Source organism: Rhinoraja longicauda, chromosome 41 (genome assembly GCF_053455715.1).
Source record: "Rhinoraja longicauda isolate Sanriku21f chromosome 41, sRhiLon1.1, whole genome shotgun sequence".
NCBI lineage: Eukaryota > Metazoa > Chordata > Chondrichthyes > Rajiformes > Arhynchobatidae > Rhinoraja > Rhinoraja longicauda.
This window is the reverse complement of record NC_135993.1, coordinates 3,005,872-3,150,050: the sequence shown is the minus strand read 5'-3', so window position 1 is coordinate 3,150,050 and position 144,179 is coordinate 3,005,872. Positions and strand designations below refer to the sequence as shown.

General features: G+C 46.8%; 2 protein-coding genes and 1 long non-coding RNA gene across 6 annotated transcripts; 1 reads left to right on the top strand and 2 right to left on the bottom strand.

Annotated features, from left to right (window-relative positions):
• Positions 1 to 43,622: 43,622 nt before the first annotated feature.
• Positions 43,623 to 54,832, bottom strand: h3f3c (H3 histone, family 3C). The gene is made up of 4 exons (XM_078431142.1): positions 54,726 to 54,832; positions 49,680 to 49,832; positions 46,733 to 46,886; positions 43,623 to 44,314 (listed from the first exon to the last, which is right to left on the bottom strand). The coding sequence occupies exons 2-4, from the start codon at positions 49,805 to 49,807 to the stop codon at positions 44,186 to 44,188; spliced, it is 411 nt and encodes a 136-aa protein (XP_078287268.1). The 5' UTR covers positions 49,808 to 49,832; positions 54,726 to 54,832; the 3' UTR covers positions 43,623 to 44,185.
• Positions 54,309 to 132,423, top strand: sirt2 (sirtuin 2 (silent mating type information regulation 2, homolog) 2 (S. cerevisiae)). 4 transcript variants are annotated; one of them, XM_078431138.1, is made up of 20 exons: positions 54,309 to 54,668; positions 92,175 to 92,258; positions 95,704 to 95,781; positions 97,114 to 97,237; positions 100,576 to 100,632; positions 106,441 to 106,478; positions 108,314 to 108,362; positions 109,258 to 109,374; positions 110,965 to 111,006; positions 112,044 to 112,150; positions 113,602 to 113,658; positions 114,861 to 114,929; positions 116,368 to 116,497; positions 118,782 to 118,841; positions 119,654 to 119,709; positions 123,288 to 123,364; positions 127,264 to 127,315; positions 128,719 to 128,786; positions 129,146 to 129,212; positions 131,516 to 132,423. In XM_078431138.1, the coding sequence occupies exons 4-20, from the start codon at positions 97,192 to 97,194 to the stop codon at positions 131,687 to 131,689; spliced, it is 1,266 nt and encodes a 421-aa protein (XP_078287264.1). In that variant the 5' UTR covers positions 54,309 to 54,668; positions 92,175 to 92,258; positions 95,704 to 95,781; positions 97,114 to 97,191; the 3' UTR covers positions 131,690 to 132,423. The 4 variants fall into 4 exon arrangements, with proteins under 4 accessions (XP_078287264.1, XP_078287265.1, XP_078287266.1 ...); XM_078431139.1 differs by lacking the exon at positions 110,965 to 111,006; XM_078431141.1 differs by lacking the exons at positions 54,309 to 54,668; positions 92,175 to 92,258; positions 95,704 to 95,781; positions 97,114 to 97,237; positions 100,576 to 100,632 and adding exons at positions 102,573 to 102,616; positions 106,572 to 106,603.
• LOC144611841 (uncharacterized) lies at positions 63,840 to 73,442 on the bottom strand. The gene is made up of 6 exons (XR_013549588.1): positions 73,300 to 73,442; positions 71,007 to 71,031; positions 69,728 to 69,781; positions 68,051 to 68,131; positions 66,891 to 66,981; positions 63,840 to 65,392 (listed from the first exon to the last, which is right to left on the bottom strand). It is a non-coding gene; the product is annotated as an uncharacterized LOC144611841 (long non-coding RNA).
• Positions 132,424 to 144,179: the final 11,756 nt, after the last annotated feature.

Genomic DNA, 144,179 nt, shown 5'->3' with positions numbered 1-144,179 from the left:
AGGGTTATGGGCCAAGCGCGGCAGGTGGGACTAGTGTAGCTGGGACATGTTGGACAGTGTGGGCGAGTTGATTTTTGATTTTGAGATACAGCGCGGAAACAGGCCCTTCGGCCCACTGAGTCCGCACCGCCCAGCGATCCCCGCACATTAACACTATCCTACTTACACTAGGGACAATTTTTACATTTACCCATTCAATTAACCTACGTACCTGTACGTCTTTGGAGTGTGGGAGGAAAACGAAGATCTCGGAGAAAACCCACGCAGGTCACGGGGAGAACGTACAAACTCCGTACAGACGGCGCCCGTAGTCAGGATCGAACCTGAGTCTCCGGCGCTGCATTCGTTGTAAGGCAGCAACTCTACCGCTGCGCCACCGTGCCGCTGAATAGGGCTGAAGGGCCTGTTTCCACACTGTATCACTCTATGACTCTTTGACTTGTGTGTAGCATAGTGTTGGTGTACGTGGTGATTGCTGGTCAGCGTGGACTTGGTGGGCCGAAGGGCCTGTTTCCGTGCTGTATCTCTTATCAGCATCATATTGAGGGCCTAGTGACTAGTCTGTAGACCGAGGCTGGTACTCCCCTAGTGGTCAGAGGGAGATCAGGCTGTTCTCCCGGATTGTAAGCCAACATTCTCCCATTAACCAACAAAAGCGAGAAACTAGACTAACCGGATGCCTGTCCCATTGATCTATGTGGAATGTTGCTGGTACAGAATGATAGCATTGCTGTGTCCAGTGGGAGTTATGAAACCATTGTTTGTTGCTCCCTCCCTCCCTCCCTCCCTCACTCCCTCCCTCCCTCCCTCCCTCCCTCCCTCACTACATATTTAACCAGTTTTCTGCATCAGCATTCCTACCAATCCACCTCCACTGCTGCTTTGAGGCATAGGATTGAAGAGTAACTTCTACCCACAAATATTTTCGTCTTCACTTCGAGTCATGGAGTCGTGCAGCATGGAAACAGGTCCTTCCGCCCAACTTGCCCATGCCCACCAAGATGCCCGACTTGAACGAGGATGGTAATCCAGTATTTTTTTTGAAACAGCGATAAAACTACTGCCTTACAGTGCCAGAGACCAATATTAGATCCTGACAGTGTGTGTGGTCTGGATTACCATCCTCATTCAAGTCGGGCACGAGTGTATCAATGCAGACTTATTTTTCATCCAGGCTGGGCACAAAATGCTGGAGTAACTCAGCGGGTCAGGCAGCATCTCGGGAGAGAAGGAATGGGTGGCGTTTCGGGTCGAGACCCTTCTGAAGACCCGAAGGAATGGGTGATGTTTCGGGTCAATAGACAATAGACAATAGACAATAGGTGCAGGAGTAGGCCATTCAGCCCTTCGAGCCAGCACCGCCATTCAATGCGATCATGGCTGATCACTATCAATCAGTACCCCGTTCCTGCCTTCTCCCCATACCCCCTCACTCCGCTATCCTTAAGAGCTCTATCCAGCTCTCTCTTGAAAGCATCCAACGAACTGGCCTCCACTGCCTTCTGAGACCTTTCTGAAGACCCGAAGGAATGGGTGACGTTTCGGGTCGAGACCCTTCGGGTCTGAAGAAGGGTCTCGACCCGAAACGTCACCCATTCCTTCTCTCCCGAGATGCTGCCTGACCCGCTGAGTTACTCCAGCATTTTGCGTCTACCTGAAAATGAAGAGTTCCAGCAATACTTCCAGAATACAGGCCGGAGTTTCGTAGCCTTGCTGCTGTGCTGAGATGGAGATTAACAGAATTATTTTTCTTTGAGAGCTCATCAGATCATGTGAGGGGGCCCACCAGCCCTGGCGAGAGGGAGGAGATCTCTGTTGCTCGACAAGCCCTGGTCCCCTCCTGTGTCCTGTTCCACGCCGCTGATAAAGTGAGGCCTTTGTTCTTTGTTCGCCGGCGTTGGGCCTGGTACCACCCAGCCCTGCGATCCCGGGCACATGAGCCAACGTCACATGGCTGTTGGATCCAATGGAGGGGGGAGCCTGCAGACCAGAGGATTTAGGGGATTAAGGTGGCCACGTGTCCGCATCAGGTGCTGAGTAATCAGTCCCTTATCCTTGAATGAGCTTCCTGTCACTTCAGCCAGGCTTATGTTATAGTAATTGATGAGAAATATTTCCCAGTGTTACAGTCTCCCCAGCCACATTCCATCAGAATATTCTCTCCCTCTCTCTCTCTCTCCACATCCCGCTTTCTCTCTCTCTCCCTTTCTCTTCCCCTCTGTCTCTCTTTCCCTTCTTCCTCCCTCATCTCCCTCACACAAACTCCCGCTATGGTTTTATGGTTCTACTAACAGCGCGAAAACAGGCCCTTCGGCCCACTGAGTCCGCACCGTCCAGCGATCCCCGCACCCTCGTACTATCCTACACACACTAGAGACAATTTACAATTATGCCAAGCCAATCAACCTACTCGTGCTCGACTTGAGCGAGGATGGTAATCCAGACAGCACCCGCTGTCAGGATCTAACGTTGGTCTCTGTAAGTCAGTAGTGTTATCGCTGTTTCAAACATACTGGGTTACCAAAGGGTGGGAGTGTGGTTGATAAAGTCCGCGTTCTACACGGGGCTCACGCTGACAAGTTCACAGGTTATAGTAGAATTAGGCCATTCGGCCCATCGAGTCTACTCCACCATTCAATCATGGCTGATCTCTGCCTCCTAATCCCATTTTCCTGCCTTCTCCCCATAACCCTTGACACCCGTTCTAGTCAGCAATTTGTTGTTCCTGAAAAGCAGCGCGTAAGTTTAAATATAACTAGACCAAGTGGACCAATTGGGCCCATAAATCATTGGGTTGCCATTGTGATGTTGGGAAAAATCACACTTTTTTCTTTAAAATAAATGCCATTTAAAAAAAAAATCTCAATGAAAATCGCGATTTTTCTTTAAAATGTTTTTTTTTTCTGCATCCCCTCAACCCCTCTTCGTCCCCACACACTCCCCCCCTTCCCCTCCCACACCCCAGTCACCCACTCCATCCCCCCTTATCTCCCTCCCTCCATTCTTTGGGGCTCTCTGGCGGCGCCGCCATTCCCGCCTGTCGGGTTTCCATGGTGACGTGGAACATGGAGGTATTACTGCGCATGGGCGGCTGACAGGCACAGCAAGTAGAAAAGGGATTTATTAAAGTTTAAAATGTGAATAACAAAATATAGCAATTTGAACGTCAATAGGATTTCTTGATGCAGGAATTTTCAACATCAGCATCATTTCCCCTTTTCACAACAGGAAGGAGTTGGCGAAAATCGCCACAACAAAAGGTCAGAATGCCGCCAAAAAGCTCATCGTTCTTTTTGCATAGATGTGGAAGAGTTCTGTCCACCACTCCAAAGCTCTCCCTCCTAATCATCGGGCACTCATCCCGAACAATCAGTCTCACACTCCTGATCAAATGAACCATGTTGGAGTTCTTCTCAATGTTGCACATTGTATTAGCGGTCACTTCGATGGGTATCTTGAATCGAGAATGTGCAGTTCTTCCACCAGGCATCAATGTAGCTGCTATACCAGAAGATGCTACAGCAAAAGCAACATCAACTTGACCTCGAACTTTGGAGAGGATCAAATTGGTGAGAATTGTTTTGGCCATTCATGCTGGTGTATCAATGAAAAACATTGAAGGAACATTCCTTTCCAAGCAGCTGCACACATGGTCATACACTGCTCTTTGCTCAGCATTCAGCAGAGGCTCCTTCTCTTCAACAAATCACTGTTGTTCAGGTCTATTGTACTGCAGTTCCCTGGATTGTCACCATCAAGGTTCTTCCTTCCATGTCTTGGTAGTGGCACATGAAAGTATCCCAGTGTCTTGTTGTAATTCACAAGCTTGTCTTGTATATACAACAGAGCCTGATCATGATGCCTCTCATCAATCATGATATTTGGATCATCGATTGTTCTCCGTTCTCTTTGAAGGTAATCTTCAGACATTGAATTCTTGAAGCGATCCCATAATTGTCGAGAAGTGTTGATCTCAGCAATCGTCAGCAAAACAAACAAATCTCTCATTGCTTCGGGGAGTCTTGTCCGTTCAGCATCTTTCATCGTCTGTTGCCAATGGTCGTCAGTTTGCAACAAACCTCTTTCTATGCAGACGTCTTTGAAGGAAGGAAGAATATGTCCGCCGTGTGTTCTCGATGAATCGAAGGATATTGGCCCTTTTACGTGATGGAGAAGCAGTCTCAAGTAGTAGAGGTCACATCTCAAGTAGTAGAGGTGAATCGGACAGTGCCCTAGCTTATGGAAGGACTATTCAGAATCCTGATAACAGATGGGGATCTGCCCAAAAAGAGCAGGGAGAAGAAGGAATGACCAGGGTGAGAGAAGTCTCTGATTACGTTGGCTGCTTTTCCGTGAAGTGCTCATGGAGTCAGAGGCGGAAAGCCTGGTTTGCGTGACGGACTGGGCTATATCCCCACCTCACAGCAATTTCTTGCAGACTTGGATACTTCCCAAACCAGTAAAACTTTTTAATGACATTGCTAACAGTAAATAGTGTAATAACAAGTAACTGCAGATGCTGATTTACCAAAGAAAGATTTCTAAAAAATGCTGAAGTAACCCAGTGAGCCAAGCATCTCAAGAGAATATGGATAGGTGACTTTTCAGATCAACACCCTCATGCAGTAAATAGTGTAGATAGAAACAGAAAATTGAGAAACGGCATTAACAAATTGGGAGTGATGAAAACGATGACAATGGAGTTCAGCATTGAATGTGGAGTCATCCATTTTGGAATCTAATTAAACACCACAGATTTTTTTTCCCAAGAAGACAAGAACTGGACGAGCAAGAATCTAACTGAAGAACCCTTTGTGGAAAGGCAAAATATATAAAAAGGTCAAATGGATTTTAGCCATAACATCAAGGATACAACTCTAAAGTTAATGCGTGCACTCTCTTCTAGATTATTCTGTTCAGTGCCGGTAAATAAACCAGGAAGGAAATATAATAATAATAATAATAATGCATTTTATTTATATAGCGCTTTTCATATACTCAAAGACGCTTTACAGAGATTTTGAGAACATAGGGAAATGAATAAATAGATAAATAAGTAAATAAATAAATGAACAGAGAAAGGAGACAGAAGGTGAGGTGACCTTCAGTGGTTGAAGGCAGTACTGAACAGGTGAGACTTCAGCGATGTTTTGAATGTGGTGAGTGTGGAGGAGTCTCTAACGGTTTGGGGTAGTGAGTTCCATAGGGTGGGAGCAGCGATGGAGAAAGCCCTGTCCCCCCAGGATCTGAGTTTGGTCCGGATGTGGGGGGATAGGAGATTGGCAGCGGCAGAGCGGAGGGTGCAGGTGGGAGTGTGCCTGTGGAGGAGGTCGGTCAGGTAGGATGGGGCCAGGTTATGGAGGGCTTTGTAGGTTATGAGGAGGATTTTGTACTGGATTCTCTGGGGGATGGGGAGCCAGTGGAGTTTATAAAGGACGGGGGTGATATGGTCATGGATCGAGGTGTGTGTGAGTAGACGGGCAGCGGAGTTTTGAATGTATTGAAGTTTATTGATGATTTTTGAGGGTGCGCCATAGAGGAGGCTGTTGCAGTAGTCCAGACGGGAGGTGATGAAGGTGTGGATGAGGGTTTCTGCAGCTGTGGAGGAGAGGGATGGACGGAGACGGGCAATGTTTTTGAGGTGGAAGAAGGCTGTCTTTGTGATGTGTTTGATGTGTTTGTCGAAGGAGAGGGTTTGATCAAGGATGATTCCAAGATTCCGGATGTGAGGTGAGGTGGATACTGGGAGACCATCAATGTTGAGGATGAAGTTTTGGGTGGATTTGGTGAGCGTTTTTGGACCAATGATGATGATTTCAGATTTGTTGCAATTTAGTTTGAGGAAGTTTGATTGAAGCCAAGATGACCTTGGAGTGGCATAAAATGATAATTAGCAACGATGATTTGGGACTATAGTGGGTAGTTGTGTCGGCTAGGCCTGTATTCCTGAAACTTTAGATATTATCTTTATTCAGCATTAAAACTGATTGAAGAACGAACAAAGAGAAGCTATCTGCTCTGTCATGGAAGAGCAAAGAATATTGGACCTATCTTTTGATAGCGTTTTATCTGTCTGTGGATGATGTCAGTAAGCACATTTCTCTTTATGACAGTGGAAATGTGCAGTTGTCTGCCTTGAGAACAGAGGTTTTGTCAGTTGTTTAGTCAGTGAATTTAAGAAATATAGGAAAGAGTTAAAGCACAAGGATAGGTGCTAACAAGGGAAGGGGTGGAATGAAAAAAAGGAAATACATAAAACCAGAAACATTTGGCCAGGCATTTACACTAAAAGTTAAAATTTGGTTTACGTTTATTTTTGATTTTTTAAAATATTTTTAAATTATATTTTTTGCTAACTATTGAACTTTGAATAACTGAAAAGTTTTTTTTAAAGAATACAACTCTTATAAGATTACACTTATTATTGTTTATACTTTTAGTATTGTTATAAAGGTTTAATCTAATACCACGAAACCGTCCCAAAGTGTGGCAATTATCAGGTGGTGTCTAAAGGGAGCATTTTCATCAGTTTGCATCAGTACTTTTTTAAACAAACCAAATCTCAGAACATTGCTAATTCCAACAGAAATAATTTTGAAAAACTGCCCAATGTTACAAATGTATAGATGAACAGGTGCCCAAGAATGCAAATACAAACTTTCTGCAAAGAACACATGTAGCACAAAAAACCCTAGCCAATCAATTCTGATGAGGTGCAACAGATGCTGAATTCCTACAATAGTCTGTTTTTCTCTCTCTAAATTACATCACCCACAGTCTCTTGTGACTCTAACTGGCCACTACATTTTAAGTTCGTGAACAGAATTCAGCACTTGCAAAATTTAACTTGGAGCAAATGAACGATATAGAGTTAGTGAGGGCGAGTTGCAAAGAGATAATATCATGGCTGATCCATCATTGACAATAGACAATAGACAATAGGTGCAGGAGGAGGTCATTCGGCCCTACGAGCCAGCACTGCCATTCAATGTGATCATGGCTTATCATTCTCAATCAGTACCCAGTTCCTGCCCTCTCCCCGTACCCCCTGACTCCACTATCCTTAAGAGCTCTATCCAGCTCTCTCTTGAATGCATTCAGAGAATTGGCCTCCACTGCCTTCTGAGGCAGAGAATTCCACAGATTCACAACTCTCTGACTGAAAAAGTTTTTCCTCATCTCAGTTCTGAATTGTAGAGTAGGCGCCGCCAAGCCTAAATCTATCTCCCAGGGAGGGAGGTTGGGAGGGGGACAAGGGAGGGGGAGTGGGGAGGGGAGGGGAAAGAGGGGAAGGGGAGGGGTGGAGGAGAGGGTGCTGCACCAATGCAGGAGAGGTTTGAGCCCAATGGGTCCACTTTGTCTAGTATCCCTCTAAACCTTTCCCATCCATGTGCCTGTCCAAATGTCCTTTAAATGGTGGTAGAGTTCGCACATTCACCCTGTGACCTGCGTGGGTTTTCTCTGGGTGCTCGGGTTTCCTCCAAAGACGTACAGGTTTGTTTGTTAAATGGCTTCGGTAAAATTGTGAATTGTCCCCTGTGTGTGTGTGTGTGTGTGTGTGTTAGTGTTTGGTGATCACGGGTCGGGTCGGCTTGGACTCGGTGGGACGAAGTGCCTGTATCTCCGAAACTAAAACTAAATGGTATTAAGATTGTTCCTGAAATAATAATGGAATAATTACTGTGAAATAATGGAATAATGGAAAGAAGTCGGACAGGGAAATTCTAAGCATGAAATTCAGCCCTTACAAGGGACAAGACCAGAGTGAAGATACTGCCTCAGGCTACAAACCATTTGATTTCCATTCTTTTTGTAAGAGGCTTACAGATAATGAGACTCCACTTGAAGTGAACTTGGGCTTGTGTGACTGCTGTTCGCTGGAGAGGTCACATCGCCCAGACATAGTTAGGATTAGGCAGAGACACAAGAAACTGCTGTTGCTGGAATCTCGTGCAAAACACAAAGTGCTGGAGGAATGCAGCTGGTCAGGCAGCATCTGAGTAGAGAATCGATAGACAGCGTTTTTGGGTCGGGACCATTCTTCGCACTGCTTAAGTGATTGTAATTAGACAATGGAGTGATAGGTGGATACCGAAGAGGGAGGGGAGGTGGGTGTTCGCCAGATGGTTGCAGTGAGTGACAAAGGTTAGAGGTGTAAAGAGGGTGGCACAGCGGTAGACTTGCTGCCTCACAGCACCAGAGACCCGGGTTCCATCCTGACTACGGGCGCTGTCTGTACGGAGTTTGTACGTTTTCCCCGTGACAACGTGGGTTTTCTCCGAGTGCTCCTGGTTCCTCCCACACTCCAAAGACATAGAGGTTTATAGAGGTCTGTAATTTGCAAATTGTCCCTACTGTGTAAGATGGAGCCAGTGTTTCATTTCACAAATGAATGTCAGAGGGTGGTGAAGGTGTGGAATTCTTTGCCTCAGAAGGCAGTGGAGGCCAGTTCGTTGGATGCTTTCAAGAGAGAGCTGGATAGAGCTCTTAAGGATAGCGGAGTGAGGGGGTATGGGGAGAAGGCAGGAACGGGGTACTGATTGAGAGTGATCAGCCATGATTGCATTGAATGGCGGTGCTGGCTCGAAGGGCTGAATGGCCTACTCCTGCACCTATTGTCCATTGTCTATTGTCTATAATGTGACAAATAAATTGACTATTGAATAAATTGACTATTGACTATCGATAGTGTACGGGGTGATCACTGGTTGGCACGGACTTGGAGGACCGAAGGGCCTTTTTCCGCATTGTAACTCTAAACTAAAGTCTAATGTAATCATGTATGGTCTTTTTTGTTGACTGGATAGCAAACAAAAGCTATTCACTGTACACATGGCAATAATAAACGAACTACATTCAGAATCCAGTAAAGCTGGACACAAAGAAGACAGTAAAGAGAGGGGAAATGAACTATGTGGTCAAACTATAGAGGACAAAAGAAAAACAAGAGTTCTTGAAGTACATACAAAGGTGGAGGGGTCCAGGTATTGAAAGCATTCTAGCCACTGGAGAATGAGACAATCGACATATCTGCAGAGAACAAAGAAATGGCAGGTAAACATTTCCCTTCGTTACGTAAGGTAGAAGATGAAATTTAATCCGGACCAGTGTTAAGTGTTGCATTTTAGGAATTTATACTCGGGCAGGACTTACTCAGTAAATGGCAGGGCCCTGGAGAGTGTTGTAGAACGGAGAGACTTTTGGGATACAGTTAAAACCTCCAAATTCAGGGACAGTTTCTTCCCAGGAGAGAATGAATAGGCAATGTTTCGGGTCGAGAGCCTTCTTCAGACTTGAGACTGAAAAAGGTTTCTCGACCCGAAACATCACCCATTCCTTCTCTCCAGAAATGCTGCCTGTCCCGCTGAGTTACTCCAGCAGTTTGTGTCTACCTTCGATTTAAACTAGCATCTGCAGTTCTTTCCAACAGTTTCTTCCCAGCTGTTATTAGGCAACTACCAGCCAACAACTAGAGAGCAGTCCTGAAATACTATCTTTTATTCACAAAATGTTGGAGTAACTCAGCAGGTCAGGCAGCATCTCGGGAGAGAAGGAATGGGTGACGTTTCGGGTCGAGACTGAAGAAGACTTAAGTTCAGTCTGAAGAAGGGTCTCGACCCGAAACATCACCCATTCCTTCTCTCCCGAGATGCTGCCTGACCTGCTGAGTTACTCCAGCATTTTGATCATGGCTGATCATCCAAAATCAGTACCTTGTTCCTGCTTTCTCCCCATATCCCTTGATTCTGTTAGCCCTGAGAGCTACATCTAACTCTCTCTTGAAAACATCCAGTGAATTGGCCTCCACTGCCTTCTGTGGCCGAGAATTCCACAGATTCACAACTGTCTGGGTGAGCAAAAGTTTTTCCTCATCTCAGTCCTAGATGGCCTAGCCCTTATTCTGAAACTGTGTGAGCCCTGGTTCTGGACTCCCCCCAACATGGGGAACATTTACTCGATCACGTCGTGTCTTTTCTTGGTTTTAACCAGCATCTGCCGTGTCTTGTTTCGACACAAGGTGAACGATCAGATTGGAGTGAAGCACTGCTCGATGTGACGCAAGAACCAGTTTTTGTTTCCAGGAGCCATGTCCAAGGATCTTAATTAGGCTGACAGGAGGAGTGGGTGCACTGAGGAGGGGAGATTGACCACAGAAGATATTTTCCCTGGTTCTCTTTCAAGTCAAGGCACTTGAATAGAGGCAGAGTTTTCTAATCCTCGCCTCTGGGGAGCCGAGACAATTAAGTGAACCACTAAACCATCCTACCGACTAAACGCTGTAAATTTGCAGCCAATGTATCATCCCACCCCCCCCCCCCACCACCACCCCACCCCTCTTCTACCTACCTGCTACACACACTGCCCCAGCCCCTCCTCAAACAACAAGCAAATGGCAAATGAAAAGGAACTTTGCTCAAGAATGGATGAAAGTTAAAACTACTAATTAATAGGTGCGGGTTGCATTCAGAAATATAAAAGGCTTTAATTGTAAAATGCAGGCTCCTCTAGTATCAGGTTCTACCTATTCCAATTCACCGTGAAAGGGGAGAAAAAGGGCAAAGGTTTCCCTACTGACTAGCTGAATAGACTGGATTTCAAACGCTAAAGAATCTATCAAGGCATGTAATAAACTCTAATTAATTATGCTCTATTCATTGCGGGGATCTCAAAGAACCCTCACTTTGAACTAGTCTTTCGTTTAAACTTCCTTCAGTGTCAAAGGATGAGACTTTACCTTGCACTAAACGTTGTTCCCTTATCATGCATCTGCACACTGTAAATGGCTCGATTGCAATCATGCATTGTCTTTCTGCTGACTAGATCGCACGCAACAAAAGCTTTTCACTGTACCTCGGTACACGTGACAATAAACTGAACTGAGCTGATCTTGACTGAACTGAACTTGCATTTCTGCCGCATCTTTCACGACTTCAGGACATCAAAGTCAATGATTTTCTTTTAATGTTTAATGGAAGTCCAGAACAAGGGGTCACAGTTTAAGGATAAGGGGGAAGTCTTTTAGGATCGAGATGAGAACGTTGTTTTTCACACAGAGAGTGGTGAATCTGTGGAATTCTCTGCCACAGAAGGTAGTTGAGGCCAGTTCATTGGATATATTTAAGAGGGAGTTAGATGTGGCCCTTGTGGCTAAAGGGATCAGGGGGTATGGAGAGAAGGCAGGTATGGGATACTGAGTTGGATGATCAGCCATGATCATATTGAATGGCGGTGCAGGCTCGAAGGGCTGAATGGCCTACTCCTGCACCTATTTTCTATGTTTCTACGTTTAGTTTAGAGATATAGCATGGAAGCAGGCCCTTTGGCCCATCTAGTCCATGATGAGCAACGACCACCCGTTCACACTATATCTATGTTATTCCACTTTTGTATACATTCCCAACACACTCGGGGGGCAATTTACAGAGGTTGTTGTAATTAGACAATGGAGTGATAGGTGGATGCAGGTGAGGGAGGGGAGGTGGTTGTTTGCCAAACCCACACGTCTTTGCAACGTGGAAGGAGTCCGGAGGGCAAGGAGGGAACCCACAGGATGGAGTTTCTTCCCACAGGCCATCAGGACTGTCAACTTTTATAACTCCAGAGACTACATTTTTGTCTACACTATAGTAACTTATTAACTTTATTTATATGCTGTAACTGTAATTCTTTTTTGTGCACAATCCGCAGGCATTGCCACTTTCATTTCACTGCACATCGTGTATGTGTATGTGACAAATAAACTTGACTTGACTTGACAGGTGGAACGTGGAAACTCCGCACAGACAGCGCCCATAGTCAGGATCGAACCTGGGTCTCTGGCGCTGTGAGGCAACAGCTTTAACGCTGCGCCACCGTGCTGCCATTGTTGTGATTTGGCAATCATTTATGCGCTGCAATGCCTCACATGTGGCCAAAGACCCTTCCTGAGCGATCGACACAAAATGCTGGAGTAACTCAACGGGACAGGCAGCATCTCTGGAGAGAAGGAATGGGTGACGTTTCTTCGGACTGGTTAGGAATAAGGGAAACGAGAGATATGGACGATGACGTGGAGAGATAAAGAACAATAAATGATAGATATGCAAAACAGTGATGATGATAAAGGAAACAGGCCATTGTAAGCTGTTTGTAGGGTGATAACGAGAAGCTGGTGCGACTTGGGTGGGGGAGGGATAGAGGGAGAGGGGATGCCAGGGGATAAATATTGACCCGCTTAACGGGGGGGTCCGTAAGTGCTGGTGCTCTTTTTCGATGGTGCCAGACAAGGCATCTGTGTATTGTTCTGAACTTGCCTTCTACAATGCTGAACCACTTCCTTGCACATTACACTGGGAACATTACGCTGGGTTAATTAACGCGGGAAAACAACTGCAGATGCTGGTACAATTCGACGGTATCTCAAAATGCTGGAGTAACTCAGCGGGTCAGGCAGCATCTCGGGAGAGAAGGAATGGGTGACGTTTCGGGTCGAGACCCTTCTTCAGACTGAAACGCCAGTCTGGCTACGACCCGAAAGGTCACCCATTCCTTCTCTCCTGAGATGCTGCCTGACCCGCTGAGTTACTCCAGCATTTTGTGAATACCCTGGGTTCATTAACAAACCATTTGCCTTCATTGGGCGTGGCATCCTCTGCCTGAATTCCCTCCGTAACCCTCTCCAACCCTCTCCTCCTTTCAGAAACTCAGAAAACATTCCTCCTTAACCAAACTTCTGACCATTAACCTTTAGGGTGGCGTGGTGGCGCAGTGGTAGAGTTGTTACCTTACAGCGCCAGAGACCCGGGTTCAATCCTGACCTCGGGTACTGTCCGTATGGAGTTTCTACGTTCTCCCTGTTTTCCCCGGGTGCTCCAGTTTCCTCCCACACTCCAAGGATGTACAGGCTTGTAGGTAATATAGACAATATTGACAATAGGTGCAGGAGGAGGCCATTCGGCCCTTCGAGCCTGTACGCACCGCCATTCAACGTGATCATGGCTGATCATTCTCAATCAGTACCCCGTTCCTGCCTTCTCCCCGTACCCCCTGACTCCGCTATCCTTAAGAGCTCTATCTAGCTCTCACTTGAATGCATTCAGAGAATTGGCCTCCACTGCCTTCTGAGGCAGAGAATTCCACAGATTCACAACTCTCTGACTGAAAAGGTTTTTCCTCATCTCAGTTCTAAATGGCCTACCCCTTATTCTTAAACTGTGGCCCCTTGTTATCATATCATATCATATCATATCATATCATATATATACAGCCAGAAACAGGCCTTTTCGGTCCTCCAAGTCCGTGCCGCCCAGCGATCCCCGTACATTAACACTATCCTACAACCACTAGGGACAATTTTTACATTTACCCAGCCAATTAACCTACATACCTGTACGTCTTTGGAGTGTGGGAGGAAACCGAAGATCTCAGAGAAAACCCACGCAGGTCACGGGGAGAACGTACAAACTCCTTACAGTGCAGCACACGTAGTCAGGATCGAACCTGAGTCTCCGGTGCTGCATTCGCTGTAAAGCAGCAACTCTACCGAACATTGGGAACATGTTTCCTGCCTCTAACGTGTATGCTATGGTAAAAATTGTAAGTTGTCCCTAGTGTGTGTAGGATAGTGCTAGTGTACGGGGAGATTGCTGGCCGTTGCAGACTCAGTGGGCCGAAGGGCCTGTTTACTCGCTATGTCTCTAAAGTCTAAGCTCGAGGAGCACATTTTGATTCAAGCACTTTTACAAGACAACTTGGGAAACTCTCCTACTTTAAAGAGGCTCCCAGGGTCTCGACCCAAATCGTCACCTATTCCTTTTCTCCAGAGATGCTGTCTGACCCGTCGAGTTACTCCAGCTTTCTGTGTCTGTCTCTGTAAATGAAAGTTCTTCCCATTCTCTTTTGTAAGACCTTGTGCTAATTGTACTGGAGCGGCTTGGCAGTTTCAGGTTGCATTTAGCAGCGTTTTCTTTTTTGGCTCAATGCGTTTTCCGCCTCACAATTGAGTTTGTCAAGAGTTGTGCTGTCAGGTCAAACAATGGCTGGCTCTGCACCTGGATCGGTGCCTTGCCCGACCAGAGAATGCCTCATGTCATGACCACTGACAAGCAGAATTGCCCCATCTAGTAACGCTGACGTAAACGACCGTTAACACTCAGGGGAAACTTGTGGGAATTTGGACACTAGAGCCCTCTGCACCAGCCCCGGTCATGAGTTGAAGCCAGCTCCATGTCAGTCTGTCTTTCAAAGGACAGTGGTTCAGTTTCATTTGGAGATTCAGGAGCACTGTGGCGCAGCGGGTAGGACGGCTGCCTCACAGCATCAGAGATCCGGGTTCGATCCTGACCGTGCGGAGTTTGCACGTTCTCCCTCTGACCGCGTGGGCTTTCTCCGGGTGCTCCGGTTTCCTCCCACATTCCAAAGACGTGCAGCTTTGTGGGTTAATGGGCTTCTGTAAATAGACACAAGAATCTGTAAAATTACTGCTTGTGTGTATTGTATGGGTGGTCGTAGGTCGGCGTAGAAGGATGAGGGGGGATCTTATTGAAACATATAAGATAATTAGGGGATTGGACACATTAGGGGCAGGAAACATGTTCCCAATGTTGGGGGAGTCCAGAACAAGGGGCCACAGTTTAAGAATAAGGGGTAGGCCATTTAGAACGGAGATGAGGAAGAACTTTTTCAGTCAGAGAGTGGTGAAGGTGTAGAATTCTCTGCCTCAGAAGGCAGTGGAGGCCAGTTCGTTGGATGCTTTCAAGAGAGAGCTGGATAGAGCTTTAAGGATAGCGGAGTGAGGGGGTATGGGGAGAAGGCAGGAACGGGGTACTGATTGAGAATGATCAGCCATGATCGCATTGAATGGCGGTGCTGGCTCGAAGGGCTGAATGGCCTACTCCTGCACCTATTGTCTATTGTCTATTGTCTATTGGCGTGGACTAAGTGGGCCAAGGGGCCTGTTTCCATGCTGAATCCCCAAACTTAGAGACGGTGTGGAAACTGGCCCTTCAGCCCATCGACTCCGTGCCAACCAGCGATCGCTTGGACACTAGTTCTATCCTACACAGTGGGGACAATTTGCAGAAGACAATTAAACTAGAAACCCACGTGGTCACAGGAAAACCTCCGTAGAGACACTACCCTTAGTCAGGATCAACGCTGGTCGGTGTGCTGTATGGCAGCAACTCTACCGCTACGCCACTGTCCTGCCCTCAAGAAGTCTTTCCTTGCAGATGGCCCTTCTATAAGATAGGGTACTCTCCGATTCACCTCTACCCCTTTGCGGACATTGGACTTTGTCTCTGAAACTGGTACACTACAATGCTGAGAACTATATTCTGCACTCTGTGTCTTCCCCCTTTACTCTACCTATTGTACCTGTGTTTGACTTGACTGTATTTATGTATTAGTATATCTGATCTAATTGGATAGCATGCAAAGCAAAGCTTTTCAGTGACCCTCAGTACACACGTCAATGATAAGCCTAAACCTTCTCCTTCATACGTTCCATACGTTCATAAGTCATCAGGGCAGAATGAGGCCATTCGGCCCATCGGGTCCACTGCGACATTCAATCATGGCTGCTCTATCTTTCCCTCCCAACCCATTCTCCTGCCTTCTTCCTGTAACATTTGACACCCTTACTAATCAAGAATCTATCAATCTCCGCTTTAAAAATACCCAATGATTTGCCCATGTTTGGAGTAGGGAGGGTCCTGACCCAAAACGTCACCTGTCCATGTTCTCCACAGATGCTGCCTGACCCGCTGAGTTACTCCAGTTACTCCAGCAATCTGTGAAACGTCACCTATCCATGTTCTCCACAGACGCTGCCTGACCCGCTGAGTAATTCCAGCACGTTGTGCTCTATATTAAAAAAAGAACAAGATTGTGCTTCTCCGAACAATTCGATTTGAAAGGTTAAGACACAAGGAATTGCGGATACTGGTTCACGAATAAAGGCACAAAGGGCTGGAGTAACTCAATGGGTCAGGCAACATGGACATACCGAGAAGGGTCCCGACCCAAAACATCACCTATCCATGTTCTCCAGAGTTGATACCTTACCCGCTGAGTTAAACGTAGAAACATAGAAAATAGGTGCAGGAGGAGGCCATTTGGCCCTTCGAGCCAGTACCGCCATTCATTGTGATCATGGCTGATCAACCACAATCAGTAACCCGTGTCTGCCTTCTCCCCATATCCCTTGATTCCACTTGGTTTTTGTGTCAACTTGAAAGGTCAACAGTATCTCTTTCAGAGATAGACATGAAAAGTGCTGGAGTAACTCAGCGGGTCAGGCAGCACCTCTGGAGAACACGGATAGGTGACGTTTCACAGAGTGCTGGAGTAACTCAGCGGGTCAGGCAGCATCTCTGGAGAACATGGATAGGTGACGTTTCACAGAGTGCTGGAGTAACTCAGTGGGACAGGCAGCATCTCTGGAGAACATGGATAGGTGACGTTTCACAGTGTGCTGGAGTAACTCAGCGGGTCAGGCAGCATCTCTGGAGAACATGGATAGGTGACGTTTCACAGAGTGCTGGAGTAACTCAGCGGGTCAGGCAGCATCTGTGGAGAAAAGTAATAGGTGACGTTTTGGATCGAGACCCTTCTTTAGACTGAGAGTGAGGGGAAAGGGAAACTATAGGTGTATGAATAGGATCGTAACAAACCAGAGCCGGCACTGATGACCCAGGAAAGGTGGAGCCCACAATGGTCCATTGTTGGCTGTGGATGAGGTGTTAACGAAGAGATATAGGGATGCAAGCAGTGGAACTGGCAGGGCGACTAGGTTGGGCTCTCCCTTAGGTTTTAGTTCAGTTTAGTGTATTGTCACCTGTACAGTGAAAAGCTTTTGTTGCGTGCTAACCAGTCAGTGGAAAGACAATACATGATTACAATTGAGCCATTCACAGTGCACAGATACATGACAAGGTCTAAAGAAGGGACTCAACCTGAAACATCACCCATTCCATCTCTCCAGAGATGCTCCCTGTTCCGCTGTTACTCCAGCTTTTTGTGTCTATCTCCATGATAAGGGAATAACGTTTAGTGCAAGATAAAGCTGGTAAAGTCCGATCAAGGATAGTCCGAGGGTCACCAATGAGGTAGATAGTAGATCAGGACTGCTCTCTGGTTGTGGTAGGATGGTTCAGTTGCCTGATAACAGCCGGGAAGAAACAGTCCCTGAATCTGGAGGTGTGCGTTTTCACACTTCTGTACTTTTTGCCCAGTGGGAGAAAAGGGAGTGAGACTCATCCTTGATTACATACATTTATTCACAAAATGCTGGAGTAACTCAGCAGGTCAGGCAGCATCTCGGGAGAGAAGGAATGGGTGACGTTTCGGGTCAAGACCCTTCTTCAGACTGAAGAAGGGTCTCGACCCGAAACGTCACCCATTCCCTCTCTCCTAGATGCTGCCTGACCTGCTGAGTTACTCCAGCATTTTGTGAATAAATACCTTTGATTTGTACCAGCATCTGCAGTTATTTTCTTATACTACTTGATTACATACATGTTGCCTGACCTGCTGAATGTTTCCTGCGTTTTCTGATCTTATTCCATGGATGATATCTGAAGCACAAATCCCACCTGACCACCCGGGAAATGAAAAGTCTGTTCCGCTCTTTGAAAACCAGGAGAGTTTTCCGACCACTAGATCACAGTCAGATAAAAGAGATTAAATGTCTATTCATCCTGAGCTGTTTGTTAATTATCAGTGGGTGAATATTGGCTGCAACATTTGCTGATTGCCACATGTAATTCAATTTAGGAAGCGTTTTGACATGATCCAAGTATTATGATTATTATTTAATTATGCTTACAAGGCAGCGGGCAGGGCCAGTGCAGGGCATTTTATTAATTTCAGGTTAATTTGTTAACCACTTCGACAGATGGTGACACTGAATAACATGCCCACTGATAAATCAAGGACTCTAACACAGCCAATGTAGGCTTACTGAGTGATAATCAGCTGCTGATTATTGCTGGCGCTGTTAATGTGCATCTTACTGCGCATGGGGTAATCTGTCTACAGCGTAGTTGCAATGTTTACTCATTGAGACAGGGTTGTATTTAAACTGTGTCGCGTGTTTAATGCCGCCTCTGAGGTGGTCCGGATGGGAAATGCGCGATCCGCATCGGCCGACCCGATCTCCCGGCTGCTAACCATTCCCACTCCCCTTCCCATTCCCATTCCCATTCCCACACTGACCAATTCAGTGCTGCTCAATAATCAATAGTCAAGTTTATTTGTCACATACACATAAATGTGCAGTGAATTGAAAGATTACCCACAGTCCAACAATAAGAGCAATAACACACACAATCATAAACTTGCGAGCAAAGCACCAAGGCAAGTTCCTTGTATGTGTACATACTTGGCTAATTAAATGTATTCAATCGAATTCAATTATTCCTTTCAAAATTTATTCAATTCAATTCAATTCAATATTCAATTCAATTCATTATTCAATTCAATTCAATTCAATATTCAATTTAATTCAATTCAATTCAATATTCAATTCAATATTCAATTCAATACAATTCAATTCAATTCAATTCAATTCAATTTTCAATTCAATTTAATATTCAATTCAATTCAATTCATTATTCAATTCAATATTCAATTCAATTCAATTTAATATTCAATTCAATTCAATTTAATATTCAATTCAGTTCAATATTCAATTCAATTCATTATTCAATTCAATTCAATTCAATATTCAATTCATTTCAGTCCTGGGCCTGCCTCCATTGGCAGAGTTAGGCTGCATGCATATTGGAGGTACAGTAACTCATGTTTCGCTTGGTTTGTTTACAACCCAAAGGTTTGAACGTTGAATTGTCTAATTTGAAGTCTCTAACTTCTAGTGTAGATTCCACACTCCACACTCCACACTCCACACTCCACACTCCACACTCCACACTCCGCTCCCTTGCCCCCTTCCCCCACCCTAGTCGTTTAACCATGCTTACGAGGATGTAACCTGGACTCGAGGGCCTAAGCTCGGGGGAGAGGTTGAGCAGACTAGGACTCTATTCCTTGGAGTGCAGGAGGATGAGGGGTGATCTTATAGAGGGGTAGAAAATCATGAGAGGAACAGATCACTTGCCCAGATTAGGGGAATCGAGAACCAGAGGACATAAGTTTAAGGTGAGGGGGGAATGATTTAATAGGAACCTGAGGGGTAACTTTGTCACGCAAAGGGTGGTGGGTGTATGGAACAAGCTGCAAGAGGAGGTAGTTGAGGCAGGTATTATCGCAATGTTTAACAAACATTTAGGCAGGTACATGGATAATAATAATAATGCATTACATTTATATAGCGCTTTTCAAACACTCAAAGACGCTGTACAGGGATTACTAGAACATAGAGAAGAAAATAAATAGATAAATAAGTAAACGAACAGAAAAAGGAGACAGAAGGTGAGGTGACGGTCAGTGGTTGAAGGCAGTGCTGAACAGGTGAGACTTCAGTGATGTTTTGAATGTGGTGAGCGAGGAGGAGTCTCTGACGGTTTGGGGTAGTGAGTTCCAGAGGGTGGGAGCAGCGATGGAGAAAGCCCTGTCCCCCCAGGATCTGAGTTTGGTCCGGATGGGGGGGGACAGGAGGTTGGCAGCAGCAGAGCGGAGGGTGGAGGTGGGAGTGTATCTGTGGAGGAGGTCAGTCAGGTAGGATGGGGCCAGGTTATGGAGGGCTTTGTAGGTCATGAGGAGGATTTTGTACTGGATTCTCTGGGGGATGGGGAGCCAGTGGAGCTTGTAGAGGACGGGGGTGATATGGTCACGGATCGGGGTGTGGGTGAGTAGACGGGCAGCGGAGTTTTGAATGTAGGGGAATGGTTAGGGGAATCGAGAACCAGAGGACATAGGTTTAAGGTGAGAGGGGAATGATTTAATAAAAATCTGAGGGGTAACTTTGTCACGCAAAGGGTGGTGGGTGTATGGAACAAGTTGCAGGAGTAGGTAGTTGAGGTATTATCGCAATGTTTAACAAACATTTAGGCAGGTACATGGATAGGGAAGGTTTGGAGGGATATGGGCCAAACGCAGGCAGGTGGGACTGGTGTAGATGGGACATGTTGGCCGGTGTGGGCGTTGGGTCTAAGGGCCTGTTTCCGCACTGTATGACTCGTTGACTCTCTGACTCTGGAGATGTATCCCTTCCTGCGCACTCACCTACAAACCCGCACGTCTTTGGGATGTGGGGGGAGACCGAAGCACCCGGAGAAAACCCACGCGGTCGCAGGGATGACGTGCGGTCTCGGCAACCTGAGCCCACGGTCGGCTCTAAGGTCCAGAGATGGCCACGGAGCCACAACTGACACACAAAGGGACAATGTTCCCAAGTGGTTATCGATGCTCTGCCGCTTCAAGGCACAATGAGCAGCCCGACCTGGTGAATCGGCACACAGCACGGGCAGGTGTTGAGGTGGGATTAGTGACAACCCACAACACCCAGCCTTGGGTAAGATGCAAGTACCTTGGCCATTGTTCAGTATACAAGAAGACAGCTCAGTAGATTCTCTGCCCGGGTCCATTAGCAGTGACCACATTCCTACCTCCGGCTGACAGTGTCTGGGGACCAGAGCAACACCATCATCTAGATACTTTGCAATGAAGATCAAGGTTGCCTGGGCAGGCTGGATTTAATGTGAGCCATATCCAGCCTCTTGAAGCACTTTAAGATGGTGGATAGACACAAAAACCTGGAGTAACTCAGCGGGACAGGCAGCATCTCTGGAGAGAAGGAATGGGTGACGTTTCGGGTCGAGACCCTTCTTCAGATTCCTTCCAACTCATGATGGTGGATGGTCCATCTAGTATTCAACATCCAGCCACTCTGGAAACTAAATTATATATACCAGTCTGAAGAAGGTTCCCGACCTGAAATGTTTCCTATGCATGTCCACCACAGATTCTGCCCTATTCATTGAGTTCCTCCAGCACTTTGTTCAAGATTCCAGCATCTGCAGTTCCTTGTGTCTCCATTGACCTTTTTCTTGTTGGGCCTGTTGCCATGCTGTATGCCTATGACTCTATGACTCTGTTTAGGGCAAAGGGGAAGATACAGAGAGCAGAATATAGTTCTCAACATTGTAGCGCATCAGTTCCATAGACTAAGTCCAATGTCCGCAATGGGGTAGAGGTGAATCGGGCAGATTTTGTTTTTTAGAGATACAGCATGGAAACAGATCCTTTGGCCCACCGAGTCCACACCGACCATCGATCACCTGCACACTAGTTCTATCCTACACACTAGGGATAATTTACAGAAGCCAATTAACCTACAAACCTGCACGTCTTTGGGGCGTGGGAGGAAACCGGAGCACCCGGAGAAAACCCACGCGTTCACAGTGAGAACGTACAAACTTCATTCAGACAGTGCCCGTGGCCGGGATCGAACCACCTCACTACGACTGAGAACATAGAAAAGTACAGGGAAGTAGACACAAAATGCTGGAGTAACTCAGCAGGTCAGGGAGCATCTCGGGAGCATTTTGAAGGGAGACACAAAATGCTGGAGTAACTCAGCGGGTCAGGCAGCATCTCGGGAGAGAAGGAATTCCTTCTCTCCCGAGATGCTGCCTGACCTGCTGAGTTACTCCAGCATTTTGTGTCTCCCTTCGATTTAAACCAGCATCTGCAATTTTCTTTCCAACATCGAAAAGTACAGCACAGGAACAGGCCCTTCGACACACAAAATATATCCTGACCATAATTCCAAAATAAACTAATTCCATCTACCTCCACACAATCCATACCCCTCTATCCCTAGCACATCCATGTGCCTATGTAAAAGCCTCTTAAATGTCACTATTGGACCTGCCCCCTTGGCAGCACATTCCAGGCACCCACCACGCTCTTGGTAATAAAACTTGCCCAGCACATCTCCTTTAAACTTGAGGAAGGACGAGTCTGGGTTTAAAGCCTTGTCCTGCTTTGCAAATAACCTAACATGAAGAAACATCAAACCGATGGGACACATAAAATGGAGGGCAGAGGTGGAGACGGTGTTGAAAGTCTAATGTTTAGTTTGTTTTGAGAATCCCAGGATTTGTGGTAGATTTATCCTAATCCTTTCTGTTTGATAGTTGATATGGGTCAAGTTACCCCTGACTTCAAAACACACATCTCTATTCAACGAGCAAGTAATGATAACAGAGTGGAATGCCGGTCTGTCCAGTGGGACATGTAGTCAATAGTCCTCCCCAGTAACCATTCCCAACACACAGCCACCCGCGTTAGAGGCTGGGTACCGAAGTTTACATTTACGTTTATTATTGTCATGTCCACCGAGGTACAGTGAGAAGCTTTGTTCTGCATGCTATCCAGTCAAATCAGATAACACTGTGCATAAATACACAGTTGCGCAGCGCCGGAGACCCGGGTTCGATCCCGACTACGGGCGCTGTCTGTACGGAGTTTGTACGTTCTCCCCGTGACCTGCGTGGGTTTTCTCCAAGATCTTCGGTTTCCTCCCGCACTCCAAAGACGTACAGGCTTGAGGGTTAATTGGCTTCAGTAAAATTGTCCCTAGCGTGTGTACGATAGTGCTAGCATTCTGATAGGGTTCAGTGTTCTGAAGAAGAGTCCCGACCCAAAACGCCACCTATCAATGTTCCCCTGGGATGCTGCCTGGCCTTCTCAGTTACTCTAGCACTTTGTGTCTTTATGTTTTAACTATTAGATTTTGTTTGCTTACTCTCTTACAAAGTACCATTGGAAAAATGTTTCTGCTTTAGAAAGGCAAACCCCCCCGGCAGGCCATTCAGCCCCTCTCTCCCGTTCTATCCGGATCTCGGCCCAGCTTGTTGACGGAAGGCACATCATGTGTGTCATAGGACGTGGCAAAATATTTCACAATCAATTTCATCTCAAGGCTGACAACTTTAATCCTGCGGTCGGTTAAGCAAGCAAGGGATTTGGTGTTGGGGCTGTGTGGACCCAAAGCTGTTTCCTGACACATAAAGGAGCTGGCTTTTTAAAGACCAGAACAGCCCGCAAGACTAATGAAGCACGAGAGAGCTCAGCGGTGACCAGCATTCTGTAGACATGGGTCCCAACTCTTAAGAGGATTTAGCAAAGCACAAAGCATATGTTTTTTTCTTTCAGTGCTGTTTGTTATTCAGGCTTACTAAAAGTTGCCTGAGTTTTGCGGAGGACGGGCTGTCTAATGAGATGCCCTAATTAGGCTTGTGGAGGAGAATAATTTGACGAACACCTGAATGAATATATTTAGGAAGGAACTGCAGATGCTGGTTTACACCGAAGATAGACACAAAATGCTGGAGTAACTCAGCGGGTCAGGCAACATCTCTGGAGAGAAGGAATGGGTGGCGTTTCGGGTCGAGACCCTTTTCAATTAAATATATTTAATGCTCTGCCCTCTTCTGATGAGGAGGATGATTGAACTTTATTACCTCCCACCACAGATTTAGAGATACAGCGCGGAAACAGGCCCTTCGGCCCACCGAGTCCGCGCCGCCCAGCGATCCCCGCACATTAACACTATCCTACACACATTAGGGACAATTTTTACATTTACCCAGTCAATTAACCTACATACCTGCACGTCTTTGGAGTGTGGGAGGAAACCGAAGATCTCGGAGAAAACCCACGCAGGTCACGGGGAGAACGTACAAACTCCGTACAGACGGCGCCCGTAGTCAGGATCGAACCTGAGTCTCCGGCGCTGCATTCGCTGTAAGGCAGCAACTCTACCGCTGCGCCACCGTGCCGCCCTAGTTTAGTTTAGTTTAGTTTAGAGATACTGCATGGAAACAGGTCATTCGGCCCACCGAGTCCACGCCGACCATCGATCGCCCGTTCACACTAGTTCTATGTTATTCCACTTTCACATCTTAACCCTGAACACCAGAGGCAATTTACAGCACTGTGGCACAGCGGTAGAGTTGCTGTCTTGCTGTACCAGAGACCTGGGTACAATACTGACTACAGGTTCTGACTGAATAGGGTTTGTAGTTCTCCCTGTGACCGTGTGGGTTTCCTCCGGGTGCTCCGGTTTCCTCACACATTTCAAAGACGTGCAGGTTTGTAAGTTAATTGGCTTCTGTAAATTGACCCAAGTGTGTCGGATGTGAAATTGAGGAACATAGAACGAGTGAGTGGGTGATCGTTGGTCAGCACGGACTCGGCAGGCCGAAGGGCCTGTCGTGTCAACTAAACTACAGAGGGCCAATTAACCTACAAACCTGCATGTCTTTGGGGAGTGAGAAGGACTTGGGGCACCTGGAAAAAACTCATGCGGTCACAAGGAGAATGTGCAAACTCCACACAGACAGCACCCGTGGTCAGGATCGAACCCGGGTCTCTGGCTCTGTGAGGCTGCACCACTGTGACGCCCTGCGGTTTAAATGATATTCTCAACCTGTGGTCCAGCCAGCTGAATGTCGGTGGTGGAGTAATTGAAAGCAAGGAGTGGAGTTGAACAAGGTGTTAGGGTTGAAGAAGTCATTAGAAAGGATTTGGCAAAAGGGCAGAGAATTTTTAAGTACTTATCGGGAAATGAGCAGGGCAAGTGAAGGGAGATGGATCATGTGCAGGCAGAAAAGAGTTGGCCTTTGCATCATGATGATCACTGACATTGTAGGCCGAAGGGACTGTCCTTCTGCTGCACTGAGTTTAGTTTGAGTTCAGTTTATTGTCACGTACAGTGAAAAGCTTTTGTTGCGTGCTAACCGGTCAGCGGAAAGACAATACACGATTACAATCGAGCCGTCCACAGTGAACAGACACAGGATAAACGTGAGTAACATTTATCACAAGATAAAGTCAGTAAAGTCCGATCAAAGATGGTCCGAGGGTCTCCAATGAGATATTGTTCTAGGGGTAATGAATTAGACCCAAAACCAACCTGAGGTCACTGTTGTGATATGGGAAACGCAGCCACCATTTGTGCACAGCAAGCGCCCAGTACTGGCAGGCCGATGGTGGCCGGTTGTCATGGTGACCCGTTGTTTTGGTGACCATCTTTGGCGGTGGTTGTTGTAGTGACCGTTTGTCGCGGTGACCGGTTGTCACGGCGACCGGTTGTCACGGCGACTGGTTGTATGCCGACCGGTTGTCGTGGCGACCAGTTGTTCGCCAAGGTTAGGCCGCAGGCTCCAACCGGTGCCCGGCCCGGTCACCCCTGGCAACGGGGTCACCACGCGCCACCTGGTCACCACCAGGCCCGGCCCGGCCTGGTTACCACGCACCACCAACAGGAATCTGCAACCCGAGAGGTCATTCAGGGCACATCTCCGGGGCAACCTAGAGCCTGGGGCCTAGTTCCTGAAGCCCCAGCGATTTTAATAAGTTGCCGGAGATACGGGTTTAAACCAGGAGCCCCTGCGACTCAAATCATGGCCAGGTTAGTGGTCAGTACCTGAGACTGCCAACTTCCTCACTCCCAAATGCGGGACAAGGTAACGTCACCGCCCCGCGTGACCTCACCAAGCCAGCAGCCACGTGCTCCCGCTCCACCAATGGCGGCCGCCATTGGTAGAGCGGGAGCACGTGGCCGCTGGCTGGGTGAGGTCACGCTGGGCGCGGGGCGGTGACGTCACCCTTTGTCCCTTCTTTGGGAGTGAGGAAGTTGGCAACCCTACTAATACGGGACAAGAGCGGTCTCGTACGGGACAAACTAATTTAACCCAAAATCCGGGACGTCCCAAGCTAATACGGGACAGTTGGCAACCCTATCAGTACTGCCATATGGCACTTGCAAACCCTTACCCATAAATCCTCTTCTGAAGGGATTAAAAATGACCCCGAGTGAGTTGAAAATAAACCTGAACATTGTCAGCAGCAAATTGGGATTAGGCTGGGAACAAACCAGTAATTGTTTTCAAATTGGATTGCACAGCACAGCTCCCTTAAGGAGCAACATCGATTTAAGACGTTCCTTACAGCTTTGCTCCCTCCCCACACTTTTAGTCACCTGCTTTAATACCTCACTGCGATATATTTTGCCCAGTACTCCATGAGGCAGCCCGAGATGTTTTTGCAATTAAATGGGTGAACACTAAGTGATTGCTAGTGTAAATAAGTGTAAGTAGCAGAATCTGTGCAAGTTACAGGGAGAAGCCAAGAGACTCGGGTTGAGAGGGAAAGATAGATAATAATAATAATAATAATATTCATTTATTGTCATTGCAACGAGTACAACGAAATTAAAAAATAGCCAATCCTGACGGTGCGTACAAACATATATGCAATAAATGCAAAAACAAATAAATACATAAATACAATTATATTAAGTACAAGATTTTTTAACGGTGTTGCCTAGTGCAAAGGTAGTGTTCAGTTCTCGTATGGCCCTGGGGTAAAAACTGTTCTTAAGTCTGTTTGTTCGGGATTTGATCGACCTGAAACGTCGACCAGAGGGCAGATGAACAAACAGACGGTGGCCGGGGTGGGATGGATCTTTTATTATTTTGCCTGCTCTACTGAGGCAGCGTAGGCTGAACAGGTGCTCCAGGGAGGGCAGTGAGCAGCCGATGATCTTCTGGGCCGTCGTGATGACCCTCTGACGTACCATGTGGTTATACAGTATGCCAGCACACTCTCGATGGAGCAGCGATAGAAGGACAACATGAGCTTCTCCTGCAGGTTGGTTTTCCTGAGGATCCTCAGGAAGTGGAGTCTCTGCTGTGCCTTCTTTACTGTGGTGATGGTGTTGGTGGACCAGGTAAGATCCTCTGCGATGTGCGTACCCAGGAACCTGAAAGCGGGTACCCTTTCCACACAGACCCCATTGATGTAGAGTGGGTCGTATTCTACACTGGTTTTTCTAAAGACAATTATAAGTTCCTTTGTTTTGGAGGAGTTCAGGACAAGATTGTTCACTGAACACCATGCTGCCAGCCTTTGGATTTCATCCCTATAGGCTGTCTCATCTCCTCCTGAGATGAGTCCAACCTCTTTCTTTTTTTTTTAGGTCTCTTCCGCGGGGCCTTCCATCGCCCGGTGCGGCTCGGCCGCGGGACTGCACAGCGCCCGGTGCGGCTCGGCCGCGGGGCCTTCCAACGCCCAGTGCGGCTCGGCCGCGGGGCCTTCCATCGCCCGGCGCGGCTCGGCCGCGGGGCCTTCCAACGCCCAGTGCGGCTCGGCCGCGGGGCCTTCCATCGCCCGGCGCGGCTCGGCCGCGGGGCCTTCCATCGCCCGGTGCGGCTCGGCCGCGGGGCCTTCCAACGCCCGGTGCGGCTCGGCCGCGGGGCCTTCCATCGCCCGGCGCGGCTCGGCCGCGGGGCCTTCCATCGCCCGGTGCGGCTCGGCCGCGGGACACCATTCTGCTTTAGTTAAACATTTTGTTCATGATGGCCGCGCCGTTGTGTTTGGCTGCCTGCCACTGTATGTTTCTTTTTTTTTTTCCTAATCAGATGTGCAGCACTTTGGTCAACGTGGGTTGTTTTTAAATGTGCTATACAAATAAAATTGACTTGACTTGACTTGACAGTCGTGTCATCCACGAACTTGATGATGGTGTTGGTGGGATGGGTGGGGGCGCAGTCGTGAGTGTAGAGGGAGTAAAGGATGGGGCTCAACACACAGCCCTGTGGTGAGCCGGTGCTCAGTGTAATGGTGGAGGAGAGGTGAGGGCCTATTTTGACGGTCTGGGGGCGGTTGGTCAGGAAGTCCTTGATCCATTGGCAGATGGTTTGGGAAAATCCAAGGTCGGAAAGTTTGGTGACCAGTCTGCTCGGGATGACCGTGTTAAAGGCAGAGCTGAAGTCGAGGAAGAGCATCCTCACATAGCTCCCCTGGTGTTCAAGGTGGGCCAGTGCAGTGTGAAGAGCAGTGTCGATGGCATCCCCTGTAGACCTATTTGCTCTGTAGGCAAACTGGTGTGGGTCGAAGGTGGGTGGGAGGCTGGCTTTGATGTGCTGCAGGACCAGTCTCTCGAAGCACTTTGTGATGACCGGTGTGAGTGCTACCGGACGGTAGTCGTTAAGGCCGCTGATGACAGACTTTTTCGGCAGTGGGATGATTGTGGCGGACTTCAGGCAGGGAGGGATGGTGGATTTTAAAAGGGACAGGTTGAAGATTTTTGTGAAGACCTCAGATAATTGGTCTGCACATTCCTTCAGCACTCTGCCCGTCACACCATCGGGGCCTGCAGCTTTCCTGGGATTCACTGCTCTGAGCACGCGCTTAACATCATACTCCTGCACAGTGAAGGTGTTGCTGTCAGGTGCTGGAGAGGGTGTTATGTCTGCCACTGTAGCTTTCACCTCGAAACGAGCAAAGAAACAGTTAAGTTCCTCTGCCAGCGAGGCGTCGCCGTCGGCAGTCGTGCGGTTGCTGGTCTTGTAGTTGGTGATGTGCTGGATGCCTTGCCATACCCGCCGTGGGTCATTGTTGGTAAAGTGGTCCTCAATCTTCCTCTTGTAGGACGCTTTGGCATCCTTGATGCCTCTCTTCAGGTTGGTTCTAGCAGCACTGTATAGAGCTCTATCACTAGACCTGAAGGCGGTGTTACGGTCCTTGAGGAGAGACCTGACATCCTTTGTCATCCAGGGTTTCTGATTGGGATACAACCGGATGCGTTTGTCGACGGTGACATTGTCAACACAGTTTTGGATGTAGCAAAGTACAGTTGATGTGTACTCCTCCAAGTCCTGATCCTCAAAAATATCCCAGTTGGTCCTTTCGAAGCAATCCTGCAGCTGCGAGGAAGCTCCTTCAGGCCATGTCTTAACAGTCTTTATGGTGACTGGAGCTTTCCTCCTGAGTGGGGTGTATGCTGGAGTTAGGAATATGGACAGGTGATCTGACTGCCCCAGGTGTGGTAGTGGTGCTGACCTGAAACCCTTCTTAATATTTGAATAAACCTTGTCTCGTGTGTTTTTCCCCCTGGTAGCACATCTTATGTGTTGTTCAAGTTTCGGGAGAACTGACTTTAGGTCTGCATGATTGAAGTCCCCGGCTATGATGTGGGCTGCTTCTGGATATGTGCTCTGTTGTGAGTTTATTGCACCGAGCAGGTAGCCTAAAGCTGTGCTAGCGTTAGCATTCGGTGGGATGTAGACTGCTGTTACTATAACCCCTGTAAATTTGATAGGAAGGTAAAAAGGCCTGCATTTAACAGATCAGCCACGATTGAGTGGTAGAATAGACACAGTGGGCCGAATGGCCTAATTCTGCTCCTATAACGTATGAAGAGGCCGTTTAGCCCCTTGACTCCATTGTGTTATTCGATAAGAACCCACCTGACTTGTTGTCTTGCTCGACACTTTCTCATATTGGTGGCACAGTGGCTCAGCTGGTAGAGCTGCTGCCTCACAGCACAGCACCAGAGGCCTGGGTTCAATCCTGACCTCGGGTACTGTCTGCGTGGAGTTTGCACGTTCTCTCTGTAACCGCGTGGGTTTCCTCCGTGTGCTTCAATTTGCTTCCACATCCCAAAGGTGCCCAGGTTTGTAGGTTAATTGGCTCTTTGGAAATTGCCCCTAGTGCGCAGGGGAGTGGGTGAGAAAGTGGGATAACATAGAACTAGTGTGGACGGAGATTGATGGTCGGCATAGACAATAGACAATAGACAATAGGTGCAGGAGGAGGCACATTCGGCCCTTCGAGCCAGCACCGCCATTCAATGTGATCATGGCTGATCATTCTCAATCAGTACCCCGTTCCTGCCTTCTCCCCATACCCCCTGACTCTGCTATCCTTAAGAGCTCTATCCAGCTCTCTCTTGAATGCATTCAGAGAATTGGCCTCCACTGCCTTCTGAGGCAGAGAATTCCACAGATTCACAACTCTCTGACTGAAAACGTTTTTCCTCATCTCCGTTCTAAATGGCCTACCCCTTATTCTTAAACTGTGGCCCCTTGTTCTGGACTCCCCCAACATTGGGAACATGTTTCCTGCCTCTAACGTGTCCAACCCCTTAATAATCTTATACGTTTCGATAAGATCTCCTCTCATCCTTCTAAATTCCAGTGTATTCAAGCCTAGTCGCTCCAGTCTTTCAACGTATGATAGTCCCGCCATTCCGGGAATTAACCTAGTAAACCTACGCTGCACGCCCTCAATAGCAAGAATATCCTTCCTCAAATTTGGAGACCAAAACTGCACACAGTACTCCAGGTGCGGTCTCACTAGGGCCCTCTACAACTGCAGAAGGACCTCTTTGCTCCTATACTCAACTCCTCTTGTTATGAAGGCCAACATTCAGTGGGTTGAAGGGCCTGTGTCTAAACTAAACTAAACTCAGCTATCAATATCTCGGAAAGTTGGGTTCTGACTCTGCACTAATAACCTAATGCATAACGCATGGCATCCCTGTGTGGTACCTCAGCTGCACGGAGGCAGAAAGGAAAGCTCTACAGCGGGTAGTCCATAGAGCTCAGAGGGCCATCGGAACACAGCTACCAGACTTGGAGGGCATCTACAACACAAGATGCCTCAGAAAAGCCACCAGCATCCACAAAGACTCTTCACACCCCTGCAACAGTCTGTTCGAACTCCTTCCATCGGGCAGACGATACAAGGCCTTCTACGCCCGCACCTCCAGACTCAGGAACAGCTTCATCCCCAGGGCCATAGCTGCTATGAACCGGTCCTGCTGAGCCGGATGGCCACAACGCATAGATCAACTTGCACTTTACCCTGTCCAAAACTGTTACAACTGTTTCGTTTCGTTGGGTTGCTGCTGCCTAAATTACCTAAATTATTGCATCGTATGGGAGGCGCATTCCCAATCTCGTTGTACCCCTGGGTACAATGACAATAAAGATATATTGTATTGTATTGTATTGTATTGTAATGAAGGTTACTTAGGCGATATGGCGCTGCAAACATTGTTCTCATGAGTGCAGGTGTAGTTGGGTTGGAGATGCTTAAAATGGTCGAGGGTTATAGCAAATTAAATGGGCAAAGTACTTCAAGACACAGGGAACTGCAGGTGCTGGTTTACAAACCCCCCCCCCCCACAAAGTGTTGAGTAACTCAGCAGGTCAGGCAGCATTTCTGGAAAACATGGATAAGCGATGTTTTGGGTCAGGACTCTTCTTCAGACTGATTGTAGGATAGAAAGCTGGAAGATAGTCAATAGTCAGTAGTCAATTTATTTGTCACACACACAGAAATGTGCAGTGAAATGAAAGATTACCCACAGTCCAACAATAAGACCAATAAAAATAAGCAATAAAAATATGCAATAACACATACAATCCTAAACCAACACCAAACAAAAATAAACATCCATCACAGTGGGTCTCCTCCAGTCACCTTCTCACTGTGATGGAAGGCACAGAATGTGCTGAAGTCAGGGCAAAGCCTGGCAAGTGATAGGTGGATACAGGTAAGGGATTGGCAGATAGGTGGACAAAGCCATGAGATGAAAGGCCAAACAGAAAAGACGCGTGAAATCTGAAGCCATATAGAAATATAGAAACATAGACAATAGCGGCACGGTGGCGCAGCGGTAGAGTTGCTGCTTTACAGCGAATGCAGCGCCGGAGACTCAGGTTCGATCCTGACTACGGGTGCTGCACTGTAAGGAGTTTGTACGTTCTCCCCGTGACCTGCGTGGGTTTTCTCCGAGATCTTCGGTTTCCTCCCACACTCCAAAGACGTACAGGTATGTAGGTTAATTGGCTGGGTAAATGTAAAAATTGTCCCTAGTGGGTGTAGGATAGTGTTAATGTACAGGGATCGCTGGGCGGCACGGACTTGGAGGGCCGAAAAGGCCTGTTTCCGGCTGTATATATATGATATGATGATTATGATAATAGGTGCAGGAGTAGGCCATTTGGCCCTTCGAGCCAGCACCGTCATTCAATATGATCATGGCCGATCATCCAAAATCAGTGCCCCATTCCTGCTTTCTCCCCATGTCCCTTGATTCCGTTAGCCCTAAGAGCTATATCTAACTCTCTCTTGAATACAGGTGACCCTTTGGGTCAGATTTGGGTGGAGGGGGAAGGGGAAAAGGGGGAGCAGGGTTGTAGAGGGAATGAACCCCTGTGTTGTGTTGTTTGGGATGTGGGAGAAAATTTGAGCACCTGGAGAAGATGCATGTGTGAATGTGCAGATCACACGGATGCGTTTGACGCTGGGTTGCTGGAGCTCTAAGATGCACACCACGCTACTAGTTGAACCACTGCACTGCCCCATACTGTGCCGTTAGATTTCATCGTGGGTCTGGGACAGAGATCTGCATGATAACGTCTCAGAAGGGCAGCAGGGTGGCGCAGCGGTAGAGTTGCTGCCTCACAGCGAATGCAACGCCGGAGACCCAGGTTCGATCCCAACTGCGGACGCCGTCTGTACGGAGTTTGTACGTTCTCCCCAGGGGGTATGGGGAGAAGGCAGGAACGGGTAACTGATTGAGAATGATCAGCCATGATCAATCACATTGAATGGCGGTGCTGGCTCGAAGGGCCGAATGGCCTCCTCCTGCACCTATTGTCTATTGACCTGCGTGGGTTTTCTCCGAGATCTTCAGTTTCCTCCCACGCTCCAAAGACGTGCAGGTATGTGGGTTAATTGGCTTGGTAAATGTAAAAATTGTCCCTCGTGGGTATAGAATAGTATTAATGAGAGGGGATTGCTGGTCGGTGCGGACCCAGTATGTCGAAAGGGCCTGTTTCCGAGCTGTATCTCTAAGCTAAACTAAACTGAACTAAAACGGAGTTAATCAGGGTTAGTCAGGATTTAGTATCGTTTAACAAAGGAGCAATTGACTGATGGAATTTAGAGAATTATTGTATCTCTTGTGACACTGCTCATAAGCAGCCAAATTCTGAATGTGCTCGTGATAATTCCCTACAAAGACACAATGTGCTGGAGTAACTCGGCGGGTTAGACAGCATCCGTGGAGAACATGGACAGGTGATGTTTCTTCAGCCTGAAGAAGGGTCCCAAAGCGAAACGTTACCTATCCATGTTCTCCAGAGATGCTGCCTGACCAGCTGAGTTACTCCAGCACTATATGTCTTTTTTTTTGTTGTGAACCAGCACTTGCAGTTCCTTGTTTCTACGAAAGAGGAGCTGGTGTCTTTTGGGCTCTTGTATCAATATGTTTGGTCCATGACAAATTTTAAACAGGCAGCACAGGGCAACATGGTAGCATAGCGGGTAGAGCTGCTGCCTTACAGCGGTAGAGAACCGGGTTTGATCCTGAGTACGGTTGCTGTCTGTACGGAGTTTATACAGCAGATGGCGCCACCATCACCGGCTGCCTCGCCAACAGTCTGTCTGTCCTTCCTACTGTTTTTTATTATTTTAAGTTTGTGTTAAACTATGTTTTAGTGTTCCTTGGTTTGTTTTACGTGGGGGGTGGGGGGGGGGGGGGAAATTGGGGGAAACCTCTCTTCAATCTCTTACCTCGACGGAGATGGGATTTTTCTCCGTATCGTATCTCCGTCCCCACTGCGGCCGAACGTCGTGGATTGGTGCAGCCTTTCCTGGAGACCGGCCCGGCGCTTCAACGCGCGGGCGTGGCGCGGTCTTTAACATCGCGGAGCTTGCGATCCTTTGCCGAGGATCGACTGTGGAGAGCTCCAACCGCGGGGCCTGTGGACTTTAACACCGTGATGCCCCGCGGTCTCTGGTGGGAAGAGGCCGAGTCGGGAGATCCGTGCCGCGGAGAGAGTTTCAACCGTCCCGACGCGGGGAGTTTCGATCGCCCCGACGCTCGGACAGTCGGCAGCTGCGACTGCAGACGGTTCAACATCCCCTACTGCGGGTGAACAAAGAGGAAGATGATTGGACTTTATTACCTTCCATCACAGTGAGGAATGTGTAATCCGTTGTGGTGGATGTTTATGTCAAATTTTACTTTATGTGGCTGTGTGTCTTGTTGCTTTTTACATAGTATGGCTGTATGGTAACTCAAATTTCACGGTACCTTAATTGGTACGTGTGACAATAAATTGATCTTGAAATCTTGAATCTACGTTCTCCCTGTGACCACGTGGGTTTTCTTCGGGTGCTCCGGTTTCCTCCCACACTCCAAAGAGAATGTCTGTATGGAGTTTGCACGTTCTCCCTGTGACCTAATTACCTACAAACTCTCACCGTTCCCGAGCTATTGGGATACAGACAATGTCTACACTGTGGCGCGTCGAGAGAGGCCCGAAATAAAGGCAAGGAGCCGGGTATTTTGGGGCGTTTGATTTATTACTCAGTTATCAGACGGGTCGAGTCTGCTGGGATGGCTTTGCGCCCAAAACCTTGTCCTGATAAGACAATAAGAAACATATAAGATAATTAGGGGATTGGACACATTAGAGGCAGGAAACATGTTCCCAATGTTGGGGGAGTCCAGAACAAGGGGCCACAGTTTAAGAATAAGGGGTAGGCCATTTAGAACGGAGATGAGGAAGAACTTTTTCAGTCAGAGAGTGGTGAAGGTGTGGAATTCTCTGCCTCAGAAGGCAGTGGAGGCCAGTTCGTTGGATGCTTTCAAGAGAGAGCTGGATAGAGCTCTTAAGGATAGCGGAGTGAGGGGGTATGGGGAGAAGGCAGGAACGGGGTACTGATTAAGAGTGATCAGCCATGATGGCATTGAATGGCGGTGCTGGCTCGAAGGGCTGAATGGCCTCCTCCTGCACCTATTGTCTATTGTCTATTGTCTATTGTCTTATATACCTAGTACAGGACCGCCCCCCTGGACTGGTCCATTCCCGTTCCGAGGGGTCGGTAGTGGTATGGTATGGCCCAACCCTTGGGAGCCGCCACAGAACCCCCCCCCAGAACCGGAGGCACGAACCGCACTGGTGGTCGCACAACCCGACCAGTAATCGGTCGAAAGAGGGGCCGGTGGAGGCACAGTTGGAGGCACAGTTGGAGGGACAGGTGGTGGGACCCGCAAAGGGGGGCGACCTCGTGGCCGAGGCTGGGCAACCCGCACCGGTTGGTCGATGTCTAAGTGGGCCGGCTTCAGGCGGTCAATTGACACGGCCTCCGGCCGGTCTGCTATCCCAGCAGACTCGACCCGTCTGATAACTGAGTAATAAATCAAACGCCCCAAAATACCCGGCTCCTTGCCTTTATTTCGGGCCTCTCTCGACGCGCCACAACACCGTCTCGCTCATTGATGAAGTTGGCAACCCTACTAATACGGGACAAGGGCGGTCCCGTACGGGAGAGGCTAATTTAGCCCAAAATAGGGGATGTCCCGGCTAATACGGGACAGTTGAAGACCCTAGTCGTAAGCACAAAGGTCCAGGCCGCATCTCCAACGGAGTCCTGAGGGAACACCACGCAATCTTCTGGAGTGTTGTTGAACAGAGGTCCAGTCTGCTGACTGTATGGAGGGGTGTAACAGATCTCCTAGCTCCCCACGATCTCTCAGCGCCAGAGACCTAGGTTCAGGTGTGTGGAGTTTGCACGAGCTCTCTCTGTGATCGCGTGGGTTTCCTCCGGGTGCTCCGGTTTCCTCCCGGGGAGAACGTACAGTACAAACTCCGCACAGACAGCACAGGATCTCTGGCGCTGTAATGCATCAACTCTGCCGTTGCGCCACCCCAAATCATGTGAAGGCAGGTAACAGTCGATCTTGGCATTGTGTTCGGCAGAAACATTGTGGGCCGAAGGGCCTGTACTATGTGTGGGAGGGAACTACAGATGCCTGCACTTTGTCCTATGTTCTGTGTACCGCCATTCTCTCTCTGGACCTGATCACACTGCCATTTGTGGGATCTTGCTGTGGGAGTGGCTGCTACAATGTCCCTGGTAGACCAGACCCATACACTTCCTCACGGTCTCAGCGGCTCCTAAGCACACTTGGACTGTGAAATGCGCTATGGAAAGGCCACCCTTACGTTTTTTGGACCATGAGCAATGTTGGGGAAGTCCAGAACCAGGGGTCACAGCTTAAGGATAAGGGGGAAGTCTTTTAGGACTGAGATGAGAAAACATTTCTTCACACAGATAGTGGTGAGTCTGTGGAATTCTCTGCCACAGAAGGTAGTTGAGGCCAGTTCATTGGCTATATTTAAGAGGGAGTTAGATGTGGCCCTTGTGGCTAAAGGGATCAGGAGGTATGGAGAGAAGGCAGGTACAGGATACTGAGTTGGATGATCAGCCATGATCATATTGAATGGCGGTGCGTACAGGCTCGAAGGGCCGAATGGCCTACTCCTGCACCTATTTTCTATGTTTCTATGTTTCTATAACATGTTCAGGCCACCAATTTATATTTAAACAGATTTGGTTTCAGGCCAAGAATTTATTTAAATCAAAAGATTGTGCCAATTTTCATGATGATTTGCATTAACTGAATATCTGATTAATCATGATAGTAAATTAGTGGAATATTCAAATATAAAATAATCACCCTGTCACAGTCAGTGGCAGCTTGGGTTTAAGGTGTAGGAAAGAACCGCAGATGCTGGTTTAAATCGAAGGCAGACACAAAATGCTGGAGTAACTCAGCGGGTCAGGCAGCATCTCTGGAGAGAAGGAATGGGTGACGTTTCGGGTTGAGACCCTTCTTCAGACTGAAGAATAGGAATAGCTATTTTCCACGAGTGGTAGTTCTACTCAATAACCAAAGTCAATAGACAATAGACAATAGACAATAGGTGCAGGAGGAGGCCATTCGGCCCTTCGAGCCAGCATCGCCATTCAATGTGATCATGGCTGATCATTCTCAATCAGTACCCCGTTCCTGCCTTCTCCCCATACCCCTTGACTCCGCTATCCTTAAGAGCTCTATCTAGCTCTCTCTTGAATGCGTTCAGAGAATTGGCCTCCACTGCCTTCTGAGGCAGAGAGTTCCACAGATTCACAACTCTGACTGAAAAAGTTTTTCCTCATCTCAGTTCTAAATGGCCTACCCCTTATTCTTAAACTGTGGCCCCTTGTTCTGGACTCCCCCAACATTGGGAACATGTTTCCTGCCTCTAACGTGTCCAACCCCTTAATAATCTTATACGTTTCGATAAGATCCCCTCTCATCCTTCTAAATTCCAGTGTGTACAAGTCTGTAGTCTCTTGTTTGCTCTGGTTTATTTTCACCCACATGTTTAGTGTTGTATTCCTTATTGTTTTGATGTGGTTGTGCTTTATTCTTAATTGTTAACTGTATGTTTGTGTTGTCATTTGTGAGCGGAGCACCAAGGCACATTCCTTGTATGTGCACATACTTGGCCAAAAACCTTATTCATTCATTCAGCTATTCCTTCTCTCCAGCGATGCTGACTGACCCGCTGAGTTACTCCAGAATTTTGTGTCCATCTTCAGTGTAAACCAGCATCTGCAGTTCCTTCCTACGCAGTAAGGAACAGTACAGGATCTGTAAATCAGCAGCACTGCAGGTGGAACAGAAGGCAATGACAGAATTCCAGACCCCGATCACAAAATTCTACCTGGCCATACAGGTATGCAGAGTGCTGGAGTAACTCAGCGGGTCAGGCAGCTTCTCTGACCCACTGAGTTACTCCGGTACTTTGTGCCCATTTTGTGTGCTATTACATCTGCAGTTCCATGTTTTTGCACAGGGGTCATGCAACACGGAACAAGGCCATTCAGCCCAACTCGACCAAGATGGCCAACCTGGGTTTATCCCATTTGCCCGCGTTTGCCCCATATCCCTGTAAACCATTCCTATCAAAGACCCTGTCCAAGTGTGTGAAGAATAACTGATGGAGCACTGGTCCCATCGGGTGCCACAGTTTAAGAATAAGGGGTAGGCCATTTAGAACTGAGATGAGGAAAAATTCTCTGCCTCAGAAGGCAGTGGAGGCCAATTCTCTGAATGCATTCAAGAGAGAGCTGGATCGAGCTCTTAAGGATAGCAGAGTCAGGGGGTATGGGGAGAAGGCAGGAACGGGGTACTGATTGAGAATGATCAGCCATGATCACATTGAATGGTGGTGCTGGCTCGAAGGGCCGAATGGCCTCCTCCTGCACCTATTGTCTATTGTCTATTGTCTATTGACACCACGCTCCCTGTAAGTTTTTAATTAATTCCATTTTTATTTAACAGAGAGTGCCGGTGGTGAGTTTCCATTCTGTTCGAAGCAATGCCCCATCGCTTTGAAGTGTCAAAGTTGCCTTGGCAACAATTGCCCCAATTGACGTGTGGAGCCTTAATAGATTTCCATCAATCTATTAGCAAAAAAACGAAATGCACACATACACACACACACACACACACACACACACACACGCTTACCTAAAGGTTAGTGGTGTGTCCAATGTGAACAGAGAGGCTTTATGGAGTACTGAGAGAGGATTAAGCGGGTCGATAGATTATTATTGACATGGGGTATTACATGAGAGTGGAACTGCCAGAGTGCAGGCCTGTTTTTAGCTCTACTTAAGGAGGATTACAGGAGTTGGATGTCAGCAGGGATGCTGCCCTAATTCCACTCACCCCAGGCAGACTGGACAGTGAAGGACACTGGACAACTCTGGAGCTTTGACAAGAGGAGGCCATTCTACTCCCATCACTTACGATCTTATCACTTACGATAAACAGGCACAAGCTCATCGAATGGTGGCATAGCGGCTGCCATTGGTGGAGCGGGAGCACGTGGCCGCTGGCTGGGCGGGGCGGGGCGCGGGGCGGTGATGTCACTCTTTGTCCCTTATTTGGGAGTGAGGAAGTTGGCAACCCTACTAATACGGGACAAGGGTGGGACGAACTAACTTAGCCCAAAATACGGGATGTCCCGGCTAATACGGGACAGTTGGCAACCCTACTTCCCAGTAACTTAATGGTTAATTACTGATTCTGTGTAAGGGTCTCCCTCCTCATTACTGGCAGCCCATCCCATTACACTCCAGCTTTATCATGCCTGCGATTCTTCTTCAGAACTGGATGGTGTTATATGAGTCGAATCTCTTAAGTGCTGGTGCAGGGACAAGGGGACGATGAAGAGTTATGACTGAAAGAGGCAGACTTCACGATCTTCCCTGACCAGCCACTTGTCAGAAACACTCAGGGGCATCTAGTCAATACTATTAGTGTTCATGGGGATTTTGCTGCTCAATGCAAGGAACCTTACAGGTCTCTGCCAACCATAGTCGTACTGCATGGAAACAAGGCCCTTCGGCCCTACTTGCCCAAGTTGCCCCATCGACATTAGTCCCCCTTGCCCGTTTTTGACCTTTCCTATCCATAGCTGTCCAAATGCCTTTTAAATGTTAATAGAAAATAGGTGCAGGAGGAGGCCATTTGGCCCTTCGAGCCAGCACCGCCATTCATTGTGATCATGGCTGATCATCCACAATCAGTAACCCGTGCCTGCCTTCTCCCCATATCCCTTGATTCCGCTAGCCCCATGAGCTCTATCTAACTCTCTTTTAAATCCATCCAGTGAATCGGCCTCCACTGCCCTCTGTGGCAGAGAATTCCACGAATTCACAACTCTCTGGGTGAAATAGGTTTCTTCTCGCCTCAGTTGTGATAGAACCTGCCTCAACCGCCTCCTTTGGTAGCGTGGCTATCTAAACATAGATGCTAATGCTTCCTCGTGCCAAATGATGTTAAGAGCATATGCACCTTCCAAAAGCAGGCAATATTTAAACCTCTTGGAAATCGCTTTAATTTAGATGCAGACCGTCCACTTTGGCCCACCCTCCACACTGTGTATTTACAGCCATTCCTGATCATTTCATGGACTTGAAACACCTGCAGTGTTTAGCTTTCAATCCACCCTCGTCTGTTATCCTCTTGCTGCCCTCTCCTGGAGAGTCGGATGAATGAAGCGGATGTTTTCAGTATGTTAGTAGACACAAGGCTGGAACTACAGATGCTGGAATCTTGAACAAGAAACACAAAGTGTTTCATCGGGGTTAGGAGAACGTGGAGAGGCGACGCTTTGGGTCAGGATCGAAGGTATTTATTTCACAAAATGCTGGAGTAACTCAGCAGGTCAGGCAGCATCTCAGGAGAGAAGGAATGGGTCAGGATCCTTTTTCACATCGACCTGACACTCAGCTAACTCAACGTAACACTCAGCTGACTCAAAGTTACTCCAGCACTCTGTATTTTTTGTTTAAGAATGCTGTCTGACCCGCTAGGTTATTCCAGCACTTTGTGTTTTTTGCTCAAGAGCCTGATGAAAGGTCCCGACCTGAAACGTCGCCAAACCCAGGTTCTCCAGAGAAGTTGTACGACCCACTGAGATACTCCAGCACTTTGTCTTTTGTGGTCGGTATGTTTATTTATTCCAATTCTTCACCGAAAACAGACGTGGGTGTTTGTGTAGGATGTAAAGGTCTGTTGAAGTATAACGCTGAAACCCTACATGAGGATGGGCAGTTGTCTTGGTATTGATTTATTACTGTCGGGTAAAAAAAGGTTTAGACAATAGACAATAGACAATAGGTGCTGGCGGAGGCCATTCGGCCCTTCGAGCCAGCACCGCCATTCAATGTGATCATTCTCAATCAGTACCCCGTTCCTGCCTTCTCCCCATACCCCCTGACTCCGCTATCCTTAAGAGCTCTATCTAGCTCTCTCTTGAATGCATTCAGAGAATTGGCCCCCACTGCCTTCTGAGGCAGAGAATTCCAGATTCACAACTCTCTGACTGAAAAAGTTTTTCCTCATCTCAGTTCTAAATGGCCCGCCCCTTATTCTTTCACAAAATGCTGGCGTAACTCAGCAGGTCAGGCAGCATCTCAGGAGAGAAGGAATGGGTGACGTTTCGGGTCGAGACCCTTCTTCAGACCCCTTATTCTTAAACTGTGGCCCCTTGTTCTGGACTCCCCCAACATCGGGAACATGTTTCCTGCCTCTAACGTGTCCAACCCCTTAATAATCTTATACGTTTCGATAAGTTTGTTTCGCTTTCTATCCAAGCAAATCATCCCATATCTGAATACAATCAAACTGTACACACGTACAACAGGGAGTGCAAAAGAAAGAGAAGGACGATGTGTGCAGAATATGTTTCAGCTACGGAGAAACTGCAGTGCATTTCACGCCAGGTCTAATTTGAGTAGATAGCATGCAACGTTTTTCAATGTAACTCACACGTAACGATAATAAACCAAACTCAAAAGATATCAGCTCAAATATTTGGATAATTTTCAGCAGGGGAAAAGACAGTGACCTCCTTTAATCGGCACGGTGGCGCAGCGGTAGAGTTGCTGCCTTACAGCGAATGCAGCGCCGGAGACCTGGGTTCGATCCTGACTACGGGCGCCGTCTGTACGGAGTTTGTACGTTCTCCCCGTGACCTGCGTGGGTTTTCTCCGAGATCTTCGGTTTCCTCCCACACTCCAAAGACGTACAGGTATGTAGGTTAATTAGCTGGGCAAACGTAAAAAATTGTCCCTGGGGTGTGTAGGATGGCGTTAGTGTGCGGGGATCGCTGGGCGGAGCGGACCCGGTGGGCTGAAGGGCCTGTGTCTCTAAATCTAAAAATAAATCTAAAATCTAATCATGGTGTCCAACATCAAACAGCAAGACGCTGTGAGTTGAGTTACAAGAACGAGAATAAAGGGGGATGCCTGTCAGTATGGTTGTTTCTGCAGGCATATAGGAAGACTGTGGTAAGACCAGTCTGCCACAGAAAATACACCTGCTACCAGCAACACAGCTGTGACACACGCATGGCTCACTGACAGATGCCGACAACATTCAAGGACATGCTAGATTGTTCATTTTTGCATCCAGTTTTATTTTACTGGTGCAGTTGAATCATTGACTTCCATGCATTATTAAGAGGCAAGGTTATTTAATTTAAAAAAAAAATTAGTTTAGGGATGCAGCATGGAAACAAGTCATGAGTCTGTAGAAGGGTCTCGACCCGAAACGTCACCCATTCCTTCTCTCCAGAGATGCTGCCTGTCCGGCTGAGTTACTCCAGCTTTTTGTGTCTATCTTCGGTTTAAGCCAGCATCTCCAGTTCCTTCTTACACAAGATAACAAGCCCCCCTTCGCCCCATTCAATGCCAATCATTGATCACCCATACACTAGTTCCATGTTATCCCACTTTCACATCCTACACACTAGAGGCAATTTACAGAGGCCAATTAACCTACAAACCCATCGTCTGAAGAAAGGTCTCGACCCGAAACGTCACCCATTCCTCCTCTCCAGAGATACTGCCTAGACCGCTGAGTTACTCCAGCATTTTGTGTCAACCTGCAAAACCCACACGTCTTTGAGATGTGGGAGGAAACCGGAGCACCCGGAGAAAATCCACGCGGTCACAGGGAGAACGTACAAACTCCATGTAGACGGCAGCTGAGGTCAGGATCAAACCCGGGTCGCGGGCACAGTGAGGCAGCAGCTCTACCACTGAGCCACTCAAACACCACAAGACACAAGCACAAAACCAGGCACTTCAGCCCACCCTCCCCGTGCCAACCAACTTGCTCACCTAAACAAGACCCTTTTGCCTGTGTTTTGATCCTCTCCCTCTAAACCTTTCCTATCCATGTATCTGTCTAAACTTCTTTTAAACATTGCAATTGTACCTGCCTCAACCGTTTTTCTCGCAGTTCATTCCACATACCCATCACTTTGTGTGAAAAAGTTGTTCCTTAGATCTCTTTTACAATTTTTCCCTCACACCTTCACTCTATTTTTAAAGGATTCCCTACTTTGTGCAAAAGACCATCCACCATCCATCTTATCTCATGATTTTATATACATCTATGAGGTTACCCCTCAGTAGAGTAGGAGCGGGCAAGTTTCCGATTCTTAGTGGAGTCCATGATTACCCCTTAGAGGTCACCCCTCAGCCTCCTTTGCTGCAGGGGAAAAAAAGGCCATTCTATCCTTGTAACTTCATCCCTCCAGTCCTCGTGAGAACCGTGTAACCTTTTCCACTCCATTTCCAGATTAATGACATCCTTCCTCTAACGAGATGACCAGAACTATACTTAATACTTCTCAGAGAGCGTGCTCATCAACAACTTGTATGGTTGTAACATGGCTTCCCGACTCCTGGACTCGGTATCCTGACCCATGAAGGCAGGTGCACCAAATGCCTTCTTCGCTATCTGGTCTTCTACCTCCTTCCACTTTTGCCACTTTCAGGATACTACGTGCGAGTGTCCTATGGTCTCTCTGCTCTACAACACTCTCCCGGGCCTGCCATTTACTGTGTCAAATTCTTCCATGTACCAAAATGCAGGGGGTATGGGGAGAAGGCAGGAACGGGGTACTGATTGAGAATGATCAGCCATGATCACATTGAATGGTGGTGCTGGCTCGAAGGGCCGAATGGCCTACTCCTGCACCTATTGTATATTGTCTATGGTCTAAAATGTAACGCCTCACATTTGTCAGTTAAAATTTAATCTGCCAATTTTTGGCCCACTTTCCCAGTTAAGATCCTGTTGTGATCTTACAATGAACTGTCTCCATTGCCCATTACACCACCAGTTATGGTATCATCTCCAAACTTACTAGCCAACTGTATTCTCATCCAAGACGACCCTTCACCATCACTCTGACTCGTACATCTACGTCAATTTTATATCTGAAGAAGGGTCTCGACCCGAAACGTCACCCATTCCTTCTCTCCAGAGATGCTGCCTGACCTGCTGAGTTACTCCAGCATTTTGTGAATAGATACCTTCGATTTGTACCAGCATCTGCAGTTATTTTCTTATAATTACACACTGGGCTAGTTGACACCCGGAAACACGGGACGTGAAGGCACACAAGAGGGCAGGCAGGGCTCACATTAAGGTACACAACCGAATTGGGTTTTTTTTTTCCTGTATCTATTTAATATTATTTTTCATGGGAAAATTTTGCAATTACAAAGATCAGAATCAAACATTTTGTGACACGCAATATTGAAATAGGAAAAAAAAAATCATCATGCCTACCCCTAGAATGCAGAATTATCAAATATAAGTGAAAAAACACACACAAAAAAAATGCATAGTGATCTGTGTGAATATCTTACAGATTGCCTGATAGAAGCAGGTCTATGTGTTCCCTGCTTGGTGTACTGAGTTGTAAATTGGGTTTTGTTACAAAACCTTGTATAAATTTCCCTTTTTTTTTAAATCGCTTGCTGGTATGAAAAACGAATTTTACAAAAAACACCACTGAAAGTTAGTTAACATCTCAACAAAGATTGCTCTTGTTTGGGACATACAAATACAGAAGACCTAAACCTCTTTTTGAAACAATCAAGATTATATGCTCGGATGATACAGCCCACTATGAATAAGAATAAGGGGGAAAAAAAAAGATAGCCTTTACTAATAATACAGAAGACCCACGGTAAAACATGATTTTTCTTTTCTTCTCTTTCATTTTTAAGCACGCTCCCCCCGGATACGGCGGGCCAGCTGTATGTCCTTCGGCATGATGGTGACGCGTTTGGCATGGATGGCACACAGGTTGGTGTCTTCAAACAGACCAACCAGATATGCCTCGCTGGCTTCCTGCAGAGGCAAAGAGAGGAACACAGTCACTCGGTTGCTCTTGCAACTTGTCACGTGATCTAACACCGCCGCGTCACTGTGCCTGTTGACGCAGCCCAGACCATCACACAAGCCGACCCCCCCCCCCCCTCCTTCCATTGACTCCATTTATACCTCACGCTGCCTCGGCAAGGCCAGCAGCATGATCAGGGACCAGTCGCACCCCGGCCACTCCCTCTTCTCACCTCATGCAAAAGGTACATAATTGTGAAAACGCACACCTCCAGATTCAGGGACAGTTTCTTCCCGGCTGTTATCAGGCAACTGAATCATCCCACCACAACCAGAGAGCAGTGCTGAACTACTATCCACCACTTTGGTGACCCTCGGACTATCCTTGATCGGACAGGGGGTATGGGGAGAAGGCAGGAACGGGGTACTGATTGAGAATGATCAGCCATTATCACATTGAATGGCGGTGCTGGCTCGAAGGGCCGAATGGCCTCCTCCTGCACTTATTGTCTATTGTCTATTGACTTTTCTGGCTTTACCTTGCACTAAACGTTATTCCCTTATCCTGTAAATGGATAGATATTAACCATGTCTTGTCTTTCTGCTGACAGGTTAGCACGCAACAAAAGCTTTTCACTGTACCTTGGTACACATGACAATAAACTAAACTGAAAACTTATTACATCACAGTTGGGTAGCAAAGTATTTGCAGCCTTGAAACAGGGGTACTCAAGGGTACCTAATACAGGTACCATGCTGCAAGACTTGTTAATGTTTCCAATAATTGCAATTTTTTGTTTCGGATTTCCAGCATCTGCAGAATTTGATTTTGGATTATGATTTTTTTTCTCCTTTGTAGTTTTGGATAGCACATCCACATTTGTCAACGTGAAAGTAGGAGTTCTTGCTTTTGAGATCTGTAAACGTTGGTAGACTGCTTGACTGCAGAGACATAACAAGCAAGTCCATTCATATCCTGTGTAGGAAAGAACTGCAGATGCTGGTTTAAATCGAAGGTAGACACAAAATGCTGGAGTAAGGGTGGCACGGTAGCGCAGCGGTAGAGTTGCTGCTTTACAGCGAATGCAGCGCCGGAGACAGGTTCGATCCTGACTACGGGTGCTGCACTGTAAGGAGTTTGTACGTTCTCCCCGTGACCTGCGTGGGTTTTCTCCGAGATCTTCGGTTTCCTCCCACACTCCAAAGACGTACAGGTATGTAGGTTAATTGGCTGGGTAAAATGTAAATATTGTCCCTAGTGGGTGTAGGATAGTGTTAATGTACGGGGATCGCTGGGCGGCGCGGACTTGGTGGGCCGAAAAGGCCTGTTTCCGGCTGTATATATATGATATATGATATGATAACTCAGCGGGTCAGGCAGCATCTCTGGAGAGAAGGAATGGGTGATGTTTCGGGTCGCCCATTCCTTCTATCCAGAGATGCTGCCTGACCCGCTGAGTTACTCCAGCATTTTGTGTCTACCTCCCATTCATATCCTTATGCTTCAACGTTCAATATTTTGACGTTAAAGCTGGGAACCGGGAACAAATTCACCCAGCATACATTAATTTCATAGTTTAGGGTCACTCTGCATACCTTCTCCACCAAGTCTTAAATGCAACTCAGAACCTTATTTACCACAAAGTCACAGGGAAAGATTTTCAAACCAGGCCAGTGTCCAGCTTCAAGTTTCTGGGCACTCACATTTCGGAGGACCTAACATGGTCCAATAACACTGCTGCACTGGTCAAAAAGGCACAGCAACGACTGTTCCACCTAAGAACACTGAAGAAGTCTGGTCTACCCCAACAGCTGCTGACGACCTTCTACCGCATAGAGAGCATCCTAACACATGGCATCCCTGTGTGGTACCTCAGCTGCACGGAGGCAGAGAGGAAAGCTCTTCAGCGGGTAGTCCATAGAGCTCAGAGGACCATCGGAACACAGCTACCAGCCTTGGAGGACATCTACAACACACGATGCCTCAGAAAAGCCACAAGCATCCACAAAGACTCTTCACACCCCTGCAACAGTCTGTTCGAACTTCTACCATCGGGCAGACGATACAAGGCCTTCTACGCCCGCACCTCCATACTCAGGAACAGCTTCATCCCCAGGGCCATAGCTGCTATGAACCGGTCCTGCTGAGCCGGATGGTCACATCGCACAGTGATCCGGCACAGATCCACTTGCACTTTACTCTGTTTTAAAACTGTTCCAAATTTGTTTCATTGGGATGTTTAAATTAATACTGACTAGCTAATTAATTTATTGCATCGTATGGGAGGCGCATTCCCAATCTCGTTGTACCCCTGTACAATGACAATAAAGATGTATTGTATTGTATTGTATTGTGGGAAGTTATGGGGAAAAGCAGGCTGTGTGACAGAGACGGGTGGGAGGTGGGGTGCGAGGTGGGGTGCTCACCTGAAGGGCCCCGATGGCGGCACTCTGGAACCTCAGGTCGGTTTTGAAGTCCTGTGCGATTTCACGCACAAGGCGCTGGAAGGGCAGCTTCCTGATCAGCAATTCTGTGGACTTCTGGTATCGCCGGATCTCACGCAAAGCCACGGTACCGGGTCTAATAGAGAAAGAAATGTTACTTCATAACTTTTAAAAAATTGTATGGATATTCAGTCAGCAAGAAGGACTTTCGACTTCTCCAAACAGACAGGAATTGAAGGATATTCATCTCAATTTTGCACTGGATGATTCTTGATCCCTATCACAGCCCTCGTTGGTTCTGCAATCTGTTAGTCTCTTGCCAGGAAAAGTCTTTCACAACTTAATTTTTCGATATATAATTGGCCTCGGCAACTTTTAAGGGCAAGAGACACGGCACGTGAGGAAGTTTAAGGCATATGGCCAGAAATGGACAACCAAAAAGCAGGGATTATTTAAGAGAAGCTCGAAAAAACAGAATTGAAGGAACAGAGAAATTTCATGATGGTTTGCAAAGCTGGATGAGGTTACAAGTAGGGACAGGTGAATCCTAGGAGGAATTTGAATAAAGCATCAGAAATATGAAACTGAGATATTGCTTGACTGGGAGCCAATGTACATCAACATATTCAGATGTGATGGGTGAAGGTGACTTGGGGTGACCGAGGGGCAAAGTTTTGGATGACCTTGTGTTTACTGGGGGGAGAACCAGTTGCTGGCCAGCACTGTTAGAACGGCTAATGGGGACTTAATAAGCACGGCTGAGGATTTCACCAGCAGCTGAGGTCAGTCAGGGTTTCTGCTGCTAATCACAAGGCACCTGCAGGAAATCTGCCTTCAGCAGATTAGTCCTGAGCTGTACCTACCGGTAGGTCAACCGAGGAAACTCATCAACGTCGAAAGACAACCAGTGCCTTGGAATCATAACTCAACAACGAGGAGCAGCACAGTGGCGCAGCGGTAGAGTTGCTGCCTTACAGCACCAGAGACCTGGGTTTGATTCTGACAACGGGTGCTGTCCGCACAGAGTTTGTATGTTCTCCCTGTGACCACATGGGTTTTCACCGTGTGTTCTGGTTTCCTCCCACATTCCAAAAACAGACAGGTTTATAGGTTAATTGGCTTCTATAAATTCCCCCTCATGTGCAGGATGTGAGATCGGGATAAGATAGAACTAGAGTACTGGAGATTGTTGGTTGGTGTAGACTCAGTGGGCTGAAGGGCCTGTTTCCATTCTGCATCTCTACACTAAACTAAACAATGCTTTGTGAAAAAGAAAAATGATAACTAAAGAGACTCCTGCAAAGCTTTCCCAGCCATGCTCCAACACTAAAAGATTTTCAGAATTACCACTGGGAATTTTAAAGTCAAGTTCCAATTTCTGTACGAATCAAAGTTATAACTGTATAAGACGTTGGAATCCACACTGTGTCCAGTTTTGAAACCCCAACCACAGGATGGATATCATTAAGCTGGAAAGGGTGAAGAAAAGATTCATGATTACCAGAACTGGAGGCTTGAGATATGAGGAGAGGCTAGATCGTCTGGAATTTTTTTCCCTGGAGCGCAGGAGGTTGAGGGGTGACTGTATAAAATCATTGTGGGCCGTTCCTGTATTGCACCGATCTACTGTTTTATCATGAAGGGCATAGATACGGTCCCAGTCTTTTTCCCCAGGGTAGGGGTGTCACAAAGATGGAATGAGTTACCAGAGGAAGCTGTAGCGGCAGGCACAATTAAAAGTTTAAAAGGCATTTGGACAGGTACATGAATAGGAACGATTTAGAAGGATTTATTTATTTAGAGATACAGCGCGGAAACAGGCCCTTCGGCCCACCGAGTCTGCGCCGCCCAGCGATCCCCGCACATTAACACTATCCTACACACACTAGGGCCAATTTTTACATTTTACCCAGTCAATTAACCTACATACCTGTACGTCTTTGGAGTGTGGGAGGAAACCGAAGATCTCGGAGAAAACCCACGCAGGTCACGGAGAGAACGTACAAACTCCGTACAGACGGCGCCCGTAGTCAGGATCGAACCTGAGTCTCAGGCGCTGCATTCGCTGTAAGGCAGCAACTCTACCACTGCGCCACCGCAGAGCAAATGGAACAATTAGATAGACATCTTGTTAATATGGATGGGTTGGACTGAAGGGTCTTTTTCGTGCTGTATAACTATGATTCTAAAAGGGAGTACAAATCACTCCACTTGTAAATCATAATTACTGATAGAGCATTTTGCTAAAAACCATCATACAGAGATACACATTACTGCCCCCATTGTCTCCAGCATAATGCAATTCTGACCTTGAGCACTTGCATCTCTCCAAGGCTGACAGTGTTCACAGTTGGTTAGAACTAGTTTGGTGACATGGCCATGAAGCTTGGAAAACTGAATGGAACTCACAACAAAGTTTTCACGTGTCTTCACATTGTGGAAGACCCAATACAGAAGATCCTCGGCTTGGGTCTTTCACTCTCTGCTCTCAAGGAAATTTAGAATGTCAACAATTTGTGGATCTAGCAATCAGGAGCAGACCATGGAACACACAAGTTCATAAGTGTTAGGAGCAGAATTAGGCCATTCGGCTCATCAAGTCTATGCCATTCAATCATGGCTGATCTATCGTTTCCTCCTAACCCCATTCTCCTGCCTTCTCCCCATAACCCCTGACACGTCTATTGATCTATCTCTGCCTTAAACATCTAACATCTAAACATATGAATGAGATATCACGGGCAATGCGTCCTGACAACCCATGTACAAACATCTGGCTTCCATATCCAAGTTTAAAGCTTTATAGTTGTTGCTCTAAAGTTACTCCGGATTACGTTACTCCCGTGGGAGAGCTGATCCTTTTGCTCGTTCACACTCCCACCCTATTGCCACGTTCGCTTGGCACCCCAAAAATAATGCCAGAACCTGCCTGTAACGATGTGGTTTCTTCACTCCACCAGTAGAAGGCGCACTCTTGCGGGCTGCTTTGGTTGCAAGCTGCTTACGCGGGGCCTTGCCTCCAGTGGATTTACGAGCTGTCTGCTTTGTACGAGCCATTGCAAGGAACTTTCACACCAAGTTGCTGCGAGGAAGGTAAATGCACGATCAATTAGTAAATACAAAGCACTGGTAAGCCGAGGAAGTACCACCGTTGTCCCGGAAGTCTCTGTGTCGGGAACTGATGGCAGACAAGCGACATAAAAATTAAACTGACCCGAAACTTGAAACTCCGTGTTAAGCTTAGCCCACCGAAAAAAGGGAAACTTGCATCGTGTCAGATTCAACCACTGTTGAAGCCGCCAGTAGACGGCGTTAGGGGCCTCTGGAATGAAATCAACAGCCCTCCCCTTTGACTCGTTGGCACTGGTTAATTTGTTCAATATTTGTGCTGCCGAGGAAAGCTTTGTGCAGATCATTTGCCTGGGGTTTGATCATTTGTGCTGCCTGAGTAAACATTGGTTTCCTTGTCCTTTCGGAGTCTGATAACCAAAACAAAATCCTGGCAACTTTTCTGGTGTATATTTACATACAAAAAAATAACAACAGCGCTATTTTACAAAAATGAATATCTTCACTTACAATTCTTGCAACCAAACTTGCAATTGTTTTAATATTTATAACAAAAGGAAATTAACCCGAAATGTGTTCAACAATTAAATTAGAAATTGGGATGAGGGCCCAGTTCAGGAAGCTAATTTAGGGGTTTCAAAATGGAGACAAATTCACCAAATGAATGGTTAATTGTGATTAGACTTATCTATCGCGCCTACAAAACAAAATAACCAGATCGAGGGATGGCACGCTGTTCTCCCGATTTATATAGGTCAACGTGCACCAAGGTTAAACGCACAACAATGTTGATAATCTTTTATATTTAGGGATTTATTTGTAATAATTAACTGCCTTAAGGAAGTAAAGAGATTGTAAAGTTGTAAGCAAACCTTTTAAAATACCTCTTAATATCCCCCTACCAAATTTTCTTACACTGGAGAAATTCATGCATGGGGCATATAAAATATCTCATGTAAATTAACTGGGTTCCTTTTGCTGGTCATGGTTTACAAGCAGCTACTTGCCAAACCAGGCAGATATGGCATGTAAACCTGGCCCAAGGTCAAAGATCTGCTCCAACACGTTGGGAAAGCTTGATTTGTTTATCAAACCTGAGCATGCAAAATCATTCATTCAGTTCGTAGATGAATAATCCTCCAGTTTTAACCACATGCATGTCCTTCCAATTTTACTAGAACTACCTTGATAGCATTTTGCATATTACAATAACATTAAAATCACGTTTTACATTATTGTACACTTTAAATGTTCTTATTAATTAATAACTTGATAATAAAACATGTAGATAGGCACACAATGCTGGAGTAACTCAGCGGGCCAGGCAGCATTACTGGAGAGAACGAACGGGTGACGTTTCGGGTCTGAACGTTTCAGTTCTTCAGACTGAAGAAGAGTCTCGACCCGAAACGTCACCCATTCCTTCTCTTCTGTTCTGCTGAGTTACTCCAACATTTTGTGTCTCCCTTCGGTTTAAACCAGTACCTGCAATTCCTTCCTATACAATAAAACATGTATGTTTATAATTGCTGTTGTTATTCAGTCAATTCCATAGCGGTAATTCTCAGTATCTATATTAGTTGACAGCTAATCTGAAGCTTGCGAATGGGATTTGTTGTTCTTTTAAAGCATTTGCCAAATGGCAGGATCAATTCGAACTACAACCTCCATAGTACATAGCGTTGTCAGTCCCTGCGCATTCTTACGATGTCCCAAAGCAACCAACACAAATTGGAAGAGCAGCACCTCATATTTTGCTTGGGCAGCTTAAAAACCCAGCGACATGATTTTGATTTCTCTAACTTCAAGTAACCCTTGCTTTCCCTCTCTCTCCACCCCTCCATCTCAATCGGTGTCACTAACGTCCATGGTGATGAAGTGCTTTGAGAGAAGATAGACACAAATTGCTGGAGTAACAGTGGGACAGGCAGCATCTCTGGAGAGAAGGAATGGGTGACATTTCGGGTCGAGGTCCTTCTTCAGATAGTGCTTTGAGAGGTTGGTTATAGCACATATCAACTACCTCAACAAGAACCTCAGCCCATTACAATTTGCCTACAGCCACAACAGATCAACGGAGGATGCGATCTCACTGTCACTCTACTCTGCACTGGACCATTTGTACAATAAAAACACAAACGTCAGGCTGTTCTTCAAAAACTGCAGCTTGGCGTTCAATACCATCACCCCCTCCAAGAGTTATCAACCTCATGGAACTGGATCTCTGCTCCTCTCTCTGCTACTGGATCCTCGACTTCCTCAACAAACCACAGTCTGTTTGAATTGGCAATGACACTTCTTCCTCAATAACCATCAGTATGGGAGCACATCAAGGCTGTGTGCTCAGCCCCGTTTTACTAAATCTATGCTCATGACAGTACAGCCGGATACAGGGCGAACTCCATCTTCAAGTTCGCAGATGACACCCCCATTGTTGGACGAATTACAGATGACAATGAGTAAGAGTATAGAAGTGAGATTAATCGACTGACCAAATGGTGCCAGCACAACAACCTGGCTCTCAATGTCAGTGAGACCAAGGAACTGATTGTGGTCTTTGGAAGAGGAAGGACGAGGACCCACAAACCTGTGGACCCTCAACCGATGGCGGAGTCAAAAGCTTCAAATTCCTGGACGTGCATATTTTTGAAGATCTCTCCTGGACCCAGTACACTGCTGTAATTATAAAGCCCATCAATACCTCTACTTCCTGAGAAGATTGCGGAAATTCGGTATGTCAGAGAGGACTCTCTTGAACCTCTACAGGTGCACAGTAGAGCACACTGACTGGTTGCATCACGGCCTAGTTTGGCAACTTGAATGCCCAGGAGTGAAGAAGACGTGGCGCAACGGTAGAGTTGCTGCTTTACAGCGAATGCAGCGCCGGCGACTCAGGTTCGATCCTGACTAAGGGTGCTGTACTGTAAGGAGTTTGTACGTTCTCCCCGTGACCTGTGTGGGTTTTCTCCGAGATCTTCGGTTTCCTCCCACACTCCAAAGACGTACAGGTATGTAGGTTAATTTGACTGGGTAAATGTAAAAATTGTCCCTAGTGTGTGTAGGATAGTGTTAATGTGCGGGGATCGCTGGGCGGTGTGGACTTGGTGGGCCGAAAAGGCCTGTTTCCGCGCTGTATCTGAAATATAAGACTGCAAAAAGTGGTGAACACTGCCCAGTCCATCACGTGTTCTGACCTTCCCATCATCGAAGGGATTTACAGGAGTTGCTTTTCACTCCTGTTCACTGTACCTCGGTACACCTGACAATAAACTAGACTGAACTGGAGGCAGCCAGCGTCATCAGAGACCCATACCACCCTTGCCAAACATTAATTTCACCCCAGCCATCGGGAAGGTACAGGAGCCTGAAAACTGTAACGTCCAGGTTCAGGAACAGCTTCTTCTTTACAGCCATCAGGCTAATAAACGCCACAACCTCCAAATAAACTACATACATGTGGGGGGCATTGATTTTGTCTTTTTGCACGATTATTGTTTGTTTGTTTCTTATGTGTGTGTGCGTATGTATATAAAGTGTAAGAAAATAACTGCAGATGCTGGTACAAATCGAAGGTATTTATTCACAAAATGCTGGAGTAACTCAGCAGGTCAGGCAGCATCTCAAGAGAGAAGGAATGCTTGATGTTTCGGGTCGAGACCCTTCTTTGTATATATATATATAATATATATATATATATACAAAGAAGGGTCTCGACCCGAAACATCAAGCATTCCTTCTCTCTTGAGATGCTGCCTGACCTGCTGAGTTACTCCAGCATTTTGTGAATAAATACCTTCGATTTGTAAACACACACACACACATCAAGAGATGTGTGTGTGTGTGTTTGTGTATATGGACACAAAAAGCTGGAACAACTCAGCGGGTCAGACAGCATCTCTGGAGAAAAGGAACAGGTGACCCTTCATTTTGTGTCTACCTTCTTCAGACATATGTAGATGTGTGTATATCTATATATACACACACTCATTTTTTTCTCGTTTATTATATTGTTTATAGTGTACTATGTTTACATATTATGTTACGTAGTCTGAAGAAGGGTCTCGACCTGAAACATCACGCATTCCTTCTCTTCAGAGATACCACTGAGTTACTCCAGCATTTTGTGCCTATCTTACATATTCTGTTATGTTGCTGTATTCAAGAATTCAGTTCCTTTGTCCTATCTGGGACATATAATAAAAAACTCTTGACTCTTGACAATGTCCCAAAGCACCAAGGATGCCCGGACTACAACTCCCATGGTGCACATCGGCAGCTGCGCATGCGCGTTTGCTCCAGGGCGGCCCCCATGCTGATGGACAGCGCGGCTACACCAACGGCACTGGGAGCCGCTGATGGACGGAACACTCCTCCAATGGGGAGGAGGGAAGGCGCGGTTGTGAGCCAATGGGAGAGAATGGGGCGGGACCTGCGCGGGCTGGGGGCGGGGTGAAGCTTGCTGTCCTTTTCAAGTTCGGTTGGCCGGCGCGCAGGCGAGCGACGAGAAACATGAAGGCGCCGCGAAAGCGAAGCCATGCACAGGGGGAAGAACCGGCGAATAAAACCCCACAACCCCAACAATAACTGCCCGTTCCCCTCAGAAACAACACAAGAGACGCTTTAAAGTCGACGAAGGCTGCCCCCACGCCGATGTGGAGAATATTCCGCCAGTTTAGACGACTCATTCACACCCCCCCCCCCCCCCATCCACATCCAGAAACCGAAGGCCTCTTGTTTTTGTTCGACTGAGGCGATTTTTTCCCCCCCTCTCTCTTTCCCTCTCCCTCGCTCATTTCTGGAATTTTCTCGACGGTTCTCCAGCCGAAGTCGGAGAGGCGGAGCGCGAGAGGTAAGCGGAGGGTGCCGGTGCGGAGCGTGGCAGGCCCGGACCCGGTGAAAAGCTTACCTTTGTCGGAGGGAAAGGCCACAGACAAGCGAGTGGGGTCCGACGCGGACAAAGGGCCGTCGGTCTGTGGGGCTGACAAAATGGCGGCTGGCGGCGGGGCGACAGCCCCACAATGCACCGCGCGCACCCAGGGCATCAATAGACAAGAGCACCAAACTTGACCAACTCAACCCAATCACCCCCATACAATCATTTTCTTTTTTTCCACCATTATCTCCACTTTCCACTCCTCTCCTCTCCTTTTTCTTTCCCTTTCCACACTGCTCTACAGTTCAATAGACTATAGGTGCAGGAAGAGGCCATTCGGCCCTTCGAGCCAGCACCGGTGATCGTGGCTGATCATTCTCAATCAGGACCCCGTTCCTGCCTTCTCCCCATTCCCCCTAGACTTCGTTATCCTTAAGAGCTCTATCTAGCTCTCTCTTGAATGCATTCAGAGAGTTCAAGACTCATCCCTCCAAAACTCATCCCTCTTAGACAATAGGTGCAGGAGGAGGCCATTCGGCCCTTTGAGCCAGCACCGCCATTCAATGTGATCGTGGCAGATAATTCTCAATCAGTACCCCATTCCTGCCTTCTCCCCATACCCCTTGACTTCGCTATCCTTAAGATCTCTATCTAGTTCTCTTGAATGCATTCAGAGAGTTCAAGGCTCATCCCTCCAAAACTCATCCCTCCAAAACTCATCCCTCTTAGACAATAGGTGCAGGAGGAGGCCATTCGGCCCTTCGAGCCAGCACCGCCATTCAATGTGATCGTGGCTGATTATTCTCAATCAGTACCCCGTCCTGCCTTCTCCCCATACCCCCTGACTCCGCTATCCTTAAGAGCTCTTTCTAGCTCTCTCTTGAATGCATTCAGAGAGTTCAAGACTCATCCCTCCAAAACTCTTCCCTCATAGACAATAGGTGCAGGAGGAGGCCATTCGGCCCTTCGAGCCAGCACCGCCATTCAATGTGATCATGGCTGATCATTCTGAAGGTGTCATAAAATGCTGGAGTAATTCAGCGGGTCAGGCAGCATCTCTGGAGAGAAGGAATTCGTGACGTTTTGGGTCGAGATTGAGGTCTTTTTCTTTCGTGTCCATCGTCCACGTTTCAAATGTTGACATCACTGTCATCGTCTGTCCTGAAAAGGGTGCAAGCTTCCGGTGACAATCAAGTGGGAGCAAAACTGATTTAATTAGTTGATAGGCATAAAATAATGGGGACGTAAAAACTGAAAGTAACACTATTGGAAAACTTGCCAAACTCAGGCTAAAGAAAACTTTTTGACAAGATGAATATATCAATAAAAGAAGATGAGACACAGAATGCCATCACTTGTACTTCCAGTTTTCAGCCCTGCGACGTGGACCCTTCTGCTATGGGGCCAGACTGAGATCATTGATACAATTGACCCGAAACGTCACCCATTCTTTCTCTCCGGAGATGCTGCCTGTCCCGCTGAGTTAGTCCAGCATTTTGTGTCTTATCTCTGTGTAAACCAGCATCTGCAGTTCCTCCCTACACAGTGTTTCCCTTCTTTCGGCCAACTTTACCAAGGCTGTGTTGGAAGGAACAGCAAATGTTGGTTCACAAAATGCTGGAGTAACTCAGCAGGTCAGGCAGCATCTCGGGAGAGAAGGAATGGGTGACGTTTCGGGTCGAGACCCTTCCTCAGTCTGAAGTAGGGTCTCGACCCGAAACATCACCCATTCATGAGTTACTCCAGCATCTTGTCTATCTTGGGTGTAAACCCGCATCTGCAGTTCCTTCCGACACATTGCCAAGGTTGAGTCAATTTCAACCCTTTTGTGCCCACACCCATCTTCTGTTTTAGTTGAATTCACTCTGGCAGTTAGTTGATGACTTTTACTAATATTGAGCTTCCAATTTTTTGAGGTTATTGATATATTCATCTTTTCAAAAAGTTTTCTTTTTTGGCCTCAGTTTGTCAAGTCTACCAATATAGTATTACTTTTAGTTTTTGCACCCCATTATTCTGTGCCTATCATCTAATTAACCCAGTTTTGCACTTTGTTCATCACTTGCAAATTGGGAAATATTATTAATATTTGATATTTTGAACTTTATCCAATCTTTTATTCTGGAACTTTAAATCAGTAATTTTATTTATTTTTATCTATAACTTAGCTGACTTTGTATTTACCTCAATTTTATTAGAGTAAACTTTTAAAACTAAGTTCATGGGCCAAATTAACTTTGCTTATTCATTTTTTCTTAACCCCACCTGATGCTGACCCTCTGAAATCTTTGTCTCATGAATAACGCAATTTTTATTTTTTTCGCAAACTTTCCACAGGCCAAGTTGTCTATCACGCTTTCAATATCCCCCCCGCCCCATTTTCTGCTAAAATGTTGGCCAGTTTACCTCTGACCCATAGTTGGTCATTTTAATTCACCCTCCCCATCCTCTTTTATCTTACAAATGAGTGACTTAGTCCTTTTTCTGGCAATAACTGCGCACAAACTATTTATGTAAAGGACATTTGGACCTGGCTTGTTTCAGTGCTGTATGGCTCCTATCAGTCTATAATCTTTGTAGTCAAATTTATAAATTCATAAACTAATTTCTAATGGGAGCTTCCATTGTAAGCTAAACATATTATAATTATTATTTGTACCGGTGAAGGCATTGCTATGCTGGTAGGAGGGTACAGTTACAGCAGACATGCTTAAATGTATGCTGTAATTTATGGGGAAATTATTAATGGGGACATTTGACAGCAAGTGTAATTTTTTTTACCATGGTCCCCACCCTTTGTCATGTTAGTTGACTTTCATGTCCAACAATATCCATGAGGTTCGAGGCAGCAGAAAAACTTCTCTTCACATTTTGTTTTAAGATTACCTTTTACACTTTCAGATTTCTGATCTCTTGGGTATCATCATCAGTTTCCTGAAGACCGGTGTTGTTGTGTAGATAATTCATACTGATATCATTGATAGAAATTTACTGTTATTGTGAGAGGTGTAATTCTATCTGTGAGTCATCCTTCCAGTCTACAACACCCTGGTCCAGTTGAAGAGGTCGATTTTTCTCATGTACAAACTGAAATTTACCCCTTGACTGTAGTGCAGACGCGTTGTAAATTAATATAATATTGGAATAATTTCACGTTGATAAACACATGAGTATCCAATTATGTTTTGGAGATCTGAATATTTGTGTAAAATAATAAATGTGGAATTTGTCAATATTCCTTCTGACGAAAACCTGTTACAGTGGTAATGTTTTTGTTCACACAATCACTCAATACTTTTCTGTGAGTTCTGAGCTTGTAATGTTGGTGCCAACTTGGAATAATTGGGAGTGGAGACCAGCTACTGAAGTCATTACTGTAAATCTCGACGGATTTCTATTGCTCTTGAGCAGCTTCCTAAAATAAATGCTGGAACTAAGCAAGACGTACAGGTATGTAGGTTAATTGGCTGGGTAAATGTAAAAATTGTCCCTAGTGGGTGTAGGATAGTGTTAATGTGCGGGGATCGCTGGGCGGCACGGACTTGGAGGGCCGAAAAGGCCTGTATCCGGCTGTATATATATGATGATGATGATATGAAGCCTGCATCTTGCTTGTCTGATTCTTTGTCAGTATGCCTGTCCTCGAGCAATTAGCTATCAGATGACAAGACAGAAGTGGAAACACAACAGGAAATTGCATTTCAGGATAATCTACAATATCCTATTTCTAACTTCATAATTTTAAATTGTTACCCATCTATACCCCGCAATAAACAAGCAATGTACCCATGGTTGAATTTTGTTTTCAACGTCTTTGAAAGGATAGTAGGAAGGTAAGTTTCCACACTGAATAATCAAGTTCACCAAATGCTGAAAGGACAAAAGTTGAATTATAAAGGCAATGAAAATGCTCTATTGACCCAGGGAGGAGTAAATCTAATCAGCATCCTGCCAGTGAGAAGACGTATCTCGACCCAAAATGTCACCCATTCCTTCCCTCCAGTAATGCCTCCTGTCCCGCTGAGTTACTCCAGCATTTGGGGTAGGAAAATAACTGCAGATGCTGGTACAAATCGAAGGTATCACAGAATGCTGGAATATCTCAGCGGGTCAGGCAGCATCTCAGGAGAGAAGGAATGGGTGACGTTTCTCCCCTTATCCCTTATCCCTTATCCTCCCTCCTTCCCTTGGGGATAGATTTAAACTTTAAAATGTGAATAACTTTAAAAATACAACACCGATTTCAATGAAACTTCTTCCATTAGCACCAAAGGGACGACGGTGAGTAAGGTGGGCCTAAAATTGTCACACTATCGTGTACCGTTTTGGCTGTAGTTCAGGAACAAACAAACAAACAAGAGTTTTAGCATATAGACGTCCCAGATAGAACAATGAAGTTCTTACTTGCAGCAGCACAACAGAATATGTAAACATAGTACACTGTAAACTATATAATAAACGGGAAAAAAAGTTCAGTAAGTGTACACACACACACATGCATATGTATACATAACAAACACACAATAATAGTGCAATAATAATAACAATAAAAGTATGTAGTTCAGAGCTTATTTGAGGTTGTAGTGTTTAATAGCCTAATGGCTGTTGGGAAGAAGCTGTTCCTGAACCTTGAGTGATTGGAGTCCCTCAGGTTGGCTTGGGAGGTTCAGGAATTTAGACCCACTGGTGATGGAATATCATTCTTTCTGAAGACAGACACAAAATGCTGGAGTAAGTCAGAGGGACAGGCAGCATCTCTGGAGAGAAGGAATGGCTGACGTTTCGGTTCAAGACCCTTTTTCAGACTCGACCCGAGTCACCCATTCATTCTCTCCAGAGATGCTGCCTGTCCCGCTGAGTTACTGCAGCTTTTTGATTCTATCTTTGGTTTAAACCAGCAGCTGCAGTTCCTTCCTACACCGTTCTTTCTGATATACAGTGCTGGAGCAAATCAGGCACTGGTGCTGACATGCACCTGCTGTCCTTTACAAGGAATGAGAGGTGTTGTCCAAGTAATTGAAATAAAACCTTGTCCATATACTACCTTCTGGATCAAGGCATTTTTTACCATCTCTGTGCTGACCCCTTATTTTGAGACTGACACTTGGTTGATAGAACCCACTAAATGGACCATCATTTCTGTGTTTACCCTGTCAAGCTCTAATATTTTTGTATCTTTTTAAGTTTAGTTTATTGTCACGTGTACCAGGGTACAGTGAAAAACTTTTTGTTGCGTGCTAACCAGTCAGCAGAAAGACAATACATGATTACAATCGATCCATTTACAGTGTGTAGATACATGATAATAGAAGAACGTTTAGTGTAAGGTAAAGCCAGCATGTCTGATCAAGGATAGTCCGAGGGTCACCAATGAGGTAGAGAATAGCTCAGCACTGCTCTCTGGTTGTGGTAGAATGATTCAGTTGCCTGATAACAGCTGGGAAGAAACTCTCCCCAATCTGGTGGTGTGCATTTTCACACTTCCAGGAGTGATGGCCTTATTTGCTTAATGTCTCCCCATGGGACAATCTGGCCATGCCAGGAATCAACATGGCGAACTATTATATCATTGCAAGTATATTCTTCCATGGTTACAAACACCACACATGTACTCAATATTCCAGGCATGTTGTCACCAAGCCATTGTATAATTGCACCCGGAATTATACAAATGAAGAGAAATCTGCCATACTAGACCAGCTCTATTGCTCAGCTAGGAGTGCTGTTTCATACCTCCAGCAATGCAGGTTTAATCTTGTCTGTGTGAGGTTCCAATGTTTTCCCTGTTCCCACTTGGGCTTCCCTTAAGTGTTGCTCCCAACAAGGTGCAGTTCGGTAGGATCATTGTCAATTGCCTCTGGTGAATTACGGTGCTGGGATCTGGAGAAACTCAAGGGAACGTGGCAGAAGGTTTACACACAAAGTGCTGGAGTAACTCAGCGGGACAGGCAGCATCTCTGGAGAGAAGGAATGGGTGACGTTTCAGGTCGAGGCACTTCTTCAGACTGAAAGGTTTACAGGGAAAATTAGTGGGAGGATGGAATTATTCTGTAAGCTAGCACAAATCGATGATTCATAATCTTTGTAGTCATACATAAATTCACAAACTAATCTCTAATGGGAGCTTCCATTGTAAACTCAACATATTATGGTTATTACTTGTAGCGGTGAAGGCATTGCTATGCCCCTGTTGGTAGGAGGGTACAGCTACAGCATGACATGCTTAAATGTATATTGTACTTTATGGGAAAATTATTAATGGGGACATTTGACAGCAAGTGTAACCATGGGCCCGACCGACTCTTTGTCCTGTAGGTTCAGGTTCAACAATATCCAAGAGATTCGGGGCAGCAGAAAACCTCAGTTCACATTTTGTTTTAAGATTACTTTGCACTTTCAGATTTCTGATCTCTTGTTTGCTTTTATTGTGAGGTGCAATTCCATCTGCGAGTCATTCTTCCTTTGTGCAACACTCTGGTCCCATAATGGTACAGTTGAAGAGGTGTTTTTTTTCTCATGTATACTCCTTGACTGTAGTGCAGACACCTGTTGTAAATTTATATCATAATATTAGAATAATTTTTCTTTTGATAAACTTCACTGGATGAATTTAAAAGAGAGTTAGATAGAGCTCTAGGGGCTAGTGGAATCAAGGGATATGGGGAGAAGGCAGGCACAGGTTACTGATTGTGGATGATCAGCCATGATTACAATGAATGGCGGTGCTGGCTCGAAGGGCCAAATGGCCTCCTCCTGCACCCAATTTCTATGTTTCTACATGAGTACCCAATTAAGTTTTGGAGATCTGAATATTTGTGTAAAATAATAAATGGTATTTGTAAATATTCCTTCCAACTAAAACATGTTGCAGTGTTAATGTTCTGTTCACATTCTCCCTCGAAACACATGGGTTTCCCCAGACTCCTGTGAGCTGACTTTGACCCAATGGGCCAAATGGCAGCTTCCTGGGTTATGGTAAGCACAGTCGCAAGTCAGATGAATTGGTGTTAATGAGAAACCTTAGTTTATTCCCTGTCCATAATTGTGGCCTAATAACATTTTCCAATATTTTCACTGATACTTTCAAATGTCAATCCAAACTATTCACATTTGCATTGTCCCTCTGGTCAAAGATTGTTTTAACATTTCATTAATTTCACTGCACAACTAACATCATACGCAAGGTGTCGTGATAGTATTATTGAGTTGTACACCCATGGTCCCTCTTGGTTCATGAATTATGTGTTGTTTCCTTGGTTCTGTTTGGAGACGGACATTCTTTTCAGCTAAATATCTCCAGAATTTGGTGCAGACAAAGCTAACTATCTGCAGTGATCTCTCTTTCACTACTGAACACTATCTTTGAATTGAAGCTGCCTGTCCCGGTGAGTTGCTCCAGCTTTTGGTGTCTCTCCACACACAGCCATGGTTCACATTTCCCTGCCTTCATACATTAAAAGTATAACAATTGAATATTAGTGGTAATCCTGCATAAATTCAACCAAAATCAATATTGAAATAGAGCCTACCATTCAAAATGTCAAATGTATTTCATTTACCGTTTCCTGGATTTAGCTAGTTTTAGAGATTTGTTTGTTGACAGTAGGGTAAAATACTGAATCGCCTCCATTTGTTTATCCATGGGCTGTGAGCATTAGTGGAAAGCCCAGCATGTAGTGAGTCGCTTCTAGGTAGGACAAGATGCAGGGCAGGCTTCCTTTCCCAAAATGTGCTTGTGATACTCCAGGTATTTATTATAGTCCAGGTATTTATTAGAGTCTGAAGAAGGGTCTCGATCCAAAGCGCCCCCTATTCATTTTCTCCACAGATGCTGAGATGCTCCAGTTTTTTGTGCCTATCTTCAGTTTAAACCAGCATCTGCAGTTCCTTCCTACATGTTGTAGTCGGGTACTGTCATGGTCACCGTTCCTGGCACAAACCTTTTATTCAACATTTATTTAATTATCTAAATGCAAACTGCACAACTGCCATTGTGGTATTTCACCTTAGGGTTGCTGATAATTAATTTGTGCTTCTGAGTTACCTGTGCATTAACAAATATACTACCATAATCTACTTAGTGTAATTATTTGTTAGAAAACAGTTCAGAAACAGTGACCACAGTTATGTTGACAAAAATATGACTATGTTGCATAGATATGCAGTATTGTTTAATTTGGCCAGTTCCCAAGCAAGACGTTTTGGCAGGCTAGCATAATTTTCCCACTGCCTGTCAAAAACCAAATTTTATATTTCTTTAATCTTTTAATTGGACTATGCGATTGATTGTGTACATAATTTGGAGATGAATTCTGATAATTTGGCTTAACATACCTCACTGGATATCATTAACTTGGAGGAAAAGCAGTCACTATTTTCTGTACTTGAAATGTAATGCCTTGACTTCACTCCACATGGGAGAACACCAACTTTTACGCAGAGCTTCTGTTATATACTCTTGAAAAGTGTTACGTTACCTTTAAGCAATCAATAAATGCTGAAGGGTCCCAGCCTGAAACATTGCCTATCCATGTGATCCTGAGATGCTGGCCCAGCCACTGAGTTACTACAGTACTTTTGTTTTTATTTAAATCAGCATCGACAGTTCATTGTTTCTCAATCAATAAATGCCATTAGTTCACCACCAGATGTCATCTTGGAATCTAGTTTGCAAAGCAACTTACAGAAAGTTCCTTCTCAGGACTAAACTATTAGAATTCCACTCGTACAGTGACATTTCAAATGAAGGATAGTACTGTAAAAATAATTTTCTTTCAGCACGGTGGTGTGGCGATAGAGTTGCCATTCAACACCAGAGACCCGGGCTCGATCCTGACTACGGGGCTGTCCGTACGGAGTGTGTACGTTCTCCCCGTGACCACGTGGGTTTTCTCCGAGATCTTCGATTTCCTCCCACACTCCATAGATGTACAAGTTTGTATGTCAATTGGCTTGTTATAAATGTAAAATTATCCCTAATGTGTGTAGGATAGTGTTAATGTGCAGAGATCGCTGGTCGGTCCAGACTCGGTGGGCCAAATGGCTTGTTTATGTGCTGTGTCTCTAAACTAAACTGGATTGCAAAACAAGATATATTCCAACAACCGTAGAGAGCAAAACAAGTTCGTAAAATTAAGAAGCTTTAAGTAGTTTGTCAATTTTATTGCAGTGCCAAATAGAATTAAAAAAATTGGTAGAAATACAGGCGGTTAGGCAAGATTAACATTTCAAAATAATTACGATTAAGTCAGCAATCTGAAACATTCATTTTCTTTCTGGTGTCAGACCTACTTCATAGTTAGTTTTATCTTCAGGTTTTCCCAATATTCATAGCATTTTCCTTTTAGAACAATAATTTTACAAGCAAATAAAGGAAGTGTACAATCTGCAAGTCTCATTATGAACCAGAGGAAGCAAGATTGTTGTGTTATCACTTTTACCATCTTCAGCAAAAGTAAACATTTCCTCCTTTGTTACAGTTGCTCAGTGCCACGGTTCCTCGTTTTAAGCCACAGATGTAATCATCCAAAAACCACGGAGATGGATCATGATAATTCCATTTAATTTTATCTGCCAATATTAGGTGGGTAAACTTGGAATAAAATGAGCTTTTAATAGCTGGTGCATTTTGCTGGGCAGCTTTTATTTTTCATCTTTTTAACGTCAGCCCAATTGATCAAATTTAATGTTTTTTTTATGGCAAATCTTTTTTGCAAAAATGCAGAAATACAACGCACAGTCTCAATCGGAAATGACTGCAGGCATGATGATTGCGAGGATCAGTGCAATTTTTTATAGATTTAAGGTGAACGGTTCGTTTAAGGTAAACAAAACTGCAGAGTAAATTTTAAATAGAGCTGTTACATTTGCCTATACTTGAATAGTGGAGCTGGAAGACCTCATTACAGGTCTGTAAAATTGGCACCATGGGTCTGCAGAAAGGAATATGGTGTAGGAAGGGACTGCAGGTGCTGGTTTAAACCAAAGATAGACACAAAATGCTGGAGTAGGTTGGCATCTCTGGAGAGAAGGAATGGGTGATGTTTCGGGTTGAGACCCTTCTTCAGACTGTTTTTAGATTTAGAGATTGTCGGGAGAGAGGGACTTGCATAGATATGAAAGTGTAAGAAGTGTAAGGACAAAGGGAATGGAGATCAAGGAAAATGTAGAATAAATCATTGTTAGCTGGGAGAAGGCGTAGAGTCGGAGGGCAGGAGGAATCACAGAGGGGGAGCAGCGAGAGAGATCTCTTGTCAGCGAGAGGAGGAGAACTTCTTCAAAGTAGACACACTTTGAGATTTCACAGTGGAGCAGGCAAAATGTGTAGGAAGGAAGTGCAGATGTCGGTTTAAACCGAAGATAGACACAAAATGCTGGAGTAACAGCGGGTCAGGCAGCATCTCTGGGGAAAGGAATGGGTGAATATGTTGCCCTGTAATTTCATAGAGTTTGTATTTTTGTAGTACAGCATTGCAGGGGGAAAGTACTCAGATGCTAGGGGGGATCGAGGAGGAGAACGATTAAAGAGAGAAAACATAAGGCACTGGCTTGCTGAAAATTAGCTCAAGTCAAACCCCATAAAACCTGGTCACTGAAGCATTTCACATGGACATCAGGGGACAGCTGCGCCTTTGAGGACATTTTGGCCATCTCCATCATTAAGTGTTCAGCCACAATGAACCAGATAAATGTACGTTTAACTGGAATACAAAATGAAGGTTAGCATTTCAACAATTGTTCCGAGCACAATTAAGAACCTGTGAAACCGACTTTGTCAGGGTCATGGTCAGGCACCCACAGAAATGCCAACATTTTGATTGAAAAAGGGGCATGCTATCTTTTCACACACCGTAGGATTAAAATTGAAAGGCTGTAAAATAGATGGGGTGTCTGGCATTCACTGTGTTGGGTTCTAATTGCAAAAATGCCAAGTTGTATCGCCAAATTTGAGTGTGTTGTATTGCAAATCTCATGATTATGCCTGTTTATATCTACCATATGATTAGCTTCTTATGAATGTATACTTGACAGCCACATTGCATTTTCACTGGATTCGTAGAGTCAATGAGTGACACAGTGTGGAAACAGGCCCTTTGGCCCAACTTGCCCACACCAGCCAACATGTCCCAGCTAAACTAGTCCCACCTGCCTGCGTTTGGTCCACATCCCTCCAAACCCATCCTATCCATGTACATGTCTAATTGTTTCTTAAACGTTGGGATAGTCCCAGCCTCATCTACCACCCCTGGCAGCTTGTTCCATACACCCATCACCCTTTGTGTGAAAAAGTTACCCCTTATTAAATCTATTTCCCCTTCAAAGACGGACAGGTTCACCCCTCAGATTCCTATTAAATCTTTTCCCTTTCACCTTAAACCTATGACCTCTGGTCCTCGATTCACCTACTCTGGGCAAGTGTTGGGTTCATAAGGTACTCTTTAAATACATATACCTACAATAGTTTGAAAGTAGGGGGTAGGAGGGTGGTGTGAAGAGCTGTAGGCGACAAGGGACCAGGACTAATCAGATGACCTCAGCCACAAATGACTTCAGGCAGGGCGGTGCTTGGCAGGTCTAATGTTGGCTGGGGAAGGGGTGATCTCAAGAGAGATACACTCTGGAGAACAGTGGAACTGGTAAATCACCCTACCACAACCAGAGAGCAGAGTTTAACTACCATCGACCTCTTTGATGACTCGGACTGTCCTTGTTTGGATTTTGCTGGCTTTACCTTGCACTAAATGTTATTCCCTTATCAAATATTTATCTATTCATGGTAAATAGCTCGATTGTAATCATGTATTATCTTTCTGCTGACTGGATAGCACGCAACAAAGCTTTTCACTGTACATCGGTACACGTGACAATAAACTAAACGGCTAGGGTGGAGGAAGGGTGCAAGTAGAAGTTACTTAAAATTAGAGAATTTGATTTTCATACTGCTGGGTTGCAAGCTATCCAAGCGAAATATGAGGTGCTGTTCCTCCAATTTCCGTTGGGCCTCACTCTGACAATAGAGGCATCCCAGGACAGAAAGGTCAGTGTGGGAATGGGAAAGGGAGATGAAATGGTTAGCAACCAGGAGATTGCTTAGGCCTAGACAAACCGAGCAAAGTGTTCAGCGAAACGGTCGACAAATCTACGTTTAATACTCTTGATTCTTTAATGGTTCATTGACTTACAAAATCAACATCTCACCTGAGAATTACAGCTTTTCATGCGGAAGGGCTTGTTGGATTCCTTCCACTATCTTCTCATAATCCTTGTCATTAACATTTCGGTTTTCTTTCTGTTTGAAAATACATGAATGCATTGACACTTAGTTTTCCAGCAGGTATAATCTTAATAGGCAAACATCTCAAGATAAAATACAACTGGTTAATTCAATTTTAAATATAGCTTTCAGTTTCACTTCAGTTTTAAAGGTGCATCTGTATACAATGGTAGGCTGAAGAAGGGTCTCGACCCGAAACATCACCTATTCCTATCCAGAGATGCTGCCTGTCCCGCTGAATTACTCCAGCATTTTATGTCTATCTTCAGTTTAAACCAGAATCTGCACTTCCTTCCTACAACATTTCTTTCCTCTGTTGACCCGTTGTGGCGGTAGGCAAATTGTAATTGTCAACAAGAAAAATCCTATGACTAAAGCGTAATCATAATTGCAGATTCTTTATTGGAGTATGATTTCGAGGGCACCTACTGGCAATATTAGTTTAGAGATACAGCGCGGAAACAGGCCCCTCGGCCCACCGAGTCCGTGCCAACCACGATCCCGGCACCTTAACACTATCGACACACACTGGGGACAATTTACAATTTTACCACGCCAATTAACCTACAAACCTGTACATCTTTGGAGTGTGGGAGGAAACCGGAGATCCACGCAGGTCACGGGGAGAACGTACAAACTCCAAACAGACAGCACCCATGGTCAGGTTTGATCCTGTGTCTCTCACTGTAATAGACAATAGGTGCAGAAGGAGGCCATTCGGCCCTTCGAGCCAGCACCGCCATTCAATGTGATCATGGCTGATCATTCTCAATCAGTACCCCGTTCCTGCCTTCTCCCCATACCCCCTGACTCCGCTATCCTTAAGAGCTCTATCCAGCTCTCTCTTGAATGCAGCAACTCTACTGCTGCACCACCGTATTCTTAAAAGCAATATCCTTATCATGTGTTGGATTAAGCCAGCAGGACAACCAGGCACACTGCTGAAGCATTGCCACGGATCATGCAGTGCCCATCTGTGTATACCATATACATGAAGAACAAATTGCAACACCCAAACTAACAACAATTAATGAAAAGTTTGAAAAGTCACCAAGGTAACATGCAAGGCACAATCGTCACTAACCAGTTTAGAAAACAGAACGGTGTTCGAATCTTTTATTACAATCTCAAAGCAGCCAGTTTTTCCACCAACTGGTAGCCCGACCTGAAAAATAAAGTTTGAAATCAATACACAGCAGAAGATCAATGAGAAGCAGTCAGTCGGCACAGACTGCGGCTGATTTATATTTCCGTTATATTTACGATCCAAATTTACCATACGAGGATGTTGCCAGGACTAGTCTGAGCTGTAGGGAGAGATTGAGTAGGCAGGGACTCTATTCCTTGGAGCGCAGGAGGTTGAGGGGTGATCTTACAGAGGTGTATAAAATCATGAAAGGGAATAGATCAGGTAGATACACAGAGTCTCTTGCCCAGAGTAGGGGAATCGAGGACCAGAGGACATAGGTTAAAGGTGAAGGGGAAAAGATTTAATATGAATCTGAGGAGTAACATTTTCACACAAAGGGTGGTGGGTGTATGGCACAAGGTGCCAGAGGATGTAGTTGATGCTGGGACTATCCCAACATTTAAGAAATGGTTAGACAGGTACATGGATAGGACAGGCTTGGAGGGATATGGACCAAACGCAGGTAAGTGGGACATGTGTAGCTGGGGCATGTTGGCCGGTATGGGCAAGTTGGGCTGAAGGGCTCGTTTCCATGCTGTATCACTCTATGACTCTAAATGCCTGTGTATATCATACATTAAATGTATATAATTAGGGGAAAAGGGCTACTCAGTCCATGATATTTGTGCTGGTCAAAATAGAAACGAATTAACCCAATCTTCTAGTTCTCAAGGTCATTACACAAATACACATTCATTTTATTTTTAATGCATTTAGGTTTTCAACCTCGACTGCCCTTTTAAATAGTCAATTCCAACCCACTGAAATCCTTGGTAAAAGTCAATATCGTCATTTAAATTCTTCAATCAATTACTTTAAATCTGAGCCTCCTAATTTTTTGACCCCTCAAAACAAAGCACAATTCTTCCCAAAGTAAATTGGAATTATCTAGATCAATTAGTTTTATTCAGCTCCGGTCTCCTTGTCTCTTTTGCTCAAATAATCCACTTTATTCAGTCGGTGTTTCGACCTTGCATCACAGTGAATAATGAGTTCATAAGAGATAGGAGCAGAATTAGACCCATCAACTTCTCCGCCATTCAATCATGGCCGATCTATCTCTCCCTCCAAATCCCATTCTCCTGCTTTCTCCCCATAACCCCTGACACCCGTACTAATCAAGAATCTATCCCGGCCTTAAAAAAATATCCATTGACTTGGCCTCCACAGCCTTCTGTGGCAATGAATTTGACAGATTCACTACCCAGAGTCACAGTGAAATTCTTTGCTTGCACACCCAAGGTATGCAAATAGTCGCCACGTAAAGGGCAGTTACAAAGTATACCGCGCCAAGTCCTCCCTTGTTTTCCCCTCCCTCAGGCCAGGTCCTCCTTAACTCTCCCACCCCCACCCCCCATCTCCCACGCCAGGCCCTCCTCTGTTCTCCCCCCCCCCCCCCCTTCCTCATGGCGACTCCTGCAATAAATTGAATGGTAGAGAGCCTATTGAGTGGTTATCTCAGTGTCAAGCACTGAGGAGTGAAGGAGATTACAGACAGTGGTGGATACTGACTGGCCAGACAAAGCCAGCTGGAAACGTCTGACCGTGAACATGCAAGTAGCTTCCACTTACGATGTTGAGTTCACCGGGAAACCTCCCATCGAGTTTAGCCTTGATGGCGCTAAACTAAAGAAAATTGAAATAGAATTATTTATTTTCCACTCACCTCGTTAAATCTCAAATGCAATACAAAATCACATTTGCTTTAAAAGATTTGCAAAATAATACAACAACAAAAAAGGCAATATTCAGGTACTACCCTGTTTGTGAACTACCACATGGCAAACTGCTCACCAATGTCCACTCTTGGATGTCAGAATTCTACTGTCAAGTCATTTTGTTTGGATTCTGTACCCCGTTTGTTATGCTGCACATTTTCAGTGGCAGCTGCAAGCGTGCACTACTAAACCTGCTAGATTGAATCACGTAAAATCCAGGACAGTACCACAGCAGAGTACACTCAGAGGTGCTTCCCTTTGCATAAGCTGTTAAACAAAGCCTTTGCTTACACTCCCAAATGGCCCCACAAGTTCTTAACGGCAATACTTTGGAAGAATAGCAAGAGGTCTTTGTGGTGTCTTAGAACCAATATTTATCCCCCAACAATTTATCTGCGGTCTCAGTGAAGCCAATTGATTGCCACAGTTCTTACATAACAATGTTTACACTACCAAAGCAGCTTACAGGGGGAAGAGTTTAGAGAGATGCAACAAGGAAACAGGCCCTTTGGCCCTCCAAGTCGACCATACTAGTTCTAGGTTATCCCATTTTCTCACCCATTCCCTACATTTTAGGGGCAATTTACAGAGGCCAATTAACCTAACCTAATGGCGCAGCGGTAGAGTTGCTGCCTTACAGCGAATGCAGCGCCGGAGACTCATGTTCCATCCCGACTACGGGCGCCGTCTGTACGGAGTTTGTACGTTCTCCCCGTGACCTGCGTGGGTTTTCTCCGAGATCTTCGGTTTCCTCCCACACTCCAAAGACGTACAGGTATGTAGGTTAATTGAATGGATAAATGTAAAAATTGTCCCTAGTGTGTGTAGGATAGTGTTAATGTGCGGGGATCGCTCGGCGGCGCGGACTCGGTGGGCCGAAGGGCCTGTTTCCGCGCTGTATCTCTAAATCTAAAAATAAAATCTACAAACCTGCACTTCAGGGGAATGTGGGAGGAAGCAGGAGCATCCAGTGTATACCCACGCAGTCACAGCGAGACCAAGCAAACTCCACACAGACAGCACCCAAGATCAGGATTGAACCCGAATCTCTGCGAGCTTATTGACTGACAAATGATCTGGGATATTCAGACCCAATGCTAATGTCAATATTAACACAAGCGTTTTTTGCTTACCTTCGCTTTGTAACCTCAGGAATTACTAGAGAAAATGAGAAAGTGTATCAGTATCTTCAAATAAATTACAAACTTTTACTTCGGTACAGAAAGCATCCAGATTTACTTCTAAAATAATTCTATGCAAGCACTGTTAGCTCACCAGTTGTAGACTGATCTATTAGGATGAATGAAAAACGATTCTCCAATTCCCCATGCGGTCAAAAATAAACCACTCGATATTTTACATTTTGTACAAGTATTCTGAGATTTTAAACCCCGCTGTACACACGCAAGCACAACAATATTTAATTAAAAGGCACAAAATATCCTAATACAATTGAGTTCTTCCTGTTTCGAGGCCCTTGTCATTTTCCTCTTCAATAGAAAAAGGTTCAGATTTACAATTGTGTTCTGATCATTCAAATCACTTGTTTACACCGCATATCCTCTGCACTGTGAGACACGAGGAACTCCAAGTGATTGAGGTTTTGATAAGCAGATTTTGTTCCTCCCCAACGATAGACACAAAATGCTGGAGTAACTCAGCGGGACAGGCAGCATTCCTTCTCTCCAGAGATGCTGGCAGACCCGCTGAGTTACTCCAGCATTTTGTGTCTATCTTCGGTGTAAACCAGCATCTGCAGTTCCTTCTACACATTTGCACTAAGACTGCCCAGGCTTTGTCCTGCCCCTCCTCTCTAGCTTTCTCTCCCCTCGACCCCCCCCCCCTTCCCCAAATCGGTCTGAAGAAGGATCCGACCCAAACGTCACTTATCCATGTTCCCCAGAGATGCTGCATGACCCACTGAGTTACTCCAGCACATTGCCTTTTTAGTATACCAGCATCTGCTGTTCCTTGTGAATAAATTCTGTGTTGCATGAGATTCTCCCACTTCAACCCATTGTCGTTCAACATTAGGCCCGATGGTCCACTTCTGCTTCTCTGACTTATCAGGAAATTTGGCCAAAATATAAATGTAGTTACATCATAGATTAAGCACGTATTTTTTAAAAAAAAATGTATATATACTAGCAGCAAGAACAAAGTACTGGAGGAACTCGGCGGGACAGGCAACATCTGTGGAGGTTAGACACAAAAAGCTGGAGTAAATCAGCGGGTCATCTGTGGAGGGAATGGACCGACGACGTTTCAGGTCAGGAACTCCCAAGTTCCTCCAGCACTTTTATGTTTTGCCGAAGAGTCTGACATCTGCAGTTCCTTGTGTCTCTCTGGAATTAATTGTACCGCAATCAACGTTTCCCTGGTGCGTTTCTCAAGTGTATTAATTTAGTAAAGCACAAAGAGGTCCTTCTGCAGTTGTACAGGGCCTTAGTGAGACCACACCTGGAGTACTGTGTGCAGTTGTACAGGGCCCTAGTGAGACCGCACCTGGAGTACTGTGTGCAGTTTTGGTCTCCAAATTTGAGGACGGATATTCTTGCTATTGAGGGCGTGCAGCGTAGGTTTGCTAGGTTAATTCCCGGAATGGCGGGACTGTCATACGTTGAAAGACTGGAGCGACTAGGCTTGTATACACTGGAATTTAGAAGGATGAGAGGAGATCTTATCGAAACGTATAAGATTATTAAGGGGTTGGACACGTTAGGGGCAGGAAACATGTTCCCAATGTTGGGGGAGTCCAGAACAAGGGGCCACAGTTTAAGAATAAGGGGTAGGCCATTTAGAACTGAGATGAGGAAAAACTTTTTCAGTCAGAGAGTTGTGAATCTGTGGAATTCTCTGCCTCAGAAGGCAGTGGAGGCCAATTCTCTGAACGCATTCAAGAGAGAGCTAGATAGAGCTCTTAAGGATAGCGGAGTCAGGGGTTATGGGGAGAAGGCAGGAACGGGGTACTGATTGAGAATGATCAGCCATGATCACATTGAATGGCGGTGCTGGCTCGAAGGGCCGAATGGCCTCCTCCTGCACCTATTGTCTATTGTCACATACAAAAAAATAAGCTACGTCCGCTGATCAATTTGGGGGCACCGACGTTAAATGAAGAATCAAAGGCGTTTAAAATCTAAAGCCACACAGACACGGATAAACAGCAAGCAAGCAGAGGACTGGGTTGGAGAAACGCGATGGAGATTGGTGAAGGAAGGAACTCCAGATGCTGGTTTAAACCGAAGATGGGCACAAAAAGCTGGAGTATCTCAGACCAAGGGTCTCGACCCGAAACCTCACCCACCCCTTCTCTCCAGAGATGCTGCCTGCCCCGGTGAAGAATGGTGTGGAACTACTAGAATGCATTCTCCATGGAGAGTTAGCAATGAGCTGTGGGGAGAAATAATCCCACCCCAGGCTTACCAGTAGGATATTTCGATGAGGAGAACCATTGCTGCGACAGAGAAGCGTTACACCCGCCCTCTGCGAACTCGTATCTGGCCTGGATACCTCTGCTGTTGTAACCAGCTAGAAACTAACGCAGAGACGAAATATTTCAACATAATAACTGGGAAGCGAGGAGACTGATGGGAGAGGAGGGGCAATCGGGCGTTCCCTCCGCCTTGAAAATAACATTTCTACCTCCAGACCAGCTCAAAACCTCCCGGAATTAGCTTGTGAGGTTCTCAATAAAACCAAACGCTGGGTGGTCGTCTACTCTATCAGACTGATTTTCTATCGTTTTCCCCATTGATTCAATTCACCCCCGCGTTGGTAAATGACAGAACCCTGGTTGTAAACAGCAAAAGTAATGTGAGACCAGGCTGAATTGGCTTAGTCAGTCACATTATCTTCTCGTGTCATTCGTTGGACTGAATTCAGGTAGTGAAACTCTGGAGAGAAGAAATCATAATACATCAAAGATAGACACAAAGTGCTGGAGTAACTCAGCTGGGTCAGGCAGCATGTGTAGGAAAGTACTGCAGATGCTGGTTTAAATCGAAGGTAGACACAAAATGCTGGAGTAACTCAGCGGGTCAGGCAGCATCTCTGGAGAGAAGTAATGGGTGACGTTTCAGGTCGAGACCCTTCTTCAGACTGAAGAAGGGTCTCGACCCGAAACGTCATCCATTCCTTCTCTCCCGAGATGCTGTCTGACCCGCTGAGTTACTCCAGCATTTTGTGTCTTATCCTCGGTTTACATAGAAACATAGAAAATAGGTGCAGGAGTAGGCCATTCGGCCCTTCGAGCCTGTACGCACCGCCATTCAATATGATCATGGCTGATCATCCAACTCAGTATCCCGTACCTGCCTTCTCTCCATACCCCCTGATCCCTTTAGCCACAAGGGCCACATCTAACTCCCTCTTAAATATAGCCAATGAACTGGCCTCAACTACCTTCTGTGGCAGAGAATTCCACAGATTCGCCACGCTCTGTGTGCAAAAAAACTTTCTCATCTCGGTCCTAAAAGACTTCCCCCTTATCCTTAAACTGTGACCCCTTGTTCTGGACTTCCCCAACATCCGGGAACAATCTTCCTGCATCTAGCCTGTCCAACCCCTTAAGAATGTTGTAAGTTTCTATAAGATCCCCCCTCAATCTTCTAAACCAGCACCTGCAGTTTCTTCCTACCCATAACACATCAACCCGTGCAGGTCCTGACACCTATCAGGTTCAATGATGCTTTCAAAGTTGCACCCATTGCCAAGCCGCCTGACGGCATGAATCCCCATACCATCCACACCATGACAAGTGCCAATGGCTGTGGGATCACTGCTTCATCTGCTTTGTTAACCCTTTTACCTGATCCCAAAATACCTTTGCGACAGATTCGTTGCAAAATTCTTAAGGGGTTGGACAGGCTAGATGCAGGAAGATTGTTCCCGATGTTGGGGAAGTCCAGAACAAGGGGTCACAGTTTAAGGATAAGGGGGAAATCTTTTAGGACCGAGATGAGAACGTTTTTTTCAACACAGAGACAATAGACAATAGACAATAGGTGCAGGAGTAGGCCATTCAGCCCTTCGAGCCAGCACCGCCATTCAATGCGATCATGGCTGATCACTCTCAATCAGTACCCCGTTCCTGCCTTCTCCCCATACCCCCTCACTCCACTATCCTTAAGAGCTCTATCCAGCTCTCTCTTGAAAGCATCCAACGAACTGGCCTCCACTGCCTTCTGAGGCAGAGAATTCCACACCTTCACCACTCTCTGACTGAAAAAGTTCTTCCTCATCTCCATTCTAAATGGCCTACCCCTTATTCTTAAACTGTGGCCCCTTGTTCTGGACTCCCCCAACATTGGGAACATGTTATCTGCCTCTAATGTGTCCAATCCCCTAATTATCTTATATGTTTCAATAAGATTCCCCCTCATCCTTCTAAATTCCAGTGTATACAAGCCCAATTGCTCCAGCCTTTCAACATACGACAGTCCCGCCATTCCGGGAATTAACCTAGTGAACCTACGCTGCACGCCCTCCATAGCAAGAATATCCTTCCTCAAATTTGGAGACCAAAACTGCACACAGTACTCCAGGTGCGGTCTCACCAGGGCCCGGTACAACTGTAGAAGGACCTCTTTGCTCCTATACTCAACTCCTCTTGTTACGAAGGCCAACATTCCATTGGCTTTCTTCACTGCCTGCTGTACCTGCATGCTTCCTTTCATTGACTGATGCACTAGGACACCCAGATCTCGTTGAACTCCCCCTCCTCCTAACTTGACACCATTCAGATAATAATCTGCCTTTCTATTCTTACTTCCAAAGTGAATAACCTCACACTTATCTACATTAAACTGCATCTGCCATGTATCCGCCCACTCACACAACCTGTCCAAGTCACCCTGCAGCCTTATTGCATCTTCCTCACAATTCACACTACCCCCCAACTTAGTATCATCTGCAAATTTGCTAATGGTACTTTTAATCCCTTCGTCTAAGTCATTAATGTATATCGTAAATAGCTGGGGTCCCAGCACCGAACCTTGCGGTACCCCACTGGTCACTGCCTGCCATTCCGAAAGGGACCCATTTATCCCCACTCTTTGCTTTCTGTCTGTCAACCAATTTTCTATCCATGTCAGTACCCTACCCCCAATACCATGTGCCCTAATTTTGCCCACTAATCTCCTATGTGGGACCTTGTCGAAGGCTTTCTGAAAGTCGAGGTACACATACTTGGCCAATAAACTTATTCATTCATTCATTCATGTATCTATGCACTGTAAATGGGTCGATTGTAATCACGTATTCTCTAGATCAGCCATGATTGAATGGCGGCGTAGACTTGATGGGCCAAATGGCCTAATTCTGCTCCCATCACTTGTGAACTTATGACCCGCTGAGTTTCTCCAGCCCTTTGAGGCTAAAGTGCTGATGAGCATTTGGGAGCTGAGGTGTTGGCATGTGTTGAGGGTGTTGTTCCGATTTGATAACACCTCACTTTTTACCATTCTCACTCTTGTTTTCATATCTCTACTTCGTCTTTACAACCTCCTCCAAACCATAATTCTCTCAGATCTGTATGTTCCTCTATTTCTAACCTCTGTGTTATCTCAAATTTAATAGCTCCAACTACTTGCTCCCCAAAATCTGGAGGGAAAAAAACCGCAGACGCTGGTTTAAATCGAAGGTAGACACAAAATGCTGGAGTAACTCAGCGGGTCAGGCAGCATCTGAGGAAGGGTCTCGACCCGAAACGTCACCCATTCCTTCTCTCCCGAGATGTTGCCTGCCCCGCTGAGTTACTCCAGCATTTTGTGTCTACCCCCAAAATCTGGATTTCCCTCTCCGAATCCCCTCACACCATCCGTACCACACTAAGATGGACTCAAAAAGCTGGAGTAACTCACCGTATCAGACAGCAACACTGGAGAAAAGGAATAGGTGACGATTCGTGTCTCGACCCGAAACGTCACCTATCCATGTCCTCCAGAGATGCTGCCTGTCCCGCTGAGTTACTCCAGCTTTTTGTGTCCATCTTCGGTTTAAACCAGCATCTGCAGTTCCTTCCTACACTTTTCTCTTGGCCTTTACACTAAGCTTTTTGTCAGCTGGCCTGATAAATTATTAGTTGTCTTGATGCCAGATTCCTTTCAACAATTAAAAAAAACATGTTGGGGCAGTTTTACTGCTGTCAGGGAGGGGTTCTTTACAGTGCAATCTTTTGTTACGAAAGCCCGCACGGCGAAACTGCAACCCTTTCCAACAATGCATTCCACTGCTTAAATGGAGGAAAATACTTGTCCTGTCATCTTGCCTTGGACGCGTGCCAATTATCTTGAAACCCGTAGGGCGGACTGCAGATGCTGATTAACGCCGAAGATAGACACAAAATGCTGGAGTAACTCAGTGGAGCAGTCAGCATCCACAGAGAGAAGGAATGGATGATGCTTCGGGTCGAGACCCTCCTTCAGACTGAAACGTCACCCATTCCTTCTCTCCGGAGATGCTGCCTGGCCCGCTGAGTTACTCCAGCATTTTGTGTCAATCTTGAAAGCTCGCCTCTACTTGGGTACTCCTCCCAGTGGAAGCTGTTTCTAGCTGCTGCCTCAAAGCACCAGAGACCCAGGTTCAATCCTGACTCCGGGTGCTCGTCTGTACGGAGTTTGTACGTTCTCCCCGTGACCTGCGTGGGTTTTCTCCGAGATCTTCGGTTTCCTCCCACACTCCAAAGGCGTACAGGTTTGTAGGTTAATTGGCTTGGAGTAGATGTAAATTGTCCCTGGTGTGTGTAGGATAGTGTTAGTGTGCAGGGATCGCTGGTCAGTAAGCTGGACAGATGTGTAGGAATGGACTCGGTGTAGGAATGGACCGAAGGGACTGTTTCCACGCTGTGTTTCTAAACTAAACAAAAGTACAGAGAGAATGTTTCCATTTATGGTGATGGACGGAGCCAGAGGCAATCAATGTAAGATGGTCAGCACAAAATCCATTGGGAGTTGGGAAGAAACTACTTTATCCAGAGTGGGGAGAATGTGTGACTCAAATCTACCAGGTTGATTTGGTAGAGAAAAACTGTGTAGATGCATTTTGGTGGAGGCAGGGATAACACGTAAGGTTCAGTTCAGTTTTAGTTTATTGTCACCGAGGTACAGTGGAGAGCTTTTGTTGCGTGCCAACCAGACAGTGGAAAGACAATACATGATTGCAATTGAGCCGTCCACAGTGTACAGACACATGGTACGGAAGGGGTGGAAAGAGAGTTATGTTGATAGATGAGCCTAAACATTTGAACTAGGAGTGGGTACATGTTGGGAACACATTGGGAACATGTTGGGGGAGTATTAGGCTTGTATACACTGGAATTTAGAAGGATGAGGGGGGATCTTATTGAAACGTATAAGATAATTAGGGGATTGGACACATTAGAGGCAGGAAACATGTTCCCAATGTTGGGGGAGTCAGAACAAGGGGCCACAGTTTAAGAATAAGGGGTAGGCCATTTAGAACGGAGATGAGGAAGAACTTTTTCAGTCAGAGAGTGGTGAAGGTGTGGAATTCTCTGCCTCAGAAGGCAGTGGAGGCCAGTTCGTTGGATGCTTTCAAGAGAGAGCTGGATAGAGCTCTTAAGGATAGCAGAGTGAGGGGATATGGGGAGAAGGCAGGAACGGGGTACTGATTGAAAGTGATCAGCCATGATCGCATTGAATGGCGGTGCTGGCTCGAAGGGCTGAATGGCCTACTCCTGCACCTATTGTCTATTGTCTATTGTCTATTGTTTCCTGCCTCTAATGTGTCCAATCCCCTAATTATCTTATATGTTTCAATAAGATCCCCCCTCATCCTTCTAAATTCCAGTGTATACAAGCCTAGTCGCTCCAGCCTTTCAACATACGACAGTCCCGCCATTCCGGGAATTAACCTAGTGAACCTACGCTGCACGCCCTCAATGGCAAGAATATCCTTCCTCAAATTTGGAGACCAAAACTGCACACAGTACTCCAGGTGCGGTCTCACCAGGGCCCGGTACAACTGTAGAAGGACCTCTTTGCTCCTATACTCAACTCCTCTTGTTATGAAGGCCAACATTCCATTGGCTTTCTTCACTGCCTGCTGTACCTGCATGCTTCCTTTCAATGACTGATGCACTAGGACACCCAGATCTCGTTGAACATCCCCTCTTCCTAACTTGACACCATTCAGATAATAATCTGCCTTTCTATTCTTACTTCCAAAGTGAATAACCTCACACTTATCTACATTAAACTGCATCTGCCATGTATCCGCCCACTCACACAACCTGTCCAAGTCACCCTGCAGCCTTATTGCATCTTCCTCACAATTCACACTACCCCCCAGCTTAGTATCATCTGCAAATTTGCTAATGGTACTTTTAATCCCTTCATCTAAGTCATTAATGTATATCGTAAATAGCTGGGGTCCCAGCACCGAACCTTGCGGTACCCCACTGGTCACTGCCTGTCATTCCGAAAGGGACCCATTTATCCCCACTCTTTGCTTTCTGTCTGTCAACCAATTTTCTATCCATGTCAGTACCGTACCCCCAATACCATGTGCTCTAATTTTGCCCACTAATCTCCTATGTGGGACCTTGTCGAAGGCTTTCTGAAAGTCGAGGTACACCACATCCACTGACTCTCCCCTGTCAATTGAACACAGAGTGGTGAATATGTGGAATTCTCTGCCACAGAAGGTAGTTGAGGCCAGTACATTGGCTATATTTAAGAGGGAGTTAGATGTGGCCCTTGTGGCTAAAGGGGTGAGGAGGTATTGAGAGAAGGCAGGTACGGGATACTGAGTTGGATGATCAGCCATGATCATATTGAATGGCGGTGCAGGCTCGAAGGGCCGAATGGCCTACTCCTGCACCTACTTTCTATGTTTCTATGTCTATGTTTCTATGTGAGGATTCACTCATGATTTTTCATGTGGAACATGGAGGCTAAAATGTTAGAGTCACAAAGTCATGCAGCACAGAAAAACTGTATCGCAGTATCGAAATGTGAAAACGGGGACAGTTTCTTCCCAGCTTTTTATCAGGCAACTGAACCATCCTACCACAACCAGAGAGAGCAGTGCTGAACTACTGTCCACATCTTTGGTGACCCTCGGACTATCCTTGATCGGACTTTGCTGGCTCTACCTTACATTAAATGTTATTCCCTTATCATGTATCCGCTAGACATAAAAACAGCTTTTCTTCCACGAGTGACAGTTCTACTCAATAACCAAAGTCTGTAGTCTCTTTTTTGCCATGATCATATTAAATGGTGGTGCAGGCTCGAAGGGCCGAATGGCCTACTCCTGCACCTACTTTCTATGTTTCTATGTTGCCACAAGGGCGGCGTAGTGGGTCAGCTGGGAGAACTGTCACAATGCCAGAGCCTAGGGTGTAACCCTGACCTTGGGATGCTGTATGTGTGAAGTTTGCACATTCTCCCTGTGACGGGTCTCCCAATTTGAGGAAGGACACTCTTGCTATTGAGGGAGTGCAGCGTAGGGTCACCAGGTTAATTCCCTGGATGGCGGGATCAACTGGGCTTGTGTTCACTGGAATTTAGAAGGATGAGAGGGGATCTTATAGAAACAGATAAAATTCTTCAGGGATTGGACAGGCTAGATGCAGGAAAAATGTTCCCGATGTTGGAGGAGTCCAGAACCAGGGGGTCACAGTTTAAAAATAAGGGGTAGGCCATTTAGGATTGAGATGAGGAAAAACTTTTTCACCAGAGAGTTGTGAATCTGTGGAATTCTCTGCCACAGAAGGCAGTGGAGGCCAATTCGCTGGATGTTTTCAAGAGAGAGTTAGATCTAGCTCTTAGGGCTAACGGAATGAAGGGATATGGGGAGAAAGCAGGAACGGGGTACTGATTTTGGATGAGCAGCCTTGATCATATTGAATGGCGGTGCTAGCTCGAAGAGCTGAATGGCCTACGCCTGCACCCATTTTCTATGTTTCTACGACTGCGTGGGTTTCCCCTGGGTGCCCCAGTTTCCTTGCACCTCCCAAAGATGTACAGGATTGTGGGTTAATTGACATAAAAATGTTAATTCATAAAAATCTCTTTTTACTTAGAACTGAGATGAGGACAAACTGTTTCAGTCAGAGAGTTGTGAATCTGTGGAATTCTCTGCCTCAGAAGGCAGTGGAGGCCAATTCTCTGAATGCATTCAAGAGAGAGCTAGATAGAGCTCTTAAGGATAGCGGAGTCAGGGGGTATGGGGAGAAGGCAGGAATGGGGTACTGATTGAGAATGATCAGCCATGATCACATTGAATGGTGGTGCGTACAGGCTCGAAGGGCCGAATGGCCTCCTCCTGCACCTATTGTCTATTTAATTGTTTCTTTCTCTCCTCATTTTTGCCAACTTTTCAGATATTTCGTCATGGTGCACCTTGTCCAAATATTTCATAATCACTGGGCATATTGACTTATGTTCAGAGCATTATATAAATACAAAACTATCTTTAAAGGTCTCATTAATCATGGTGTTTCCACCCTTACTGCCGGCACATTCCAAATCACAAACAACAGAAGTAAAATTTGCCCAGTCATCCTTCTCTGGATTTTTGCCAATTCTATTAACTTCTCTCCCTCTTGCTGGTGGATGTAATATCTGCCCATTTCAGCGTAGGTTCACGAGGTTAATTCCCGGGATGGTGGGACAGTCGTATGTTGAAAGAATGGAGCAACTAGGCTTGTATACACTGGAATTTAGAAGATGAGAGGGGACCTTCATTGAAACATATAAGATTCTTAAGGGATTGGACAGGTTAGAGACAGGAAACATGTTCCCGATGTTGGGGGAGTCCTAAACCAGGGGCCACGGTTAAGAATAAGGGGCAGGCCATTTAGAACGGAGATGAGGAAGAACTTTTTCACCCGGATAGTTGTGAATCTGTGGAATTCTCTGCCTCAAATGGCAGTGGAGGCCAATTCTCTGGATGCTTTCAAGAGAGAGTTAGATAGAGCTCTTAAAGATAGCGGAGTCAAGGGATTTGGGGAGAAGGCAGGAACGGGGTACTGATTGTGGATGATCAGCCATGATCTCAGTGAATGACAATGCTGACGCGAAGGGCCGAATGGTCTACTCCTGCATCTATTGTCTATTGGTTATTGTCATATTTATTCTGTTGAGAACCCCTGTCCCTCTATTTTCGTTGAGAGTATCTGGCCCTGAGAATGAACTCATCAGGAGAGTTTGAATTTTCTTTATTTGCTTTTTTTCTTTTGTCCTATTGATTATGGCTCCAATCCAGAACAGCTGTACACCTAGCCCTGCAACGTGAACATTTGCCTCCTCATAGGCTTGGCTCTTGCCTATTGCACCTGCCTTCCATATCCTGACATTTTAATGTGGAGTATCAGAAACAATCAGCATGTCAGGCAGCATCTATGATACGAGAAACAGGGTTGTCCTGTGCTGTACCCAAGAGAGTCCCACAGAAGCACAGTCTTAGAATAAAGGGGAGGCCATTTAAAACTGAGGCGAGAAGAAATTTTTCCACCCAGAGAGTTGTGAATTTGTGGAATTCTCTGCCGCAGAAGGCAGTGCAGGCCAATTCACTGGATGAATTTAAAAGAGAGTTAGATATAGCTCTAGGGGCTAGTGGAATCAAGGGATATGGGGAGAAGGCAGGCACGGGTTACTGATTGTGGATGATCAGCCATGATTACAATGAATGGCGGTGCTGGCTCGAAGGGCCAAATGGTCTCCTGCACCCATTTTCTATGTTTCTATGACAAGGGCGGCACGGTGGCGCAGCGGTAGAGTTGCTGCCTTACAGCGAACGCAGCGCCGGAGACTCAGGTTCGATCCTGACTACGGGCGCCGTCTGTACGGAGTTTGTACATTCTCCCCGTGACCTGCGTGGGTTTTCTCCGAGATCTTCGGTTTCCTCCCACACTCCAAAGACGTACAGGTATGTAGGTTAATTGGCTAGGCAAATGTTAAAAAAAATTGTCCCTGGTGGGTGTAGGATAGTGTTAGTGTGCGGGGATCGCTGGGCGGCGCGGACCCGGTGGGCCGAAGGGCCTGTTTCTGCGCTGTATCTCAATCTAAAAAAATGTAAATCTAGAAGGCAGGCACGGGTTACTGATTGTAGATGATCAGCCATGTTTCTAAGCCATGAACTCCAACCAGAGATACTGGTGGCTGAATGGATAAAAGTGCTCCCTTAATCACGTCTCATATTTTCTTAAACCACAACAACGTGCACTTATCCTGTCCTCATTCCCACCAGATTTCCTGGTTCCATAATCCACCCTGCTGAATGACACAGTCACACATGTTGAAGGAGTCAGTGACAGCCTTAAGACCCTGTTGACCTTGTGGTAGTGAGACTGACCACTAAGTAATGGGCGAACTGCTGATCTAATACCATAATTATAATCATACGTTATTAGCCGAGTATGTTTTGCAACATATGAGGAATTTGTTTTGCCGCACAGTCATACCAATTAATAGCAACAGAAGGTACATTTTAACATAAACATCCACCACGGTGACTCCTCCACATTACTCACTGTGATGGAAGGTGAAAGAAAGTTCAATCTCTCCCCTTCGTTGTTCTCGAACCCTCCGTTGACGGGACGATCTTGCCTCGTGTTTGGGCCCTCCGCATCAGGGCGATCAAGCTCCTGCATTGGGGGGATCTCAGCTCCCTTGTGCTGAGCGATCTACCCCGGGTCGGGGCTGGTTGCACCTTCTGCGGCTGGAGCTTCCTGACATCGGTGTCGATGTGTTATATCTGGACTTTCAGAAGGGCCTTCGACAAGGTCCCACATAGGAGATTGGGGTACAAAATTAAAGCACACGGTATTAAGGGTTCAGTGTTGAGGTGGATAGAGAATTGGTTGGCGGACAGGAAGCAAAGAGTAGGCATAAACGGGTCCTTTTCGGAATGGCAGGCAGTGACTAGTGGGGTACCGCAAGGCTCAGTGCTGGGACCCCAGTTATTTACAGTGTATATTAATGATTTGGACGAGGGAATTGAATGCAACATCTCTAAGTTTGCGGATGACACGAAGCTGGGTGGCAGTGTTAGCTGCGAGGAAGATGCTAGGAGGCTGCAGAGTGACTTGGATAGATTAGGCGAGTGGGCAAATGCATGGCAGATGCAATATAATGTGGATAAATGTGAGGTTATCCACTTTGGCGGCAAGAACAGGAAAGCAGAGTATTACCTGAATGGTGGCCAATTAGGAAAAGGGGAGATGCAACGTGACCTGGGCGTCATGGTGCACCAGTCATTGAAAGCAAGCGTGCAGGTGCAGCAGGCAGTGAAGAAAGCGAATGGTATGTTAGCATTCATAGCAAGAGGATTTGAGTATAGGAGCAGGGAGGTTCTGCTACAGTTGTACAGGGCCTTGGTGAGACCGCACCTGGAGTATTGTGTGCAGTTTTGGTCTCCTAATCTGAGGAAAGACATTCTAGCCTTAGAGGGAGTACAGAGAAGGTTCACCAGATTGATCCCTGGGATGGCAGGACTTTCATATGAAGAAAGACTGGATAGACTAGGCTTATACTCGCTGGAATTTAGAAGACTGAGGGGGGATCTTATAGAAACATATAAAATTCTTAAGGGGTTGGAGAGGCTAGATGCGGGAAGATTGTTCCCGATGTTGGGGAAGTCCAGAACCAGGCATCACAGCTTAAGGATAAGGGGGAAGTCTTTTAGGACCGAGATGAGAAAACATTTCTTCACACAGAGAGTGGTGAGTCTGTGGAATTCTCTGCCACGGAAGGTAGTTGAGGCCAGTTCATTGGCTATATTTAAGAGGGAGTTAGATGTGGCCCTTGTGGCTAAAGGGATCAGGGGGTATGGAGAGAAGGCAGGTACAGGATACTGAGCTGGATGATCAGCCATGATCATATTGAATGGCGGTGCAGGCTCGAAGGGCCGAATGGCCTACTCCTGCACCTATTTTCTATGTTTCTATGTTTCTATGTTTCTATCCGAGACTGCGAACTCCTCGATGGTAAAGTCCGCAGGCTGCAGTTGGAGTGTCGGTCCCAGGCAAGGGATCGCATGCTGTGATGGTAAGTCCACGGCCCAACGGTGGGGCTCAAAGTCAGTCCCGAGCAAGGCCGCCAGCTCCACGATGTTAAGCCGCAGAGTGACTGGAGATACGATCCGGAAAACAATCGCATCTCCGGCAAGGTAAGAGATTGAAAAACAGTTTCCCCCAATCCTCTCCTCCACCCCCCACATAAAACCAACCAGTGAACATTAACACAAACCTTTAAAACACACAAAATATAACAAAAAGGATGAAAAAACAGACAGACTGTTGGCGAGGCTTCCATCGCGGCGCCACCCGGTGGAATATATAGGGGAATATATAGGGAATAAAGATGCAGGATAAAGTGGTCGACATGGGTCAAGTGATGGTACAGTCCATCCTCAATGGTGTGCAGAGAGCAGAAGTCTGAGCCCGCACCATCTACCAAGTCAACCTTGAGGGGCTGATGGCACCTGCCTGACCCTACACTCATCCCTTTAGATAGTCTGTCCCTCTCTTCCCCTCCCCTTCCCAGATCTCCCACTGTCTTCCTGTCTCCACCTATATCCTTTCTTTGTCCCGCCCCCCCCGACATCAGTCTGAAGAAGGGTCTCGACCCGAAACGTCACCCATTCCTTCTCTCCTGAGATGCTGCCTGACCTGCTGAGTTACTCCAGCATTTTGTGAATAAAAACCTTCGATTTGTACCAGCATCTGCAGTTATTTTCTTACACTACACTCATCCCAGGAACACTTGGATAAGAGAGTCACCTACGTCAGACTTCTAATCGAAACATAGGTACAGGAGTAGGCCATTCAGCCCTTCAATCCAGCACCGCCATTCAATATGATCGCGGCTGATCATCCAAAATCAGTACCCCGTTCCTGCTTTTTCCCCCCTATCCCTTGATTCCTTTAGATCTAGGAGCTAAATCTAACTCTCTCTTGAAAACATCCAGTGAATTGGCCTCCACTGCCTTCTATGGCAGAGAATTCCACAGATTCACAACTCTCTGGGTGATTTTTTTTTCCTCATCTTAGTCCTAAATGGCCTACCCCTTATTCTTAAACTGTGACCCCTGGTTCTGGACTCCCCCAACATCGGGAACATTTTTCCTGCATCTAGCCTGTCCAATCCCTTAAGAATGTTTCTATAAGATCCCCTCTCATCCTTCTAAATCCCAATGAATACAAGCCCAGTCGATCCATTCTTTCATCATATGTCAGTCCCACCATCCCAGGAATTAACCTGGTGAACCTACGCTGCACTCCCTCAATAGCAATAATGTCCTTCCTCAAATTAAGAGACCAAAATTGCACACAATACTCCAGCTGTGGTCTCACCAGGGCCCTGTACAACTGCAGTAGGACCTCCTTGCTTCTAAACTCAAATCCTCTCGCAATGAAGGCCAACATGCCATTAGCTTTCTGCACTGCCTGCTGTACCTACACACTTACTTTCAGTGACTGGTGTACAAGGACACCCAGGTCTCGTTGCACTTCCCCTTTACCCAATCTGACACCATTGGGAAAATAATCTGTCTCCTTGTTTTTGCCGCCAAAGTGGATAACCTCACATTTATCTACATTATATTGCATCTGCCATGCATCTGCCCACTCACCCAACCTGTCCAAGTCACCCTGCAGCCTCATAGCGTCCTCATCGCAGTCCACACTGCCACCCAGCTTTGTGTCATCCGCAAACTTGGAGAGTTGGATAGAGCTCTTACTGTTAGCAGATTGAAGGGGTATGGGGAGAGGGCAGGAACGGGGTACTGATTGTGGATGATCAGCCATGATCACGTTAAATGGTGGTATAAGAAAATAACTGCAGATGCTGGTACAAATCGAAGGTATTTATTCACAAAATGCTGGAGTAACTCAGCAGGTCAGGCAGCATCTCAGGAGAGAAGGAATGGGTGACGTTTCGGGTCGAGACCCTTCTTCAGACTGAGGTGGTGCTGGCTCGAAGGGCCGAATAGCCTACTCCTGCACCTATTGTCTATGTATCTATGTATGTCACATTTAATTCCCTCATCTAAATCGTTAATATATATAGTTTAAAAACCTGGGGTCCCAGCACCGACCCTTGCAGCACCCCACTTGTCACCACGATTCATAGACTACAGCTCCGCTTTCAATACCATCACCTCATCCAAGCTCATCCTCAAAATCGTGGTACTTGGACCCTTGACATCCTGACCAGCAGGCCACAATCAGTGAGGATAGGTGACAAATCGTCCTCTGTTATAATCCTCAACACTGTTGCTCCACTAGGATGCATTCTCAGCCCCCTTCTTTACTCCTGTGACTGTACCCGTGACTGTACAGCCAAACACAAATACAACTCTGTTTACAACCTTCTTAAAATCCGCCCATTCTTTCCCAATATAGACACAAAATGCTGGAGTAACTCAGCGGGACAGGCAGCATTTCTGGAGAGAAGGAATGGGCGAAGAAGGGTCTCGACCCAAAACATCACCCATTCCTTCTCTCCAGAGATGCTGCCTGTCCCGCTGAGTTACTCCAGCATTTAGCGTCTATCTTCAGTTTAAACCAGTATCTGCAGTTCATTCCTACACATTTTTTTCCCCAATCTCAGGCTGGTTGGTTTGGCTTTCAAATCTTTTTTGATCCTTTTCGCTAGGCCTCTGAAGGCAAGGTTTTCACTAAAAGCATCAGCGGCTCTTCTTGAAGATACCACAGTGTTGATGTGCCTTCAGTCAAAGCATTTGTTCTCATAGTTACAGTATAAATAATTACCCACTCCTAGTTCAAATGTTTAGGCTCATCTATCAACATAACTCTCTTTCCACCCCTTCCGTATCATGTGTCTACACTGTGGACGGCTCAATTGCAATCATGTATTGTCTTTCCGCTGGCTGGTTGGCATGCAACAAAAACTTTCCACTGTACCTCGGTGACAATAAACTAAAACTGAACTGAACCTTACATGTTATCCCTACCGCCACCGAAATGCATCTACACAGTTTTTCTCTGTCATTCCTGGTAGATTTGAGTCACACATTCTCCCCACTCTGGATAAAGGAGTTTCTTCCCAACTCCCAATGGATTTTGTGCTGACCATCTTACATTGATTGCCTCTGGCTCCATCCATCACCATAAATGGAAACATTCTCTCTGTACTTTTGTTTAGTTTAGAAACACAGCGTGGAAACAGTCCCTTCGGCCCACCGAGTCCACAGCGATCTGTTCAGCTTACTGACCAGCGATCCCTGCACACTAACACTATCCTACACACACCAGGGACAATTTACATCTACTCCAAGCCAATTAACCTACAAACCTGCACGCCTTTGGAGTGTGGGAGGAAACCGAAGATCTCGGAGAAAACCCACGCAGGTCACGGGGAGAACGTACAAACTCCGTACAGACGAGCACCCGGAGTCAGGATTGAACCCGGGTCTCTGGTGCTGTGAGGCAGCAGCTAGAAACAGCTTCCACTGGGAGGAGTACCCAAGCAGAGGCGAGCTTTCAAGATTGACACAAAATGCTGGAGTAACTCAGCGGGCCAGGCAGCATCTCCGGAGAGAAGGAATGGGTGACGTTTCAGTCTGAAGGAGGGTCTCGACCCGAAGCATCATCCATTCCTTCTCTCTGTGGATGCTGACTGCTCCACTGAGTTACTCCAGCATTTTGTGTCTATCTTCGGCGTTAATCAGCATCTGCAGTCCGCCCTACGGGTTTCAAGATAATTGGCACGCGTCCAAGGCAAGATGACAGGACAAGTATTTTCCTCCATTTAAGCAGTGGAATGCATTGTTGGAAAGGGTTGCAGTTTCACCGTGCGGGCTTTCGTAACAAAAGATTGCACTGTAAAGAACCCCTCCCTGACAGCAGTAAAACTGCCCCAACATGTTTTTTTTAATTGTTGAAAGGAATCTGGCATCAAGACAACTAATAATTTATCAGGCCAGCTGACAAAAAGCTTAGTGTAAAGGCCAAGAGAAAAGTGTAGGAAGGAACTGCAGATGCTGGTTTAAACCGAAGATGGACACAAAAAGCTGGAGTAACTCAGCGGGACAGGCAGCATCTCTGGAGGACATGGATAGGTGACGTTTCGGGTCGAGACACGAATCGTCACCTATTCCTATTCTCCAGTGTTGCTGTCTGATACGGTGAGTTATTCCAGCTTTTTGAGTCCATCTTAGTGTGGTACGGATGGTGTGAGGGGATTCGGAGAGGGAAATCCAGATTTTGGGGGTAGACACAAAATACTGGAGTAACTCAGCGGGTCAGGCAACATCTCGGGAGAGAAGGAATGGGTGACGTTTCGGGTCGAGACCCTTCCTCAGATGCTGCCTGACCCGCTGAGTTACTCCAGCATTTTGTGTCTACCTTCGATTTAAACCAGCGTCTGCGGTTTTTTTCCCTCCAGATTTTGGGGAGCAAGTAGTTGGAGCTATTAAATTTGAGATAACACACAGGTTAGAAATAGAGGAACATACAGATCTGAGAGAATTATGGTTTGGAGGAGGTTGTAAAGACGAAGTAGAGATATGAAAACAAGAGTGAGAATGGTAAAAAGTGAGGTGTTATCAAATTGGAACAACACCTCAACACATGCCAACAACTCAGCTCCCAAATGCTCATCAGCACTTTAGCCTCAAAGGGCTGGAGAAACTCAGCGGGTCATAAGTTCACAAGTGATGGGAGCAGAATTAGGCCATTTGGCCCATCAAGCCTACACCGCCATTCAATCATGGCTGATCTAGAGAATACGTGATTACAATCGACCCATTTACAGTGCATAGATACATGAATGAATGAATGAATAAGTTTATTGGCCAAGTATGTGTACCTCGACTTTCAGAAAGCCTTCGACAAGGTCCCACATAGGAGATTAGTGGGCAAAATTAGGGCACATGGTATTGGGGGTAGGGTACTGACATGGATAGAAAATTGGTTGACAGACAGAAAGCAAAGAGTGGGGATAAATGGGTCCCTTTCGGAATGGCAGGCAGTGACCAGTGGGGTACCGCAAGGTTCGGTGCTGGGACCCCAGCTATTTACGATATACATTAATGACTTAGACGAAAGGATTAAAAGTACCATTAGCAAATTTGCAGATGATACTAAGTTGGGGGGTAGTGTGAATTGTGAGGAAGATGCAATAAGGCTGCAGGGTGACTTGGACAGGTTGTGTGAGTGGGCGGATACATGGCAGATGCAGTTTAATGTAGATAAGTGTGAGGTTATTCACTTTGGAAGTAAGAATAGAAAGGCAGATTATTATCTGAATGGTGTCAAGTTAGGAGGAGGGGGAGTTCAACGAGATCTGGGTGTCCTAGTGCATCAGTCAATGAAAGGAAGCATGCAGGTACAGCAGGCAGTGAAGAAAGCCAATGGAATGTTGGCCTTCGTAACAAGAGGAGTTGAGTATAGGAGCAAAGAGGTCCTTCTACAGTTGTACCGGGCCTGGTGAGACCGCACCTGGAGTACTGTGTGCAGTTTTGGTCTCCAAATTCGAGGAAGGATATTCTTGCTATGGAGGGCGTGCAGCGTAGGTTCACTAGGTTAATTCCCGGAATGGCGGGACTGTCGTATGTTGAAAGGCTGGAGCGATTGGGCTTGTATACACTGGAATTTAGAAGGATGAGGGGGAATCTTATTGAAACATATAAGATAATTAGGGGATTGGACACATTAGAGGCAGATAACATGTTCCCAATGTTGGGGGAGTCCAGAACAAGGGGCCACAGTTTAAGAATAAGGGGTAGGCCATTTAGAACGGAGATGAGGAAGAACTTTTTCAGTCAGAGGGTGGTGAAATTGTGGAATTCTCTGCCTCAGAAGGCAGTGGAGGCCAGTTCATTGGATGCTTTCAAGAGAGAGCTGGATAGAGCTCTTAAGGATAGCGGAGTGAGGGGATATGGGGAGAAGGCAGGAACGGGGTACTGATTGAGAGTGATCAGCCATGATCGCATTGAATGGCGGTGCTGGCTCGAAGGGCTGAATGGCCTCCTCCTCCACCTATTGTCTATTGTCTATTGTGCTCCGCTCACAAATGACAACACAAACATACAGTTAACAATTAAGAATAAAGCATAACCACATCAAAACAATAAGGATACAACATTACGGTCTAAACGTGTGGGTGAAAATAAACCAGAGCAAAAAAGAGACTACAGACATTGGTTATTGAATAGAACTGTCACTCGTGGAAGAAAAGCTGTTTTTATGTCTAGCGGATACATGATAAGGGAATAACATTTAGTGCAAGGTAGAGCCAGCAAAGTCCGATCAAGGATAGTCCGAGGGTCACCAAAGATGTGGACAGTAGTTCAGCACTGCTCTCTCTGGTTGTGGTAGGATGGTTCAGTTGCCTGATAAAAAGCTGGGAAGAAACTGTCCCCGTTTTCACATTTCTATACTGCGATACAGTTTTTCTGTGCTGCATGACTTTGTGACTCTAACATTTTAGCCTCCATGTTCCACATGAAAAATCATCATTGAATCCTCACATAGAAACATAGAAACATAGAAAGTAGTTGCAGGAGTAGGCCATTCGGCCCTTCGAGCCTGCACCGCCATTCAATATGATCATGGCTGATCATCCAACTCAGTATCCTGTACCTGCCTTCTCTCCATACCCCCTGATCCCTTTAGCCACAAGGGCCACATCTAACTCCCTCTTAAATATAGCCAATGAACTGGCCTCAACTACCTTCTGTGGCAGAGAATTCCACAGATTCACCACTCTCTGTGTGAAAAAAACTTTCTCATCTCGGTCCTAAAAGACTTCCCCCCTATCCTTAAACTGTGACCCCTTGTTCTGGACTTCCTCAACATCAGGAACAATCTTCCTGCATCTAGCCTGTCCAACCCCTTAAGAATTTTGTACGTTTCTATAAGATCCCCCCTCAATCTTCTAAATTCCAGCGAGTACAAGCCGAGTCTATCCAGTCTTTCTTCATATGAAAGTCCTGCCATCCCAGGAATCAATCTGGTGAACTTTCTCTGTACTCCCTCTATGGCAAGAATGTCTTTCCTCAGATTAGGAGACCAAAACTGTACGCAATATGTTTTAATTCTCCCATTCCCTGTGAGTTTTGCCTGTGATTGTACTCTGAATAAATATCTACTCCCTCACCGTGCTACCTTCAGAGTGTTTACAATTCAAAGCAACCCAACACCAAGAGGCTGACCAGAGGAAGATTTGTCATTGTGATTTCACTCGATGATTGTGTGATAATTCAAGGTTTTGTTGCCATGGTTTCCAATCGAGAACTTTCTCGGACCAGCTGCTCGTCTACTATTTAGATTCGTCGCCACTTCTAATTTCATTTTCTTCTTCCAGATTTGGCAAGTGATTATAAAGAAACTTTCTCTCTCCCACTCTCATTCTGACTGGTCCATTCCAGCCCGAACTTGATGGAGTTGGGTAGGTTACAACTTGTGCGTGTAGACGGATGTTTTTGCACTTGCATGTGTACTTTTCTGAACATGCACAGATATCTATGCATTCCTGGTAGACACTAAATGCTGGAGTAACTCAGCGGGTCGGGCAGCATCTTGGGAGAGAAGGAATGGGTGATGTTTCGGGTCCAGACCCTTCTTCGAGACCCTTCTTCAGACATGCACAGATATCTATGCATTCCTGTGTGTCTTTGCACATGGGCCTGCCTGAATGTCTTTGGCTTACTTGAGTACTTTGTGTGCCTCTGTGGTTAGCCTCACATACATCTGTTAACGTCTGTGTTTCACTGAATGTTGAGGATGGAACTGCAGATGCTGGTTTACACGGAAGATAGACACAAAATGCTGGAGTAACTCATCGGGACAGGCAGCGTCTCTGGAGAGAAGGAATGGGTGACGTTTCGGGTGGAAATAATTAAACTCTCAGACACCTCCTCCTGCTAATCCTTCCATTGACGTACTGCACCGCCTTTGCCCCATCAGCATCCCCCAGGCCTTGGTTTGAAGCACAAGAGAAGCCGGTACAATACCAGAGATGGGGAATCGAGAATCAGAGGGCATAGGTTTACGATACGATATGATAATACTTTATTGTCGGTATAAGAAAATAACTGCAGATGCTGGTACAAATCGAAGGTATTTATTCACAAAATGCTGGAGTAACTCAGCAGGTCAGGCAGCATCTCGGGAGAGAAGGAATGGGTGACGTTTCGGGTCGAGACCCTTCTTCAGACTGATGTCAGGGGGGCGGGACAAAGGAAGGATAGAGGTGGAGACAGGAAGATAGAGGGAGATCTGGGAAGGAGGAGGGGAAGAGAGGGGCAGAGGAACTATCTAAAGTTGGAGAAGTCGATGTTCATACCACTGGGCTGCAAGCTGCCCAGGCGAAATATGAGGTGATGTTCCTCCAGTTTATTGTCAGATCAAGTCTAAAAAATTTCTTGCATCTCAGCAGCTCCACTTGTAACATCAACAACACAAAGAATGTAAGACAAGAAACGAGGATACATATATTCACCTTAACATTACAATCACAAATGATGACACATTCAAGACCCTTCAACGTACATTTGATCTGGGATTAAGTTCAACAGTTCAACAGAGCTTTATTTGTCATTCGGTACCAAGGTACCGAACGAAACTACATAGCAGTCACACAAAAAAGAACACAAGACACATGACCCCAACACAAACATCCATCACAGTGACTCCAAACACCCCCTCACTGTGATGGAGGCAACAAAACTTCCACTCTCTTCCCCACGCCCACGGACAGACAGCTCGTCCCCGACCGACCCGCACAGTCCCCGCAAGGGGGTGGAAGTCCCCGCGGCCGAGTCGCACCGGGCACTGAAACGTCTCGCGGCCGAGCCGGGCGATGGAAGGCCCCGCGACCGAGCCTTGCGCAGCTAAGTCCCACGGCCGAGCCGCACCGGGCGATGTTAAGTCCAGCGGCGGAGCCGCACCAGCGATGAAAAGTCCCGCGGCCGAGCCGCACCAGCGATGTAAAGCCCCGCGGCCGAGCCGCACCGGGCGATGTTAAGTCCCGCGGCCGAGCCGCACCAGCGATGAAAAGTCCCGCGGCTGAGCTGCACCGGGCGATGTTAAGCCCCGCGGCCGAGCCGCACCGGGCACTGTTAAGTCCAGCGGCCGAGCCGCACCGGGCGATGTAAAGTCCCGCGGCCGAGCCGCACCGGGCGATGAAAAGTCCCGCGGCCGAGCCGCACCGGGCGATGAAAAGTCCCGCGGCCGAGCCGCACCGGGCGATGTTAGGCCCCGCGGCCGAGCCGCACCGGGCGATGTTAGGCCCCGCGGCCGAGCCGCACCGGGCGATGTTAGGCCCCGCGGCCGAGCCGCACCGGGCGATGTTAGGCCCCGCGGCCGAGCCGCACCCCGTTTCCCCACCCCCCCCGTGTTTAGTATCAGGATTGACTGGTGCACAAAAGAGTGCTTCAGCCTAACCTTATTAAATCTTGGTACCCTGTACCTCCGATTTGATGGTAACAATTTATATTCACTGTTCAGGACATGGTCGGGGACCGAGACAATGTTGTTGGCCAACCGTAGCATGTTACTGTGGTAGGAAAATAACTGCAGATGCTGGTGCAAATCGAAGGAATCATAAAATGCTGGAGTAACTCAGCGGGTCAGGCAGCATCTCTGGAGAGAAGGAATGGGTGTAGAGTAGGAGGGCAGGAGGAATCACAGAGGGGGAGCAATGAGAGGGCATGTTGCTAAACTCTCGTCGAAGAGGGGAGGAGTATTGTGGTAGGCTGATTCATAGAGTTTCTCAAGGGGTTGACCAATGATCTTTGAGCAGATTTTCATTTGGTGGAGCAGTTTTGACTTTAAAGTGGTGGACAAAGACATGTACAATGTAGTATTACAATACTGAAGAACACTCATAATCACAGAAGTAAGGAACAAAAGAAGAATTTGTCTACTCACCCCAAAGGACCTAAGGCGGCGTAGAAAATAACTTATTTGTTTTGTCCTTTTGTAGACAGATTCAATGTGGTCTTTCCAGAATAGCGGATGGTCGAAGGTGAGGGGGGAATGATTTGATAGGAACCTGAGGGATAACTCTTTCAAGCAAAGGCTGGTAGATGTATGGAACAAGCTGCCAGAGGATGTAGTTGAGGCAGGGACAATCATAACGTTTGAGAAACATTTAGACAGCTACATGGATAGAACAGGTTTAGAGGGATCTGGGCCAAACGCAGGCAGGTGGGACTAGTGCAGATGGGACATGTTTCTCAGCGTGGGAAAGTTGGGCCAAAGGCTCTGTGACTCTAACACTCTCTGTAGGCCTCCATTCAAGTCCATGACTTGGAAAGGGCGGCACGGTGGCGCAGCGGTAGAGTTGCTGCCTTACAGCGAATGCAGCGCCAGAGATTCAGGTTCGATCCTGACTACGGGTGCTGTCTGTACGGAGTTTGTACGTTCTCCCCGTGACCTGCGTGGGTTTTCTCCGAGATCTTCGGTTTCCTCCCACACTCCAAAGACGTACAGGTTTGTAGGTTAAATGTTTAAAAAAATTGTCCCTAGTGAGTGTCGGATAGTGTTAATGTGCGGGGATCGCTGGGCGGCGTGGACCCGGTGGGCCGAAGGGCCTGTTTCTGCGCTGTATCTCTAAATCTAAAGAAAAAAATCTTACTTTTCCTTCATTCACAAAATGCTGGAGTAACTCAGCAGGTCAGGCAGCATCTCAGGCGAGAAGGAATGGGTGACGTTTCGAGACCCGAAACGTCACCCATTCATTCTCTCCTGAGATGCTGCCTGACCTGCTGAGTTACTCCAGCATTTTGTGAATGAATACCTTCGATTTGTACCAGCATCTGCAGTTATTTTCTTCTACTACTTTTCCTTCATTGTCGTTTGTTTCAATACTGTTCATTGTGCCCCATCAGCTCTGCAGGACCTCCGTCAGCAGAAGAAAGGGAGTGGTTCAAGGAGGCTGGTCACCAACACCTTCTGAGGTCGCTTAGGTAAGGATGATAAACTCGAGTCTTGCCAGCGATGATTACATGCCCCAAAAATAATATTGCCCGATGCGGGGAGTTTCGATCGTCCCGACTCGAGGGCCTCGAACAGTCGGCAGCAGCGACTGTGGACGGTTCAACAGCCCCAACCGCGGGTGAACACAAAGAGGAAGATGATTGAACTTTAGACAATAGACAATAGACAATAGGTGCAGGAGGAGGCCATTCGGCTCTTCAAGCCAGCACCACCATTCAATGTCATCATGGCTGATCATTCTCAATCAGTATCCCGTTCCTGCCTTCTCCCCATACCCCCTGACTCCGCTATCCTTAAGAGCTCTATCTAGCTCTCTCTTGAGTGCATTCAGAGAATTGGCCTCCACTGCCTTCTGAGGCAGAGATTTCCACAGATTCACAACTCTCTGACTGAAAAAGTTTTTCCTCATCTCAGTTCTAAATGGCCTGCCCCTTATTCTTAAACTGTGGCCCCTTGTTCTGGACTCCCCCAACATTGGGAACATGTTTCCTGCCTCTAACGTGTCCAACCCCTTAATAATCTTATACGTTTCGATAAGATCCCCTCTCATCCTTCTAAATTCCAGTGCATACAAGCCTAGACTTTATAACCTTCCATCACAGTGAGGAATGTGTAATCCGTTGTGGTGGATGTTTATGTTAAATTTTACTTTATGTGGCTGTGTGTCTTAGAAACATAGAAACATAGAAAATAGGGTGCAGGAGTAGGCCATTCGGCCCTTCGAGCCTGCACCGCCATTCAATATGATCATGGCTGATCATCCAGCTCAGTAACCTGTACCTGCCTTCTCTCCATACCCCCTGATCCCTTTAGCCACAAGTGCCACATCTAACTCCCTCTTAAATATAGCCAATGAACTGGCCTCAACTACCTTCTGTGGCAGAGAATTCCACAGACTCACCACTCTCTGTGTGAAGAAATGTTCTCTCATCTCGGTCCTAAAAGACTTCCCCCTTATCCTTAAGCTGTGACCCCTGGTTCTGGACTTCCCCAACATCGGGAACAATCTTCCTGCATCTAGCCTCTCCAACCCCTTAAGAATTTTATATGTTTCAATAAGATCCCCCCTCAGTCTTCTAAATTCCAGTGTCTTGTTGCTTTTCACTTAGTATGGCTGTATGGTAACTCAAATATCACTGTAGCTCAATTGGTACATGTGATAATAAATTGATCTTGAAAATCTTGAAAATCTTGAAAACAAACATAAAAAGAGGACCAGTAGCGATTCTCATACAGGGAGAAGGTAATGCCATCAATTTTCATAAATTTAGGGTTTACAATGTTTGTTTTGTTCGTTGCAGCCGCCATGATCTCCACCTCGATGATAGCGTTCATTATTCTCCTCTTCCTGATCCGGTGTGTCGTGGACATATTGAAAAATGCCTCCCAACCAGAATCAGCGCAGCGTATCGGACTGTATTCAAGGTAGGAACCTATTTTGACAACCACAGCCCGCCAGTCGGAGTTGTTAGGCAAGGAAAGGGAAGATTTATTCCATGGGATACAAACTAAATTGAGAAAAAAGACCTCACCCTATCAGTATATAAATCCACAATTAAAATGGTGGCACATAGAAACATAGAAAATAGGTGCAGGAGTAGGCCATTCGGCCCTTCGAGCCTGCACGCACCGCCATTCAATATGATCATGGCTGATCATCCAACTCAGTATCCCGTACCTGCCTTCTCTCCATACCCCCTGATCCCATTAGCCACAAGGGCCACATCCAACTCCCTCTTAAATATAGCCAATGAACTGGCCTCAACTACCTTCTGTGGCAGAGAATTCCACAGATTCACCACTCTCTGTGTGAAAAAAAACGTTCTCATCTCGGTCCTAAAAGACTTCCCCCTTATCCTTAAACTGTGACCCCTTGTTCTGGACTTCCCCAACATCGGGAACAATCTTCCTGCATCTAGCCTGTCCAACCCCTTAAGAATGTTGTAAGTTTCTGTAAGATCCCTCCTCAGTCTTCTAAATTCCAGCGCAGCAGTAGAGTTGCTGCCTTACAGCGCCAGAGACCCGGGTTTGATCCTGACCATGCGTGCTGTCTGTACGGAGTTTGTACAAGACCTGCGTGGGTTTTCTCCGAGTGCTCCAGTTTCCTCCCACACTCCAAAGACACACAAGTGTGTAGGTTAATTGGCTTTGGTAAAATTGTAAATTGTCCCTCGTGTGCGTGGGATAGTGTTTGTGTGCGGGGATAGCAGGTCGACTTGGTTTCGGTGGGCCGAAGGGCCTGTTGCTGTGCTGCATCTCTAAACTAAACTAAAATACTAAACTAAAAGCGGATTCAAAGAAACAGAAGGCGGTCACTTTGCCGACCTCTTGGCAATATCAAAACTATCTAATAGGCGGAGGGAACAAACAGCATTGCACTGGGTCAAGCCAACCACTACTTCATCAATCCAGTGGCAGCAGGCAAGCAGGCTTTAAAATGAATCTGTGCAGGAAGGAACTGCAGATGCGGCTTTAGACCGAAGATGGACACAAAATGCTGGAGTAACTCAGCGGGTCAGGCAGCATCTCTGGAGAAAAGGAATAGGAACAGATGTCTGAAGAAGGGTCTCGACCCAAAACATCACCTGTTCCTTTTTCTCCACAGATGCTGCTCGACCCACTGAGTTACTCCAGCCTTTTTCTGGTTGACATTAATCTCTTTGGGCCAAGATCGGACTTTTCAGAGACTTGGAAGTCGAAAGATGGCATCAGAAAGGTGGCGACTTTCTGCGTGCTTTTCTGGAACACCTATTGTCATCCTCATCGGCGGTCACTCGAAGCGAGTGTGACTGTCCTCTCACGGAGAACGCCTGTGCCTTTGTTTAACGTGGGGAGACTGGTGCACAGACAGCCACCACACGGTCCTTGACAGATCTGGGTTAGACAATAGGTGCAGGAGGAGGCCATTCGGCCCTTCGAGCCTGCACCGCCATTCAATGTGATCATGGCTGATCATTCTCAATCAGTACCCCCGTTCCTGCCTTCTCCCCATACCCCCTGACTCCGCTATCCTTAAGAGCTCTATATAGCTCTCTCTTGAATGCATTCAGAGAATTGGCCTTCACTGCCTTCTGAGGATCCAGTGGCATGGAGTCCAAGACGACCGGAGACCCTTCTGCAGCCTTCATCCGCCTTCCCTGCCGCTGTGACGCTCCGCTAAAGTCAGCCATCATCCTCCGCCTGTTCCACCGTTGAGGTCTTGGTTGGATCGCTCTTTGTCCGGGACCTCCCCCTCGACCTTACCACCATGGGTGACCCTACCAGGAGCGTAGCTCCAGACGGCATCGCTCTCAGGATCTCAGGACCACACAGGCTTCTCCACCACGACACGGTGACAATCCACGGAGAAGACACCGATTGTACTCATGTGCAGTATAATTTGACTGGATCGTGTGCAGAAGAAGCTTTTCGCTGTATCTCCATCTATGTGATAAACAATACACCAACAAACTGTTCAGGAAAGATGGCTGCCAGCTCTAAGAGGATGGAAAATGTGTGACTAGTCCAACACCGTATCACATCCACACTTTGTTTGCGATGTAGCCAAGCTTGTATGGAGGAATAGGGATTTTATTTCACCACAGAGTGCTCTCTTTAAAAATTAAGGACCCTGCTAGGTTTCACCTTATGTAATGGCAACGGAACAGAGGTAAAGTTCACTAGCTTTTACCAATGGTCTCCAAGTTTGCTTTGGTCTAACAACCTGTGGCTGCCATTCAGGCCAGGATTCAGTCCTGGGTGGTTCCCGTCCAACTGCTTGACAGACCTATTAATAAAATAACCCACAAATATACAATATTTTTTACCTTTTATTTCTTTTTCTTTTTTTTCCTTTTTTCCGGTCAACACAATGCAACAGATTGACCATACAGTTGTGAAAGTTAAATAGTATGAAATGATTGTATCAAAAATAAAACAATATAATCACACGTGATATTTTTCTGACCGAAAAAAAAGGTGTAGGCAGAAGCCAACACTTATTGCACCTACCCTTAATACTTAACAAAATATAATTTAAAATAACACAACATCATAAGTCAGAAGCAGATAAACAAAACATAGAAAGAAACACAAATATAGTCAAGAACCATCATTTCTGTCATGTCAGTCTATCAATAATAGAATAAATTAATAATCAGTAATATTAGATAATAATGCACAGTGGCGCAGCGGTAGAGTTGCTGCCTTACAGCGAATGCAGCGTTGGAGACTCAGGTTCGATCCTGACTACGGGCGCCGTCTGTACGGAGTTTGTACGTTCTCCCCGTGACCTGCGTGGGTTGTCTCCGAGATCTTCGTTTTCCTCCCACGCTCCAAAGACGTACAGGTTTGTAGGTTAATTGGCTGGGCAAATGTAAAAATGTTAAAAAAATTGTCCCTAGTGTGTGTGGATAGTGTTAGTGTGCGGGGATCGCTGGGCGGCGCGGACCCGGTGGGCCGAAGGGCCTGTTTCCGCGCTGTATCTCTAAAAAAATGCAAAAATTAAATTCTGTAGATCAACCAAAGACATGTCCTCTGGTTCTTGATTCCCCTACTCTGAGTAAAAGACTCTGTATATTCATTCAATATATTTCCCCTATGATTTTATACACCCTCACATCTCAGCCTCCTATGCTGCAAGGAATAAAGTCCTAACCTGTTCAACCCTCCTTGAGCTCGGGCCTTCGTGGCCTGGCAACATCCTCGTAAGTTTTCTCTGCGCATTTTTCAGCTTAATGATTCCAGTGAATGCAAGGCCAATCTTGCTCCTTATCTTCCCACAGGACAGATGTCTCAAGCGAGGAAACAACCCACTGAATCTCTTAGAAACAGGGCTCAAGGTAAGTATATATAATTTACCGTAAGACTTTTGATTTCAAATCCCCCTTGCAATTCAGGCCAATCTACCATTTACCTATGAAAATGAAAAAAAATCTGCAAATGCTGGAAATACTCAGCAGGTCAGGCGACATCTGCAGGAGGAAGATCAGAGCTCAGGTTTGCTGGTCAAAGATCCTTTGTCAGAACTGGGAAGAAGAGAAAATAAGTTAGCTAACCTCTGTGCGTGTGTGTGTGTGAGGCCCCCCCCCCCCCCCCCCCCCCCGAAGGTTCTAAGAAGTTTCTTTACTTTCTTCCCAGTTCTGTCAAAAAAGGATCTTTGACCAGAAACTGTTCCCCTTCTCAGGAAGGGTCTCGACCCAAAACATCACCCATTCCTTCAGATGCAGCGTAGACGGAGGAATTGGGAGTAGGGGATAGGCTTTTTACAGGAGACAGAGAGGGAAGAAGTGTAGTCAAATTAGCTATGGGATAGCTGACTCATCTATTTATTGTATCCGCTGTTCCAGGTGTTAACTTCTCTACATCAGTGTGACCAAACGCAGGCTCGGCGACCGTTTCGCTCTATCCGCCTTAACCAACCTGATCTCCCGTTGGTCAGCACTTCAACTCCCCCTCCCACTCCCAGTCTGACCTTTCTGTCATGGGCCTCCTCCATTGTCATAGTGAGGCCCAGCGCAAATTGGAGGAACAGCATCTCATATTTCGCTTGGGTAGCTTACACCCCAGCGGTGTGAACATTGACTTCTCTAACTTTAGATAGTTCCTCCGTCCTTCTCTATCCCCTCCCCCTTCCCAGTTCTCCCACTGTCTTCCTGTCTCCTACTACATCCTATCTTTGTCCCGCCCCCCGCCCCTGACATCAGTCTAAAACGACCCGAAACGTCACCCATTCCGTCTCTCCTGAGATGCTGCCTGACCCGCTGAGTTACTCCAGCATTTCGTGTCTACCTTCAATTTGCAGTTATTGCCTAGGGTCTCGGGGACAGGGACAGTGTGGGTGTTATTGTGGAGTTGGCACAGGACAGTGTAACCCAGGGACAGAGTGGATGTTGTTGTAAGAGGAGATCTTATCGAAACGTATAAGATTATTAAGGGGTTGGACACGTTAGAGGCAGGAAACATGTTCCCAATGTTGGGGGAGTCCAGAACAAGGGGCCACAGTTTAAGAATAAGGGGTAGGCCATTTAGAACTGTGATGAGGGAAAACTTTTTCAGTCAGAGAGTTGTGAATCTGTGGAATTCTCTGCCTCAGAAGGCAGTGGAGGCCAATTCTCTGAATGCATTCAAGAGAGAGCTGGATAGAGCTCTTAAGGATAGCGGAGTCAGGGGGTATGGGGAGAAGGCAGGAACGGGGAACTAATTGAGAATGATCAGCCATGATCACATTGAATGGCGGTGCTGGCTCGAAGGGCCGAATGGCCTCCTCCTGCACCTATTGTCTATTGGGTTATACTCTAGAGAGGCCAGAGTGTGTGTGTTATTGTGAGTTGGCACAGGGCAGTGTAACTAGACCCAAGGGTCTCGACCCGAAACGTCACCCATTCCTTCTCTCCAGAGATGCTGCCTGACCTGCTGAGTTACTCCAGCATTGTGTGACACTTGTGATTGATATTGATTGATTGGTTGATTGATTGATTGATTGATTGATTGATTGATTGATTGATTGATTGATTGATTGATTGATTGATTGATTGATTGATTGATTGTGAATGGGGTCTTGTATTGGATCTAGAATTGAGTGTTGAATTGGGTTTTGAATTGCAACTTGGTTTGAACACAGACGAGTTTCCGATGAGAGACGGACGGCTAGGCTCCACAATAGCCAAGCTCAGGGCGGAACCTTTCTTCACGTCCCCCGTTGCTCGGCCGGACAATATTTCCGGGGGGTCGGGGCGGAAGGGAGCGGAGGGACCGGGGCGGAAGGGAGCGGAGGGACCGGAGCGTCGGCGACAGAAAACATCGGCTCAATGTCGAAGCCAGAAGGTGAAGCGTGAGATGCCGCTGGCGGGGAGGGGTTGTCGGGCGGGGTGGGGTGGGGGGGGGGGTGGGGGGGAGAGGCGCTGCCGTCCGCTCCGCGGTGAGGCCCGTTGCCGCCGCCGCCGCCGCCCGGCCCGGGAGTGGGCGTTACCCGCCGACGGGGCGGGGCCTTCGTGACGTCGCGTGACCGACACCTGACCCGACCAATGGGATGCCAAGGGAGGGGCGTGCCTGTGTTGGCTGAGCCAATCAGCGCCGCGGAGGGGCGGGACTTCGTTTAAAGGGACAGAATAACACACAGTCCCTGAGTTACACTGTCCTGTGACAACTCACAATAACACACACACACTGTTCTGTGGCAACTCACAATCACACACACACACAGTCCCTGTGTTACACTGTCCTGTGACAACCCACAATAACACACAGACACTCTGTCCCTGAGTTACACTGTCCTGTGACAACTCATATCACACACACACTCTGTCCCTGACTTACACTGTCATGTGACAACTGACAATAACACACACACTCTGTCCCTGAGTTACACTGTCCTCTCTAATCCCTCTCATAACAACACCCACTCAGTCCATTCATCTCTCGTGTATAATCCCCTCTCTCAACAACACACACTCTGTCCCTGAGTTACACTTCTTCTTGCGTTTGAGGCAGCAGAAATTATGTAACGCCCTCCAGGCGCTGTAGCCAGTGCAATGTGCTGTTGTCGAGGGCCGTGCGGCCTACCCCTCCACCAGGGGGACGGAGGACAGTGCAGTCGAAAATGACGTGCTGCGCTGTTTGCTGGTCGGCTCCACACACGCAGATGGACGCAACCCCCAACGATGCATGTTGGCATTGAACCGGCCGACCCCTGTGCGGAGCCGGTTCAGGGCGACGCACTCTTTGCGGGGCATTTCTGAGTCGGGTGGGGCTGTGTTACACTGTCCTGTGACATCTCACAATAACACACCCTGTCCCTGAGTTAAACTGTCCTGTGACAACTTAACAGCACACACACACTGTCAATCTCTAGTGTATAACCCCTTACAACAACATCTACTCTGTCCCTGAGTTAAACTGTCCTGCGGCAACTCACAATCACACACCCTCTCTAGAGTATAACCCCTCACAATAACACCCACACTGTCCCACCATCTCTAGTGTATAACCCCTCACGACAACATCCACTCTGTCCCTGAGTTAAACTGTCCTGTGACAACTCACAATCACACACCCTGTCTGTCCTTCTCTAGAGTATAACCCCTCACAATAACACCCACACTGTCCCACCAAGTGGTCTGGTCCTCCATCTCTCGTGTATAATCCCCTCACAATAACACACCCACTCTGTCCCTGACTGAAAGCTGTTCTGTGACAACTCACAATAACAAACCCAGTCCCTCCAATTCTAGTCTATAATCCCCTCTATCAATAACAACCCAGTCTGTCGCTCCATCTCTAGTTTGCACTCCCCTCTATTAATAACAAACCCTGTCCCTCCATCAGCAACATACCCCTTCTGTCCCTCCTTCTCTAGGTTTACACTCCCCTATTAATTAGAAATTTTGTCCATCATTCCATCTCTAGTTTGTATTCCCCTCTACCAACAACAAACCCAGTCTGTCGTTCCATCTCCAGTTTGCAACAGCTTTTATCACTTCTATTCCCACAGTGAGGGACCCAAACAGTCTTTGCAGGTGCAGAAGCAGTAATTCACTTCTCCTTGAATAAAACAAAAGTGCTGGAGAAACAGTTGGTCAGGCAGCCTCTGTGGAGGGGATGGACAGGTGACCTTTTGTGTTGGGACCCTTTTTCACACTGAATTCCCCCAGCACTTTGTTATTTTGCTCAAGATTCCAGCATTGGCTGTCTCTCATGTTTCCAAGGATATGTCTGCATCTCTCTCGGCTACGATGTGTTTCGTTTTTCATTTCAATCAATGGCACTTTATTGTCACAGGACTTTCAACAGTGAAAGTCTTTCTTTGTGTCCAATTCAGTAAAAATCTTACTACACAGAGTCACAATCGTATTTAAGTACAAAAGTGCAGGAATAGCAGATGACACTGAGATAGTACACAAGAGTTGCCACATTTCCGGCGACATTTTGTATGATTCAAGTCTAAGTTTAAATGTCGAATCTTAAGTTTGCCCCAAAGACCCATTGTTCTGGCAGCAGCATAGGATTGCAGTTGCATACCCCAGTCGGCCTGTCTAGGCGATGTTGATGGTGTCCTCCACTGCTGTTCCACCACTAGTCTTTAAAGTAATTATTACCTAGACTGTTTCAATTTACCAATATCACTCTCTCCTCCCCACCCACGCCTTTCGATGCAGCTGAGAACTAGGGTTGCCAACTGTTCCGTATTAGCCGGGACATCCCGTATTTTGGGCTAAATTGGTTTGTCCCGTTCGGGACCACACTTATCCTGTATTAGGCCCGGGGGGGGGGGGGGGGGGGGCACTGCAGGCCCTGACACTGTGGGCCCCGACGCTGTAGGTCCCGACAGTTTAGGTCCCAACACTCTAGGTTTCCGACATTTTAACTCCAGACAGTCTAGGCCCTGAGGCCTGAGTGCCGCCTAACAGAGGTTGCATAGCAACCCGCCTCCCGGCCCGGGCGGCAACCAATGGTGGAGCAGGAACACGTGGCCGCTGGCTGGGTGAGGTCACATGGGGCGCGGGGCGGTGACGTCACCTTGTCCCATATTTGGGAGTGAGATAGTTGGCACCCCTACTGAGAACACACTTGCCTTCTCCCACTGCCACTTCAGATGAGGAACCCTTGCCCCCAGAATCTTGGTTCCGTTTCTCTTCCCACTGATGCCTCCTGACCTGCTGAGTGCTTCCAGCATTTTCAGCATCTGTTTTTATTTTTTTGTTCTAACATCACCGATAGTTTGCATTTACATAGCAACATCTCCCTTTTATGGTATGTTGGCATTCATAGCAAGAGGATTTGAGTTTAGGAGCAGGGAGGTTCTACTGCAGTTGTACAGGGCCTTGGTGAGACCACACCTGGAGTATTGTGTGCAGTTTTGGTCTCCTAATCTGAGGAAAGACGTTCTTGCCTTAGAGGGAGTACAGAGAAGGTTCACCAGATTGATCCCTGGGATGGCGGGATTTTCATATGAAGAAAGACTGGATAGACTAGGCTTGCACTCGCTGGAATTTAGAAGACTGAGGGGGGATCTTATAGAAACATGTAAAATTCTTAAGCGGTTGGAGAGGCTAGATGCGGGAAGATTGTTCCCGATGTTGGGGGAGTCCAGAACCAGGGGTCACAGCTTAAGGATAAGGGGGAAGTCTTTTAGGACCGAGATGAGAAAACATTTCTTCACACAGAGAGTGGCGAGTCTGTGGAATTCTCTGCCACAGAAGGTAGTTGTGGCTAGTTCATTGGCTATATTTAAGAGGGAGTTAGATGTGGCCCTTTTTGCTAAAGGGATCAGGGGGTATGGAGAGAAGGCAGGTACAGGTTACTGAGCTGGATGATCAGCCATGATCATATTGAATGGCGGTGCAGGCTCGAAGGGCCGAATGACCTACTCCTGCACCTATTTTCTATGTTTACCAGAAGGAAACTTGCGTTTACAGATCTAAAGTCAAACACAAAGTGCTGGAGTAACTGGCAGCATCTCTGGAGGAAATGGATAGGTGACATTTCGGGTCGGGACCTTTCTTCAGACCAGCTTCTACAGGTCCTTTGTGTCTCCATTTAACAAATGTAACAAATTGAAACGGTAAAACGTAATGGGTGTAAATCCCAGGATAATATCCTTCCTTGACTGATTAAATTATCTTCAAATTAACACTTTTTTCCTTCATCAGCTTCAGATCCAAAGACTGGTTCAGACTCGGAAAGTGAGGTACGGAAATAATTTTATTAAACAATAAGAAAAAATTTGTTTGTTTTCAGCTGGGTAAATGTTACTATTATTCAAACTTAAATGTGTCTGCAGAATTATCCGTATGATCGGGCATGATCAGGAAGGTAAGCATGATTATTGTACTCATGTTGTGCACCTAGGGTGAGGCCCACTTCATGCACTGTGTAGAAATCCGAGGGTAGGGTTTATGAGTCAGAAAACTGGAAGCATATTCCTGCCTTCACTCAGAATCGTGCTTCACAGAGTGGCACAGCTGGTAGAGGTGCAGCCTAAAACTGCCAGAGCCTCGGGTCCCATTCAGACCTTGGGTGCTGTCTGTGTGGAGTTTGCACGTTCTCCCTGTGACCGCGTGGGTTTCCTCTGGGTGGTCGGTCTCCTCCCACATCCCAACGATGTGTGGGTTTCCAGGTTAATCGGTCCTCTGTAAATTGCCCCTAGAGTGCAGGGAGTGGCTGCAAAAGTGAGATAACATAGAACTAGTGTGGACGGGTGATCGATGGCCGAAGGGCCTTTTTCCATGCTGTATCTCTAAACTAATCCAATTATTCCTAACTAAACAACTCCCAGTCAGATGGGTTAGGTTGTCTATTGTCTATTGAAGCCCACGTCATAGACAATAGACAATAGGTGCAGGAGGAGGCCATTTGGCCCTTCGAGCCAGCACTGCCATTCACTGAGATCATGGCTGATCATCCACAATCAGTACCCTGTTCCCGCCTTCTCCCCATATCCCTTGACTCCGATATCTTTAAGAGCTCTATCTAACTCTCTCTTAAAAGCATCCAGAGAATTGGCCTCCACTGCCTTCTGAGGCAGAGAATTCCACAGATTTACAGCTCTCTGGGTGAATTTTTTTTTCCACTTCTCCATTCTAAAAGGCCTACCTCTTTTTCTTAAACTGTAGTCCCCTGGTTCTGGACTCCCCCAACATCGGGAACATGTTTCCTGCCTCTAGCGTGTATATTCCCTTAACAGACTGGAGAGCATATCCTAGGCAGATCTCCCACTGCAAATGAGAGGGAATGCAGCACTGTCATAGAATGAGGTGTTGCATTTTATCAGAAGGGCAACTAGGTGCATGTGAGCATCCCAGGCAGATTCCCTTCGAGTTACACAGGGGTTAGGATCAGCCATGACTGAATGGTGGAATAGACTTGATGGGCCGAATGGCCTAATTCTATTCCTTTCACTCAAGCATTCTACTTTGGAAAAACCTTTCCCCCAATCACGCTGGGTCTGTGTCCTGGAACTATATGGATGAAAACCTTGTTTTCCCTGGAACGTCAGAGGTTGAGGATAGGATCTTAGAATCATTGAAACACAAGAAAATAGGTGCAGGAGTAGGCCATTCGGCACTTCGAGCCTGCACGGTCATTCAATATGATCATGGCTTATCATCCAGAATCAGTACCCCGTTCCTGCTTTCTCCCCATATCCCTTGATTTCGTTAGCCCTAAGTGCTAAATCTAACTCTCTCTTGAAAACATCCAGTGATTTGGCCTCCACTGCCTTTTGTGGCAGAGAATTCCACAGATTCACAACTCTCTGGGTGAAAAAGTTTTTCCTCGTCTCAGTCCTAAATGGCCGACCCCCTTATTCTTAAACTGTGAACCCTAACCTTGGACTCCCCCAACATGGGGAACATTTTTCCTGCATCTAGCCGGTTCAATCCCCTAAGAATTTTATATATTTCTATAAGACCCCCTCTATCCTTCTAAATTCCAGCGAATTCAAGCCCATTTGATCTTAGTGGGTCCACCCAGGTATTGTTTCAAAAGCTGAAAAAGGTTTTCTTTGTTTTGTTTTTGTTTCAGAGCCCAGAATCCCAAGGGGAAGCGAGCGGGGAGTTGGATGTGTCTGAAAGTACGTCCAGCTTCTATCATTTATATTTTCTGAGAGGGTTATCCACATTTTATTTGTTATTTCCCTTCCTGCCTTTTATTCTCTCTGTCCAAATCCACTGGCTTAATCATAACTTTAAACCGTTCACTTAAGTCTCTCTTCAGCTTCTCCCCTCTGTTCCAAAAGATGCAAAACATGCCTCTCGCACCTTAAAGCTATGCTGAAGACAGGCACAACAAGCTGGAGTAACTCAGCGGGGGCAGGCAGCATCTCTGGAGCGAAGGAATGGGTGACATTTCGGGTCGGGACGCTTCTCAGTTCTCTGACCAGTCTGACAGTCCCTGATTACATTTTATCTCTGTTTGCTATAGACAATAGGTGCAGGAGTAGGCTATTCGGCCCTTCGAGCCAGCACCACCATTCAATGTGATCATGGCTGATCATTCTCAATCAGTACCCCGTTCCTGCCTTCTCCCCATACCCCCTGACTCCACTATCCTTCAGAGCTCTATCTAGCTCTCTCTTGAATGCATTCAGAGAATTGGCCTCCACTGCCTTCTGAGGCAGAGAATTCCACAGATTCACAACTCTGACTGAGAATGTTTTTCCTCATCTCCGTTCCAAATGGTTATTCTTAAACTGTGACCCCTTGTTCTGGACTCCCCCAATATTGGGAACATGTTTCCTGCCTCTAACGTGTCCAACCCCTTAATAATCTTATACGTCTCAATAAGATCTCCTCTCATCCTTCTAAATTCCAGTGTATACAAGCCTAGTCGCTCCAGTCTTTCAACATATGACAGTCCCGCCATTCCGGGAATTAACCTAGTAAACCTACGCTGCACGCCCTCAATAGCAAATGGCTTCCTCTTGTATCGAGTCGGTGACCTTCTACTGCCTGGGCTTTCCTTCACAGTGGATTTCTTGAGGAACCTGCTGTCTCGCTCACTTGATCTGCAGCAGTCAGACACTGGGCCGGCACTGGAGAAACGGAACCTCGAAGGGATTGCCAAGTACATCCTCGGCAAGAAATGTAAGTTGCTAATCGTTCAATGCATCCTGAAGCACAGTGGACCACATCTTACATGCGGAAGGTATTACAAAATGCTGGAGTAACTCAGCAGATCAGGCAGCATCTAGGAGTGAGGGGATGGGTGACGTTTCGGGTCTCACCCGAAACGTCACCCATTCCTTCTCTCCTGAGATGCTGCCTGACCTGCTGAGTTACTCCAACATTTATATATATATATATATACATATATGTAAGAAAATAACTGCAGATGCTGGTACAAATCGAAGGTATTTATTCACAAAATGCTGGAGTAACTCAGCAGGTCAGGCATATATGTAAAGAGAGAGATGTGTGTGTGTGTGTGTGTGTATATGGACACAAAAAGCTGGAATAACTCAGCGGGTCAGACAGCATCTCTGGAGAAAAGGAACAGTTGACCCTTCATTTTGTGTCTACCTTCTTCAGACATATGTAGATGTGTGTATATCTATCTTCGGTCTCGACACGAAACGTCATCCATCCCCTCTCTCCCAGATGCTGCCTGATCTGCTGAGTTACTCCAGCATTTTGTGATACCTTCGCTTTGTACCAGCATCTGTAGTCTTTGACTTTCAGCTTGTATCTTCTGTTTGAGACTCTGACATCCAGCATTCTGACTGGTGTTAATGGGGAAATTAGAACAGCAACATCTTCGCGTATTAATACGATACGATACGATAGAACTTTATTTATCCCAGGAGGGAAATTGATCTGCCAACAGTCATGAAAACATGAACCATGAAATTAAAGTGACAACTGGAAAGGATTGGAGATGTGCGAAGATTGGGGAGGGGGGGGCAGTCAGTCTCAGTCTACGTGTGTAAGAAGGAGCTGCAGATGCTGGTTCAAACCAACGATAGACACAAAAAGCTGGAGTAACTCAGCGGGACAGGCAGCATCTCTGGTGAGAAGGAATGGGTGACGTTTTGGGTCAAAACCCTTCTTCAGATGCTGAAACTCACCCATTCGACCTGAAACGTCACCCATTCCTTCTCCCCAGAGATGCTGCCTGTCCCCGCTGAGTTACCCCAGCACTTTGTGTCTACCCAGTTTCATTACATCCCTTAGCTTCATCACTTGTTTTCTGCATTGATACTTACCGAATAGTGAAAGGCCTGGATAGGGTGGATGTGGAGAGGATGTTTCCACTAGTGGGAGAGTCTAGGATCAGAGGTCACAGCCTCAGAATTAAAGGACGTTCCTTTAGGAAGGAGATGAGGAGGAATTTCTTTAGTCAGAGGGTGGTGAATCTGTGGAATTAATTGCGGTGGAGGCCGCCAATGGATATTTTTAAGGCAGAGATGGATAGATTCTTGATTAGTATGGGTGTCGGGGGTTATGGGGAGAAGGCAGGAGAATGGGGTTGGGAGGGAGAGATAGATCAGCCATGATTGAATGGTGGAGTAGACTCGATGGGCCGAATGGCCTAATTCTGCTCCCATCACTTATGAACTTATGAACATATTAATTTCAAGGCCACGGAGAGTGAGGGAAAGAATATGCTGGGAAGCTCATCTTTATTAAGATACAATCCAATGTTAAATTTTTTTTTCAAATGCATTTTTCTTTCAGGTGAAAAGATAATCTGCATGGTTGGAGCAGGCATATCAACCTGTAAGTGTCTGATCTTCTGTTAACGTTTATTTTCACTAAGGGATTTATTCCCACAGCAGTCCATGCTGAATTTTATACCTGCATTACTCTGGCAGATTCTACATCCGTGTCAGGATATCCTGAAGCACTTTACAGACAATGAAGTGCTTAGGAGCAGTGTTTAAACAGATGTATGTTAATGACAAAACTCCAAAGACGCACATGTTTGTAGGTTAATTGGCTTGGTATAAATGTAAAATTGTTCCAAGTGTGTGACAATAGACAATAGGTGCAGGAGGAGGCCATTCGGCCCTTCGAGCCAGCACCGCCATTCAATGTGATCATGGCTGATCATTCTCAATCAGTACCCCGTTCCTGCCTTCTCCCCATACCCCCTGACTCCGCTATCCTTAAGAGCTCTAACCAGCTCTCTTTTGAATGCATTCAGAGAATTGGCCTCCACTGCCTTCTGAGGCAGAGAATTCCACAGATTCACAACTCTCTGACTGAAAAAGTTTTTCCTCATCTCCGTTCTAAATGTGTGTAGGATAGTGTTAGTGTTGGCGGCACGGTGGCGCAGCGGTAGAGTTGCTGCCTTACAGCGAATGCAGCGCCGGAGACTCAGGTTCCATCCTGACTACGGGCGCCATCTGTACGGAGTTTGTACGTTCTCCCCGTGACCTGCGTGGGTTTTCTCCGAGACCTTTGGTTTCCTCCCACACTCCAAAGACGTACAGGTATGTAGGTTAATTGACTGGGTAAAATGTAAAAAAAATTGTCCCTAGTGTGTGTAGGATAGTGTTAGTGTGCGGGGATCGCTGGGCGGCGCGGACTCGGTGAGCACGCAACAAAAGCTTTTCACTGTACCTCGGTACACGTGACAATAAACTAATCTAATCTAAACTGACTGCTCTCTGTGTTTTCAGAATTTGCTGTATTTCTTTCAGATTTCCAGCATCTGCAGTTTTATTTTTCCTGAATTTTACTATTAGGAAATCATTGGCATTTTGCCTACGTTTTCCTAACTACTACCTCTGTGACATCTTCCCTCCAAACAGCGGCAGGAATCCCTGACTTCCGCAGCCCAGGAACCGGCCTTTACCACAACCTTCAGAAGTATGATTTGCCATATCCAGAATCCATTTTTGAGATGGGCTTCTTCAAGGTAACTGGTGCTTATTTTTTTCTTAACTCAGCATGACTGTAAAAAAACTCATACATGCTTTCATATCAAGTGCACTTGATTACTGTAAAGCCTTATTTACCGGTCTGCCTTCAAAATCCACCAACAAGTTACAGCTCATTCAAAATGCTTCAGCCCGGCTTTTTATTCAGTTTTTTATTCACAAAATGCTGGAGTAACTCAGCGGGTCAGGCAGCATCTCGGGAGAGAAGGAATGGGTGACGTTTCGGGTCGAGACCCTTCTTCAGAACGGAGATGAGGAAGAACCTTTTCAGTCAGAGAGTGGTGAAGGTGTGGAATTCTCTGCCTCAGAAGGCAGTGGAGGCCAGTTCGTTGGATGCTTTCAAGAGAGAGCTGGATAGAGCTCTTAAGGATAGCGGAGTGAGGGGGTATGGGGAGAAGGCAGGAACGGGGTACTGATTGAGAGTGATCAGCCATGATCGCATTGAATGGCGGTGCTGGCTCGAAGGGCTGAATGGCCTGCTCCTGCACCTATTGTCTATTGCCTATTGTCTATTGAAGGGTCTCGACCCGAAACGTCACCCATTCCTTCTCTCCCGAGATGCTGCCTGACCTGCTGAGTTACTCCAGCATTTTGTGAATAAATACCTTCGATTTGTACCAGCATCTGCAGTTATTTTCTTATATCACCCCAGTATTATACTCCCTTCATTGGCTCCCTGTGAGATCCAGGATAGCCTACAAAGTCCTCCTTCTTGTCTATAAAGCCCCAAATGGCTTAAGAGCAGCATAGTTTACAGAGTCCCTCCTTCCCTGTGCTCCTACTCCAACTCTCAGGTCTTCTGATGCAGGCCTGTTAGCCTCTCAATGCCGCAGCTTGGGCCTTTTTCAATTACGCCCCAAGCTGTGGAATACCAGACCCAGGGCTATGGCGACAAAGTGGCGCAGCGGTAGTGTCGCTGCCTTACAGCGAATGCAGCGCCGGAGACTCGGGTTCGATCCTGACTACGGGCGCCGTCTGTACGGAGTTTGTACGTTCTCCCCGTGACCTGCGTGGGTTTTCTCCGACATCTTCGGTTTCCTCCCACACTCCAAAGACGTGCAGGTATGTAGGTTAATTGACTGGGTAAAATGTAAAAATTGTCCCTAGCGTGTGTAGGATAGTGTTAGTGTGCGGGGATCGCTGGGCGGCGCGGACTCGGTGGGCTGAAGGGCCTGTTTCCGCGCTGTATCTCTAAATCTAAAAAAATCTAAAACAAATCTATGAGAGACACCTACCCAGTTGACATTTTTAAACGGCGCCACAAACTTATCTTTTTACTCGTATCCTGACTCGAAGCATTGCCTTTCCATGTTCTCCAGACATGCTGCCTGACCTGCTGAGTTACTCCAGGACTTTAGGTCCTTTTAGGTTATCAAGTGTACATGTACTACATCATTTGCAATATTGACAGTCTTTTGTTAAATTTCAGCAAAATCCAGAGCCTTTTTTTGCACTGGCAAAAGAACTGTACCCGGGACAATTTAAGGTAAGAGATCGCGTTATGAAGTGCAAACGTTTATTTCACTCCAGCTGCTGTATTGGAGGCGGGCAGAACATAATGTTGCTTCTGATCAAGCGTCAGGGGCTTGCAGCTGTTCTCAGCGCCAGTTCTTGCTCACCGGGTCTCGCTGGCAGCTCAAACTCAAAACACAACGCATTCAAATCTCACTCTAGAATCCCTGAAGATGCAGGAATGATGAGGGACATCAACAATGTGCGGCACGGTGGCGCAGAGGTAGAGTTGCTGCCTTACAGCGCTTACAGCGCCAGAGACCCGGGTTCGGTCCCGATTACGGGTGCTGTCTGTACGGAGTTTGTACATTCTTCCCGTGACCGTGTGGGTTTTCGCCGAGATAGACAATAGACAATGGGTGCAGGAGTAGGCCATTCGGCCCTTCGAGCCAGCACCGCCATTCAATGTGATCATGGCTGACCTTTGGTTTCTTCACACACTCCAAGGACATGCAGGTTTGTAGGTTAATTGGCTTGGTATAAATGTAAATTGTCCCTGGTGTGTGTAGGGTAAGTGTTAGTGTGCGGGGATCGCTGGTCGGTGCGGACACGGTGTGCCTGTTTCGCGCTGTATCTCTAAACTAAACCAAACTAAAATTGACTGCGAGCTGAATTGTCTTCAGTTCTGGGCACTGTGTTATGGGGCAGAAGATGCCAAGCTGGAAAGGGTACAGAGAAGATTTTGAGGATGTTGCCAGGACTCGAGGGTCAGAGCTAGTGCAGGAGGTTGAGGGGGTGATCTTATAAAATCATGAGAGGAATAGATCGGGTAGATGCACAGTGTCTCTTGCCCAGAGTAGGGGAATCGAGGACCAGAGGACATATGTTTAACATGAGGGGGAAAAAATTTAACAAGAATCTGAGGGGTATCTTTTTCACACAGAGGGTGGTGGGTGCATGGAACGAGCTGCCAGAGGAGGTAGTTGAAGCTGGGACTATCCCAACGTTTAAGAAACAGTTAGACAAGTACATGGACAGGACAGGTTTGGAGGGATACGGACCAAACGCGGGCAGGTGGGACTAGCGTAGCTGGGACAGTGTGGGCAGGTTGGGTCGAAGGGCCTGTTTCCATGTTGTACCACTCGATGACTCTATAACTCTTAAGTTTTGACTTTGAACTGTTGGCATGTTGTTCACATTCTATTTCCATTAATTGAGAGTATATCTACCTTGTAGCCCACAGTTTGCCATTACTTTATACGGATGTTGAGGGACAAGGGCTTGCTGTTACGCTGTTACACACAGGTAAACCTTGCCATGATCTATTTCCACCATTCCCATTTTACTGCTTGCGCGTGCACCTGGCACCTTCCTCGCAAACCCACTCCCCCGGCCCAAAGCCTGTTTCTGTTCTTACAACTGCCACTTTAAGTGGAGCACAAGGAACTGCAGATGCTGGGATCTTGAGCCAAACACAAAGTGGCTGGAGTAATTCAGTGGGTCAAACAGCATCTGTGGAGGGAATGAATTAATTCGGTCCCAGTCCGAAAGATCGCCCGTCCGTCCCTTCCGCAGATGCTGCCTGACTCGCTGAGTTACTCCAGCACTTTGTGGTTTTCTGCCACTTTAAGTGTAGGACACTGTGCAATGGCTGCCACCCAGTGCCCCAGTAGGGAACTGCAGCCTTCATTGTTCAATGATAATGGCATGCAAGCTTCAGTGCTGGAGTCACTCAGCAAGTCAGGCAGCGTCTCTGGAGAACATGGACAGGTAGTGATGTTCTTCAGACCGATTGTAACAGGGGAGGGGGTTAGGGAGGATAAAGCTAAAGAGAGGAGGGCCAGGACAAATCTTGGCGAGTAATAGGTGGATAGGGTTGATAGGTGTGCAAAGGCCAGAGATGAAAAGACAAGGTGTGAGACTAGAAGATTGAAGAGTTGCGAATTGTGAAGCTAGAGGAAGGAATGTGGATGGAAGTGGGGGGGGGGGGGAGAAGTTTTAACCTTCTCACCTCAGTTTTAAATGACCTCCCCTTTATTCTTGGACTGTGTGTGGCCCCTGGTTCTGGACTCCCCCAACATTGGGAACGTTTTTCCTGCATCTCAAATTGCAGTGGTCACTTAGCCTGCCAACTTGAACAGCTTTGGGATGTGGGGAGAAGCTGGAGGGCCTAGGGAAACTCCACGTGGTCACAGGGAGAACGTGCACACTCCACACAGACAGGAGGTCAGGACTGAACCTGGCTCACTGGAGTGGTGAGTCGGTAGCACTACCTACTGTGACTCTGCGATGCCCGGTCTACTTTTCTTTGGAGGAGCTTCGGTGGATGCGGAGCTGCACTTTAGACGGCACGGTGGCGCAGTGGTAGAGTTGCTGCCTCACGGCGACTGAGACCCGGGTTCCATCCTGACTACGGGTGCTGTCCGTACGGAGTTTGCACGTTCTCCCCGTGACCTGCGTGGGTTTTCCCCGGGTGCTCCGGTTTCCTCCCACACTCCAAAGACGTACAGGTCTGTAGGCTAATTGGCTTCGGTGAAAATTGTAAATTGTCCCCAGTGTGTAGGATAGTGTTAGTGTGCGGGGATCGCTGGTCGGTGCAGACTCGGTGGGCCGAAGGTCCTGCTTCCACACTGTATCTCTAAACTAAACTAAACTAAACTAAACTAGGGGGGCTGATGAAAGAAACACTCACTAGCTTGGAAGCTAATCTTTTCCTGTTGTATTTCCCCATTCTATGTTCTAGAACATTGACACTCTGGAAAGAGTTGTTGGGTTGAAAGACGAGGACCTGATAGAAGCCCATGGAACATTCTACACGTCCCACTGCACCAGCAGCAAATGCAGGAAGCAGTATAACCTGGAGTGGATGAAAAGTATGTCTGTAAAAAACTGCAGATGCTGGTTTAAATGGAAGGTAGACACAAAATGCTGGAGTAACTCAGCGGGTCGGGCAGCATCTCGGGAGAGAGGGAATGGGATACGTCACCCATTCCTTCTCTCCAGAGATGCTGCCTGACCCGCTGAGTTACTCCAGCATCTTGTGTCTACCCAGGATGAAAGGTAAGTCTGCATTGATACACTCGTGCACGACTTAGATTTAGATTTAGAGATACAGCGCAGAAACAGGCCCTTCGGCCCACCGGGTCCGCGCCGCCCAGCGATCCCCGCACACTAACTGCATCCACTATCCTGCAACCACTGGGGACAATTTTTACATTTGCCCAGCCAATTAACCTACAAACCTGTACGTCTTTGGAGTGTGGGAGGAAACCGAAGATCTCGGAGAAAACCCACGCAGGTCACGGGGAGAACGTGCAAACTCCGTACAGACGGCGCCCGTAGTCAGGATCGAACCTGAGTCTCCGGCGCTGCATTCGCTGTAAGGCGGCAATTCTACCGCTTCGCCAGGATGGAAATCCAGTATTTTTTAAACTGCGATAAAGCCTTACAGTGCCAGAGACCAAGGTTAGATCCTGACTACGGGTGCTGTCTCTACGTTCGCTCCGTGACCTTTCTCTGAGATCTTCTGTTTCCTCCCACACTCCAAAGACGTCCAGGTTTGTAGGTCAATTGGCTTGGTGTAAATGTACAAGTGTCCCTAGTTTGTGTAGGGGTAGTGTTAGTGTGCGGGGATTGTTGGTCGGTGCGGACTCGGTGGGCCGAAGGGCCTGTTTACGCGCTGTATTTCTAAACTAAACTGAACCTTGTTTGGTCACTATTTACACATGCCCCCAGCAGTGCCACGCCTCTTATGCGTTGTAGCGCCAACCTGGATTGTCAATCTTTGCACATCCCCAACCCTTCCACTCATCATTTTAATTTCATGTTTCATGTATTTTGTGTTTTATGACCGTTGGCAGATCAATTTCCCTCCTGGGATAAATAAATAGACAATAGGTGCAGGAGGAGGCCATTCGGCCCTACAAGCCAGCACCACCATTCAATGTGATCATGGCTGATCATTCTCAATCAGTAACCCGTTCCTGCCTTCTCCCCATACCCCTTGACTCCGCTATCCTTAAGAGCTCTATCTAGCTCTCTCTTGAATGCATTCAGAGAATTGGCCTCCACTGCCTTCTGAGGCAGAGAATTCCACAGATTCACAACTCTCTGACTGAAAAAGTTTTTTCTCATCTCCGTTCTAAATGGCCTACCCCTTATTCTTAAACTGTGTGGCCCCTGGTTCTGGACTCCCCCAACATTGGGAACATGTTTCCTGCCTCTAACGTGTCCAACCCCTTAATAATCTTATATGTTTCGATAAGATCTATCATATTGTACCGTAAATCACGTGAATTGTTCAACAGGTTGAGAGAGTGGTGCAGGTGATCAGTTTACTGATTTCCACTGGTGACCTGCACTGTGAATGGGGCACGGTTAGTCTAGTTTAGTTTAGAGATACAGCGCGGAAACAGGCTCTTCGGCCCACCGAGTCCGCGCCGACCAGCGATCCCCGCACACTAACACAACCCTACACACAGAAGGGACAATTTTACATTTATACCAAGCCAGCCAACCCCCAAACCTGCACGTCTTTGGAGCGTGGGAGGAAACCGAAGATCTCGGAGAAAACCCTCGCGGTCATGGGGAGAACATTGGGCGGCACGGTGGCGCAGCGGTAGAGTTGCAGCCTTACAGCGAATGCAGCGCCGGAGACTCAGGTTCGATCCTGACTACGGGCGCCATCTGTATGGAGTTTGTACGTTCTCCCCGTGACCTGCGTGGGTTTTCTCCGAGATCTTCGGTTTCCTCCCACACTACAAAGACGTGCAGGTTTGTAGGTTAATTGACTGGGTAAATGTAAAAATTGTCCTTGGTGTGCGTAGGATAGTGTTAATGTGCGGGGATCACTGGGCGGCGCGGACTCGGTGGGCCGAAAGGGCCTGTTTCCGCGCTGTAGAATCTAAATCTAAAAAAAAAATCTAAAACGTACAAACTCTGTCCCCTTAGTCGGGATCGAACCCGGGACTCCGGCGCTGCAAGCGCTGTAAGGCAGCAACTCTACCGCCACACCACCGTGGCCGCCCAGTTGATAAGCAAACCCTGCTCGCGTGCCTTCAACCACACAGTGCCTTGACTTCTTGGGTTTCAGCTTTGTGGTGCGTTAAGTTTGCTAATTTCCTTTTCCCCCCCATCCCTTTCTCTTCCTTCAAACAGTACAGATCTTCACAAAGCCGCTCCCTAAATGTGAGCTGTGCGACTCTGTGGTGAAGCCGGGTGAGTGAAAGAGCAGATCGGCGCGGGCTGGTCCCTCCATCGAATTGTTCTTGCGCGACCAAACGCGTGTCGGAGGTGGAACTCATTGCCACACAAGGCTGTGGAGGCAAAGTCAATGGGTATTTTTGAGGTGGAGATTAAACTGTTCGTGATTAGTAAGGGTGTCAAGTAGGGTTGCCAACTATCCCGTATTAGCCGGGACATCCCGTATTCTGAGCTAAATTGGTTTGTCCCGTACTTGACAGCCCTTGTCCCCTATTAGTACGGTTGCCAACTTCCTCATTCCCAAAGAAGGGACACAGAGTGACGTCACCGCCCCGCGTGACCTCACTCAGCCAGCGGCCACGTGCTCCCGCTCCACCAATGGCGGCCGCCATTGGTGGAGCGGGAGCACGTGGCCGCTGGCTGGGTGAGGTCACGTGGGGCGCGGGGCGGTGACGTCACCCTTTGTCCCTTCTTTGGGAGTGAGGAAGTTGGCAACTCTAGCTGGGTGCAAAAGCTGAGATTTGAAGATAGTGTCCAGCCCATCTTAAGACGAGGAAGGGCGCCTGGTAGATACCCTTCGTCCTGCGCTCCTCCACCACATCCCCTGATCAGGCGGTTGAACAAAGCTCTATAATCAGTGTATTTATTCACAAAATGCTGGAGTAACTCAGCAGGTCAGGCAGCATCTCGGGAGAGAAGGAATGGGTGACGTTTCGGGTCGAGACCCTTCTTCAGACTGATGTCAGGGGGGCGGGACAAAGGAGAATCAGTGTGCTGTGTTGGGCGTGATGAACATTGTTTGATCCCCATTTCCTTCCTTTAAACAGACATTGTGTTCTTCGGCGAAAGTCTCCCTCCTCGATTCTTTGCCACCATGGAGTCTGTGAGTATAACGGTCCACATCATCGGTATTGGAGTTTGATCCTTCAAGGTTTATTCCTCAGGAGCTTTTTTTCCAAAAGGCTGGTTTACACCAAAGTTAGACACAAAATGCCGGAGTAAATCAGAGGGACAGGCAGCACCTCTGGAGAGAAGGAATGGGTGATGTTTCGGGTCGAGACCCTTCTTCAGACAGTTCTTCAGTCTGAAGGAGGGTCTCGACCCGAAACGTCACCCATTCTTTCTCCCCAGAGGTGCTGCCCGTCCCGCTGTGCAACTCCAGCCTTTTGTGTCGATCTTCTGGGGAAATGTGTCGCTCTGAGTCTTGAACATGGCATTTGCCAAACGTGAATAATTCGCAGAGGCGCAAGGAACTGCAGATGCTGGAACCTGGAGCAAAGCACAAAGTGCTGGAGGAACTCAGCGGGTCAGGTAGCATCTGGGGAGGCAACGTTTCAGGTCGGGACCCTCCTTCGTACTGACCGAACCTGACCATTCCCTCCACAAATCCTACCTGACCCACTGAGTTACTCCACCACTTCATGCTTTGTTAATAATTATCATGCAGTCGTTCAGCACCGAAACACGCCCTTTGGTCCACCATGTCTATGCCAGCCATTAGTTCATAATTCTTATTAATACCATTTACGCACTCTTAGATGATGAATGTGGGAATTGATTGTGAAATTGGTGAAATGACAAAAAAATCAAGGGGACGTTTGCTTTATGGAATTACTGAAACTCTAACCATTTTAGTGCATCATTCTTTTTACCGATGAGCAATTTCTTAAGATTGCACCAATGAACTCCCCAGAATTGAATGGAGAGGGGAAGGAGTCCAGGAAATAATACGCAGTCAGTGGTGGGTTTGTGGCGAGATCACCGTGATGTGCCGCAGAACGTGTAACTTGTTCAAGGTATCTCTCAGCTGAGAAATATGGTTCTCACTGTTAAACCTCATTGGATCTTTGTTGCAATGAATCTTGACAATAATGTTGGGGATATGAGTTAGATAGAGCTCTGGGGGTTAGTGGAATCAAGGGATATGGGGAGAGGGCAGGCATGGGTTACTGATTGTGGATGATCAGCCATGATCACAATGAATGGTGGTCCTGGTTCGAAGGGCCGAATGGCCTCCTCCTGCACCTATTTTCTATGTTTCTACTAATGGGGGAGGGAGGGGGGGGGGAGAACAAAAAGGACGACCCAGCATGGGGGGGTCGCCTTGAGGGGGGGAGGGGAAAAGCAGAGGACCTAGCGTGGGATACTTTGTAACTTTGCCTGCGCCCTTTATTAGTTTAGAGATACCGCGCGGAAACAGGCCCTTCGGCCCACCGGGTCCGGCGCCGACCAGCGATCCCCGCACATTAACACTATCCTACAACCACTAGGGATAGTTGTTTTTACATTTACCAAGCCAATTAACCTACAAACCTGCACGTCTTTGGAGTGTGGGAGGAAACCGAAGATCTCGCCGGAATTTAGAAGATTGAGGGGGGATCTTATAGAAACTTACAAAATTCTTAAGGGGTTGGACAGGCTAGATGCAGGAAGATGGTTCCCGATGTTGGGGAAGTCCAGAACAAGGGGTCACAGTTTAAGGATAAGGGGGAAGTCTTTTAGGACCGAGATGAGAAAGTTTTTTTTCACACAGAGAGTGGTGAATCTGTGGAATTCTCTGCCACAGAAGGTAGTTGAGGCCAGTTCATTGGCTATATTTAAAAGGGAGTTAGATGTGGCCCTTGTGGCTAAAGGGATCAGGGGGTATGGAGAGAAGGCAGGTACGGGATACTGAGTTGGATGATCAGCCATGATCATATTGAATGGCGGTGCATACAGGCTCGAAGGTCCGAATGGCCTACTCCTGCACCTATTTTCTATGTTTCTATGTATCTATCTCGGAGAAAACCCACGCAGGTCACGGGGAGAACGTACAAACTCTGTACAGACGGCGCCCGTGGTCGGGATCGAACCCGGGTCTCTGGCGCTGCGTTTGCCGTAAGGCAGCAACTCTACCGCTGCGCCACCCGTGTGTGGCGACTGTTTATGTGACAACTATTTGCACACCTTGGGAATTCAAGCAAAGAATGTCACTGTGACTTGCCACATGTGACAATAAAGTATTCATTCGTTCGTTCATTTTAAATTATTGGATTAATGATGCAGGGGTCGAGAGAGCCCAGTGATCCAGATACTCCACAGCAGCAGCTGAGGTATTTAAATACAATTAAATAAACTCTAGGGATTAAAAAGACGCACTCCATATCGAAAACCACCAGAGTGGTAATTGCATGATTTTATCAATGCAATTCCACGAAGGAAATCTGCTCTCCTTATTAGGCAGCACGGTGTCGCAGCGGTAGAGTTGCTGCCTTACAGCGAATGCAGCGCCTGAGACCCAGGTTCGATCCTGACTACGGGCGCCGTCTGTACGCAGTTTGTACGTTCTCCCCGTGACCTGCGTGGGTTTTCCCCGAGATCTTCGGTTTCCTCCCACACTCCAAAGTCGTACAGGTATGTAGGTTAATTGGCTGGGTAAATGTAAAAATTGTCCCTAGTGGATATCGGATAGTGTTAGTGTGCGGGGATCGCTGGTCGGTGCCGACCCAGTTGGCCGAAAGGGCCTGTTTCCAAACTGTATCTCGAAACGAAACGAAACTAAACTTATCTGCTCTGGTTTCCAGACGCACTGCTGCGTAATTCTCCCCGAGCCATTCTCTGAAATGACTCAGCCAGGCTTTCAGATGAAAGATGGCTCGTCACCCATTTCCCTGAGTAATTATGGTCAGGCGATCAGTGCCAACCTTGCTGGCTGTTCTGGCATCCATTAAACGGATTAAACAATATACGATACCATAGAAGGTAGACACAAAATGCTGGAGTTACTCAGCGGGTCAGGCAGCATCTCGGGAGAGAAGGAATAGGTGAGACCAAAGATACTAGAGGAGCAAGATAGACCACTCGACCCTAAAAACCGTAGTATGTCACGGCGGCCATTTTAGTAGGCAGAAACTTGCAGAAACATTTAAAAAGAAAAATAACAAAAATCTATGAATTGATAGATGAGATATATTCTGCATTTTAATGGTATCATCACACATACTGTTTCCCCAAAACACTGATTACACTGCGAGAGGCAGGTTTTGCTTACTAAAATGGCGGACTTTACGCTCCATTGCGTACCACTTCAGTATAGGCGATTTCAACTGAGTGGTCCATCTTGTTCCTCTAGTATCTTTGGTCGAGACCCTTCTTCAGACTGATGTCATCAGTCTGACTGACATCAGTCTGAAGAAGTATAAGAAGATAACTGCAAATGCTGGTACAAATCGAAGGTATTTATTCACAAAATGCTGGAGTAACTCAGCGGGTCAGGCAGCATCTCGGGAGAGAAGGAATGGGTGACGTGTCGGGTCGAGACCCTTCTTCAGACGAAGGGTCTCGACCCAAAACGTCACCCATTCCTTCTCTCCCGAGATGCTGCCCGACCCGCTGAGTTACTCCAGCATTTTTGTGTCTACCTCCCACAAGATTGTACTTCCTCCTCCCCTTTTTAATAAGCACTTGTTGTCTTTCATTTAGGATTTTCCAAAGTGTGACCTTCTCATCATCTTGGGCACTTCGCTGCAGGTCCAGCCATTTGCGTCGCTCATCAACAGGTCTGTGGGGGTCTCCGTGAGGGGGTGGGAGAAACTTGGGAAATATTCCAAATTAGAACTAATTGTAAAATATAACAATAAAAGACCAAAATATTCAATACAAACCCATTGTGCTGCTGCAAGTAAGAATTTCAATGTGTAGGCAGGAACTGCAGATGCTGGTTTACACCGAAGATAGACACAAAACGCTGGAGTGTCTCAGTGGGACGGGCAGAGAAGGTCCTCGAGGCGAAAGGTTACCCGTTCCTTCTCTCCAGAGATGCTGCCAGTCCCGCTGAGTTACTCCAGCATTTAGAAACATAGAAAATAGGTGCAGGAGTAGGCCATTCGGCCCTTCGAGCCTGCACCGCCGTTCAATATGATCATGGCTGATCATCCAGCTCAGTATCCCGTACCTGCCTTCTCTCCATACCCCCTGATCCCTTTAGCCATTAGGGCCACATCTAACTCCCTCTTAAATATAGCCAATGAACTGGCCTCAACTAGCTTGTGTGGCAGAGAATTCCACAGACTCACCACTCTCTGTGTGAAGAAATGTTTTCTCATCTCGGTCCTAAAAGACTTCCCCCTTATCCTTAACCCTGTGACCCTGGTTCTGGACTTCCCCAACATCGGGAACAATCTTCCCGCGGGCAAGGCCCGGGCTACCTCCACTCCCACTGCAGCACCCATCCACTTGTGTCCTACGTGTGGGCGTGCCTTCCGGGCCCGGATTGGCCTCACCAGTCACTTCCGGACCCACAGTCACCAATCCTCCAACTGAAAATGAAGTCATGGTCATCTTCCAACCCGAAGGACGAACAACAACATTCAATTTTTTCCCCCCTTTTTCATATTGGTGCGATTTCACACTTGGGCCATTGGTGTTTGCTGTCGATATGTATCGTGTGTGTTTTATTGCCTTCACACTTTGCCCAGTTATACTTACAGACACTGGTTTGTCATTACCTAGTCAGGAAAATGTCCTTCGTGTTGCTGTTGATTCAGAGTGCCTCGGAATTAACTTTCAAAGCTAGATAGAGCTCTTAAAGACAGCGGAGTCAGGGGGTATGGGGAGAAGGCAGGAATGGGGTACTGATTGTGAATGATCAGCCATGATCACATTGAATGGCGGTGCTGGCTCAAAGGACCGAATGGCCTACTCCTGCACCTATTGTCTATTGTTATAAGGTCATTAGGTCATAAGTGATAGGAGCAGAATTGGGCCATTCGGCCCATCAGGTATACTCCGCCATTTAATCATGGCTGTTCTATCTCTCCCTCCTAACCCCATTCTCCTGCCTTCTCCCCACAACCTCTGACATCCGCACTAATCTATTTCTGCCTTAAAAATATCCATTGACTTGGACTCCACCGCCTTCTGCGGCAAAGAGTTCCCCAGGTTCACCGACCTCTGCCTAAAGAAATTCCTCCTCATCTCCTTCGCAAAGGAACGTCCTTTAATTCCGAGGCTATGACCTCTAGTCCTAGACTCTCCCCAATGGAAACATCCTCTCCACATGCTCTCTATCCAAGCCTTTCACTATTCAGTAAGGTTCAATGAGGTTTCAAAGTGTCCCTTGTAAATCGGAGGGCCAGATTGTCCTTGATCGTCTAATTCTCCCGTGCCTCAGTTATGATTGTATCATCTGCTGACTATTTCTGCCATGTCTCTACAATTTTGTATCATAGAGTTCAGCCTATCTTGTCCACAGCGATCACGATCAACTGCCCATTCTACACTAATCCTAAACTAATCCTATTTTTATGCTTGGTTTAGATTAGTTTAGAGATACAGCATGGAAACAGGACATAGAAACATAGAAAATAGGTGCAGGAGTAGGCCATTCGGCCCGTCGAGCCTGCACCGCCATTCAATATGATCATGGCTGATCATCCAGCTCAGTAACCTGTACCTGCCTTCTCTCCATACCCCCTGATCCCTTTAGCCACAAGGGCCACATCTAACTCCCTCTTAAATATAGCCAATGAACTGGCCTCAACTACCTTCTGTGGCAGAGAATTCCACAGACTCACCACTCTCTGTGTGAAAAAATGTTTTCTCATCTCGGTCCTAAAAGACTTCCCCCTTATCCTTAAGCTGTGACCCCTGGTTCTGGACTCCCCCAACATCGGGAACAATCTTCCCGCATCTAGCCTCTCCAACCCCTTAAGAATTTTATATGTTTCAATAAGATCCCCCCTCAATTTTCTAAATTCCAGCGAGTACAAGCAGAGTCTATCCAGCCCACCGTCCACGCCGCGCCGACCAGCGATCCCCGCACGCTAGCACTATCCTACACACACTAGGGACAATTTACGATCTTTACCGAAGCCAATTAACTGACAACCCTGTGCCTCTTTGGAGTGTGGGAGGAAACCGGAGCACCCGGGGAAAACCCACACAGTCACGGGGGGAGCGTACAGACTCCGTACAGACATCGCCCGTGGTGGGGATCGAACCCTGCGCCGTAAAAGGCAGCAACTCTACCGCTGTCAACACCGTCCCTGCTCATGTTCTCATTAGTTCCACCAGGATTCTATCACTCACTGCCAATTTACCCTAGCAACCCAAGGGGAACGTGCAAACTCCACACAGACAACTCTGGATATCAAGACCAGACATCTTGGGTCCCTTGAGTTAGAGTCATAGATTGGAAATAGAGTCACAGTGTGGAAACAGGCCCTTCGGCCCAACTCGCCCAGCTACCCTAGTCCCACCTGCCTGCACTTAGACAATAGACAATAGACAATACGTGCAGGAGGAGGCCATTCGGCCCTTCGAGCCCTTCGAGCCAGCACCGCCATTCAATGTGATCATGGCTGATCATTCTCAATCAGTACCCCGTTCCTGCCTTCTCCCCATACCCCCTGACTCCGCTATCCTCTATCTAGCTCTCTCTTGGTCCATAACCCTCCAATCCTGTCCTATCCACTGTCCAAATTGTTTCTTAAACGATGGGATAGTCCCAGCCTCAACTACCTCCTCCAGCAGCTCGTTCCATACACCCACCACCATCTGTGCGAATGTTGAGGGGCAGCAGCACCTCCAGCTGTGCCACCTTTAATGTACCATGTGCAGATCGGTCGGATCAGCTGAAGCAGGAAGTTGCCTCGGTCTTATTCTACGACCTGTGGTCAGCTGGCAAGCTTTATTTCAAGCTTTTGCAACAGTCTGGTCTGAGAGGTGCTGACTGAAGTCGATCTGCCCGGCTGCTGCAATGCCGCTGGTCATGGGGAAGCCGGGGCTTGACAAGGCGCGGTGGTTCACATGTGGATTGTGGTGACGATGTGTAAGACCAAAACTGCAGATGCTGGTAAAATCGTAGGTGGTTACAAAATGCTGGAGTGGCTCAGCGGGTCAGGCAGCATCTCTGGAGAGAAGGAATGGGTGACGTTTCGGGTCGAGACCCTTCTTCAGGACTCCAGAACCCAGAGTCTGAAGAAGGGTCTAGACCCGAAAAGTGTTCCATTCCATTCCATTCCACGTCAGGCGGCACAGCGGTAGAGTTGCTGCCTTACAGCGAATGCAGTGCCGGAGACCCGGGTTCCATCCCGACTACGTCTGCTCGGAGTTTGTACGTTTCTCCCCGAGATCCTGGGTTTCCTCCCGCGCTCCAAAAACGTACAGATTTTTGTAGGTACCATTGTGCCGTAGTGAGGCCCACCGGAAATTGGAGGAACAGCACCTCATATTTCGCCTGGGCAGCTTACAGCCCAGCAGTACGAACATTGACTTCTCCAACTTTGGATCGTTCCTCTGTCCCTCTCTTCCCCTCCCCTTTCCCGGTTCTCCCACTAAAAAAAGTCTCGATCCGAAACGGTCCCTCTCTCCCGAGATGCTGCCTGACCCTCCGAGTTCCTCCGGCATTTTGTGTCTACTGTTGTGGTAATTATGCTCTCTTTCCCTTCTCCTGCAGAGTGACCCAGTCCACACCCAGGCTGTACATTAACAAGGAGATCACTCGGCAGGTGCGTACAGGTGCTGCAAACTTCCAGCGAGGAAACTTCACACATGACCCATTATTCACCGTTTTCACCTCTCCACAAACACCCCCCATCTCCAATCATCGCCCGCACTTAATCTGATGGAACTCTTGCAGTTGCAGAGAGATGTACGGGGAGCCATGGGAGAGAGAGAGAGAGTGAAAGAGTGCAATGAAATGTAGGTTAATTGGCATGGTAAATGTAAAACATTGTCCCTAGTTGTGTGTAGGATAGTGTTAGTGTGCGTGGGACGCTGGTCAATAGACAATAGGTACAGGAGGAGGCCATTCGGCCCTTCGAGCCAGCACCACCATTCAATGTGATCATGGCTGATCATTCTCAATCAGTACCCCGTTCCTGCCTTCTCCCCATACCCCCTGACTTCGCTATCCTTAAGAGCTCTATCTAGCTCTCTCTTGATTGCATTCAGAGAATTGGCCTCCACTGCCTTTTGAGGCAGAGAATTCCACAGATTCATAACTCTCTGACTGAAAAACTTTTTTCCTCATCTCAGTTCTAAATGGCCTACCCCTTATTCTTAAACTGTGGCCTCTGGTTCTGGACTCCCCCAACATTGGAAACATGTTTCCTGCCTCTAACGTGTCCAACCCCTTAATAATCTTTTACGTTTCGATAAGATCTCCTCTCATCCTTCTAAATTCCAGTGTATACATGCCTAGTCAGCGCGGACCCGGTGGGCCGAAGGGCCTGTTTCTGCGCTGCATCTCTAAACTAAACAAAACTAAATACAGAGAACAACCTTGCACGTGTAGGAGGTGACTACATTTGGTTTTTGAAGTTGCCGCCAAACCTGCTTCCGCCACCCTTCCAGGCAATGGATTCCAGATCACAGCGACATGCTTGCGTTAAATATCATCGCCTGATCTTCCCCTCTGCACACGTTGCCAGACATACGCTCCGGTAGCTGGCACGTCACTGGATGCAGCTTCTCAAAAATGGCGCAGTCGACGGCAGGTCCAACAGACTTGTGTCAGCGTTTTTGCTGGAGGCACTTTCTTCCCACGTACATCCCACCTCACCAGTGCCCTTTTCTATTTCGTTATGCGGCACACCTTCGCTCAGAAAATGCTGGAGTAACTCAGCGGGTCAGGCAGCATCTCAGGAGAGAAGGAACGGGCGCCGTTTCGGCCGCCATTGGTGGGGCGGGAGCAAGTGGCCGCTGGCTGGGTGAGGTCACGTGTGGTGCGGGGCGGTGACGTCACCCTTTGTCCCGTATTTGGGAGTGAGGAAGTTGGCAACCGTACTCCTCAGTAGCGACTGTGAATCGAAGCTGAGATGTGGCTATGAATGGGAGCCGGCCATTCCCCAACATAAATCAATGCTTCCCATCGCGTGAATGAAGGTTTTGTTTTCTTTCCTTCCTGCAGGGTGACCGCATGATGGCACTGCTCGGACTTGGGAATTCTCTTGACTTTGATTCAGAGGACGCCTACAGGCAAGTTCGTCTCTGATTCATTTTTCACTTCACCACCCACGGTGGCGCAGCGGTAGAGTTGCTGCCTTACAGCGCTTGCAGCGCCAGAGACCCGGGTTCCATCCCGACTACGGGCGCCGTCTGCATGGAGTTTGTACTTTCTCCCCGTGACCTGCGTGGGTTTTCTCCGAGATCTTTGGTTTCCTCCCACACTCCAAAGACGTGCAGGTTTGTAGGTTAATTGGCTTGGTAAATGTTTAAAAAAATTGTCCCTGGTGGGTATCGGATAGTGTTAATGTGCGGGGATCGCTGGTCGGCGCGGACCCGGTGGGCCGAAAGGGCCTGTTTCCATCCTCACGTGCCGTATTTTGCCTCAGCAGGGATGTAGCTTACGTGGGTCCATGTGATGATGGGTGCCTGGCTCTTGCTGATCTGCTGGGTTGGAAGGTATGGGAACATTTCCATCATATTGTAAACCTCACTCAGTCCCTCCATTGTTGCTTCACCCCTGACCAATTACTAGCGTAAATTACTAGCATAAATTAATACAATAATTAATAGCGTAAATTAATAGTGTAAATTAATAGTGTAAAATACTAGCGTAAATTAATTAATAGCATAAATTAATAGCGTAAATTAATAGCATAAATTAATAGCGTAAATTTATAGCGTAAAATACTAGCGTAAATTAATTAATAGCATAAATTAATAGCATAAATTAATAGCGTAAATTAATTAATAGCATAAATTAATAGCGTAAATTAATTAATAGCATAAATTGAAGGAGGGTCTCGACCCACACTCCAGCATTTTGTGTTTATCTTCAGCATAGCATTAAGGTGAGAGAGGCAGGTCTTAGACAATAGACAATAGGTGCAGGAGGAGGCCCTTCGAGCCAGCACCGCCATTCAATGTGATCATGGCTGATCATTCTCAATCAGTACCCCGTTCCTGCCTTCTCCCCATACCCCCTGACTCCACTATCCTTAAGAGCTCTATCCAGCTCTCTCTTGAATGCATTCAGAGAATTGGCCTCCACTGCCTTCTGAGGCAGAGAATTCCACAGATTTTCAACTCTCTGACTGAAAGAGTTTTTCCTCATCTCAGTTCTAAATGGCCTACCCCTTATTCTTAAACTGTGGCCCCTTGTTCTGGACTCCAGAAAGTTTTAAACCAGCATCTGCAGTTCTTTCCAACACAATTAATATCATAGTTGGCCAATGCTCTGCAAAATAACTCCATAAAAGACCACAGGACTCAGTAGAGCGGTCAATTATATTTAAGACTTATATCAACAGATTTAGTTTAGTTTGGAGATACAGCGCAGAAAGGCCCACAGAGCTCACGCTGACCGGCGATCCACATGCCCTTAGCCCTATCCTATGCACCAGGGACAATTGACAATTTTTACCGATGCCAATGAATCTACAATCCTGTATGTCTCTGGAACATGGGAGGAAACCAAAGCATCCAGGGAAAACCCACGCCATCACGGGGAGAAAGTACAAACTCCATACAGACAGCACCCACAGTCAAGATCAAACCCAGGTCTCTGGTTAAGAATAAGGGGTCGGCCATTTAGGACTGAGATGAGGAAAAACCTTTTCACCCAGAGAGTTGTGAACCTGTGGAATTTTCTGCCACAGAAGGCAGTGGAGGCCAATTCACTGGATGTTTTCAAGGGTTAGATTTAGCTCTTGGGGCTAATGGAATCAAGGGATATGGGGAGAAAGCAGGAACGGGGTACTGATTCTGGATGGTCAGCCATGATCATATTGAATGGCGGTGCTGGCTCGAAGGGCTGAATGGCCTACCCCTGCATCTATTTTCTATGTTTCTATGTTTCCATGTTTATCTTCATTTGCTATCCTGTCAGGTTTTGTAATGTAGATGCTGGTGGATTTCATCTTGACACTCTGTTGTTGCATAGGAATAAAACTGCAGATGCTGGTTAAAATCGAAGGTAGACAATAGACAATAGGTGCAGGAGGAGGCCATTCGGCCCTTCGAGCCAGCACCGACATTCAATGTGATCATGGTTGATCATTCTTAATCAGTACCCCGTTCCTGCCTTCTCCCCATACCCCCTGACTCCGCTATCCTTAAGAGCTCTATCCAGCTCTCTCTTAAATGCATTCAGAGAATTGGCCTCCACTGCCTTCTGAGGCGGAGAATTCCACAGATTCACAACTCTCTGACTGAAAAAGTTTTTCCTCATCTCAGTTCTAAATGACCTACCCCTTATTCTTAAACTGTGGCCCCTTGTTCTGGACTCCCCCAACATTGGGAACATGTTTCCTGCCTCTAACGTGTCCAACCCCTTAATAATCTTATACGTTTCGATAAGATCTCCTCTCATCCTTCTAAATTCCAGTGTATACAATCGCTCCAGTCTTTCAACATATGATAGTCCCGCCATTCCAGGAATTAACCTAGTAAACCTACGCTGCACGCACAGGTCGACACACACTGGAGTAACTCAGGTAGACACACACTGGGGTAACTCAGCGGGGCATGCAACATCTCGGGAGAGAAGGAATGGGTGACGTTTCGGGGGTGGAGACCCTTCTTCAGACTGATGTCAGGGGAGGGGGGCCTGACATCAGTCTTAAGAAGGGTCTCGACCCGAAACGTCGCCCATTCCTTCTCTCCCGAGATGCTGCACGACCCGCTGCGTTACTCCAGCATTGCGTGCCCGCACCATTCTTACATCTGGCCCGTGTGTGCTTTATCTTTAATTCCCTGTGCAGGAAGAGCTCACAGAGGTCGTGAAGAAGGAACATGCTCTGATCGATGCCAAGGCCGAGGGCGCACAGGCACCAGCCGGCCCCGCGGCTCACGAGGAGGGGGAAAGCCTGCAGAAGCCGAAGGAGGCAACTCTGCAGGAGGAGGCCGAGAAGCCAGGTGCCCAAAAGAAAGCATGACTCTCAGACAGTCCGCTGCACTTAAAAAAACCGGGCCGGGCGGCTCGCAGGGCAGGGAAAGCGGACTTCTTTGCAACCGCGACCCCTTCAATACCTCCTGCTAACTGCTCTGAAGAGTGACGGCACAGTAATGGAACCCATCCTCGCGCAATCCTGCTGCAGCAAAGACAATATTGTGACTCTGCCAACATATATTGCCCATTTGACTTTCCCTTTTGTTTGATGATAGACATCTAATGGGGGGGGGGAGGGAGGGAAATTCAACGCATCCACAGCGGACAGGATCTAACAACAGTTTTAACAGCAGTGGTGGGGGGGGAGGGGAGGTTTCGTTGTAAGGTTTTATTATTGTAATCGTTGTACAAAATGGGGATTAATTTACTCCCTCTGGAAACCAATTCCATGAGAATAAAGCGGTGAATTATTAACAGAGTTCCATTGTTGTTGTGACTTAAAACACTCTTTGATTTGCGGGCGGGGGAGTGGAAATGGGCCAGGAGTCGGCAGCAGATTGATGGAGAATGGAGCTTTGTAACTAATTGAATGGATGGCTGGAAATGGCGAAGTTTAAAGTTGAAGTGAAGCTTAAAAGCACACACTAACCTTAAAATCTTTCAATTTACGCTCCCGGTTTGCATTTGCAGATAATTAACTTGTGATTTTTTTGCATTGATGATTATATATTGTGTATAAAGGTTTGGCATGTTTCTGGTGTTTGGAGTTGGCAAATAAAAGGACACCTTAATTCAGTTTGATTCGCTTGTGATTTTCCTTCTGCATCTGTGTTAGTTCCCAGCTAATCTCCACGCTGCATAGGGTTGCCAACTTCCTCACTCCCAAATAAGGGACGAGGTGACGTCACCGCCCCGCGCCCCACGTGACCTCACCCAGCCAGCGGCCACGCGCTCCTGCTCCACCAATGGCGGCCGCCATTGGTGGAGCGGGAGCACGTGGCCGCTGGCTGGGTGAGGTCACGTGGGGCACGGGGCGGTGATGTCACCCTTTGTCCTTTATTTGGGAGTGAGGAAGTTGGCAACCCTACTAATACGGGGACAAGGGTGGTCCCGTACGGGACAAACTAATTAAGCCAAAAATACGGGATGTCCCGGCTAATACGGGACCCTAATGCTGCATGCCTTGTGCGTGCAGTGCGAGTCTTAGGCAGACATCTGAGACCAAACACTGCTCCCACTTGGCAGAGAATCGAACTGGATTTGGATCCTGGGCTAGGCTCACCTCCCGACTCAGGGACAGTTCAGATTCAGGGAGAGATTCAGATTCAGATTCTGGGACAGATTCAGGTTCAGATTCAGGGACGGGTTCAGGTTCAGGGACAGATTCAAATTCAGGGACAGATTCAGATTCAGGGACAGATTCAAGTTCAGATTCAGGGACAGATTCAGATTCAGATTCAGGGACAGATTCAGGTTCTGATTCAGGGATAGATTCAGGTTCAGATTCAGGGACAGATTCAGGTTCAGATTCAGGGACAGATTCAGATTCGGATTCAGATTCTGTGACAGATTCAGGTTCAGATTCAGGGACGGATTCAGATTCAGGGACGGATTCAGGTTCAGATTCAGGGACAGATTCAGGTTCAGATTCAGGGACAGATTCAGGTTCAAATTCAGGGACAGATTCAGGTTCAGATTCAGGGACGGATTCAGATTCAGGGACGGATTCAAGTTCAGATTCAGGTTCAGATTCAGGGACAGATTCAGATTCAGGTTCAGATTCAGGGACAGATTCGGATTCAGGTTCAGATTCAGGTTCAGATTCAGGGACAGATTCAGATTCAGGGACAGATTCAAGTTCAGATTCAGATTCAGGGACAGATTCAGGGAGATTCAGGTTCAGATTCAGATTCAGGGACAGATTCAGATTCAGGGACGGATTCAGGGACAGATTCAGGTTCAGATTCAGGGATGGATTCAGGTTCAGATTCAGGGACAGGTTCAGATTCAGGGGCAGATTCAGATTCAGGGACGGATTCAGATTCAGGGACAGATTCAGATTCAGGGACAAATTCAGATTCAGGGACAGATTCAGGTTCAGATTCAGGGACAGCTGTTATCAGGCAACTGAATCATCCTACCACAACCAGAGAGCAGTGCAGATCAGAACTACAATCTACCTCTTTGGTGACCCTCGGACTATCCTTGATCTGACTTTGCTGGCTTTACCTTGCACTAAACGTCATTTCCTGATCACGTATCTACACACTGTAAATAGCTCGATTGTAATCGTGTCTTGTCTTTCCGCTGACTGGTTTGCACGCAACAAAAGCTTTTCACTGTTCCTCGGTACACGTGACAATAAACTGAACTGACTGACTGGACTCCCTCTTTTATCAGACGTGAAGGCAGGAATTTTATTGGACAGACTGGGCGGAAACAAAATTATTCATTCTCGGCTCGGGGTAAAGGGCGTCCAGCACAAGGAAGCATAATTCGAAAATCAAAATAAATGACGATGCCAACAGCACTAGCACTGCCTCATTCGCCAGCTGAATGTGTTGTGTGGAGACTAGACTTATATTATTTTTCTTATATTGAACTTTGTGATATCTAAGTACCTTGAATCTTTGAGACGTTTCCATTATTTTGTTTGGTGTTTGAACTTCCAGTGAAATTCCAGTCATCCAGAAGATTTGCCAGTCCAGGACCACCCAAGTCTCACAGGTAATTAGTCATTTGTTTTGTGTTTGTTGCTTTGTCTAAGATTATTAAGGGGTTGGACACGTTAGAGGCAGGAAACATGTTCCCAATGTTGGGGGGGGGGTCCAGAACCAGGGGCCACGCACAGTTTAAGAATAAGGGGTAGGCCATTTAGAACGGAGATGAGGAAAAACTTTTTCAGTCAGGCAGTTGTGAATCTGTGGAATTCTCTGCCTCAGAAGGCAATGGAGGCCAGTTCTCTGAATGCATTCAAGAGAGAGCTAGATAGAGCTCTTAAGGATAGCGGAGTCAGGGGGTATGGGGAGAAGGCAGGAACGGGGTACTGATTGAGAATGATCAGCCATGATCACATTGAATGGCGGTGCTGGCTCGAAGGGCCGAATGGCCTCCTCCTGCACCTATTGTCTATTGTCTATTGTCTGAAGATTGTGTTTGTGATCACATCCTCATGCTCTAATAGAAACCTACTCTTGGCATTGGTCTTACCCACACCATCTTTCCCAATGGGACCATTGCATGCATTAAAGGGTGTGAGCTATAGGGAGAGGTTGAGCAGGCTGGGTCTCTATTTCCTTGGAGCGCAGGAGGATGAGGGGAGATCTTATAGAGGTGTACAAAATCATGAGAGGAACAGATCGGGTAGATGCACAGAGTCTTTTACCCAGAGTAGGGGAATCGAGGACCAGTGGACATACGTTCAAGGTGAAGGGGAAAAGATTTAATAGGAATCCGAGGAGTAACATTTTCACACAGAAGGTGTCGAACAAGCTGCCGGAGTAGGTAGTCAAGGCTGGGACTATCCCATCGTTTAAGAAACAGTTGGACAGGTGCATGGATAGGACAGGTTTGGAGGGTTGTGGGCCAAGCGCGGACAGGTGGGACTAGGGTAGCTGGGACATTGTTGGCCGGTGTGGGCGAGTTGGGCCAAAGGGCCTGTTTCCACACTGTATATCACTCTATTGATCAAATCTTGCTTTGTCTCCCAAGAGGACTATTATTTGTTCTTGAAAAAGGTGTAGAAAGATATTTTCTCATCTTCTTTGGTGTCGGATGTCTTTGCAGACGGTGGTGGCAAATGACATAAACCAGATCGATGTGAAATGGTCACGACTTGTTCATTAATGGGGCTTGGTGAAGTGATTGACCAGAAGGTTTGCGAAGGCAAAACCAATCCCATGTATATTCACCTGTCACTTGCTGGCTCGGATTAGTTTCAGTTTAGTTCATTGTCACGTGTACCGAGGTGCCGCGAAAAGCTTTTGTTGCGTGCTAACCAGTTAGCGGAAAGATAAAATGATTACAATCGAGCCATTCACAGTGTACAGATACAGGATAAAGGGAATAGCGTGAATAACGTTTAGTGCAAGATAAAGCCAGTAAAGTCCAATTCAGAAATAGTCCAAAGGTCTCCAATGAGGAAGGTAGTAGTTCAGGACTGAACTACTCAGAACTCTCTCTTTCAAGAGAGAGTTAGATAGAGCTCTTAAAGATAGCGGAATCAAGGGATATGGGGAGAAGGCTGATTGTGGTTGATCAGCCATGATCACAGTGAATGGCGGTGCTGCCTTGAAGGGCCGATTGGCCTACACCTGCACCTGTTGTCTATTGATTGCTGCCTAGCTGTGGTGGGATGGTTCAGTTGCCTGATAATAGCTGGGAAGAAACTGTCCCTGAATCTGGATTTTTCTCTCCAGAGGATGATACACCTGTTATATTATAGACGATAGACAATAGGTGCAGGAGGAGGTCATTCGGCCCTTCGAGGCAGCACCGCCATTCAATGTGATCATGGCTGATCATTCTCAATCAGTAGCCCGTTCCTGCCTTCTCCCCATACCCCCTGACTCCGCTATCCTTAAGAGCTCTATCCAGCTCTCTCTTGAATATTCTTTCCTGAAGTCTGAAGAAGGGTCTCGACCCGAAACGTCACCCATTCCTTCTCTCCCGAGATGCTGCCTGACCCGCTGAGTTACTCCAGCATTTTGTGAATAAATACCTTCGATTTGTACCAGCATCTGCAGTTATTTTCTTACATATTCTTTCCTCCGGTGGCTTCATCTAATGACTGTTACAGCGACATTGTTGGTGTTTTATCTCCAGATTTCTGAGCAACGATTGCTGGGCAACGATTGCTGCTGTACAATGGCTCTGTCCTGTTGAGTTGAGCAGGGTACGGGTGTTCCAGGTTGCAAGAGACATTTTAGATCTGTCCCTCTGGATGTTAGATGTGATGGTATTTCCTATGCTTGGTGCATCGTTTCTCTCAGAGGATGCACAGCAATGTCTCTATCATGAGGAGAGGATGTTTCCACCAGTGGGAGAGTCGAGGACCAGAGGTCATCAGCCTCAGAATAAAAGGATGTTCCTTTCGAAAAGAGACGAGAAGGAATTTATTTTCGTCAGAGGGTGGTGAATCTGTGGAATTCTTTGCCACAGAAGGCCAAGTCAATGGATATTTTTAAGGCTGAGATTGACAGATTCGTGATTGGTACGGGTGTCGGGGGTTATGGGGAGAAGGCAGGAGAATGGGGTTAGGAGGGAGAGATAGATCGGCCATGATTGAATGGCGGAGTGGACTTCTGCTCCTAGAACTGGCGGCACGGTGGCGCAGCGGTAGAGTTGCTGCCTTACAGCGAATGCAGCGCCGGAGACTCAGGTTCGATCCTGACTACGGGCGCCGTCTGTACGGAGTTTGTACGTTCTCCCCGTGACCTGCGTGGGTTTTCGCCGAGATCTTCGGTTTCCTCCCACACTCCAAAGACGTGCAGGTATGTAGGTTAATTGGCTGGGCAAATGTAGAAAATTGTCCCTAGTGTGTGTAGGATAGTGTTAGTGTGCGGGGATCGCTGGGCGGCGCGGACCCAGTGGGCCGAAGGGCCTGTTTCCGCGCTGTATCTCTAAATCTAAAAAAATCGAAATCTAAACTTATGAACTTAGTTCAAGACCACAGCTATAACTCCACCCATCCTAATCCAGTTCAGGACTTTGTGAGGACCCTGCATGAGGATCTATGACTACAGAGTACCGATGGTCATTGCCACCTGTCCTCACTGCCACCCCCAATGGCCACGCGACTGGGTTTGGAGAGACGATTTTCCTGCCAAAGAAGCTTGGATGTGAATTGCTTAATGGACGTTGGGGGTGGCATGGAGCGCTAGCAATCTCACGGAAGAGACACCTCCATCCCCACCATCCAGGCCGAGCCCTTTTCTTGCTGCCACCATCGGGCAGGAGATACAGAAGCCTGAGGTCCCACACCACCAGATTCAGGAACACCTACTTCCCTTCAACCATCATGTTCCTGAACACAAAACCAAATGTGGACACAAGATGCCGGAGTAACTCAGCGGGTCAGGCAGCATCTCGGGAGGGAAGGAATGGGTGACGTTTCGGGTCGAGGCCCTTCTTCAGACCCGAAGGGATGGGTGACCTTTCAGGTCTGAAGAAAGGTCTCGACCCAAAGGGTCTGAAGAAGGGTCTCGACCCGAAACGTCACCGGTACCTGAACTGATGTACAGCACTTTGGTCAACGTGGGTTGTTTTTAACTGTGCTGTACAAATAAAATTGACTTGACTTGACTTGACATTCCTTCTCTCCCAAGATGCTGCCTGACCAGCTGAGTTACTCCAGCATTTTGTGTCTACCTTCGATGTAAACCAACATCTGCAGTTTTCTTCCTGTGCAAACTAAATCCTACCTTAGCAATGGAACACTATGGACCATGGACTTGTCATGCCATTAGCATGGACATGGAATTTGTTTTGAAACAATGTCTCGTGTTTTGCAGTCCTTATTTTCACTGTCTTGTGTGATTTACGTATTATTATTTTTTTGTGCATCGTCTATGTGCCTGTGATGCTGCTGCTGCATAAAAGATTTCATTGTACCTGCACTTCATTGTACTTTTACATCCGTACACTAAAACTCTCGTTTGTTCGTTCCTGAACAACAGCCAAAACTGTACACGGCAGCGCGGCAATTTTAGGCCCACCTTGCTCACCATCGTCCCTTTGCTGCTAATGGAAGAAGTTTCATTGAAATCGGTGTTATATTTTTTAAGTTATTCACATATTAAAGTTTAAATCTAAACTTGGGTGGAGGGGGGAGAGGGGAGGGGTAAGGGGGGGGAGAGGGAAGTGGGAGGGGTGGAGGAGAGGAGAGGGTGCTGCACCAACACAGAAGAGGTTTGGGCCCAACGGATCCACTTGGTCTATTATGGCAATAAAGGCAACTTGTCTTGACTTGATTTGACCTGACCTGTGTTCACAAGCAAGTCCGTGTTGAGAATAAACAGTAATGCAGGCAGGGGTTTAGTTTAGTGGGAAAGAAAACTACAGATGCTGGTTTAAATCGAAGTTAACACAAAATGCTGGAGTAACTCAGCGGGTCAGGCGGCATCTCTGGAGAGAAGGAATGGGCGACGTTTCGGGTCGAGACCCTTAAGGGAGGAAAAACCTTTTCAGTCAGAGAGTTGTGAATCTGTGGAATTCTTTGCCTCAGAAGGCAGTGGAGGCCAATTCTCTGAATGCATTCAAGAGAGAGCTGGATGGAGCTCTTAAGGATAGCGGAGTCAGGGGGTATGGGGAGAAGGCAGGAACGGGGTACTGATTGAGAATGATCAGCCATGATCACATTGAATGGCGGTGCTGGCTCGAAGGGCCGAATGGCCTCCTCCTGCACCTATTGACCCGAAATGTCACCCATTCCTTCTCTCCAGAGATGCTGCCTGACCCGCTGAGTTACTCCAGCATTTTGTGCCTTCCAGCAGTTTAGGTTTGTTTAGTTTAGTTTAAAGATACATCATGGAAACTGACCCTTCGGCCCACCGAGTCCACCCCGACCCATCCATCGCCCCTTCACACTAGCTCTATGTTATCCCACTTTCTCATCATCTCTCTTACACACACAAGGGGGGGGGGCAATTTTTCAGAGGGCCGATTAACCTACAAACCCGCACGTGTTTGGGATGTGGGAGGAAAGCAGAGGAAACCCACGTGTTCGCAGGGAGAACGTGCAAACTCCGAGGTCAGGAATGAACCCGGGTCTCGGGCGCGGTGATTCAGCTGTTTCATGCTGTATCTTTCAATCAATTCAGAGCCTGTTCTTGGGGTTGCAAAGTGCCATCTGCCGTTTCCCAGTGCTTTTAATCTCACTTTTCCCCATCTCAAACCTCATTTTTCATTCCCATCCTGCGTGGCTTCCCACCGCCCGTGTTCGAAAGCCAAGCTTCATGAAGCGGTCACTTAATTAGCATTTGTTATTCCCCCTTAATTTAGCACACATCGCTGTTAGCCTAGCAACACTCTGCTTTTATTTTTAAACGTCTAGCCGTCTTTCAGGTCTCTGCTCTTCTCGTCTTTCAGCTGGGAACAGAAACTGCTGCTGTGACAACCGGCAAAGTGCCTCCTCCCCCTCAGCCGAGGGGCTGCTGAGACCCTCAAGGCATTGAAAGGAAAACTGCACAGACAGACCAGCGCGCTGGAAATGTTCTGTCCTTCCCGTGTTGAATCCATAGGAAGTAGGTGAGTGTTTGGCTCTCTGCGGACCAGACCACCGCAATGATCTATTTCTGACTACACTCGTTAATGCAGCTCAAACTATGCATAGAAACATAGAAACATAGAAAATAGGTGCAGGAGTAGGCCATTCGGCCCTTCGAGCCTGTACGCACCGCCATTCAATATGATCATGGCTGATCATTCAGCTCAGTAACCTGTACCTGCCTTCTCTCCATACCCCCTGATCCCTTTAGCAAAAAGGGCCACATCTAACTCCCTCTTAAATATAGCCAATGAACTGGCCTCAACTACCTTCTGTGGCAGAGAATTCCACAGACTCACCACTCTCTGTGTGAAGAAATGTTTTCTCATCTCGGTCCTAAAAGACTTCCCCCTTATCCTTAAGCTGTGACCCCTGGTTCTGGACTCCCCCAACATCGGGAACAATCTTCCCGCATCTAGCCTCTCCAACCCCTTAAGAATTTTATATGTTTCTATAAGGTCCCCCCTCAGTCTTCTAAATTCCAGCGAGTACAAGCCCAGTCTATCTAGTCTTTCCTCATATGTAAGTCCCGCCATCCCAGGTATCAATCTGGTGAACCTTCTCTGTACTCCCTCTAAGGCAAGAACGTCTTTCCTCAGGTTAGGAGACCAAAACTGCACACAATACTCCAGGTGCAGTCTCACCAAGGCCCTGTACAACTGCAGCAGAACCTCCCTGCTCCTATACTCAAATCCTCTTGCTATGAATGCCAACATACCATTCGCTTTCTTCACTGCCTGCTGCACCTGCATGCTTGCTTTCAATGACTGGTGCACCATGACACCCAGGTCACGTTGCATCTCCCCTTCTCCCAATCGGTCACCATTCAGGTAATACTCTGCTTTCCTGTTCTTGCCGCCAAAGTGGATAACCTCACATTTATCCACATTATATTGCATCTGCCATGCATTTGCCCACTCGCCTAATCTATCCAAGTCACTCTGCAGCCTCCTAGCATCTTCCTCGCAGCTAACACTGCCACCCAGCTTCGTGTCATCCGCAAACTTAGAGGTTTGCTAGTGTGACACCTGTGGCTTTAAACTAAGTAGTGGGGGGGAGGGGTTAACAAATTGTGAATATGAAGATGAGGTAAAAAAAAGGGAATACAGGAGATATTGCAAAAGACTCTCGGAAGAATGGGAACAGAAGTTCTAGAGGGGAAAAGAAATTAAGGGCAGGGCCAATTGTGACCGATGTGAGAGGGGAGGTAAATACAGAAGTTAAAGTGTTGTACTTAAATGCGCGTAGTATAAAAAATAAAGTGGATGAGCTTGAGGCTCAGTTAGTCATGGGCAAGTATGATGTTGTAGGGATCACTGAGACATGGCTACAAGAGGACCAGGGCTGCGAATTGAATATTCAGGGGTACACAACGTATAGAAAAGACAGGCAGGTGGGCAGAGGGGGTGGGGTTGCTCTGATGGTAAGGAATGATATTCATTCCCTTGCAAGGGGTGACATAGAATCAGGAGATGTTGAATCAGTATGGATAGAAATGAGAAATTGTAAGGGTAAAAAGACCCTAATGGGAGTTATCTATAGGCCCCCAAACAGTAGCCTCGACAGAGGGTGCAAGTTGAATCAGGAGATAAAATTGGCGTGTCAAAAATGTAATGCTACGGTGGTTATGGGAGATTTCAACATGCAGGTAGACTGGGAAAATCAGGTTGGAAATGGACCCCAGGAAAGAGAGTTTGTAGAGTGCCTTCGAGATGGATTCTTAGAACAGCTTGTACTGGAGCCTACCAGGGAGAAGGCAATTCTGGATTTAGTGTTGTGTAATGATCCTGATCTGATAAGGGGACTAGAGGTAAAAGAGCCATTAGGAGGCAGTGATCACAACATGATAAGTTTTACTCTGCAAATGGAAAGGCAGAAGGGAAAATCGGAAGTGTCAGTATTACACTATAGCAAAGGGGATTACAGAGGCATGAGGCAGGAGCTGGCCAAAATTGACTGGAAGGAGGCCCTAGCAGGGAAGACGGTAGAATAGCAATGGCAGGTATTCCTGGGAATAATGCAGAGGTTGCAGGATCAATTTATTCCAAAGAGGTGGAAAGACTCTAAGGGGAGTAAGAGACACCTGTGGCTGACGAGGGAAGTCAGGGACAGCATAAAAATTAAGGAGAGGAAGTATAACATAGCAAAGAAGAGTGGGAAGACAGAGGATTGGGACTCTTTTAAAGAGCAACAAAAGTTAACTAAAAAGGCAATACGGGGAGAAAAGATGAGGTACGAGGGTAAACTAGCCAATAATATAAAGGAGGATAGCAAAAGTTTTTTTAGGTACGTGAAGAGGAAAAAAATAGTCAAGGCAAATGTGGGTCCCTTGAAGACAGAAGCAGGGGAATTTATTATGGGGAACAAAGAAATGGCAGACGAGTTAAACCGTTACTTTGGATCTGTCTTCACTGAGGAAGATACACACAATCTCCCAAATGTTCTAGGGGCCGGAGAACCTAGGGTGATGGAGGAACTGAAGGAAATCCACATTAGGCAGGAAATGGTTTTGGGTAGACTGATGGGACTGAAGGCTGATAAATCCCCAGGGCCTGATGGTCTGCATCCCAGAGTACTTAAGGAGGTGGCTCTAGAAATAGTGGAAGCATTGGAGATCATTTTTCAATGTTCTATAGATTCAGGATCAGTTCCTGTGGATTGGAGGATAGCAAATGTTATCCCACTTTTTAAGAAAGGAGGGAGAGAGAAAACGGGTAATTATAGACCAGTTAGTCTGACATCAGTGGTGGGGAAGATGCTGGAGTCAATTATAAAAGACGAAATTGCTGAGCATTTGGATAGCAGTAACAGGATCATTCCGAGTCAGCATGGATTTACGAAGGGGAAATCATGCTTGACAAATCTACTGGAATTTTTTGAGGATGTAACTAAGAAAATTGACAGGGGAGAGTCAGTGGATGTGGTGTACCTCGACTTTCAGAAAGCCTTCGACAAGGTCCCACATAGGAGATTAGTGGGCAAAATTAGGGCACATGGTATTGGGGGTAGGGTACTGACATGGATAGAAAATTGGTTGACAGACAGAAAGCAAAGAGTGGGGATAAATGGGTCCCTTTCGGAATGGCAGGCAGTGACCAGTGGGGTACCGCAAGGTTCGGTGCTGGGACCCCAGCTATTTACGATATACATTAATGACTTAGACGAAGGGATTAAAAGTACCATTAGCAAATTTGCAGATGATACTAAGCTGGGGGGTAGTGTGAATTGTGAGGAAGATGCAATAAGGCTGCAGGGTGACTTGGACAGGTTGTGTGAGTGGGCGGATACATGGCAGATGCAGTTTAATGTAGATAAGTGTGAGGTTATTCACTTTGGAAGCAAGAATAGAAAGGCAGATTATTATCTGAATGGTGTCAAGTTAGGAAGAGCGGATGTTCAACGAGATCTGGGTGTCCTAGTGCATCAGTCACTGAAAGGAAGCATGCAGGTACAGCAGGCAGTGAAGAAAGCCAATGGAATGTTGGCCTTCATAACAAGAGGAGTTGAGTATAGGAGCAAAGAGGTCCTTCTACAGTTGTACCGGGCCCTGGTGAGACCGCACCTGGAGTACTGTGTGCAGTTTTGGTCTCCAAATTTGAGGAAGGATATTCTTGCTATGGAGGGCGTGCAGCGTAGGTTCACTAGGTTAATTCCCGGAATGGCGGGACTGTTGTATGTTGAAAGGCTGGAGCGATTGGGCTTGTATACACTGGAATTTAGAAGGATGAGGGGGGATCTTATTGAAACATATAAGATAATTAGGGGATTGGACACATTAGAGGCAGGAAACATGTTCCCAATGTTGGGGGAGTCCAGAACAAGGGGCCACAGTTTAAGAATAAGGGGTAGGCCATTTAGAACGGAGATGAGGAAGAACTTTTTCAGTCAGAGGGTGGTGAAGGTGTGGAATTCTCTGCCTCAGAAGGCAGTGGAGGCCAGTTCGTTGGATGCTTTCAAGAGAGAGCTGGATAGAGCTCTTAAGGATAGCGGAGTGAGGGGGTATGGGGAGAAGGCAGGAACGGGGTACTGATTGAGAATGATCAGCCATGATCACATTGAATGGCGGTGCTGGCTCGAAGGGCTGAATGGCCTCCTCCTGCACCTATTGTCTATTGTCTATTGTCTATGCTGTTGAAGCTCTGTAATTATCTTCCACCCCCCACAGTGAATACAAGTCAAAAGTACATCAGTGGCTGTGAATCAGAACCATGCCTTTCTTTTCCATCATCTTGATCAGCAGTTCCAGTACTGGGGGCGGCACGGTGGCGCA

What these genes read in the sequence shown, in the direction of transcription:
- h3f3c (XM_078431142.1), bottom strand. Translation starts at nt 49,807, where the DNA reads ATGGCTCGTACAAAGCAGACAGCTCGTAAATCCACTGGAGGCAAGGCC. An exon ending in AAGAAACCACATCGTTACAG is followed by an intron (nt 46,887 to 49,679) that starts GCAGGTTCTGGC and finishes TTTCTCTATTAG; the next exon opens with ACCCGGTACCGTGGCTTTGC. An exon ending in CCGCCATCGGGGCCCTTCAG is followed by an intron (nt 44,315 to 46,732) that starts GTGAGCACCCCA and finishes TTGCCTCTGCAG; the next exon opens with GAAGCCAGCGAGGCATATCT.
- sirt2 (XM_078431138.1), top strand. Translation starts at nt 97,192, where the DNA reads ATGCCTCCCAACCAGAATCAGCGCAGCGTATCGGACTGTATTCAAG. An exon ending in TGTTACGCTGTTACACACAG is followed by an intron (nt 114,930 to 116,367) that starts GTAAACCTTGCC and finishes TCTATGTTCTAG; the next exon opens with AACATTGACACTCTGGAAAG. An exon ending in CTGATCTGCTGGGTTGGAAG is followed by an intron (nt 129,213 to 131,515) that starts GTATGGGAACAT and finishes TTCCCTGTGCAG; the next exon opens with GAAGAGCTCACAGAGGTCGT.